We start from the raw sequence: 121,896 nt of genomic DNA, 5'->3' as shown, positions 1-121,896 counted from the left end.
CCTATCCATTGGCCTGTTTTGACTTCCCTACTTTGGTCCTAGAAGAGAAGGATCTTGTGATATTGATGGAATCATAGATGGTATGGTTGGGAAGGGACCTCTTGGATCACCTAGAGATGAACAGTGCAGAGTCCATATAATTGTTCTGTAATATTATCAAGGGCATAAAACCAAGCTGGTGCAGTTCTATTGAAGTCAGTGAAGTTCTTATATTAGCTCTGAATTTGGCCAAAGGGAGTAGAAAAAACACACGTCTAGTAATTAGTAAAAAAACATCTTGGAATCTTTCTGTGTATAGTATTGGACAGCATAATAGGATAAGAGAATCTGAAATGTATGCCTCATCTATATGAGCTATCTTTTGTATATGTTTATAGAGGAGGATGCCTTCAATTTTTTTTTATATAATTAGTGGGGTACATATTATAGGAAACCAGGAGTAAGGTATCAATGAGAGAGAGAAGGAATTTTCTCTTCAGATTTAAGATTGGGGTAATCACGATTAGATGAAGACACTATCCTGTAGAAGTCCACAATTCCTGAAGGGTTAGACTCTGCATTTGTGCCTAGTAGGACATTAGATAATATGCTTAATAGGTCACTAGATAATGCTTATATTAATAAATATGTATTATCCAGTAAGGAAGAGATTCTGATTCCTTTAATCATGCTGAGTAGTACTTTACTCCACATGTGGTCCCATTAATTTCAGTGGGGCTTATAAAGCAAGGTACTATTCAACCTGAGTAAAGTGACAGAACCTGTGCATATACCTTTGCTAATTAATACACATAATAAACACACAAAACAATTATGTAAGTGTGCACTGTGGAAATCAGTTTTAGTTTAAAAATAGCTTGAATTGTCCCCTTTTGTTAATGACCTGAAATTATGTCATCATACGAATTGAAAACACTACACTGTTTTGTCATATTTTACATGCTGATTGTCCCTAATTTCATTTAAAAACTATTACTATGGACTTCTTTTCCCCTTGAGGTGGAATAGGGGGAGAAATGCAGCAGAACTAGATTTCTCACCATCCAGCTGAAGGCTGGAGTTGAAATGTAAATGTAATGAAATGTAAATACAATATATATATATATAGCAGGTTTATATAAGCCAATGCTAACATTTCTGTCTGCTCTGTTTCAGAACATAAATAACTCCTTTATGCCTAGCCAGGATTTCTGAACCATACTGCTCTCAGACAGGAATGTCTACAGTCTAATCTATTCTGTTTTTTTCAAAAAATATTCTAACATCATTGAAGTTTGTGACTAAATGGATTTAAATTATGAGATTTTTTTTCCATTTTAAACTTTTTTCAGTGAGACAGCTTTTCTTACAATGTAGTTCATTTTTTAATTCAATGACTTATTTGCATTATGTTCTGCTAAAAAGTGTCTATACGTATTATGCCTTCCCCATTACCCCTAGACATAGTAATACAAAGATTTCAAATAGCTCCAAAACAGACATAAGGAGGTGAACCCTGTTTACTCAGTAAGGTTAGATTCAGATACCCTTATTCATTCTGGGTAGCGGGATGAATAAAAATCTGAATTAAAAAAAAACAATTTAAAAATAAACCCATTTGAAATTATAACAACCTATGTTAAGACCTAGATTTAAAATAAAATAAAAAAAAAAATGTTAAGCAGTTCACCTTTGCTGCCAAGTTTTAAAGAAAGTTAAACCACTAAAATGGTAGTTACTGGCTAAGCACCTGGAATTTGAGTTTGTTGAAACAGCTTTTTACAGCAGTAGCCTCTTATGCAGGTGCAGAGAATGTTCTCTTCACTTCATTTTATTCAACTAGTTCAGTTCAATGACTAGTTCATTCAAAGTTAAGAAACCAATGGGAGTTGAAAACAAAGCAGGGAAGTTTGTTTTCCTCTTCCAATTTAAGTTTAAGAACTAAGTGTGAGAGGATAAGATCTACTAGTTCTAAAATCTTGAAGGACATGGAGACCAGAAAAAAAAAAAAAACAGCTTAATTCACTAACTACAGATAAACAAGAATTAATTCATCACTTTTACTACAAAATATGAACTTTCCCCTTATTTACACAGCAAATGTAAGATAGTTTTAGTTAACAAATAATTTGAAATGCAGTTTTTGTGCATTTTTAACTGAATTTGAATTTCCATCCAAAAACAGCTTGACAAATCCCAGGTAAACATATAATAATCATAGTAAATAAGAAATGCATCATTCACCATTGTCTAATGTAATACAAATGTAAAAATTAAGAATATAAATAAATGTACGTTATACTATATGTATATATCACACACACACACTCTCCTAGTTAACAAAACCAGCATCACGTTTATATAAAGGCTATATTTAGTTGCAATTCAACATGTTTTAATGGTTACCAGTCAATGAGAATCAACCTTTTTTTAAATTTTATTTTTACGGAAAATTTCAAAAGCAGGATAAATAAGAGTGCAATAGAGAACTTCTAATGCACAGGAGCAGGGTCCACATGGACAATTAGTACACAGCAATCTAGTACAAGATAGATTTTCACCCCAGCTTTCTGTGCACTAAAGCTTGGTCTATACTACAGAGTTTGGTCAATGTAAAGCAGCTTATGTTGACCTAATTATGTCAGTATCTACACCAGAGCCTTGCTTCCACTCATGTAAGTGTCCCACTACACCAACATAATAATTCGACCTCTATGAGGGGCGTAGGGTTTATGTCAATGTAGTTAGGGCAATGCAGTGTCTGTGTAGACACTGTGGGTTACTTACATTGGCAGTTGGTGGTAATTCTTGTCAATTTCAGGGCTCCATGGACGTGTGGCTGGTGACCTGGCCATTGGGGGAGGCTAGTCCCCAGCCCCTCTCCTTGTGCCCGAGGCCCCTCCCTTCCTCCTCCATGTGCTCCCTACCCCCTCAGGAGTCCAGAGCACCCCCAGCCCCAGGCAGTGCAGCCACAGCCTCGGCAGCCCTGGTGCTCCGGGCAGCCAGGTAGCATGGTCCAAGCGCCAGGCAGGCAGCGCTGCCCCAGTGCCAGCCACCCCAAGTCCCTGTGGGAGGCAGGCTAGCCAGCCCGGGCCAGGACAGAGGGCTGGGAACTGGAGAAGGGGGCCTGCCTGGGGGGGAAGAGCATGGGTGGGGCCATGCTAGGCTGTTTGGGGAGGCACAGCCTCCACCAGCATACCATACCCACTGCCCATGGAGCCCTGAAATTGACAAGAAAGCTGCTTACAGCTTAGGCTGTCACCCTGGGGCAGGTGTGGGGCTCCCGGCTCCCAGCCGGGCTGCTACCCAGGCTCCCAGCTCCCAGCCAGGTTATGTTTGCCCAGCTCCCCACTGGGAGCTGTCCAGGCTTGGGGTGTGGAGCTTCTCACTAGGAGCCTGGGTGGATGCCCTGCTTCTGGTGGGGAGCAGGGAGCCAAGAGCCTGGGGGAGGGAAGAAGTTAGGATGCGCACCACTGACAGAAGGAGGGCAATGTGGACATGAACCACCGCAGTAATTACTGTGGTGACTGTAAGTCGACCTAACATAGGTCCACTTTAGTTTGTAGTGTAGACTTGCCTTATATTGGCAAGTCCTAAAAAGAACAAATGAAAAATAAAATTAAAGTAGATTATTTAAATCAAGGTTTCCTGCTTCCTGATTTAAATCATGATTAAAATTGGTGATTTAAGTCAATCCACCCTGAATGGGTAGTACCTTTCTTCAAATGTAATCCCACTGGTTTCAGTGGGTCTATTTGAAAATTAAGGTGGTACTCTCTGTGAATAAGGGTATGAGAATCTAGCCTATAAGACCCATTGAACACGAAGCAGAGTAGGCTTCTGGCCGAAAGTCTTGCTCACATTATATTGGGTACTATATTCAACCAATGCAAAAAAACACCCAGACAAAATCTTATTGTGCTTAGCCCCTGTGACGGAATAGGCCGGGGGTCGGCAACCTTTGAGAAGCAGTGTGCCAAGTCTTCATTGATTTAAGGTTTCACATGCCAGTAACAAATTTTACATTTACAGGGCCCCCCCACCCAACGGGCTGAGCGGTGCTGGCAGGGGCCAGCGGCCGGAACCCCAGACCAGCAGCACGAGCCGCTCAGCTGGTCTGGGGTTCCATCTGCCACCCGCGCTGCTGCTCTGGGATCCCAGCTGCTAGCCCCACTCATCCTGCTGCCGGCCTGGATGGACAGAACCCTGGGCCGGCAGCGGGATGAGTGGGGCTGGTGGCTGAGATCCTGGCTGGCAGGGACCGACAGACAGAACCCCAGACCGGCAGCGCGGGTTGCAGATGGAACCCCAGACCGGCAGTGCGCTGAGCCGATCAGCCTGCTGCCAGTCTGGGGTTCCGTCCACCGGCCCCTGCCAGCCAGGGTCCTGGCACCGGCCCTGCTCAACCTGCTGCCAGTCCGGGGTTCCGTCCATCCAGGCCAGCAGTGGGCTGAGCGAGACTGTCGGCTGGGACCCTGGCTGGCAGCAGAGTGCCACAAAAAATCAGCTTGTGTGCCGTAGGTTGCCAACCCCTGGAATAGACAAACCCCACACTGGGCAACAAGGGGTTAGGGCCCGGCTCTGGGATCAGCCAGCCCTGTCCAGTCATATGGGCAAGAGATGGACAGACTGGAGGAGGAATTAAAAGGGAGCAGAACATGTGTGCAGGTCAGGAAAGAAAAAGGACTCTGCCTTACTGCTCCTGAGAAAAGGGCTGAGGGAAGGCAGCCTATCTCCCTCAACAATTGCCTGAAGGTCCCTCTCCGAGGGAAGGAAGGGCTGGTTTTTGTTATACCTGGAGAAGGAAGAGCTTCCCCTCTGACGCAGTTTGTGTTAATTCCTTGTGATGTGTTTATGGCCCACCCCTGAAAGGGAAAGACTTGGAACTGACCTGGCTAGAGGAGAGGAGACAACTGCTGTCTTAAGAGGGAGAGAGCTTTCATGCCATGCCTGGCTGCAAAGCGGTGCCATGTGGTGAGCTGACCCTCTACACGGCCTCCTGTGATAGGCTAAACTTTGGACAATAGCAAGGTGGTAGGAAGTAGTCCACAAAGGGCAGCCTGAAGGTGCTCCTAGGTGTCAGACCCTCACGAGGCCCTGGGCTCCCCTACCACCCCGCTCCTGCATGTTGAAAGACCTAATCCCTGACCACTAGGCAACAATTGCCATGAGCAAAGACCATCACAGCCCCCAGTGAACAAAATGGAGTTGACCTAAATGGGACTGAATGGATTTAAAGAGGTTCATCTTTCACTGTGCAAGAGTCATGGTTGGTGAGGAGGCAGAATGGTTTGGAGCCATGACGACTTGGCAGCTCCCAACCTTTCTGCTTCACTGCTGTCATATGGTTGGGGCAGTGTGCATGTCCCTCTTAAAGGAGGTTACCCCCTGCCCCCAGGAAGAGCCCCAGCTGGTGTGGGTTAGGTTTAGGTATGGAAGGAATGGAGCCATGATGGTCCAATAAATTCTAGCACCACTGCTGCCTCTGGTACTAAGCTTTGGCAAGAGGGGTGGTTGCGTCTCAGAGGGCTCATCTGTCATCATGCAGAAGTCCTGACTGATGGTGGACACAGGTGGGAGCTATGATGACCTGTCAACTTCTAGCTCTCCTCCTGTCACCGTTTATATTTAAATGGGTAGAATGAAAGTTTTGCATTTGGTCTTAAAAGTTTCACATTTTCTTACTTTTGGTAGCTTAACTGTCTAACCTTAACAGTTATTTAATTCCCTAGGTTTTTAACAACAACATTAGTAAACTGTACCCTTTAGATTTAACAGGCACCAGTTGGCCAAAGGTCAACTTGTTTCTCTTAGTTCTCCAGGCTAGATATGCATTTCTTTCCCTCTGCATGTTATATGCCCTTGTAAGCATGCACTTCAGAACACTTTTAAGGCAGTGCAAGTCCATTTCTCCAGCCCCCTTCCTGTTCCCAGAAGGGTGTGGATTTTTCAGGAGGTGGAGGACAGGTGGAGGGTTAGGTTTTAAGTTGCTTTAAGCCCCCCCCCCCCCTTTTTAAACTAAAATAACCCCCAAGTAGCTTAAACATCTAAAGCTGCTAAACTGAAACAAGCAAACATTCAACGCCTCCTCCCCGCCTCAACAATTTGGTATGGCAACAGAGGACTTAGGGCACTGACCAGGAAACAACTGGCCAACAGACTGATTTCAGGACTGTGGAATGACTTGCCTCAAGAACTAAGGGCCATCACAAACATCACCACTTTCTGCGTCAAGGGTTAGGCACACAACCTTGACCTTGCATCTCTAATATAAATACCTAACAGCTACAATTATTATTATTTAAAAGAGAAACTTCTAATCAAAACAAGTTACTTCCCTGCACATGCTTCTCCTTCTGGGAAGAGGCTGACAGAACAACATGTGACAGATGTGTAGGCAAATTGCTTAATGTCCTTCTAGGTGACAATCAGATACTACAATACTGAGCATGGTCTAAAAACTTATATAGACAACAGACTTTTTAGGGTTGTCCTAGTTCAAGCTGAAATTGGTCACTTAAGATGTGCAGAACTGTAAAACCACCATGCCAGTTACTTCACACTAAACTTGGGGCCATCTTATTCCCTTTGAAAGCCCCCTGTACATGTAAGGAAATGGTGTCCAAACTTTTCCTGTAATGCCACCCCTTACCAGCAATGGAATCTGTCTGCACCCCTCCCCCCATTACTGCACAGCCAAGGCTTCCTCAGCACAGCTTGGGCTCAAGGTGGAGCTGGGGGCAGAACAGGAGAGGGGGGAGGAACTGGGGCTAGAAGTGGAGCTGGCCGAGGGGCGAGGAGGAATGAGGGCAGAGCTGGGTTGGAGGTGGAGCCGAGCAAGGGACAGCTGTGGTTGGAGGGGGGGGGGGCATTCCCTCCCTGCCCCCTATGGGGTCTGGCCTGGCCCCTGCTGTGCACCCCCTGAATGTTCCTCCACACTCCCCTAGGGGTGTGTGTGCGCCCCACAGTTTGGGGACCACTGGAATAAGGTATTCTGCCACTAAAGTAATGTTTTTGTTTGCTTGTGGGGTTATAATCTGAGAGCAAAAGCTCTGCCCCTAAGAACGAGACAGACCGAGACTAAGGCAAGGAATAACCATGGTAAGCTCAGCTGCAAATAAAATAAAAATTGCACCAGAACTGCCTGTACATTTGCATAGACAGAACATGCAAGGCTATATGTAACAGGGACTCAACATCATCATCACAAAACTAATTAAGTTCACTATTTAATACAGACTTGACATTAGTTCTGACCAGATTTTTCAGAACATTGCTATTTAAGGTGAAATAATATTATTCAAATATTACCTTCGTAACAAGTGTTTATAGAGTCAGTCTCTCAGGTGGTTTTACCATGTGGTCAAGCACAAGTAACAAAATAGATGGCTCTCTTTTGGTGTGCCTGTGGACAAAATTCTAGGTCTATTCAAAGGTGTTGTAAAGTCCTGCTGTTGTACAAATATACCAATGAGAAAAATCTGTGAAAACAGCAGGTTTCAATTATTTATGTGAGTTGGACCACTCTCACATGTAGTATGATCTGTTATGAACAAGTGCATCAATGTCTGGGTTTCAGCTTTTCTGGAGAAGCTAATTTCATTATTGATTTCAGTTGTGACCTGAAATTTGCCTTGTTAATGTTCACAAGCAGCGATGTAAAGAATGCACTCACATCCCGTGGCTGGGATTGGCACAGCAGCTTGTTTGTTATTTAGCACCCCATGTTAACTGGAGTTCCAGCCCTACAGTGATCTCTCTTCCCTTGACTTGGCCCTCCAGCCAAGTCACTTTTTCCATCCACCCCTTCCAGGGTAACAACGGAAGTTCCCCAAAACATTTTTCTTTCCCACCTTTGGGCAATTCCTCAGCCCGTCCTTGAGGCTCAGTCTACAGCCCCATGCTGGACTCAACAGTACTTAAGATGGGCTTGTATGCCCCTCCCCTGGTAGGGGAATTCAGCCCAGGGACCCTGTATTGAGCTGTTAGGTCAGCTCCTTCAGATGCACTGTGATTTCTCTGGGCCACTTTTTGTGCTGATGGGTTTGCAGATCTACCCCAGGGATTGATCCCATCTGTGTAGCCATTTTCAGTCATACTTCCGGGGAGAGAGAAGGAGCTTTCTAACTTCTCTCCCTAATTGAGCTTGCTCATTCCTTTTATGGGAACCTGTGATGGTTCTTGGGGTACCAAGGACTGTGAATCACCTTGTCATCCTCTGCCTCCAGATAGAGGTAGTTTTGCTTGTGGTGGCTAGGTGTTAGCGACCTAACACCACCAGCCTATTAGCTACTCAAGTACTCTCCTTTGGGCTATGCCAGCCCCATCTTCGCCTTACAGGTTAATTATAGGTGCATCACAGTCCTCAAGTCCCTTTGAGTCATTCCCCTGTGATATCCAGACACTGACATGGGTTACTCTCAGAAATCCCAAATCCTCTGCACCAAAATTGCAATGCATCTCAGTTTTCTGGTTTTACCTTAAACCACCACTTCTGTAATCCCTACAGCATTTGTGAGCACTTACATTAAAACAACAGTAGGCTATAGAAGAAACAATGGAGAGTTAACTAGAACCAGAGAGTGGTGGAAACAAATGGTTACAATATAAAAGAGAATCATAAAACATGACCCTGGGTCTACACTTATCAGTAGTTACCTTTCCTATTTAATAAAGTAGGTTTCCCCCTCCTGCAAACTTCAGTCTGTTGCAGAGCTGGCTGACTTCAGGAACAAGGATCCAATTTTTCATGAGAGCTCTCCAACATGTCTCCTCAGGGAAAAGATGCGGAGGATCTTTCCTTCTCCTCTATTATACTGTTTTTTATTCATAGACAGGACAAACCTCTGCTTGTTGTAATGTTCCATTTTTACCTCCAAGTGGTGTCAATTGTTTGCAGTGGTGTCTGATGGTTTTCCATTAATAGTCTTGGGGTGGAGCAAAGCTAGACAATTGAGCCTTGCATTACATCTCTGGCTAACCAAGTTGGGGTAGCAACTCCCTCCTGCGTGAATGGGCCATCACCGAGACATGTTATCCACTGGTGACTAACTTTTACTCTAAGCATATTTTCAATATAGTTACATTATTCCTTAAATATTAAGAATAAATGTATTAGAAATGCATTTCACCATGATTGAGTCTTGATCAGTTATCAGCTTTCTGTAGATACCTCACTTGCTGTTCTTGATGGATGAATACCCTGCAGGATGTGCTTGGTGTAGCGAGTTTGTGAGGCCTGAGATGAAAGTTGGTTGTAAAGAGCAAGGGATTCTTTGCCAAGGAGCCTCAGGGTCACAGAACCTCCTTCCAACCCTTTCTCCAGCTGTGCTTTATCACTAATTAGGCTAGGCCCACCATCCTCGTGCAAGCAGGCAGGTTAATTTGCCTCTCAAGCCTATTTTTACCCTTTTCATGATGTGTGGGAATCCCATCACAGAGGGAAAATAGTTCTTTGGAGGTGCTCCCAAACACGGTCCTTATTCTGGCAGCACACAAATCTTCTAAGAGGTAATTATAAGATATGGCTAGATCAGAGGCACTTTTAATCAGTCACATGCTGGCTTCTGAACCATGTCACACTAAAACTCCATTACTTCCCTCCACAGGTTTTCTGGTACCTTCTCCACATCACTAGTCTCGTGCTGTAAAGCCTAAAACAACTAGAACAATTTTGAATCACCCCTTAATGATATTTTGACTGCAGTTTTGTTCATTACAATGGCAGGAAAGGGCTGGCTAAGTTAATGACTAACTTTTTTACATGAGTAGTACTATATGGATATTCAGTGGCAAAAACCTACATTAACATGGAGTTAAGTGTTAGAGAGAGAAAGAAGGAGCAGAAGGACCCAGAGATGGATTGAGTAAACAGATTTCTTTATTGTGGTACTTGTTCCCCTCGACCCAGTTGTTGAGTAAGCCCCAAATTAATCACATCACACTCTTTTTTATCTAAGTAAATACGTAAGTACTCACATTTACTACAATGCCCCCAAAACCCTTCTTTAACTATATGAACGCCCATATAATTAATATTAATAGCTATATACTGAATATAATTATACCTGCCCCTGTTTACAGCATTAAACATATTACACAGACATTTTTACCTTGAAGATACATTTCTTTGAGGTAATTGTAGACACAAATTCCCTTAATCAGAAGTTCACAGGGGAGGGAGGAAGGGGCCATGAACCCGAGCTCGTTTATGTAGCTGGGAGAGGAAGGGAAGGGAGAGATAACACTTCTTCACACAAAGGGTATCCTTCAGACAACCATATTCCTTATGCAGCTACAACACTTACCTATCCTTAACAAGCAGGTTTAAGGACTTAAACCAATCGCTAACTATCAGGGATTGGGACATGACGTTCATGTCAGGCAGATTATTTTACATCTGCCTACTGTGAGGTTTTTCTTGCATCTTCCTCTGAAGCATCTAGTGCTGGTCATTGTTGGGAGACAGTATACTGGAGTAGACAGACCTTCAGTATGGCAATTCCTAAATCCCTATAATTTACTATTTAAGTAACCTGACATATTATTTCAAAATTACATCTTTTGTCTTAAAGGAATTAAAGTTAAAGCCAAAAAAGAGGAATATAAAGATAAATATGCTAATAGGAGCTGAGGTTGTCATGAAAATGACAAAGAATGTTATAAAGCATTATTTTCTTCTAACACAGAACGAGAAACTTAATAAGCATAAGGAAAACAGTATTATTCCTAAAGATGCTCAGTTTTTCCAAAAGGGGCTTAATAGTTTCTTTCACTCCTTCTGAATCTTAAAGTCACAATGGGGGCTGCAGGAAGTGGTGCGGGCCGAGGGATATGCTGGCTGCCCTTCCTGAAGCCCCCATTGGCCTGGAGCTTCAGGCGAACCGCGGCCAGTGGGAACCGCGATCAGCCAAACCTGCGGACGCGGCAGGTAAACAAACCGGCCCAGCCCGCCAGGGGCTGTCCCTGAACAAGCGGTGGACTGGCTTTGAGAACCACTGATCTAGACCATCCCTGACAGGTGTTTGTCCAACCTGCTCTTAAAAATCCCCAATGATGGAGATTCCATGACCTCCCAAGGCAATTTATTCCAGTGCTTAACCACTCTGACAGTGAGGAAGTTTTTCCTAATGTCCAACCTAAACCACCCTTGCTGCAATTTAAGCCCATTGCTTCTTGTCCTATCCTCAGAGGTTAAGAAAAACAATTTTTCTCCCTCCTCCTTGTAATAACCTGTTATGTACTTGAAAACTGTTATCCTGTCCCCTCTCTGTCTTCTCTTCTCTCGACTAAACAAACCCATTTTTTTCAATCTTCCCTCATAGGTCACATTTTCTAGACCTTTAATCACTTTTGTTGCTCTTCTCTGGACTTTCTCCAATTTGTCCACATCTTTCCTGAAATGTGGCGCCCAGAAGTGGACACAATACTCCAGTTGAGGCCTAATCAGAGTGGAGTAGAGCGGAAGAATTACTTCTCGTGTCTTGCTTACAATACTCCTGCTAATACATCTTGCTGCTTTCCACTGCATTAGTGTTCTTTCAATGCTGTGACCCTTATTCGTTAATTGAATTTATGTAAAAGTAAAATAACTGTATTTGGTGCAATTTTAATAAGAAACTTTGTGTTCTTTCCTATTTCAAATATTCAGGCTTTCAAGAAGTGCTCAATTCACTTAACAGCTAGAATTGATACTTTTCAAGGTATTTAATCCTCCTTTCTGGATGCATGTGATTTGGGATAACTATAGAAAAAATTGTAAATTTAAACTCCATGTTCAGCCCAGAAATTTTAAAATAAGAGCTGAAGTACTTCGAGTGGAGAGACTTTATCTTTCTCTGATTAACCGTTGTTTCATCATATTTTAGATATTATTATATTTTTGGGCAAATATTTGGAACACAATAATAGCATACATTTAAATACTTAGGGTTTGAATAATGTCAGGAAGTATTTTTATTTTATTTTCAAATAAATCCTTGAAGTCATAGATCCACATTCATCCATGTCTATCTATGGTGAGGTATCTGACCCCCATTATCTGAGTCTCTGAGCACCTTATAGTCTTGAATTAATTCATCTTCACAGCACCCATGAGGTAAGGAAGAAGTACTATTGTCCCCATAGGGAAGTGAGGCTTGGCCAAGCCACACAAGAAGTCTTTGGTGAAACAAGGAACTGACCCCACATCTCCTATGTTATGGCTTGGAACCTTAACCACTAGACCATCCTTCCTCTCCCTGCCACAGGTCTGTTAAAATGGTCAGTGCTTCCCTTTTTTCTAAGGGCATGCCTTCATTACAATCTTAAGTAGACCTATTGTAACACTGACAGACCCCAGTTGTCGGTGGGTGGGATCGAACCTGGGACCTCTGGAGCTTAGCGCATGAGCCAAAAGCTATGTGGTTCTTAACTGAGGCCATAGAGCAGACTCATTAATCTCTCTCTCTCTCTAAGTCAGGAGTCTCAAACACGTGGCCCACAGGCCCCATGCGGCCTGCGGAGCTATTTCCTGAAGCCTCCCCCCACTCTGCCCCTCACCCAGGGCTGGCTCCAGCTTTTTTGCTGCCCCAAGCGGTGAAAGAAAAAAACAAACAAACCCAGCCTGGTTGAGCTGCTGCCGAAGAGGAAGAGAGGCACTGCATGGACCACCGCTGACTTGCCGCCAAAGACCCGGACGTGCCACCCCAATGATGCATGGACTGCCGCCCCTTTCTATTAGCCACCCCAGGCACCTGCTTCCTTCGCTGGTGCCTGGAGCCGGCCCTGCTCTCACTCCCCGCCCAACCGCGCCGTGTCCCTGCTCCTCTGCCTACCTCCCAGCGCTTCCCTCCACCAAACAACTGTTTGGCGGCGCTTAGGACTTTCCAGGAGGGAGGGGGAGGAGCAGGAGCCATGCGCTCAGGGGAGGAGGCGGAGAAGAGGCAGGGCTGGGGCGGGGATTTGGGGAAGGGGTTGGAATAGGGGCAAGGAGGGGGCGGAGACTTTGGGGAAGGGGTGGAGTGGGAACAGGGTGGGCGGGCAGCCTTTTGTATATTTGTACGAAAAGGTGTCAGTGATGTGGTCAGTGTACTAGTCCTCATGTGGCCCTCGTGGTCATTTGAGTTTGAGATCCCTGCTCTACGTGGTCTCACTACCAGTAGATGGGACAGAACATCACACCCAGGAGGCATGTGGGTTACATACTTCCCTTAGCTGAGGAAGCGCATCCCGAGCTTCAGAAACTTCCCAGTTGAAATCCTGGACGAGCACCCACTTGTAACACCAACAGACCACGGTCGTCAGGATCGAACGTGGGGCCCTGGGAACTCTACTTCATGAGCTAAAAGCCATGCGGCTCTTAAATAAGGCTGTAGAGCAGACTCATTAATCTCTCTCTCTCTAAGTGGTCTCAGTGCCACTAGATGGCACAGAATACCATACCCAGGAGGTGTGTGGGTTACACTAAGTTAGGTCGATTTACAGCCACCTCAGTAATTACTGTGGTGGCTGATGTCCACACTACCTTCCTTCTGAAAGCTTCCACCGACTGAAGAGGAGCAGTGTGGGGGGCGTAGAGCCAGGGCTCTCAACTCTGCGCAGCTCCCCACCATGAGCCCAGCTGCTCCCCAGTGTTTCTTGCCTCCCCACTCCCAGCCAGAAGTGAGGTGGGAGGTGGCAGCTGCCCAGGGCTTCTTGCCTCTGGCAGGGAGATCTGTGCCCGGAGTCCAATTGGCCACAGTGCTCCCAGCGGGGAGTGGGTAGCCGGGGGGCAACAGGGCTCTCAGCGGGGAGTGAGGAGCCTGGGTGGCAGCCTGGCTTGGAGGTCAGGGAGAACTGGAAGCAGCCCCCCCTGGCAGCTGGCTTTCTTGTCAATTCCATGGCTCCTCCAGGGGAGCCATGAAATTGACAAGACAGCCAGCAGCCCATGTAAGTATTGCAGTGTCTACACAGACATGGTGTTGCCCTAACTACACCAACATAAGCCCTATGCCTCTTGTGGAGGTGGAGTTATTATGTCGGTGTAGTAAGCATAGGTGCAGGAGCTAGGGGTGTTGCTGCAACCCCTGGCTTGAAATGGTTTCCATTATATACAAGGTTTGCAGTTTGGTTAAATGGCTCTCACCACTCCCATTATAAAAATTGTTCCAGCACCGCTGGTAGTACGGCACTTACATTGGTGGGAGCAAGGCTGTAGTGTAGACACTGACACAGTTAGGTCGACATAAGACAGCTTATGTCGACCTGTCATAAATATAAAAGGAAGGGTAAACCCCTTTAAAATCCCTCCTGGCCGGAGAAAAAAATCCTCTCACCTGTAAAGGGTTAAGAAGCTAAAGGTAACCTCGCTGGCACCTGACCAAAATGACCAATGAGGAGACAAGATACTTTCAAAAGTTGGGAGGAGGGAGAGAAACAAAAGGTCTCAGTCTGTCTATATGCTGGTTTCTGCTGGGGATAGACCAGGAATGGAGTCTTAGAACTTTTAGTAAGTAATCTAGCTAGGTATGTGTTAGATCATAATTTCTTTAAATGGCTGAGAAAAGAATTGTGCTGAATAGAATAACTATTTCTGCCTGTGTATCTTTTTTGTAACTTAAGGTTTTGCCTAGAGGGGTTCTCTATGTTTTGAATCTAATTACCCTGTATGGTATCTACCATCCTGATTTTACAGAGGGGATTTCTTTATTTCTATTTAATTCTATTTCTATTAAAAGTCTTCTTGTAAGAAAACTGAATGCTTTTTCATTGTTCTCAGATCCAAGGGTTTGGGTCTGTGGTCACCTCTGCAAATTGGTGAGGCTTTTTATCCAACATTTCCCAGGAAAGGGGAGGGGTGCAAGTGTTGGGAGGATTGTTCATTGTTCTTAAGATCCAAGGGTCTGGGTCTGTAGTCACCTAGGCAAATTGGTGAGGCTTTTTACCAAAGCTTGTCCAGAAAGTGGGGTGCAAGGTTTTGGGAAGTATTTTGGGGGGAAAGCTGTGTCCAAACAGCTCTTCCCCAGTAACCAGTATTTGTTTGGTGGTGGTAGCGGCCAATCCAAGGACAAAGAGTGGAATATTTTGTACCTTGGGGAAGTTTTGACCTAAGCTGGTAAAGAGAAGCTTAGGAGATTTTTCATGCAGGTCCCCACATCTGTACCCTAGCGTTCAGAGTGGGGAAGGAACCTTGACACGACCTAACTCTGTAGTGTAGACCAAGCCTGAGTCTGATCCTTTGTTTCATTTTTACCTTTTTCTCTCTTGTTGAAGGCAGCCTTCAGAATTTAAACATCTGCTTTATTTTTATCAGTTATATGTAAAGGAAAACTGAGCCTTAGAAAGAGTGAATTTCCCTTATTCATCATCAGTTGGGTGTTTAGTTTATAGTCTTGTCTGCACAATCAGCATCTCAATTACCTTTTAAAAATGTTGTGAATAAATATGATACAAAAACTAGAAGCCATCTGATAACTTCTAAGAGTATGCCTACATGACAAAATTATGTTGACGTAAGTTACATCAACATACAGCCACCGCAGTAAGTACATTGCTTTTGCATGTCCACACTATGCTCCTTGTGTTGGCGGTGCACGTCCTCAATGGGAGTGCTTGCATTGATTTAACTGTCAGTTCAGGGCACTGTGGGATGATTTCTGAGAGGTAGCAACAGTTGATGTAAGTAATGCAGTGTCTACACTGACACTGAGTTGACCTAACTACATTAACATAGACTCTACACCTCCTGAGGAGTTATTAATCAGTGTACTGGGCAAATTACATCAGTGGGAGCAACAATTTAGTGTAGATGTTTACAGAGTTAAGTCGACAAAAGCTGCTTTACATTGACCTGGGCTAAGAGTTGACTGCAGTCTGGCCATAAACATCTAGAGTTTTGTTTGAGTTAGGATTGGATTGACACCAGATACCATAATTTTTCCTTTTTTAGACTGATCAAAAATGTAAACATCATATAGTCAAATATTTGAAGTTGGGCACACAACACTATACACTTATAGTTGATCATTCTTAACTTCTTAAAATCAGTGTAAGTATGCTAATCAGTTATATGCAAGTACACAATTGACTGTGCAACAGATCAGCTACTTGTGCATACTTTTAACTAATTCTTTTGAGTCAACAAAATAAACACAATAAATGAATGGCTGTTAACAAAGCACATATATGTAGCCTTTCATTTATATTTCTATGTGTAATCATCAGGCTCCAACTGTGTTAGGACTTTCAAAATAGCTTACATGCTACATACATTTTTAAATAAATGTAATTACACAATTTTTATAATGCTGTGAATATTTTTTAAAATGGAGTGGATTTTTCAGCATTGCCAGTACATTTTATCCTCTGGTAAATTACATTTTAATGTCATTTTTCAATATTAAAACTTACTACATCAGTTTATGTATATGTTTGTGTGCCTCCACATCAGTTCTATATTTTCTTTTTTTAACATGAAGTTTCCCCTCAGTCTTTTAGACTTTTATGTATATACAGTACCTAGCTCAATGATCCTTAATTGGGACCTCTATTTTCTACTGCAATAGAAGCAACAAACAATATATTTTGAAAGTATGTATTTTCATATGTTCATGTTCTTTACTTCTCATGTCACTCTATTCTCCATTGCATTATGGTTACTGTTATCAAATCCTGAGGGTTTAATCTCTGTAATAGCTCCCAAATCTGCCCTTAATTCTCCTTTTTCACTGCAGAAGTCCTTTTCCAAGTCAGTGATCAATGTCATCTTCATACCTAACTACTGCAGCCCCTTTCTTTTCAGTATTCTTGATGCTAATATCACTCAAGTTTTCCAATGTCCTTTTGTGAAAATAATCTACTCATCACACCACCAAGGACTTGTCTAACTAAAAGAAGAGACCTACTCAAAGAATTTTAGCAGTATCTTGGGGGCCTGATACTGTTTACACTTACATAAGTCTGACTTTTACTGGGAGTAGTATACTGATTTCAGTTGGACTACTCCTGGCAGTAAGGCGTAGCTCATGCATATTTGCAGGGTTCAGCTCTACACCCAGAAATTGCATAATTCAGTGCAATTTCTGGGTGTAGACCTGAATCCTGCAAATATGCATGTGCCTCTCCTGGTCTTCTAGTGTCTATTTCAGAGTAGCAGCCGTGTTAGTCTGTATTCGCAAAAAGAAAAGGAGTCCTTGTGGCACCTTAGAGACGAACCAATTTGTCTGAGCGTGAGCTTTCGTGAGCTACAGTATGCATCCGATGAAGTGAGCTGTAGCTCACGAAAGCTCATGCTCAAATAAATTGGTTAGTCTCTAAGGTGCCCCAAGTCCTCCTTTTCTTTTAGTGTCTACTATGATCTTTATTCAGTCACCTGCTAGCCACAGTCATTTTCTATTTCACAACGCACAGTCACCGGAGGACGCAGACTTCTCGCAACAGCGCCACAAGCACCCTCCCGCCCTTGAGGACAGGGGAAGGAAACCGAAGGGTGTGCGGGAGGGGGCACTAATAATTCGAGGGGTGCAGGAGCTACAGTGGTGGCTCCCTATAAGCCCCAGGGCGGAGAGTTTGCTCCCTCTGCGCTTCCTCGAGCCCCAGCCTCCAAAGCGCAGGGAGAGAGGAGCGCCCGCGCCTGCTCCGTCCTCACTCACTCCCGCCCCCCTCCCCCGCTGCTGAGCCAGCTCCTACCGAGCTCAGCCCCTCGGCTCCTGCCCCGCCCACAGCTCCTAGCCGCGCCCCCGCTCCTCGCCCCTCCCCCTCCGGCCCCCCGTAGTACCGTTGGCAACGCTGGGTGGGCGGGGCGCTGTTGCGGGTAAGGGCAGCCACTTCAAGGAGGTGCCCTTCCGCCGGTGGGCACGCGCGTAGGAGCGCGCATGCGCCGTGGCTCTGGGACCGTGCGGGTGGGAGCCTGCGAAGAGGGCCGCGGGCCCCGCTCTGGCCGCACGCAAGCGGCGCTGCGATGGGCTGAGGCGGGTCCGCGGGGTTGGGTGGAGCGGCCCCCCCGCCCCCCCCGAGGATGGAGAGAGCCATGGAACAGCTCAACCGTCTCACCAGGTCCCTGCGCCGCGCCCGCACCGTGGAGCTGCCCGAAGGTAAGAGGGGAGCGGTGCCGGGGGCGGTTCCTCGGTCCAGCGCCGTCCCCCGGCGAGGGGATCCCGCTGCCCTCCGCTCCCCTAGGTCCCCTATCTAGGACCCGATGCCCCGACGGGCGATAGGGCAGAGCTCCCGTGAGAAGTCCGGGCCCCACCAGGCTGCTTTTGGGCCTGGGGAGGTGGCTGGGATTCTGAAACCTGGTCTGCACCTAAAATGTAGGTTAATTTAGCTACGTTGCTCAGGGGTGTGAAAAAAGATGTAGTTCGGCTGAGCCAGGGTAGGCACCGCTAGGTGGACAGAACAATTCTTCTGTCGACCTAACTAGCATCTCTTGAGGGGATGGATTTACTACAGCAGTGGAAAAAACCCTTCCCTTGCTGTAGCAGGTGTCCGTGCTACAAGCAGGATAGTAGCGCTTGTAGTGTGGACAACCTTACTGATGTACTGTCCCTGGACCCTACTCCAGGGCTGGTTTTAGACTGTTCCCTGTCTAGTGGCTCTCCCTTCCCCTCTTTCCCTACTGGAAGGGAGGAAGAATTTCTTTTCCTTTTCGCCCCTCGCCCTGTCTCAAGCATCCTTGCTACTCTGGGGCGGGGGGGGTCGTCTTCCCTCATGCTTTTAGTTACTATGATAATACAAACAAATAGTACTGAGGGGAAAGGAGTTAACCTCTGGCTTCTGAAGAGCAGCAGTAAAAACTGAATAATCCTTTTAGACTTGGTCTAAACAGGAAGTTGTACTGACATAAAATCACGCCTTCAGTTATACTGACTGACTTAAACTGGTGCAACTTTGTGTGGACATTTACACAGGTGCTCTCTGAATTGACATAAACAGTTCTATGCAATGTTGTCATAGTTGGGTTGGTCCCAGGCATTAGAGAGACAAGGTGGGTGAGGTAATATTTTTTTCTTGAACCAACTTCTGGTGATGATAGAGACAAACTTTCAAGGTTACAAAGCGCTCTTCTTCGGATCAGTTTTAAATGGATACTAAAGAGTTCAGGTGCAAAAGTTGCACTGATTTAAAGGAGGATATAGTAAACTAATGCAATGTCTGTGTGCAGTTAAGCCCTTATTTTCATTCTGCAGCTGTTTGGGAAATTTGTGCAGAGGCATGAGTGTATATCTGCAGACTCAGGAAGATAGTATCTGTTCATGTTTAGAACATTGTTGTAATCTGTAATGGCTAGAAACTTCATTTTTAAATGAAAGCTTTAATTCTCAGAAGCTAATGGCTTAGGCCCCCTCAACTTGGCATTCACCAGTAATGGGTAGGCAAATATGTCTTTAAACCGTTTTAATGCAAGGCTTTGTGTCTACTCTGACTTGTCACTCCTTAATTAAAAACAAAACTCTTTGTAGGGCTTTGTTCATTGCTTAATTTTGTTACAAAATATTCAAACTTTACAATTAAATCAGTGTTTTGTTTTTTGTAACTGACAGCCCTGCAAACTCAACCGGGGTTTTGAGTCAAATTGTGTTTTCATCTCCAATATCATCATTAGTAATAATGGTTCTTCAGGGAAAATTATGCCCTTCGTGATACTAGAACATCCCCCAAATCTTCAATAGTAAACAAGTGCTGTTGCTGATATGCAAAATGGAGGAGAATCCAGCTCCTTCACTCTTAGTTGTGTTAGCTGTGCAGGACTAAATGAAGTTTAAAATATATATGCTCTTTGTCTTCAAGTGTATATCGTTCTGCACAAAGGTTGAATAAAAAGGTTAGTTTCATGGACAAGGAAGAGTCGCATTGTAAGTTTCATTATTTAGCTAAGTAAAGAACAGATTTCTCTCTTCTTTGTGCTGTACCTGTTCTTTGAATTAATAGGATTTTGTTTACTACTTCCTCTTAAGGGCTAGATTTACCAAAAACTTCACAAAACCAACCCTAAACCACCCTTTCTAAGAGCTTGTCTATGCACAGGTTTTTTTTAGTGATTTAGCTGTGTTGGTTAATTGACATAGTTAAATCTGCACAACCATCTAGTATGGAAGCAGTTACACTGATATAAAGGTGCTTATGAGAGATTGTGCAGATTTAATTGCTATATGTCTGTTTCTAAATTGGTATAGTTAAATTGGCACAAACTGTATATGGAGTAAGACCAGCCTTAAGTTTCCGAGCCAAGTTTAAAATTATGAGAGAAAAGGCATTTACAAAATATATTTCATACAAATTCACCTGTTTCTACTTTATATTCTTTTGTTAATGCTGAATATTTTGATTCCTTCATATCTTATACTATATCAAAAATCAGTTTAGGTATTGCAATAAAGGTTCTGGGTTTTGGGTTTTTTTACGTTTTGAAAGCATTAACTTTTTAAAAAGAATAACATTCCAGTACTCCTGGGGGAATTCTGCACCACTGCACGCATGCGGAATTAATGTCCCCTGCAGATTTCTTTGTTTCCTTGAAGAAAAATGACTTCTAACTGGGAAGCAAAGGGAAGCTGCAAGAGCAGTCATGTGCCCCTCCCCAACAGCACTGGTGCGTCATTTTGGGCACCTGGAGCAGCTGACGGAGAGGTAAATCTTGGGGAGGGGGGGCTGGAGATGCACTGGTCAGTGGCTCCAATTCTTTGCTAGGCTCAGCTGCTAGTCCTGGCTGGGCTGGGGGCAGGGAAGGACAGGACTACTTCTTCCCCTGCAAGGCGGGGTTAGGGCTGGTTCAGACCTACCCCTAGAAACCTCACAAGGTGTGCCTCTCCTCCCGGCATCGTTCTTCAGCTGCTGGAGGAGGGCCATTCTGTATGGGGAGTTGCTTCCCAGTCCACCCAGAACCCCCCCACCCGAGTCGCCTGTACCCAGAACCCTCCCACAGAGCATCTCTGCCTGCATCCGGACCCCTACCTCCATTCCCCCTGACGAGCCCACCTCCTCTGCACCTGAACTACCCTGATGAACTCCCTGCACCTGGACCCCCACCCCACTGAGCCCCAACTAGCTGCACCTAGACCCCCACCCCATTAAGCCCCAAACAGCTGCAGCTGGACGCCAAGCCCCACTTCCCCAGCATCCAGCATCCCCCCGCTTTCTGAGCTCATTCCCCCCATACCTCTTCGCTGAACCCCCACCCCCTTCACCTGCACCCAGAACTCCCCCAGTGAGTTCCTGTGCATCCAGATTGCCCCTCACCTGGATCCTCCCCATACTAAGTCCCTCCCCAGTTGGGTCCTGCCAGGCTGAGCCTGCTTGCCACACACCTGGATCAGAGGCCAGACTGGGCATGCATGTGAAACTCTGTCCCTCTTGCTGCCTATCTTGGTGGGCCTGGTGTGGAGGAGCAGGGCCCTAGGGTGTTTCTGGGCCAGGCTCGGGCCTTGCACTGCCAGGGTCGGGTACAGCCTCACCGTTCAGTCTGTGTCCCTGAGCGGGAGGGCTGCTGGGTGATCTCCCACCCGTTGACCTGTGCTTCCCATGGCCATGTAGGCGCCTCCACATTTATTTATTGACAAATAAAATATGCAGAATTTCATAGAATTTTAAAATATTGTGTGCTGAATTTTTATTTTTTGGTGCAGAATTTCCCTCAGGAGTAATTCTACTACAGTGTTTGAACCCAAACACTGTAGATTTGTGCTTGTCAGAACCAAAAAGGTGAAAAGGTCTAGAAACAAAAGGGGAAATTGACTATTTTTCAGTGTATAAGTTGAAACAAAAAAGTCGACAGCATTAATACTATTAGGTAGATTAGATTTAAAAAAAATTCATTTTAGTAACATCAGTAACACAACTATGGAAATAATATGTAAATACAGGAAATCTAGAATATCTTCACTTTTAAATTAACTTGCATGATACTGAGACAATTCAGTAATGAGAACTTAGCAGCAATCTGAAGGATAAAAGGATAGACAAAAATTAAAAATAAAATTAGTAACGTACATTTTTCTTACTTAGGAAGAGTAGTTTTTCACCTACAGTAATCTCATTAATTCATCATATATTTTCCATATAAACAGCAGTAGCTTTTCTTTTAGAATTATTCAATAATTTGTCATATCTATATCTAGGTCTATCATACAGAGTAAAAATTCTATTCATCTACCGTAACTTCTAAAAACAGACAATAATTACTGGATAAATTTACACACAAGATTTTATGGTAACTGAATAATCTAATTTCTGCACAGATAATGAAACTGCTGTCTACACACTAATGCCAATGGTTATGGCTGACCAGCACAGGTGAGTGTTTCTTCCTACAGGTTTGTGCATAAATTACTACTTTTTAAATTATCTTACTTGTAAGGTTACAACCATTAGCCTGTCTGTAACATGCGTCTAAATGGTAATAACTATAAACATCCTCCATAGTAGTAGTCTGCAGCTAAATATTTTTAAGGGCATAGGAAGCAACATGTTTAGTAGAGCTTTATTTATTAAAGTAGTGTTGGCTCCAGGGTTTCTGTTGCTGAGCTGCCATCCAGGGTCACAGAGGCCAGGTCTGTACTACATACTTTCTTTGATATAACTACGTTGCTTACTGGTCTGGATTTTTCACACCCCTATCAACATGGTTATATTGACCTTAACCCCCTGTATAGGCAGCAGAATGTCGGTGGGAGAGTTTTTCCTCCAGACATAGCTATTGCCTTTTGCAGAGGTGTTTTCTGCCTAGAGCGTCTTCTCCAGAAGTGCTGCAGCGACACATCTGCATTGGTACAGCTGTGCTGATGCAAGTTTGTAGTGTAGACCTGCCCAAAGAGAAGATTCTTGCATAGCTGGGGCCCAGCTCACTGAATGCCCAAACCTGCAAAAGACTATGTATATACTTTATGTACCTGAGAAATCTGGTTGACTCAATCCTGGAAATGCCTGTGTGTGCGCTTAAGACCAGGCGTTTGAAGTGGGTCCAGTGATGGAGAAGGAGCCAGTATGTAATGAATACTGGGAGAACAGAACAATGGTAGTTTCTTTGTGAATGAGATGTAGCACTAGGAGTTGATGTACTGTTGGTATTGAAACTCATAGTATCTATCTCTAGGGGAGATTGTCCAACATGTGTTGATCAGACAAGACTGATGGCTGGGGGCCTTCTTAAATGACAGTTGTTTGGGAAGCGGGGAAGCTGTTGGAATCTGTCTGAGGGATGTGTCAAACGAGTTTGCTGCTACTTCCCTACCCCTGTTGAGTTTTGTAGACAAGTAAGAAGCACTGAAATTTGTTGATCTGACATCAGGGTGTATGTTGTTCCTTCTCCACAATATGTTTATGCTGACACATATACTAGAGTTTCAGTTATGCAGCCTCCTGGACACCAAGTCACCAGGTTGTTTCAACCTGAGCCTAATTTGAAATGTGTGTCTTGTAGTTAATGCTGTGATCCATCCAGGTTAATACGGCTGTGTGTCTTACATGTCAGACTTATTCCATAATCATGGAAGTTCAGTCGAACAGTCTGCCTTAAATTTTATTATATTGGCGCTTTTTCCTTCTAAACTTGGTGTATGCATAGGGAACTTGCCAGAAATGTGGACAGGGAACATGTAGAGGAGTGGGGAGAAGTATTGGTATACATTTATTTATAATTGCTCAAAGCAAAGTCAGTGCTTACCAGAGTAAAGAAATGTCTTGAACATCTTGTCCTAGTCCACATTAATGTACATCCAAAATAACCACACAATATGACATATTTGTTGATGTCAGTTTGAACTAGGAAGTGGAAGAGTGAGGGGCATTGCAGGTTAGTATTCAGGTATTTTAACTGAGCTGTGGAGCCCTGCTTTGTTTATAGGCTGTAAGGGAGAAAAGTGGTACACTGAGATGATGGTAAAACAGATAAAGTATTCAGTCATGCAAATGTTTTGTGATGTGTATCTGAAAGTGGGTAAAACTATCTTTAGACTTTTTTCCCTAACACACAGTTTTATCTGCTTAAGGTCTGTTTCAGAGCTGCTGTCAAATTCAAAATTTGATGTGAATTATGCATTTGGACGTGTGAAGAGGAGCTTGCTTCATATTGCAGCAAAGTAAGATTTAGCACTTTTAAGTTGTCTGGGAGATCACTTAAAGGATTACATTACCACAGAAATCTAGACCATTAAACGGGAAAACCCTTCAGTGCATATTTGTTGCTATATTTTTTCCCTAACCTTTCTTGAATTACCAGTGTGCACACTTACTCCTTCAAGAATAACTTTTAACACAAAACCAGGCAGCTTACACTCAGGATTTCAAGTGGGCTTCCATATCCTGACAAGCTTGTGGATAGGCAACATTAACTACTGATGGTTGCTTTTTCATCCTTTTTGAAATAGGACTGCTGTGGGAGGAATAAAGCCTGTTTACGGTGTATGTTGGTTAAAGAGTTACCTCTGCAGTTGCTAGCTGCCTGAGCTTTGCTATTCCAGACTTGCTTTTTCCCTCTGTAGTAGACAGTTGGCTTTTTTTGGGAAGCATTCAGTCATTCTGTCTCATGATAATGACATCAAGGAAGTGAGAAGCGCTGCACTATTCATTAGGTGCTTTGCTGTCATAATATGGTGGGTTGGTACTTTGCTCAATTATGAGCAGACAGGAAAGAATTTTAGGCTGTATGCTGAACATTTCTATCCAGGCTGAAGTCCTTGCCTGTAAATATGAAATGCATGATGACAAAAATATTCTCGCGGGTGTTTCTGGGTATGTGTTGTCAGTTACTCCTCCCATCGTGAAAGCTACGGCAGACAATCGTTTCGCGCCTTTTTGGCGTGCAGACGCCATACTGCTTTCAGGAGATGGTGCACCGCTGCTCTCTTGCTACTATGAATCCACCTCTCATCTTCCTATGTAATCTCTACTATCTACTCTTTCTCTTCCTCATCGAACGCTTCCGCCGCCAACTCTGCTCTCCCGCTATTGCCGCGCTTCTGAGCTTCTCCATGTTGTCTGTCCTGGGCTCCCACTACAGAAACTACAAAAAACAACCATTTTCCTCCTTTTTTCGGCTACCGTGAACCGAACAGCACAGCTTCCTCTGCCACTCTGCTCTCCTACGTTTCGTGCCCTTTTTCTAGGATTACCCATGCAGGTGCCATAGCCATGGAGCCCGATCAGATGTCCGCTGCAGTTTTGACCATTGTAAATACCTCGCGCATTATCCAGCAGTATGTGCAGTACCTGCAGAACCAGGCGAGGAAGTGATGATAGCGCGATTACTATACTGATGAGAACATGGACACAGACGTTCCTAGAAGCACAGCATCTGGCGTTTGGGAGATCATGGGGGTGTTGGGCCAGGTTCATGCCGTGGAATGCCCATTCTTGGACTGGTGGGACCACATAGTGTTGCAGGTATGGGATGATTCCCAGTGGCTGAGAAACTTTCATGTGTGTAGGGCCACTTTCATGGAACTTTGTGACTTGCTGTCCCCTGCCCTGAAGTGCAACGACACCAAAATGAGAGCAGCCCTCATAGTTGAGAAGCGAGTGGCCATAACCCTGTGGAAGCTTGCAACACCCGACCGCTACTGGTCAGTCGGAAATCAGTTTGAAGTGGGCAAATCTACTGTGGGGGCTGCTGTGCTGCAAGTAGCCAGTGCAATCATTGACCGGCTGCTCTCCAAGGTAGTGATTTTGGGAAATGTGCAGACCATTGTGGATGGCTTTAATGCGCTGGGGTTCCCTAACTGCAGCAGCGGATATGTGTTCAGTCTATCACCTATCTTGACCCCGGAACACTGGAGCAGCCAGTACATAAACTGCAAGGGGTACTTTTCCATGGTGCTGCAAGCAGTGGTGGATCACAAGGGACGTTTCACTGACATCAGCGTGGATGGCTGGTAAAGGTGCATGATGCTCGCATCTACAGGAACTCTGGTCTGTTTGAACAGCTGCAGGAAGGAACTTGCTTCCCAGACCAGAAAATTACTGTTGGGGATGTTGAAATGCCTATAGTTATCCTCAGGGACCCAGCCTGCCACTTAATGCCATGGCTCATGAAGCCGTATACAAGCACCCTGGACAGTAGTAAGGAGCAGTTCAACTCTAGGCTGAGCAAGTGCAGAATGGTGGTAGAATGTGCGTTTGGACGTTTGAAAGCGCACTGGTGCAGTTTACTGACTTGGTTAGATCTCAGCACAACCAGTATTCCAATTGTAATTGCTGATTGTTGTGTGCTCCACAATATCTGTGAGAGTAAGGGGGAGACATTTATGGCGGGGTGGGAGGTTGAGGCAACTTGCCTGGTGGCCAGTTTCGCACAGCTAGACAACAGGGTGATTAGAAGAGCGCAGCAGGGCGCGCTGCACATCAGAGAAGCTTTGAAAGCCGCTTTCATGACTGGCCAGGGTACGGTGTGACAGTTGTGTTTGTTTCTCTTAAAGTTGCCCACCCCAGATAGATAGATATAGATATAGGAAATAAAGTCAAATTGTTTAAAAACCGTTCTTTATTATTTGTTGCACAAAACATTGAGAGAAATCAGAAGCTAGAAGTGTGTGTGGGGGTAATTGGGTTAGGGGGGTGGAGGAGGAGGGAAGGACAAGTGCAGAAACCAAATCAAAATTTAGGATATGCCAGCTTTCTGCTGCTTGTGCTATCTTCTGGGGTGGACTGTGTGGGTCCCTGTAGCCTCCCCCGCCATATTCTTGGGCGTCTGGGTGAGGAGGCTATGGAACTTGGGGAGAAGGGAGGGCGGTTATACAGGAGTGCAGCGGCAGTCTGTGGTCTAACTGCCTTTCCCGCATTAGATCCACCATCCAGTGGAGCATGTCAGTTTGCTCCCCCATGAGCTTGACCATAACATCCTGCCTGCTCTCATTGCACGTGTCCCTCCTCTCTTCGTATTCATGTAATGCTTTACGTGACTCCACAATTGTTTGCCTCTACGCATTCAACTGGGCCTTATCAGTACAGGAGGACTGCATGAGCTCCGCAAACATGTAATCCCAAATTCGTTTTTCCCGCCTTCTAATCTGGACCAGCCTCTGGGATGGAGTAGATAGGGGCTGTGTTGAAACATTTGCACCTGCTGTGGGAGGAGAAAAAGGGAGGGTAGGATTTTAAAAGATACATTTTAGAGAACAAAGGGGACACACTTTCTCAGTGAAACCGGCAATTCATAGTACATGTTCTTTCTGTACAAGGTCTCATTTTGCCTCTTATACTGAAGTGCCTGCCACTTTGGTGTGAGTAAGCCATCACATGCCGCTAGGTAACAGAATTCAGCTTGCAGGCAGCCATGGTAAGCCCTGGGGCACGCGGGGTTCTGCTTCTTCCGCATTCATTTCAATGCTTTCAAACTGCCGGGCCCCCTTTCCTATAGCAAGCAATGCATGGTGGATTTGCCGTATAAAAGGAGGGTCTGGGGGCTCTCTGGGATGATCGCTTCATACACAGCCACCCACCGCGGGGCTCCGATGAAGGGCTCATCCCTGCTCAGAGCCTCAAACTAAACGCGAACAGCCCAGCGTGGCTGGGTTTCCCCCCATTCCATGGTTCCGATCAAGCTCTCACTCACCGGAAGTGCCTTCTCCAGGGTCATGGTCCGGGAGCATGCTTTGGGAGTGGGGGGAGGCTATTGGCTTCAGCGTTAAGAATACAGATTCCGCACTTGCTGCCTGTGCACTGTCCTGCTCCTCTTTGTCCTCTAAAAACTCATCTTCCTCGCTCTGTGCTACTCTTCCCTTGTAGGTGGCCATGGACAGTGGTGGGGTAGTAGTGGCGTCACCCACCCATAATTGCATGCAGCTCACAGTAGAAGTGGCATGTATGGGGCTGTGATCCAGAGTGCCTGTTTGCCTCCCTGGCTTTTTGGTATGCTTGCCTGAGCGCCTTGATTTTTTGTATGACACTGCTCTGTGTCCCTGGAGTAGCCTCTTTCCGTCATGGCCCTGGAGACTTTAGTGTACGTATTTGCGTTTCTTTTTTTGGAATGTAATTTTGCCGTAACAGATTAATCTCCCCAGCATGCAATGAGATCCAGTACCTCCCGTTCGGACCATGCTGGAGCTCGTCTGCGAATCTGGGACTGCGTGGTCGCCTGTGATGGTGGACTCTGCGTGGTCGCCTGTGATGGTGGACTGTGCTGATGGTCACCTGTGCTGAAGGTGACCAAACAGGAAATTCAAAAGTTCCTGGGGCTTTTACTGCCTACCTGGCTAGTGCATCGGAGTTCAGAGTGTTGTCCAGAACGGTCACAAGGGAGCGTTCTAGGATAGCTCCCGGAGTCCAATATCGTCGAATTGCGTCCACAGTACCTGTAACCCGGACCTGCGATCTCAATTTTAGCGCTACTCCAGTTGCCGAGGTGGAGTAAAGAAATTGGATTAATGAGCCCTTTAAATTGAAAAAAACTGGTTTGGTCGTGTGGACGGAATCAGTTTTATTTCGAGATGACTCGGCTAATTCTGAAATAACTGCGTTCTGTAGACCAGGCCTAAGCTCTGAACCTGGCCATAGCAATAAACATAAAATATGTATCCAATTTTTTAATAATGTTCCTTATGACCAAGATATAATGAAAATCAGAAAGTTAATCAACTACTCCTCATGCCCATTTAAAACTTTCTTGATGGCAAGTAATGCTGGATATTCTTGATCTGATGATTAAGGCTGTCGATTAATCACAGTTAACGCACGCAATTAACTAAAAAAAAATTAACTGTGATTAATCACACTGTTAAACAATGGAATGCCAATGGAAATTTATTAAATATTTTTGGTTTTTTCCTACATTTTCGAATATATTGATTTGTTACAACACAGAATACAAAGTGTACAGAGCTCACTTTACATTATTTTTGATTACAAATATTTTCATTGTAAAAATGATAAAGAACGTGTTTTTAATTCATCTCATACAAATACTATAATGTAATCTCTTTACTGTGAAAATGTAACTTACAAATGTAGATATTTTTTGTTGTTACTTAACTGCACTCAAAAACAAAACACTGTAAAACTTTAGAGCCTACAAGTCCACTCATTTCTACTTCTTGTTCAGCCAATTGCTATGCCAAACCTGTCACACACTCAGCCCAAGGTTTAAGAATCTGAAGTTCCATCCAAAATCTGACTGGGATGAGGTGTGGAGAATGGTTTCAGATGTCTTAAAAGAGCAACACTCCGATGTGGAAACTACAGAACCCGAACCACCAAGAAAGGAAAATCTATCTTCTGGTGGCATCGGACTCAGATGATGAAAATGGACATGCATTAGTCCGCTCTGCTTTGGATCGTTATCGAGCAGAACCCGTCATCAGCATGGACTCATATTCTGGAATGGTGGTTGAAGCATGAAGGGGCATTTTGAATCTTTAGTGCATCTGGCACGTAAATATCTTGCGATGCTGGCTATAACAGTGCCATGCAAATACCTGTTCTCACTTTCAGGTGACATTGTAAACAAGATGTGGGCAGCGTTTATCTCCTGCAAACTGTAACCAAACTTGTTTGACTGAATTATTGGCTGAAGTAGGACTGAGTGGACTTGAAGGCTCTAAAGTTTTACATTGTTCTATTTTTGAATGCAGTTATTTTTTGTACATAATTCTACATTTGTAAGTTCAACTTTCATTATATAGAGATTGCACTACAGTACTTGTATTAGGTGAAATATACTGAAATATACTTGAAATGTACTATTTTTTACAGTTCAAATATTTGTGATAAAAAATAAACATAGTGAGCACTGTACACTCTGTATTCTGTGTAACTGAAATAAATATGTTTGAAAATGTAGAAAAAATCAGAAATATTTAAATGGTATTCTGCTGTTTAATAATGCGATTAATTTTTTTTAATCGCTTGACAGCCCCAACTTGCAAGGAGAGGAAAGTGATCAGGAACAGTCAGCATGGATTCACCAAGGGCAGGTTATCCCTAACTAGCCTAATTGCCTTCTATGATGAAATAACTGGCACTGTGGATGAGGAGAAAGCCGTGGATGTGTTATTCCTTGACTTCAGCAAAGCTTTTGATCTGGTCTCCCACAGTATTCTTGCCAACAAGTTAGAGTAGTTTGGGCTGGATGAATGGACTATAAGGTGGGTAGAAAGCTGGCTAGATCATCGGGCTCAACGGGTAGTGATCAATGGCTCCATGTCTAGTTGGCAGATGGTATCAAGTGGAGTGCCCCAAGGGTTGGTCCTACGGCCAGTTTTGTTCAATATCTTCATTAATGAGCTGGAGGACGGCATGGATTGCACCCTCAGCAAATTTGCGGATGACACTAAACTGGGAGGAGTGGTAGATACACTGGAGGGTAGGGATAGGGATACAGAGGGCCCTAGACAAATTAGAGGATTGGGCCAAAAGAAATCTGATGAGGTTCAACAAGGACAAGTGCAGAGTCCTGTACTTAGGACGGAGGAATCCCATGCACTGCTACAGACTAGGGACTGAGTGGCTACGCAGCAGTTCTGCAGAAAAGGACCTAGGGGTTACAGTGGATGAGAAGCTGGATATGAGTCAACATTGTGCCCTTGTTGCCAAGAAGGCTAACGGCATTTTGGGCTGTATAAGTAGGAGCATTGCCAGCAGATCAAGGGACGTGATCGTTCCCCTCTATTTGACACTGGTGAGGCCACATCTGGAGTACTGTGTCCAATTTTGGGCCCCACACCACAAGAAGGATGTGGACAAATTGGGAAGAGTCCAGCTGAGGGCATCAAAAATGATTAGGGGGCTGGAGCACATGATTTATGAGGAGAGGCTGAGGGAACTGGGATTATTTAGTCTGCAGAAGAGAAGAATGAGGGGGGATTTGATAGCTGCTTTCAACTACCTGAAAGGGGGTTCCAAGGAGAATGGATCTAGACTGTTCTCAATGGTAGCAGATGACAGAACAAGAAGCAATGGTCTCAAGTTGCAGTGGGGGAGATTTAAGTTGGATATTAGGAAACACCGTTTCACTAGGAGGGTGGTGAAGCACTGGAATGGGTTACCTAGGGAGGTGGTGGTGGAATCTCCTTCCTTAGATATTTTTAAGGTCAGGCTTGACAAAGCCCTGGCTGGGATGATTTAGTTGGGGATTGGTCCTGCTTTGAGCAGGGGGTTGGACTAGATGACCTCCTGAGGTCCCTTCCAACCCTGATATTCTATGAATAATGACCAATTAAGTTGCAAACAGAAAATAAAGAGAAAGCAGTTATGTAACAAAACTATGGCAGACTCAGATATTTGGATGTATCATGTAACCCTCAGTCTTTGTTTTTTCTTTTTGCTATGCTTATATTTGAGTATCTACCTTCTTCTGAAAACTAAACTTTTTTAGCATATATTTTTTAACAAGTAGTGTTGTAATTAAAGTAAGTTAGAGGTTTGGCCAGTCCAATACTGCGAAAGGACATTAGTTGAGGGGAAACATAAACATAATGCCAAGGGTGTGCAAATCCGATATCTTTGAGGTTTCCTTGCACATGCTTCTGCGATTTGGTCTTGAGTCAATTAACTCTTTCCCTGTAATGTTAACCAAATGTTGTATTATCAGTTCTCACTCCAGTGGAGTGTCCTTTTTTTTTTTTTTTTTTTAAAGTAACTAAGTTTTCAAGTTGTAAAAAACCTAGTGACATTAAAGCCAAATTTTGTGTTGGCTTCAACCTGTGGAAGTTATTGAAGTTGCATGATAGTGTACATCAGTGTAGAATTTGACTCTCTCAAAGATTCTTGCTATGGTTTACCATTAAATTTTCATTTTACTGATTTTGCCATTTCCTTTCTTTCTTTCCATACCTCCATCCAAGCTGTGGATCAGTTGAATGTCTAGTTCTGCTGTTAAAAAAGGGAGCAAATCCTAACTACCAGGATATTTCGGGATGTACACCCCTTCATTTGGCAGCTAGAAATGGGTAAGAAAACTATTACCTTCTCAAAGCATGCTGATTTTACTTAACACAGATTATAGACCTGTTTTAAGAATGTTTTATAATTTTGGTTTGCATACTGGTTAAATTATGTTTTGCACTTTCGAAAATATAAGTAAAACCAGAATGTGAACCATGAATTTGTAGGATATTTAATTTTTTAATTTTAGAATATTGATCTATCTAAATACAACCAAGCAAGAAACATAAACTTCTATGACCATTTAAGCATTTTTGCTAATCATCAGTTTGATAGTTGGAGAGATTTTATTTAGTGACTAATAATAATAAAACTCTTATTGCAATATTGTAATTGTATGTAATACAACACTTGACAATGAACAAGGTAAATACATTAAAGGTGTAAAGCATGGATTGGATTATTCAGGATCTGGAAGACGAAGTTGAAGGGGTTTCACTGTTTGGATTGGTATTTAGATATCAAGAAATTAACTGTGTTCCCTGAAGGAACATCTTCTGCAAGACAAAAAGACTCAGGCCTTGTCTACACTACCCAGTTTTGTTGACAAAAGTGAGCTTTTGTTGAATAAATGGTGTAGGTGTACACCCTGAAATGCTCCTCCCGCCAATGTAACCCCCTGCTTTGCTGACATAAAACAACCACCTCAACAAGAGGCTTAGGGCTTACGTTGACATAGTTAGGGAGATGCAGTGTATGTGCTGACACTGCAGTCCTTATGTTGGCTGTTGGCTGTCACTCTTGGCTGCTGGAGGTGTGAAATGGATAAGAAGCAGATTCGTGGCTCCTGAGCCCTGTGCTGCCTGGTCTCCCCTCCAAACCGGGCTGTCACCTGGGCTCCACACTGGGAACTCTGGCGCACAGCAGCTGACGACTCCAGGTGTGAATCTCTTCTCTCCTCGACCCCCCTGACACGTTTGGCCTGGCTCTCAGTCCTCCCACACTGCCCCTCTTCAGTTGGTAGAAATGCTCCTGGTGAGGATGTGCACCACTGACAGAAGTGAGGTAGTGTGAACATTAGCCACCATAGTAACTAATGCTGTGACTATAAGTCGACCTAACATAGGTCAATTTATCTTAGTAGTGTAGACATAGCGTAGTATTACATGTATGGTATTAATAGGACAAGAGGGCTTGGCCTACCTGGGCTCCCTCTTATCTGGTAGTGGATTTCTCTAGCCATCCTGCTGATGGCTGGTTAAGTGTGGGTTTTTTTGGGGCATCTTGAGAATAACGCCACTTAAAAGCTCTGACTCGCTGCCTCCCATCCAACCCTTTTCTCTGTGTACATGCATGCCTGATGCCTCTTCGCTTTCCGCTTTTCTTATCGTGTGACTGGCAGACAGCCTCTTCAAGGGCCTGGGAAAGAATGTACTTATAAGTTCTCTAGGGCAGCATATGTGAGTTATGTTATGATAGTGAAGATGATGGGAAATGCAATTAACCATCAGTGAAGAAGTGGAACTGAAAATATGCTATGTCAAGTATACAAAGTGAAATGAAAAAAAATGAAGAAAATACTTTTCAGTTATCTTAAGTGGTGGTTGTAAAGGTAATAGTTACAGAATTTTCAGAAGGAAATCTGACTCTTCAAGTTGTCCCTTTTAAAGGTAGGTGCAATATTAGCAGTGATTCTAGGGCTGGGTTATTTTGTTAAAAGAACAGGTTATTGCTGTCAACAATCACACTTGCTTGCACTAAAGCAAAAGTCCACATGAAATTAAGAAGACATGTGCCTATTACCCTGACCGCTTTGCTCTTTGAAGCCTGGGTCGGGGGATAAACTTCATAGCCCAAGCTGCAGCCTGAGCTGCAACTTGAAGGTACTGTCCCTGCAGCTATTTGAAGTGCGAGCCTGAATTGGTTGACCTGAGCTTGGGCGCGTGCTGCTGCATGCTGCGTTGACATATCCAAAGGGCCTAAGTAGCTTGCCTAAGGTAACACAGGTAAAGTGTCATGGAGCAGGGAACTTATCTGAGGTCTTCTGAGCTTGACATGTCAGTGGATCGTCCTTCCTTCCATTTAGAGTAAAAGCTGTTTTGTCTGGCACATCACCAAATGGAAAGCTCTATAAACCGGCATTTCTGATCTTCATTGAAAGTCCGGTTTATAGTCTGGTTGGCACAGGGCCGGTTGGGGCATGGGAGGGGGTGTGGAGCGTGGGCTCTGGGAGGGAGTTTGGGCATAGGAGGAGGTGTGGGGTGCTGGATTGGGGGCTGCTCACCTCGGGCGGGTCCTAGGCAGACGCGCGGCAGGAGGCTCTGCATGCTGCATTCGGCCGCAGGCATGGCCCCCACAGCTTCCACTGACTGCTGTTCGTAGCCAATGGGAGCTGCAAAGCAGCACTCAGGGCAGAGCGGGGGCACCGCGCAGAGCCACCTGCTGTGCCTCTGCCTGGTAGCAGCCGAGAGAGGTCGCCGCTTGCAGGGAGCCACCCGAGTTGAGCACCCCGCACCTCTTCCTGTGCCCCAAGCACCCTCCTGCACGTAAACTCCCTCCCAGAGCCTGTGCCCTGCATCGCCTCATGCACCCAAACTCCCTCCCTCTTTAACTGTCATTTTTCGTTCACCGGCAGCCTCTATTCTCCCAACATGCTTTTATGGATTTTGAAATGATGTGTTAGAACAGGACACTTAAGTATTCTGATATTTGTAACATAGAAACCTGTCTAATCAACCCAGCATTCTCCCTCTATCTCCTGTAAGCTAAAACTCTTGGCTGTGTGAGTCTGCTATGGCATTGGTGACCATTTGCTTGTCTTTAAATATCAGTTAATGGTGCACTGTTATGAAGAAAACTTACATACTGCAGTTGATGCATGTGATGAATTAGTCTGAAAGGGGCATGGGGAAGATATTTGTTTTCTGCAGACCCTTTTTCTTCTTTCGTGACTGGAACTGAATATGTTCTTTCCTTTACAGGCAGAAGAAATGTATGAGCAAGCTCTTAGAATATAGTGCAGATGTCAATATTTGCAATAATGAAGGTCTGACTGCAGTAAGTGCTATCCATTTTAGTTAAGTTACTGAAGTGCTTCTCTTGAAATTAATAAACCAGTGATATGCTAACTTTACTGAAAACACCTGTACCTTGTGCCTGATAAGTGTTTGACGAGCTCGGCTATCATTAAAACTGGAAGGGTCCCCGTTAATATATAATTGTAAAGTATTGTGGAACTGTTAATTTACCAGTGATTAAAATTGATCAAAATATTTCTAAAACAGTAAAATCTTTGATTCAAATAAAACACTTTCAGAAATGCAACTTTATATGCTCAAGGTTCTTCTTTTTTATTTTTCTACCTCCTTTGTCAGTGAGCAGGCAACATAACAAAATTTCACTTTTATACAGGATTTTAACTTTTTTCCTTTGTGTAACTGGTATTGTAGCAAACTGCTTTGACTTGAAATTAAGGAGGGTAAAGTTGTGGCACCACATGGTATTATGTTTGTAACTACTAGTTTTGCTGACCTGAACAATGAATGTGGACTTCTGATATCAAAGCAGAGGGCTCCTCCCTCAAACATTCTTGATTGTCTTAGCTGGCACCAGTCCCTCTCGTGCACCTCATGAGTCCAAGAATCTAAATTTAACTCTGTCCTCTGGTTGTACCTCCTATCAATAGGGTGTTCAGTCTACTGGTTACGTTCCTCAGCAGGTATGGTGTTTGAGGATCCTTTCTTAAACACATTCTTGCAATCTACTCGTGTTCAAAGGGAGCTGCTGTGAATTCAGGCACAGATTTAGACTTCTAGATGCATATTTAGGCAGGTAATTCTAGGATCCTTTTTATGAAAATCTTTGCCCCATAGCCTTAAGTTTTGTACACTTGTGTTTATGAAATATATGTATGTATTGACTACTAAGAATATTAGTAATTTGATTTTTTTTTACTTAGATTCACTGGCTTGCTGTCAATGGGCGAACAGAACTACTTCATGATCTTGTACAGCATGTCAATAACGTAGATGTTGAAGATGCAATGGGACAGACAGCGCTACACGTGGCTTGCCAGAACGGTCACAAGACAGTAAGTTCATAAAACTCCTTTGAACTGACTGTAATGGTTAAAACCTGCAGTCTCCTTTGAGAGTTTAAATAATTTAATGCACATCCCACAGCTGTTCATACAATTGATTAATGTATTATTACATAGTTGATTGCAGATATTGGTGTAGTGTTAAATGTTCTTGAATATTTGTTCATGCATTACTCACTATAATGTGTAGTATTTTGAGCCATGTTTGTCAGAATGACTACATACAGAAAAGCGTATATGACAACTTTTAATCAGATACAGTTAAGTGTTTGTACTTTTGGGGACTGATTTTGCATTAGGATTAAGCATATACATGCAGAATAGATTTTGCAGATTTGGACCTTTAAAATAAATTTTTTTTTAAGATCATATGGAACAGTGATCCTGTTATCCAATGATATAGACCACTTTGAGTAAGAAATGGTCTCTGGACTATTTCCCAACCCAATTCTCCATTCTGCTGCGGTCAGAAAGTTACTCTGTGAACCACCAGAAAGGGCTCCTGAAGACCAGCTGTCAAGGGTTACAAGGTTCAAGACATCAGCTAGTAATCAGACTGATAATTATAGACACATCTACCTCATGTGGATGGGATGGAGTTGAAGTTGTTTAGGTACCTTAGCTCAGCATTTTCATACTTTACAGTGTTTGTTTTTACTTAGAATTTCCTCTTAATATATTTTTCAAAAAGGCAATATCTTTTTTAACCTCAATTTACTGATAAATATTTAAACGTCAATATAAGCTTTTTGTGGGGGGGAATCTGATTTCAGAGGTCTTACAGAATGGCCAAGTCCTATAAAAGGCATTTTAATTAAAAAGCCAAGTCCTAGAAATAGAGACTAGAGAATGCGAAAGCATTTCAGGGTGTAACTGTCATAATCCTTTTCCTAATTTTTAGGTATCTTGCTTTTGAGATGTATTACTGGAAATTAAATGTACTCGTATAACTGAAGAGAGATGCATAAAACTAAGTTTCAAGCCAAGTGATATCTTTGTTAATTTCTGGTTCTGACACTACTTTTTTCCTTTACCCAAAAGACAGTGCAGTGTTTATTAGACAGTGGTGCAGATATTAACAGGCCAAACGTGTCAGGAGCAACTCCACTCTATTTTGCTTGCAGGTATGGTATGTTTGACTTCCTAATACTGTACAAAATTTAAAATTTTAATTTTTAAATACACAAAACTACACTAATTCAATCCATAGCAAAGAACTCAAATCAGGAAATACAAAAACGAAGAATGTATTTCGTCTAAGCTCTCCCTCTTGCTGGAATGCTGTATGGTATAGTATTTGAATATTTTGTCAACATTTTCAGACATGCACATGTGTATAAGATACATGTCTGTCAATATTGCAGGCTAATAAGCACCTTTCTACACCTGTACCAGGGTATACCCTAATAAACTAATGAATCATAATTTTAGATTTAAAATAAGGAAGCTGTTAAAATAACCAGTATTTAACCAGCTTTGTATGCTGGGTCAATATTCTAGGTATACAATTTATTCTTTGTATACAATTCTCAAACAACACTATGGAAAAAAAATTCAGACAATCAATGGTACTACACTTCCAGGAAGGTTATATCTGTGGCAAGTTTAAGACTTCATTGGAAGACTAATTGTGTTCCAGTTCTGTTTTTAAAACAGTTGTACATTTAAAAAAAAAAATTTCAGGGGGTTGCAAATTGAACATGTGAAAAAGGTGGATTATAATGGAAATGGTTTGGAGTCATTGCTGTAATGGATGCTAACCTATAATATGGTCAAATACGCCTTTATAAATCATGCCGTTATAAACTAACCAACATAAAGTGAATCAGCTATCTAAACTAATCTGTCATAAAATACACATCATGTCCTAAAGACTTTGTATTTGAGTGAAATTTTGTTTTCTACATTGATTAATTCAATTTCCAATAGCTTCTTATTCTAATTGGATCCTTTCAGCTGTTTGTTAGGACATCTACAATTCTGTAATCCTGGTGCTTTGATTACAGGTTAAATAGTTCACCTGTGGTGAAATTATAAATGTAAACAAAGTGAGAAATGAGCTGACCCATTGGCCTGCTAAGAGCTAGATTGTGGGAGACTGGTCTGCTGGAGGTCAGACATATGCTGACAGTTGGGGAGAGGGGAAGGAGAGAATAAATAGTGGCTAGCTAATTGAATGTCTTCTGGCATTCAATTTAGGGACTGGTATTGATATTAGAAGAAGCAGCTGAGTTGCTCCAGATTAGAGGCATTTAAACCTTTCAGAAAAGAAAGGAGTGTGTGGTGGGTACAATGGTAACTTCTAACAATGAAAAATCCTTGGTTGAGAATAAACCTGGTTTATTCTGCCTGGTTCAGGTAAATTTAAGGGGAGAACCCTGAAATGCTAATTCTGTATTCCATTTGCATTGTAATATTGTGTATATCCCCAATAAGACTGCTAAATATTTTCTATGTTTAAGGGCATACAGGGGTTAAGACTAATTATTTGCAAAATGAAATTCATGTAATACACTTAAAGCCACATTACTTGGGCTTTGTAGGAGATGTTTAAGGGCTGTTATAGGGTTAGGGCATTAGAATGCAGCATAGAGCCTCTGTAGCTGGAGTAGTAATGGAAGCTCTTATGCATGGTTTTAGGCCAATTGGTTTTGAGTAGTAGTCAACCAAGTAATCCTCTTCTGTGCAACTGCTTCATTTGCAGAGAGTAAAGACAGTCCTTGATTGGTGTAGAAGTCTTTGTGCCAGGTCTTCCTGGAGGGCTGAATTTCACCCATTCTGAATTAAAAACTACTGTAATGGATGATATATGCCTAAAAAGTGAGCAGTCATAAAGGCTAACACCAATATAATATAACATCCTATTATAGTATTCTGGTGACTATAGAAGCACTTATATCTAATTTTTCCTTTCTCCTTTAAAATTTACTTGGAAAATTAATTTTCTTAAGTGCAACTGTATGGGGTGTGTGGCATACTTATCGCTTTTTGGTCTTTAATGCGCCACCACTGGCTGCGAGAAAATAGCTGATTATATGTTACATAAAGTAGTTATATTGTTTCCTTGACCCAGAGCTTTGACAATGAGATGTATTAGACTGTGAAATAGTCTCCCAAGGGAAGTAGTAAAGCCCATCACTCTGAATACTTTTATCTAGGTTAGACACTAAAAACTTATTGTAAAAAAACCACACGCATACACCATGTTATTGCACTGTCAGGATGATGTACTAGATGACAGAATAGGTCTGTTCTATCTTTCAAACACCACTAATGCAAATATAGTATATTTAACATTGCTGTATTTGGCAAGAGTTTTTAATAACGGATAACTTCTGTTTTCCTACCCTTACAGTCTATTGTAAGAACATGGTTAGTTAGAAACAAATTATGTAAGTGATTCTTTTATTTAAAATTTATTGGATGAAAGCTTACTAGGCATCTGGAAAGAATCATAATATCTCATCTTCTCGAAGTACACTTTTCCAATGTAAAAGTATCATTAAAAATGCCTATATTTTTCCTTGTGCACTGTATTAAACTCAGGAACCATCAAATGGGCCTAGGGGCTACTTGTGGTCAGACTGTTCCTGCATGAATAGGCAAAAAATTCCAGGCCAGGCCAGTAATATACCTTTGAAGCAGGCTGGAGAACAGCCACTTAGCAGTATGTCAGAGGGACCAGAAGAGGTGTCATCTTCCATGCTGTGCTTCTGCTTATGGATTTCTGTAATGTAACTTTATGCATTTGGTCTCTAGTTTGTATTGGGCTGGGAATCAAAGTTTTGGAGGAACACCTATTGCACTGTTAATTAGCTATTTAATGTAGACACATGTACCACTCAGGGGCTAAATACGTTTTGGTAAACCTTGTGTGTTTCATGCAGCCATGGTCAAAGAGACACCGCACAAATCCTTTTGATGAGAGGAGCCAAATACTTACCAGACAAAAATGGAGTTACACCACTGGATCTCTGTGTACAGGTATACATGTGCTTTACATTAACCAGTGTTTTGTGTACAATTGATATGGAATGATTTTTTTTCTCCTCCTTTGTTTCTGCTATCTGAAAACAAGGACTTCATCCCTAGAGGTCAGAGACCTCTTTTGAGGAGTTACAGTGAAGCAGTTCCACCTGACTCTTTTGGTTTGATTTCTTGGATTAGTTCAGAATAGCACAACATATGCTATTTTTTGTCTATTAATTCCATTAGAAAATGTTTTATTTTTCTTCTCCTGAGTAATTAGGAAGAATGTATATTCTTGCTATAATCTAGATCAACCAAGATTACCTTCTTATTAGGGTAGGCATATAGAAGATTGATGCTTCTGTCACAAAATAGCTGCTCACAAGGTTAGGGTCTTAAAAGAAGTAAACAGACAGCCATTCAGTTAGTCTCTTCTTAAAGGCCACATTTATTCAGACCATAATTATATCATCTTGGGGTAATACATTCTCTTTTAGGTGTTCATGTGTAAACTGCTATAACAGCTAAGTGCCGAAGGCCTCTACGTAAGAATAACTTATTACTTCAGATGTTAACTTTTCAAGGAGATGAAGATTTTGCTGCTGAGCCTTCAGTTTTTCCAAAGGTATTGCAATCTCTACATCCAGGCCTCTATTTTAAAAAGGATGAGGATGTTATGACTTCCTGTTCCTACACATTTTCAGCTGCCATGCAAAACAAAATCTAGTTTTGTCAGAAGTCTACGAGGTTTTATAGAATGTACGTTAGTGAGTATCTTGTAACTCCAGTGACCTGTTTCTTTTTGTCTGGCAAGACAAAGGGTCAAGATTCAGGATATTAAATACACTATTTCCAAGTCATCTTTAAAAGTTAGGCAAGCTCTCTTATTGCCTTCTACCTTCTGAAGACTGCACAGACAGATTCATGCCTGGTCACTTACAGTTAAAGAATGTCTACATGTGTTTGGCAGCAATTCTGCTATTCATGCTTCTGGAATCTTTTAAAGAGGGATGATTCTGAACGAGGTGTTTAATAGATTAATCTGTAAAATGTCTTGCTCAATTCGTAGCACTTTTAGAATCACCTTTGTATCTAATAAGTCTACGGGCTTTAATTACTATCACTTTGGGCACAGTTCCCTCAGCTCCAGTACGCTGCTTTCCCTCAGTCTACATCAGGGATTGGCAACCTTTGGCATGTGGCCTGCCAGGGAAAGCCGCTGGTGGGCAGGGATGGCTTGTTTACCTACAGCTTCTACAGGTTTGGCTGATCGCAGCTCCCACTGGCAGCAGTTCACTGTCCCAGGCCAATGGGATATGCTGGCTGCCCTTCCCGCAGCCCCTATTGGCCTGGGACGGTGAACCACAGTGAACCAGTGGGAGCTACGATCGGCCGAACCTGCAGGCTGCAGGTAAACAAACTGTCCCAGCCCACCAGCGGCTTTCCCTAACGGGCTGCGTGCCAAAGGTTGCCAATCCCTGGTCTACATTTTTGCTAGCATTTCTTTTGGTTCTACAAAAACCTTAGGGAGTAACATACCTTAGTATAATTCCAAATCAGGTTTAACCTGTAAAGTGTCTTTTAGTTTATCAAACATGAGATCAGACTGGAAGAACTCATGTGACACCATTTAGCATATGCAAGATTCTCTGTAAGTGGAAAATTTTGACATTAATTAGAAAAATTAAACAAATAGCTGGTTAGTTGCCAGAAAAGTAGGTGGAATCTATACAGTGTAAGTTAGAAAGTGGGTAAATGATACATTGGAATCCTAGAGATAGGAAAGAGTATTAAGGATGTTGCTGCCTCTAGGACAGTACTGAAGAGAATAGTTAGAGGCTTTATAAAAATGGCGATGGCCCATCTAGTCTTGTATCCTGTCTTCTGACAGTGGTAAATGCCAGACACTTCGGAAGGAATGAACAGAACAATTATTGAATGATCTGTCCCCTGCCATCCAGTCCCAGCATCTGGCAGTCAGAGGCTTAGGGACACCCAGAGTCTGGGGTTGCATCCCTGACCATCTTGGGTAATAGCCACCTATCCTCCATGAACTTACCCAATTCTTTTTTAACTCACTCATACTTTATATCCTTTTAAATAGCACGCTAGGCCATCCTTAGCATGTGGCTTTCTTATATAGTTATCAAAACTATATTTCCTAATCACTACTGATTTTTATTGCTCACTCTTAATAGTTCTGCGTTGGTAGCTCAACTCATTTGTGATGAGAAGGGAGTGGTTACTGATCCTTTGGTGCATTTAATTTTGAATATATTCTTCTTCTCTTCCCTCCCCCCCTCCCCCCCACATCTGAGAAATCAGATGGCAGAACTGAGACTAGTTTTTAGACTCTAATAGTCAGCCAGCTAAACTCTGCCTGGATTCAGTTCTGTGCTGAGTGAGCTGTGAAAGGAAAGCAAGCTGGGGATTCCTCTAATATGTGTAGCTGCTTACTTTTGTATATTTTCTTCATCAGTCAGCATATTCTGGCATGACTCTAGTTGGATACCTGAAGTACTGTCCTCTGTGGGCTTACAGAAACTTGGGATGTGTTTGTGCAAGTGCTTAGTTCTGGAGGATTATACTTGGCCGACTTCTAAAGTGTCATTTACTGGTGCTTAAAGGAGTCCTGGCTAGTGAGCTTTGTCTGTAAAGATGTTTGTGACACAGGACCTTGAAGATTGTGCTGGTGTGATACTGTTGAGGAAACTGAGTGTTATAAAGACCTATATTAATATTCTAATACTGTTAAATATAACTGAAGCATAAGTGCTGTTGACTGGTACGGAAATCCAAAAAGTCATCTAGGGTAGATTTCCTGAAACAAAATTAGTGATGTGATACAATTCAGAACTCCAGATTTTGGGAAGCTTTTGGGAAGTTCATTTTTAAACCTTGTGTCTTGGGCGCATATCTAGTCATAATACTTCAATTTTCTTGTCTTGTTCATTTTAATTTAAAAAGTTATACATTGTTTATGGGATTATCCTATTGCCGGGATCTATAAGATAAAAAAAAAATTGAGCTTGGGATTTGGGAATCTTTAACTAAGACATCTTAATCCTGTTTTGGGGAAGTAGTTTTCTGGGTGCAACAAGCTAGAATAGCAATACCCACCAAATGTGAAAGCAGGAGCTAATATGATTTATGTATAACTCTGTTGTTTTCAGCATTCTTCTTAATTATCAGTTAAAATGGCTGCTGGAATGTAAAGTTATTGTAGTTTTTCAAAGATGAAATTGATTACCTTGAGAAGAGAAACTGAGACTACTAATGCTTGACACATGAATGTTCATTTATCTGTATTAACAAAAAATCCACTCAACACCTGAAGCTCACTTTTTATTTAACTTTCAAGTCTTTACTTTGAGATGAGGACTTTGAGTCTTTTGCATTTGCTCTTTAGTATTGGTCCCTGAGGATGGATTGCCTGTCTGTAAGGATGTATATAGCACTTGTTCTTAAAATTGTTTTATAATAGTTTCTTGCTTTAAAAATGCTGTCTTACAGGGTGGGTATGGAGAGACTTGTGAAGTTTTAATACAGCATCATCCTAGACTCTTCCAGGCAATTATTCAAATGACACAGAATGAAGAGCTACGGGAAAACATGGTAATACATATTTTCTATGCTGTGTCTACATCAGTCTCTCTCTCCTTACTTTCTCTAACACACTCTTAGTGCCATTATCTACTGTATTTTAGTCCATTGTTTTTCACTCCATTAAAAATGTATTTATTTAATTTTAACATATGTGATTAAGGATTCTTCTCTTTTATTAAGAATAGGAATTTTCCTAATTTATTTTGGAATTTGTTTACTGATCACAATCATGTACGTGACTCACTAGCATTTGACTCCATCCTTGCTATGAGTACCATACTTGGAACTGCATTTATTTGCATACAAATTTTAAGTTATTTTACAGATATAACTAAAAATAAGTGACCTCCATGTGCACAGTGTCTAAAGTTATGTGTTTAGCTAATATTTTTTAAACTGGCTCTGCTAAAGTGAATACAAACCTAATTTACATTCTAGAAGGATACTATTATTTGGTTGTACCACTTTAAATAATGAATTACAAAGCACAATATGGTAATAAAGGTAGTAATGATAATTACTCCAGCCAGGCATTTTAGAACTCACTACTCAAAGAATTTTAAACATAAAAGAGAAATAAAATTATGAAATGTGCAGACCAATAAAGTAAAATAACAGTACTGTAATCCTTAACTAACTTTGAAAGAATAAAGTTACAGAGAATATATATGCATTGTGCATTTTGAGAGGAAGTACCAAGAAGTAACAACAACAGTAATACAAGTATGTGTTGGGGGGAGAGTGTGTGTATGAGAGAGAGACAGTGAGCTGTCTCTTTAAGCACAGAACTCATGACTAGGGCCCTACCAAATTCACAGTTCAGTTTGGTCAATTTCACAGGCAGAGGGGGCGGAAGCCTGGAGCTCAGGCAGGAGCTATGGGGGGTGAAAGCCCTTAGTTCCAGTTGGAGCAGCAAGAGGTGGCAGCCCCCAGCCCAAGTCCCTGAGCCCGGACAGGAGCTGAGGGGGATGGGTGGGGGGTCGGCAACCCTGAGCCTGGGCAAGAGTTGCAGGGTCAGGAGCCCCGAGTTCCGGCTGAAGCCTGTTTGCCTACAGCCCTGGCAGGAGCAGCTCTGGGGGGTGGCAGCCCCAAGTCTGGGCAGGGCACCCTGAGCTTGGACAGGGGCTGCGGGGGGGGTGGTGGCAGCCCCCAGCCCGGGCCCACCCGAGCATGGGTAGGAGCTGCTGGGGGGAGGCAGCCCCCAGCCCAGCTCTGGGGCTGCTGTAGCGCAGAAGTGAGGGTGCTGTGGGGGTAGGACTGATCTCCCTCTGGTAACAGCTGTGCAGGGGAAAGACAAGTCCTGTCCCTCTGCAGTCCAGCTAATTTCAGGGAGATCAGATTTCACTGGGAAGGGCTTATTTCACAGTCACTGACATGTTCTTCAGGTTGTGAAATTGGTAGCAGCACAGACTTCTGCCCCTCCCCCCCAGCTCAATGGAGAGTAGGTACACGGCGGGAAGATGGGAACACCCCAACATCGGCCGTCCACCTGTGCTCTGCACAGCAGACAGGAGGTTCTCAGGAGCAGCTTGGCCGGGGCAGCTCCAAGCTGAGGTAGAGGCAGGAGAAGCAGCAGCTGCAGATGGCCACAGAGCAGCCAGGGGGAGGAGGGACAGGACATCCTGCTTTGAAAGTGCCCCTCTCAGCAAGGCGCCAGGGTCAGTGACCCAACCCACCCCAAAGTTGGGTCCTGAGAATAAAGTAGCTGTGATGGGGTATACAAACCCCATATGCGTTAGGAAGGTGTTGTTAAGCTTCAGTGACCCCAGTCAGCCTGGGTGTCAGGCTGGAAGGAGGAGTTGGAAGGAAGAAGCACAGCTCAACTGGATGCTGACCTGGCATGACAGTAGGCTGGCAGCTACCACATCATGCAAGAAAGCTGGCTAGGACTGGAAACTGACGGAAGACTGTAGTGTGCCAAAGACTCCCTGCGGGAGGGTAGGTCTGACCCACTGTTCATTTGAATGGTTACCAGAAATTCCCTGGTGTGCATTAAGACAAGAAGCTGCAGCTGGGGTGTGTATGAAAAGAAGGGGGTTGAAAGTGAGCTCAGCAGGGCTGAAGGTTTTTTTAGTTTGCTTGAGGAACAGGCTTTTTGGGGGGATGGATGCAAAAATATGCATGAAGAGAAGGGAATAGGAAAAGTAACAAGGGATGACAGCAGGCATGAAAGGATGTAGTGAAGAGCACAGATAGAAGAGTTGAAAGTTTTCCCAGTCACAAAAATTCTCTAAGGTCCTGGACAGTGAAGGGTGCAGATGAGGGGTGAAAGGAGGAACTGAAGGTAGAGAAGAGATTCTGGTTGTTGGCAAGATAAGTCTGCTTGGGAGAAGTAAAGTTGTTTAGCAAGGAAGAGGAGAGAATGAATTTAAAGAACTGGTGGTTAGCACAATTTGGACTTTGGAGCTCATCACTATTTGAATAAGAATGGAGGTAGTGAAAGTTAGGGATCAGCCAGGCTATCAATGTAACATTATTGGGCAGCAAAGGAACAAATCAAGAAACTTAGTCGTATCGGCAGAGTGATGAAGCTTGTGCTGATCTTGAATTTGCCTTCTTACATGTTCATAAATTCTAAAATGTACTTGATGGATTTTCATACCAAAAAAAAAATGACACTTTGCATAATGATGATTTTTTTATTAGTACTTTCAGAGCATTTATTCATGCTATATTCTCAAGTCCTATAATACAAAAACCAACTTCTAAAATAAATTTTTGAATAAATTTTCAGTTTAAAAGATCTTTTTGAGTATTAGGTGCTAATTATGAAATGGTTGGGCACATACATATTACCGTTTCTATGGGTTTCCTGCCTCACCTAGCTATATGTTCTATTTTGGATTAATCTGTAATAGAACATGTTATCTACTTTATTTTACCATATCCAGTTACGGCAAGTTCTAGAACACTTATCCCAGCAGAGTGAAAGCCAGTACCTTAAGATCCTAACAAGCCTTGCTGAAGTTGCTACAACAAATGGTCACAAACTACTTAGGTAAGTGTCAAAATATGCAAGTAGGTCAGTAATGAAAAATATGCTTAAAGATACTTAGTTCCACTTGTTATATCAAGAACAGAATATTTATTTTCATTTGATTTCTTGCCCGACTGGCATGAAGACAAATATCAGTCATACTTGGTAGAAACATTTGAAGAAAGACCATCCTAGTGGGGCTTTCATTTTGCATTTTAAACGAATCTCTTTAAAAGGCTCTTTAAAAGAAACAGTGCATTTTTTTTTTAAGTGGAGATCAGGTAGGCATTATGATTTTGGGGGCTCTGTAGTGACGGATCTAGGATCTAGTGGAGTTTTCTGCCACCTCTTTTCACTTGAAAAGGCAGATTAGGGTCAGGTAGTAAGCTGCAAAGCATGGGGTCCATAGTCATTCTTTGAGATTTAAGGTAAGTAGATCTTTAGGATGGGTTTATTATGGGCTAATGCGTTTTGTTTGGTGTGTCAAGATCATCCAAATTCAACAAGCTGTCTGCCGAGCTGTGAAAGACACATAATCTCCTGGCCCTTTCCTGCTGCCTATTCCCTAGTCATCTCATTTGTACCTTTTTAATTTTAAGATTTTTATGTACCTATGTTGATAATACTCAACTCTTTAGAATCCTTAATGACTGTGTGATGGGTTAGACCCCCTTTGGGATGCCATCTGATGTATTAAGCCCCGCCTCCTGCTCCACTAGCCTGGATTCCCTCTCTCTGTTTTGCTGAATTCAGCTCTCTGGGCTCCACACACACACGTAGGGCCACACCCAGCTGCAGACACAGACCAAAGTCAGCTCTGTGTGAGAGGATTCACCAAGCACTCACGTGTACACCCCTTTTCGGAAATAACCCCAAAATAATACTGTCTTGCATTGTATACAAGGATCTGTACAATGCAAACTCATAAAAATTCACCCTCTACCTCAATGTGAAGAGAGAGATGCACAACTTCTTGCCCCCTGTCCCTCCCAGTTAGAAATTGCACAAGCTGAGTTTAATAATAAACAAAACAAATTTATTAACCCTAAAAGGCGGATTTTAAGTGAGTATAAGAGATAAACAGAACAAAGCAAATAAAACAAAATACGCAAGCTAAGCTTAATACACTCAAGAAACAGGTAACAAAATGTAATTTCTTACTCTAAATGTTGTTTTAGGCAGGTTGCAAAGTTTCTGTAGCTTAGAGTTCCAGTTATACCTCTTTTCAGACTGGATCACTGTCTCAGTCTGGACTCCCCCCTTGCCATCCCTTCAGGTGTCTTTTAGCTGTCTTTCTTCTTGGGCAGGCAGGCAATGGAGTAGAGTCCCATTTGCCCTCCTCCCCACCCTTCAATAATATTTACATAAGGCTGGACTCTTTTTTTTGTTTTCCAACTTGACAGACCCCCTCACCCCCCTTCTTTTAGTGGAAAGTTACAGGTCCAAGATAATGTTTAGTATCAAGTGACAAGGCCACCTGGCCTGGTAGCGTCACAGCTACGTCTCAGGATGCTTCTCAGGAAGGAGAGAGATTAGTATCTTCAGTCTTGTTGTTTCTGCCTAATGGACCATCAAATGTGATGGCCTGTTGTATGGTGGGTGTCTTCCAAAAACACCCAGTTGTAATAGTTACATAGTCCATATTCCTAACTTTAGGTACAGAAATGATACCTGCATATGCACTGGATAATCACATTCAGTAAATCATAACCTATCCATTAATCTCACATGACTCCTCTTACATAAAACATATCTTTGTTATGCTATATTCATATCATAACAATATTTCTATGAAGAATATTGGGTGTAACGTTACAGGCCATGTCTACCATTTTGATACAGTTTAGCTATAACTTGTTGCTTCATGTTCCTTCAGCTAAATGTTGCCCTAACATAGGTGCTTCTGCAAGGCAAGAGTATCCTCACATACAAGGTACTCCTATCTCCCATGCTTCATTTTGCTTCTGCTGTCTAACACTAGCATTTTCCTTAAGTTGAATTCTCTTCTCGCATCTAGCTACTCCACAAATCAGGCTTCTGCTGTTTGACAGCATTGTCTTAAGTATTCCTCTGAAGCATCTGAATCATGTTGCTATTGCAGGCTGGATCTTGGTCTACATGGGCCTCATGTCTGATCCTGTATGGCTATTATGCCACTGCCTCAACTTCGTTTGTTGCCATCCTCATCCATTCCCTCACCTCCTCTCGCTCCTTTAATAACACCCGTATAAGTATCTTATGTCCCAATTCTTCAGACTAATGTGCAGAAAGTGGATGTCGGTAGTCTTGCATACAAGTGTACTCACTTCTCTAGTGTCAAATTATTATGCTGGCTCCCTGTACGTTAGAGAACTCCATTTAAAGAAGATTTTTCTTTGTAAGCCTACTAAAATGTCCTGGTAGGATCTTGCCTCTGGATATGTCTGCTGACACCCAGAAGAAGCTGGTTCTTTCTTTGAATTTGCTATTAGGAGCACTTCCGAGAAGCAGCTCCTGCCATTGGCAATATCTTTTCTGCACCTTTCTCCACCTCAGTCCATTCTTCCTCTGGTGTTCTACATCTTTCATTGCTGTACAGTGTGTGGTGGGATATAGGTTTTACCTCAGACCTTGTAAGCTACTTGCTAACTCTGTCTTGCACTGACCTTCTTTGTTACTTCACGCGATCTTGTTGTTGGCATAAAACACCTCTTACTTTTTACAGGAAAGTTTACCAGATTTCATTGCTTTCAGTAGTAATGGATTGGCACAGACTCTCTTGTCCCTTGCTAGAGAAGTGAGTGAGACTTTCTCTGAAAGGGCTAACTGAAATAAGATAACTCCAGAGTGGAATTGCCTCATTAAAACCTTCTTGAAACCTTTCTGGAAAAGGAGTGATTTAGAGAGAGGGTATTAATTGGATAGATTCTCTGTATCAAGGAAAGGAAAGGACTTATTTGGGCAATGCTCATGAACAGTTTGAGGGAAGTTGGCAGCTTGTCCTTTCAATCAACAGGGGATCAAATAGGTCCCCTTCCACTCCCAACTAAATTTGTTTTACCAGCATTGTCGAGTATGGATCCAATTTGTAGGTAGCAGGTCAGAGCTTCCTACTATGTCTAGAACTTCAGATTCTTCCACAAACTCATTTGTTGCCTTCTCCTTTTGACATGGATCTACTTCACTAGAAAAACATTAAAGGTATATTTAAAAAATATATTAATTCATCGCAAGTTAAACAACATTAAAGTGCATTGGTTTAATGCCATTTTAATTTTATGTATTGCATACAAAGTTAAGCTCACTTTTTGTTTTTTTGGTTTTTTTTGTTCTTGTTTTAAAAGACCTGTAGACTTTTGAGTTGAACACCAGATTAAATGTATACATTTTTGCAATGCATTGTTTTAGGTCTCTAAATTCATAGAGTCACAACAAATGTACCACCGTGTAAGATGGTAGTGTCACAAACGGCACATAATCCTGCTGAAACATGAAAGCAACCTATAGGAGTCAGCTAACAGAAATGGAGTGACATTTTTGTATATGCAATGTGGAGTAGTTTAAAAAAAAAATCTTAATATTTTATATCTCAAGGGGTATAATGAAAAAATTTGGCAAAATACTTTCAGATTTTCAAAAAAACTTTGTTGGTTATTCCCACTTCCTACATTGCAAGCCATCTCTATACTTCAGCAAGGTTTTATAGCGGTTATTTTGTTACCAGCATCGTGCAGGTGAAGAAATGGTACTTGAGAGATCCTGGGTTTAGTTCCCTGCCACAAGCTTTAGGTGATTTGCCTAAGGTCACAGTTGAATCTCTATGCCTCAGTTCCCCATATGTAAAATGGGCATAATACCTCTCCACGCACGGAAGTGTTTCAAATAAATTATGAGGTAGTCAGGTATTAGTGTTGGGGGTCATGAGTACCTAGACAATGCATGCTGATGCTTGTATAGTTAACCTTTGTAACTAAGGGAAGCTAGTTTTGCAGGTGGAGCGATGCAAGTAGTATCTCTTTTTAATACTCAGCATGTCTAGTATAGCTTTTCTGAAACATATATAGCAGATGTGGTGGGATACTATTTGCAGAAGAGGACTGGATGGAACTCAATCCAGGATTAATTAATACTAGTTTAGGGAAAATGTTAGCTTATTTCTTCTTTTGGGCTGGTCGTATACTTGTGAAGCATTCTCAGCCTGGGAAGCAAAAGATTGGAACCAAATTCTAATGTGGAAAGCATTGCCGTTAGGCTGATCCACATGGATGGATTAAGTTTGTCTCATATCTAAATTAAAAAATCTTGTGTTCAGAAACTTTGGTGGTGGCTAGATAAGAATCTCCAAAATGATAAATGTGTGGCTATGACCAAGGCCTTAGGTGACCACGATTTTGAACCTGTACATTTGTTTTTCTTTTTCCTTTTTTAAAATTTAACCAGGGAAAATGCAGCCTTTTCTGTCACATTGTAATACTGTTTTTTGTTAATCTTGGCTTACAAAAAAGCTCCCTGGTCAAAGATCAAACAACAGCAGGAAAGATGTGAACTCAACATATCACTTTTCCAAAAAGGTGTTAATTTAAATACTCAAATATTTTAGTAGTACCTTTTATTTAAAAAAGGCAGTCTTTTTTAAAAAAATGTAGTTTCCCCCCTTCTTTGTTTCCTTTTTTAGAGGATGAACTCTTTCAGACCCAATCAAAATCAGAAGAAGTGCTTTGTTTAGTACAGTGCTTCATATGCTGTTGGCACTCTAATGTTGCTTGATCCAATTTTATATGTGGTTTGGTCTGGTTTAGGTTATTATTTAAAAATGGTTATGCTACCTTCTGCGACGGACACGCAAACCATGTTTTAAGAAATACTGAAAACTGGCTAATACGACATTTTAATACCAAGTGTTTATATACTATGTATAGGCCATTGCAGCAGATCTAGGCTGCTTCCTCACTGACAAATCTTCTTTAAGGAATATTATAATACTGTTGGGGCATGATTGTTATTTGGTATGCTGCATAGATTGGAACAACCTATGCTATAACATTAATATTCACTGGTTCAGTAACCTAGTCAGGGCACTATCACAACACCCTTCAAGATAGTAGGTATATGGCTTTTTATAGCTATGTCACCACATGCATCTCAAAAATTAGAGGGTATAATTTATTGCAGGGGTTGTCAACCTTTTTCTTTCTGAGGCCCTCCCCAACATGCGAAAAAAATTCCATGGCCCACTTGTGCCACAACTGTTTTTCTGCATATAAAAGCCAGGGCCAGTGTTGGGGGTAGCAAGCAGGGCAGTTGCTTGGGCCCCCATGAAGCTAAGTTGCTCAGGGCTCGTTGGCAGGGCTCGGGGCCATGAGCTTCAGCCCCATGTGGTGGGGCATTGGCTTTCTGCCCTGGGCCCTAGCAAGTGTAATGTCGACCCTGCTTTGCGGACTCCCTGAAACCTGCTTCGCCCTAGACCCTTGGTTGAGAACCACTGATTTATTGTATTTAAAGTCAGAGTTGGCACTCAACACCTGTATTTTAATATGTTGAATGCTAAGTTTAACTCCTTGAAGTTGTTTAAAACTGTTATGGTGTCTTCAGATTTTTCATAGAGGACAAGCATCCTTTTTACCAGGCTTGAAAAATTCTTGAAGCTTGGTTGTAAAACTTGTTAACAGAAAGCAATCTGAACATGATTGAGTCTGTGGTGTTGAATGAATTCACTGATATCTAGATTATATATTAATAATTACACTGATGGTGCAGGGATACTGGTCTACAGTTGAAGTTCTGGCCAAAGTAGTCACACAGGTATTAAACTTTTTATTTATTTAGTGACTTTTTTGAGTATTATTACATATATTACATATGGGGCAAAATAATAGCTAGCATGCTGTTCATCACAACTTTTTTTTTGTGGAAGCAGTGTGATTTCTATCATCCTGGCCCATAAGCAGATTGGTCTAATTTGATGTATTCAGCACAAGTATTTTGCTAATACTGGACTTTAGCACAGTCTCTTTGGCTGGCACAGTTCTAGTAGTAGGCTGAAAGATAATTTCACTTGGAGAAAACATTTTCTTCTGAGTCAACTTGGTTTATGATTAGTGTGTGTTAAGAACTTACTGTTGTAGATGTTATCTCTTACCATGCTTCAGAAATGGTGTAGGTATATACAAACACTAACAAAATATACCCTAAAAGTTTGTATTTGCTATTTTTATTTAGCTATTATTGCAAAATATCTGGAATTTAAATATGGTTAGAAATCAATAAAAATTACAGCATGTGTTCCTTGTCCTTTTGGGATGGGAAATAGATCCATCATTTGTTAGCCATGTGTGTTGGAGAACTGTTAAATCCCGAAGTGTTGGGTTGTGTTTACCCCTTTATATACTGAATCATTTAATTTACGGAAAAATACTTCAATTTTTTTCCCCCCAGCTTGTCAAGTAACTATGAAGCTCAAATGAAGAGTCTCTTAAGGATCGTGAGGATATTTTGTCATGTCTTTCGCATAGGCCCATCCTCTCCCAATAATGGAAATGACATGGGCTACAATGGAAATAAAACTCCAAGAAGTCAGGTGTTCAAGGTCAGAAAAGTATATGACGTTGTTAGGAAGATAGACGTTAAAGAGATGAATTTCACAAAGCATGCATTCATTAATCAGACATCTCATGAACAGGAAGTAAGTTTGGTTGATACCCATATCTGTTTTTAAGCTAGGCCCACCTCTTTACGTTTTGTGTAATCAATTTTTTTACATTTTTTTATTGACCTACAACTTACCTTTTCTTTTTCTTTTCTTAATTTCTCCTACTAATAATCTCATGTCATGTTAAAACATTTAAAATGTCTTATTATCACTCTGTGTTTGTAATGGTAGATCTTAGTTTTTAATTTCTGTTTTAGGTTTAGTAGTATAGCTTGTAATCTCAATGCTGTAATATTAAGAAATATACTAGAATGCATAAATGTAAATCCAAAATATGATGATTAGAGGTTTATCAGGTTTTTATCACTTCTTTTATATTTCTCAAAATAGATTAAATTTAATTTTTCTTTCTTCGCTTTCATCACCAAGTCTTTTCTGAAGTAATCTTGTTTAAGAACTTTCAGTCAATAACTTTATTACTGAATACTTTAAAGCTTATTGGCTTTCTACTATCTTGACACATCTGTACAAAGCTCTGGTTAATGAAGTCTCACCTCTGAATGTATATTTTTCATGTATATGATACTTCTGTAGGAAATTGCGTAACTTGCTATTTTGTAAAGCATTCCGTTTTTGCTATCCGCTAAATTTCATCTTTTCAAAACAGAGTTGTTACATTTTCTTAATGACGTGAAAATCACGTTAGCATTGAGGTAGGTATGTATCTTTGTTGAGAGATGAATATATTGGTAGAAACAAAGCAGCCCCAAAAGAGAATACTCAAAATTTGAACCTTGTAATTCTTCTTTTTGTTGAATAGTGTTACCTATTGGAAGGAGGGGAGAAAATATATAAATTAAAAAGCCTCTCTGTTTCAGATGATGTCTGATTCTTGTTTGTAAAATAGTCTGTCCTTTTTCTCAGTGGACTCTACTGGGAAATATGAAATCTACTGCAGAAGAAATATTGCTAATATAACTAAAGCTTTTTCCTAAAACTGAACTATTACAGTTGAATAACTTGATATGCAGGTGAACATCACTAAACTCTACTCACAGTGCCCTCCCTTATTGTCAGCAAAGATTTAATGGCAGAGTGCTGTGGGGAAGGTTTGTGTTACTAAGATCTCATTGCTTCTCAAAATACACTGGTAATAGCCGTTTTACACTATATAAAGCAAAACATATATTTTCAAATACATGAGCTGAGTATATTTAACGATGTTCTGTACTAACATGGCTTTAAATCTTAACTTGCTAATTAGCAAAAGTGAGAATTGCATGATGGGTCTCGGTTTGTTTTGTTTGTTTTTTAGCGAAGTTTGTCTGTGTTTAGAAACCTTAAATTTTGAAGAGAGGATTCTGCCTTGGCTTCTGATGGCTTTTCTGTCTGGGCATTTTTAGGACAGATTCATTTTCACTTTCAGGTGTTAGCCCTCATCTCCAGTTTTACATTTTACTTTACAAGCAATAGGGAGGGCTTGTTTAAAAATCTTCAGTGGCATGTTGCAAGGAGTATGCTTCTTTTGGACTCACAGTATTCAGATAGCTTAGGTGGTGGGGGCCAGAAAGTATTTGGCTCCCAGAAGGCATGTTTTCCTCTTTAATCCTTCCTTAGGTATGTAGTGGTCCTGATCACTTTAATCCTTTGGGAAGGAAGACGTCATACTGTGCCTGCCAGTTAGCAGTGGATACTGTTTCAAGTGGAGGCTGCTTAAGATCTCTCAATGGTACCAAACAATGTGTACATATTTAATACATTTCAAAATGTATGTCTCGGGTGACATTCTGGCCCTACTGAAGTCAATGATAAAACTGACTGCTGCTGTTAACTTCAGTGGGGCCAAAATTGATTGATACATATCAGTGCAAGCTTCTGAAATAACTACAGTGAGTAGCAAAAGTTACTGCCACAAGTCAAAATATAAATCCATGCAAAGGTGAAATAAGCACCATGTCAAATCATATTAAAATATCTTCCATAGTACCCTCAACATTGCTAAATTTAGGCTTTAGATTGGAAGATACTTAAAGGCAAAGGTCCTTAACTTAGAGTTCTGCCACTGGCTTTACAGTTTATCCAGTGACGTAGCTAGGTGGAGAAAACGGGGAGCGGAGATAAAAAAAAAAAAAGGCGCCACCCGCTTGTACTCACCTGGCAGCGCTCCGGGTCTTCAGCGGCACTTCAGCATTGGGTCCTTCACTCACTCCAGTCTTCGGTGGCACTGAAGGATACACCCCGCTGCCGAAGACCGGAGCGATTGAAGAACCCGCTGAAGAGCTGCCGAAGACCCGGCTCACTGCCGGGTGAGTGAAAATTAAAAAGGCGCCACTTGTGGTTGGTGGGGGAGCAGCCGCTGCCCCGCTCCTCCCCTAAGTACGCTACGGAGTTGATATAGGATTTCAGTTGATCTTAACTTTCATGACTGCTGTTATGAAAGTAGTAGTCTTATGTAGCTGGCTTTCAAACCATTAGGGCTTTGCTTTGAATTGCACCAAGCAGTGAGAAGAACTAGTGCAAAGGATGAATGCTATGCATTCATTTGAACTAGTGCAGAGCTCTGAGAACAGATATTGTATGCAAGTGTTCCCTCTTGTAGGCAGGTGGATGTATTCTTCACTAGGTGAAGCCGCTGGGTGCCCTTCAAGGAAAGAGCAACTCTAGAAATTTCCTTTTTGAGAAACCACCTTCCTGTGTCATGTTGTGCTGTGAAAATGAGTACAGGCATGGGAACTGGTCCTCTCTTCCCCCTCCTACCCCTAAGTATAAAAGAATAGCAGGGTGTCCTCTGTGAAGGAGCCCTTTCCTTTGGAATGTAATCCTCAGGGTTCAAAGGACCCTGAATCTGCTGACCTTTTGGACATGTTGCAAGACTGTTTAAAAAGGCTGTAGATGGAGCAAATGTTACCCATGTTGCTGTGTAGGGAAATGTGTGGTTTAATAAATATGATCATATGCAATCTGGTTACTCCTCTTAATATACTGATTTATTATATTTTAAAATTTTCAGAAGTGCTTAAGGTCTTGGGCCATGAATGCCCCCGAAATGGGGGTTGGAGTGCGGGAGGGGGTGAGAGCTCTGGGGTGGGGCCAGAAATGAGGCGTTCAGGCTGTGGGAGGAGGCTCCATTCTGGGGCAGGGGGTTGGAGTGCGGGAGTGGGTGAGGGCTCCAGCTAGGGATGTGGGCTCTGGGATGGGGCTGGGGATGAGTGGTTTGGGGTGCAGGAGGGTGTTCCAGGCTCGGACCAAGAGATTCAGAGGCCAGGAGGGGGATCAGGGCTGGGGCAGGGGGTTGGGGTACGGGGAGGGTCAGGGGTGCAGGCTCTGGGTGTCGCTTACTTCAAGCTGCTCCCGGAAGCAGCGCCATGGCCGTCCTATCTGCAGGCGCCATCGGCCATGGTTCCCAGCCAATGGGAACTGCAGGTGGAGGAGGGGACGGGCGCTTGGGGCGGGGCAGCATGTGGAGCTCCCTAGCTGCCCCTACATGAAAATCCCTGGCCCCACTCCCCAACTGGAGCGCTGGAGCGGGGCAAGCCCTCGACCCTGCTCCCCGGCGGGAGCTCAAGGGCCAGATTAAAAGGGCCGACGAGCCAGATGTTACCCACGGGCTGCAGTTTGCCCATCCCTGCTTATACACTTAAGTAAAAAAAAAAAAAAAATGGCCACAGTAATCTGGCATGGAGAGGTGAAAAGGGTTTGGATAGACCCTGAGCATGGGCTAACATGGAAAAAGCTCACAGTTTGAGGGAAGAGAATAGCTGTGATCTTACTGGAGCAAGCTTCATTTAAGCTATTCCAAAGGTACTAAAAGTGGGTGTATTACCTGTGTCATGCAGATGATAGAATACACTAGGAGTCAGCCCCACTTCGTGGGTGAAGGAATCACTAGCTAATTAAAACTCACTGCTTGATTATACTCAACTTTGGCTGTGCAAGGAAGTCCTTTGGCTAATATACATTTTGTTTAGGAACCCAAGTTTGAAGGAAAATCCCTTTTAACTCAAATTAAAAGTCTGCCTGTGAGAAGCCCCTTTTCTGTTTACTTTGACCAGGCTCTAGTCTCCTCTCCATTATATTCCATTGAATTATTATTTCAGATAATTATTTCAGATTCAAATTATTTCAGATTCAAGACTGAAGTAATGGTCCCACATCAAATTGCAGCTTTAGTTTGTCAGTAACAGGCATGGATGGCTGCTTTGAGGTAGTCATTAGAAAAGGATCAGAACTTCTTGTTCTGCATTGTGTGTTCAAGCTCACTATAGATTACCTTTGCTACCTTGTAAACTGGAGGCAACAATTTGTCCAATAGGACCCTAAAAGAGCAAACTATCTTTGAAAAAATCATGCAGGCGCTACTTTTGCTTATGCTAAATGTTTCTCCCTGCAAGCATGCTTCTGTCTTACATTGCTTAAGTCATAGCCAGTTTGCTTTTATCTGGGTCTAACACTGGGACAATATTAAGACTGTAGAACTCAATAAACTTGGCTAGTAATTCCAATAAATACTGATGTGATCTGCACACTTCCAGATTTACAAATTAATTGTATTCCAGGACACTTGAACTTGATAGTCATGTCCTTGAGAGTGGGCATCTTCTAAACCTGAGATCGAATACAAAAAACGTAGCAATACCTCTTTCCTGGTCCAAATTCAGTTCACATTGGACTTAGCTCATCTTATTCCAGCCAGGTACTAACACAATGCAATCCAGTTAAGTGGTGGTAGTATATGCAAGGTCAGATGCCTCATCCATGGGTAAATTAAAGATTATGATGGTCTTGTTATTGATTAAGCATTAAATAGCCCAAAGTTGATGTTGGTGTTGGTGTTGACCAATTTCCCTGTGCATCCAAAGCAATATCCTTTAAGCCCTGGTCTACACTAGGACTTTAGGTCGAATTTAGCAGCGTTAAATCGATGTAAACCTGCACCCGTCCACACGATGAAGCCCTTTAGTTCGACTTAAAGGGGTCTTAAAATAGATTTCCGTACTCCACCCCTGACAAGTGGATTAGCGCTTAAATCGGCCTTGCCGGGTCGAATTTGGGGTACTGTGGACACAATTCGATGGTATTGGCCTCCGGGAGCTATCCCAGAGTGCTCCATTCTGACCGCTCTGGACAGCACTCTCAACTCAGATGCACTGGCCAGGTAAACAGAAAAAGAACTGCGAACTTTTGAATCTCATTTCCTGTTTGGCCAGCGTGGCAAGCTGCAGGTGACCATGCAGAGCTCATCAGCAGAGGTGACCATGATGGAGTCCCAGAATCGCAAAAGAGCTCCAGCGTGGACTGAACGGGAGGTACAGGATCTGATCGCTGTATGGGGAGAGGAATCTGTGCTATCAGAACTCCGTTCCAGTTTTCGAAATGCCAAAACCTTTGTCAAAATCTCCCAGGGCATGAAGGACAGAGGACATAACAGGGATCCGAAGCAGTGCCGCATGAAACTTAAGGAGCTGAGGCAAGCCTACCAGAAAACCAGAGAGGCGAACAGCCGCTCTGGGTCAGAGCCCCAAACATGCCGCTTCTATGATGAGCTGCATGCCATTTTAGGGGGTTCAGCCACCACTACCCCAGCCGTGTTGTTTGACTCCTTCAGTGGAGGTGGAGGCAACACGGAAGCAGGTTTTGGGGACGATGATGATGAGGAGGAGGAGGTTGTAGATAGCTCACAACAAGCAAGCGGAGAAACTGCTTTTCCCGACAGCCAGGAACTGTTTCTCACCCTGGACCTGGAGCCAGTACCCCCCGAACCCACCCAAGGCTGCCTCCTGGACCCGGCAGGCGGAGAAGGGACTTCCGGTGAGTGTACCTTTTAAAATACTATACATGGTTTAAAAGCAAGCATGTGAAAGGATTAATTTGCCCTGGTATTCGTGGCTCTCCTGGATGTACTCCCAAAGCCTTTGCAAAAGGTTTCTGGGGAGGGCAGCCTTATTGCGTCCTTCATGGTAGGACACTTTACCACTCCAGGCCAGTAACACGTACTCGGGAATCATTGTACAACAAAGCATTGCAGTGTATGTTTGCTGGTGTTCAAGCAACATCCGTTCTTTATCTCTCTGTGTTATCCTCAGGAGAGTGAGATATCATTCATGGTCTCCTGGTTGAAATAGGGTGCTTTTCTTCCGGGGACATTCAGAGGAGCCTGTTCCTGCTGAGCTGTTTGCCTGTGGCTGAACAGAAATGTTCCCCACTGTTAGCCACGGGGAGGAGGGAGGGGGTAGCCACGCGGTGGAGGGAGGCAAAATACGACCTTGTAACGAAAGCACATGTGCTATGTATGTAATGTTAACAGCAAGGTTTACCCTGAAAGAGTGTAGCCACTGTTTTATAAAATGTGTCTTTAAATACCGCTGTCCCTTTTTTTTTCTCCACCAGCTGCATGTGTTTCAATGAACACAGGATCTTCTCCTTCCCAGAGGCTAGTGAAGATTAGAAAGAAAAAAAAAAACACACTCGTGATGAAATGTTCTCTGAGCTCATGCTGTCCTCCCACACTGACAGAGCACAGACGAATGCGTGGAGGCAAATAATGTCAGAGTGCAGGAAAGCACAAAATGACCGGGAGGAGAGGTGGCAGGCTGAAGACAGGGCTGAAGCTCAAATGTGGTGGCAGCGTGATGAGAGGAGGCAGGATTCAATGCTGAGGCTGCTGGAGGACCAAACCAGAATGCTCCAGTGTATGGTTGAGCTGCAGCAAAGGCAGCTGGAGCACAGACTGCCACTACAGCTCCTGTGCAACCAACCGCCCTCCTCCCCAAGTTCCATAGCTTCCACACCCAGACGCCCAAGAACGCGGTGGGGGGGCCACCGGCCAACCAGCCACTCCACCACAGAGGATTGCCCAAAAAACAGAAGGCTGGCATTCAATAAATTTTAAAGTTGTAAACTTTTAAAGTGCTGTGTGGCATTTTCCTTCCCTCCTCCACCACCCCTCCTGGGCTACCTTGGTAGTCATCCCCCTATTTGTGTGATGAATGAATAAAGAATGCATGAATGTGAAGCAACAATGACCTTATTGCCTCTGCAAGCAATGATTAAAGGGAGGAGGGGAGGGTGGTTAGCTTACAGGGAAGTAGAGTGAACCAAGGGGCGGGGGGTTTCATCAAGGAGAAACAAACAGAACTTTCACACCGTAGCCTGGCCAGTCATGAAACTTGTTTTCAGAGCTTCTCTGATGCGTACCGCGCCCTCCTGTGCTCTTCTAACCGTCTTGGTGTCTGGCTGCACGTAACCAGCAGCCAGGCGATTTGCCTCAATCTCCCACCCCGCCATAAACGTCTCCCCCTTACTCTCACAGATATTGTGGAGCACACAGCAAGCAGTAATAACAGTGGGAATATTGGTTTCGCTGAGGTCTAAGCGAGTCAGTAAATTGCGCCAGCGCGCCTTTAAACGTCCAAATGCACATTCTACCACCAATTTGTACTTGCTCAGCCTGTAGTTGAACAGCTCCTGACTACTGTCCAGGCTGCCTGTGTACGGCTTCATGAGCCATGGCATTAAGGGGTAGGCTGGGTCCCCAAGGATACATATAGGCATTTCAACGTCCCCAAAGGTTATTTTCTGGTCTGGGAATAAAGTCCCTTCCTGCAGCTTTTGAAACAGACCAGAGTTCCTGAAGATGCGAGCGTCATGTACCTTTCCCGGCCATCCCATGTTGATGTTGGTGAAACGTCCTCTGTGATCCACCAGAGGTTGCAGCACTATTGAAAAGTACCCCTTGCGGTTTATGTACTCACCAGCTTGGTGCTCCGGTGCCAAGATAGGGATATGGGTTCCGTCTATAGCCCCACCACAGTTAGGGAATCCCATTGCAGCAAAGCCATCCACTATGACCTGCACATTTCCCAGGGTCACTACCCTTGATATCAGCAGATCTTTGATTGCGTGGACTACTTGCATCACAGCAGCCCCAACAGTAGACTTGCCCACTCCAAATTGATTCCCAACTGACCAGTAGCTGTCTGGCATTGCAAGCTTCCACAGGGCTGTCGCCACTCGCTTCTCAACTGTGAGGGCTGCTCTCATCTTGGTATTCATGCTCTTCAGGGCAGGGGAAAGCAAGTCACAAAGTTCCATGAAAGTGCCCTTACGCATGCGAAAGTTTCGCAGCCACTGGGAATCATCCCAGACCCGCAACACTATTCGGTCCCACCAGTCTGTGCTTGTTTCCTGAGCCCAGAATCGGCGTTCCACAGCATGAACCTGCCCCTTTAGCACCATGATGCATGCATTGGCAGGGCCCATGCTTTCAGAGAAATCTGTGTCCATGTCCTGATCATTCATGTGACCGCGCTGACGTCGCCTCCTCTCCCGGTATCGCTCTGCCAGATTCTGGTGCTGCATATACTGCTGGATAATGCGTGTGGTGTTTAATGTGCTCCTAATTTCCAAAGTGAGCTGAGCGGCCTCCATGCTTGCCTTGGTATGGCGTCCGCACAGAAAAAAGGCGTGGAACAATTGTCTGCCTTTGCTCTGACGGAGGGAGGGGCGACTGACGACATGACTTACAGGGTTGGGTTCAGGGAGCTAAAATCAACAAAGGGGGTGGCTTTACATCAAGGAGTATTTCAGGCAGGACTTCATAGAGGGTTCCAATAAGAAATGGTGCACCTAAGTTATCGTTCTTATTGGAACAAGCAGGTTAGTCTGGCCTCTGATTGATACATGGCTAGATTTACCTCGCTGCACCTTCTCTGTGAGTGACTGCAGTGTGACCTAGAGGAATGAGTCCCCTAGACAGGGGATGGGGGGAAGCAAATGAGTACAAAACAAATCTGGTCTATTTCTTGTTTTGATCCACTCCATCTATCTTTTACATCTTTGGCTGGCAGCAGACGGTGCAGAAGGACTGCATGCCATCCACATCTCTTGCCTGCCCGCAGAAGATGGTACAGTGGGACTGCTAGCAGTCCATATCGCCTGCCTGCTCACCATAAGACAGTTCAATAGGACTGACTGCAGGACTAAAGAGCATGACCTGGTCAAGTCACTCCAAATTTAGTCCCTGCGCCCATGTCTGCCCAGGCGCTCCTGGCCGATGTGGCCAGGAGCACCTCGGACATGATGATGACTACTACCAGTCATATTGCACCGTCTGCTGCCACAAGGCAATGGGTTGCTGCTACTGTGTAGCAATGCAGTACCGCATCTGCCAGCACCCAGGAGACATAGGGTGACGGTTACCTGAGCGGGCTCCATGCTTGCCGTGGTATGGCGTCTGCACAGGTAACTTAGGAAAAAAGGCGCGAAACGATTGTCTGCCCTTGCTTTCACGGAGGGAGGGAGGGAAGGGGGGCCTGACGATATGTACCCAGAACCACCCGCGACAATGTTTTAGCCCCATCAGGCATTGGGATCTCAACCCAGAATTCTAATGGGCAGCGGAGACTGCGGGAACTGTGGGATAGCTACCCACAGTGCAACACTCCGGAAGTCGACGCTTGCCTCGGTACTGTGGAAGCACTCCGCCGAGTTAATGCACTTAGAGCATTTTATGTGGGGACACACACACTCGAATATATAAAACCGATTTCTAAAAAAACGACTTCTATAAATTCGACCTTATTCCGTAGTGTAGACATACACTAAGAGATCACTGGGACAAATAAATGTTAGACATGCTATGCCTGAATTGTGGCTTAGTATTCTGTAGGCTTCAGTGCCTGTATTAAGTTTTTAATCCTCTTGTTCTGCTGATTTTTTTAAGAAGTCTTTGATTTTTTTCTGATAGTTTTGTTAAATATGACAGTGTACTAATGAACCTCTTTGCATAATCTCCTTGTCCTAATCAGAGAAGCCTGTAACATTTGATTCTCTCATTTCTAGAATCAAATTATGATTTTTTGTTGTCATATGGCTATCGCTTTTATGGACTAGTGGTTCCCTGCTCTAAAACTTGTTAAAACTAAAACATTTGTCAGTTGACTGGAAGGTATTGCTGTATACTGCAGCATGAGAGCTGGGTTTGATTTCTGGCATTCCAGGTCAGTAGAGAAGTGGCTCTCAACCTTTCTGGATTACTGTACCCCTTTCAAGAGTCTGATTTGTCTTTCGTACCTGCAAGTTTCACCTCACTTAAACTACTTGCTTACAAATTCGACATAGAAATACAAAAGTGTCACAGTACACTATTATTGAAATATGGTACACGTACCCCTGGTTGAGAACCACTGTAGTAGAGAATGAAAGTGCTGCACGAGCAACATGAATAGGTTTAAGGGAAGGGGTAGTGCCATGTGTTACTGAACGGTAGCCTTTCTGGGGACACAAAATAAAAATGATGTGACTCAAAGGATGTTTGATATAGGTGCTAGAATCATAGAAATATAAAACTGGAAGGGGCCTTGAGAGGTCAAGTACAGGCCTTTCCGCAAGGAGAAAATGGAGATCAGTTACTTTTTCCTTATTCATATTGGATATAGAATAGAATTAAATTAATTCTTACCATTATAGAATGAAGTGTAAGGTCTACATTTTTAAAAGCCAATGAAGTTGGTTTCTTGGTGACCACTTCAACTAAGTCATCCTGCTTAGGCATGGTCATTAATGCTGGCATAAAACGTAGACCGCTTTGGAAGTGTGTGTGGGTGGGGCGGATTCACATTTGGTAAGTTATAATGTTGAAATAGGAAAACAGGAACTGAAACTGTCTCGACCACAGCTCTGAATACAATCTGAATGAATTTTGGGTCAGACCTCCAGGAATACCAATTTGATGCCTTAAGGGCATAATGGAACAGAGAATTAAAAACAGGAGTCCTAAGAAATCAAGAAGGGTGTCTGATAAGCATCTGAAATACTTAGGAGAAAGCACGCTTTAGAAATGCAAGGCTAGATTTGTCTTTCTGAGTATATATGTTATGTATACAGCTACTTTTTAATCTGATTTTTCTGTAATTCAGTAAATCTTGTTTTTAATTAAAACATTTAAGTCTTACATTGTTTTGTGGTAAAGTCTGTCATGCATCCTTGAAGGGAAGCTAACCTTCTGATCTCTTGTGAGAAATAATTGAGGTAAAAATGACTCCTATGTTGAAGCACTCAGTTGATGTGACCCCTAAGAAGTGTCATCCGTATGCTGTTTTGTCAGCATGGGTGCAAAGAAAACAGGTATCAGTCAGTGGCAGGAACAGAGTACTGAAGTTATAAGGGGAGAGGTCCAGATCCCACTTCTCAAGCACAGCAGAACCCTGTTTACTGACCCTCCCTTAACAGGCTCTACACATTTTACCAGATGAACCAGGACTCCAGGATCAGAAGTGGGCAATCTCTCCTGTGGCCACTAGATGGTGCTGCAGCATCACATTTTCCCATTTTCTGTTTTTTCCAGAATTTGGATTATCTGATCTGGTTCCGGTTCCAATTTGACCAGATTAATGGGGTTCTACTGTACCTCTGCAATAATGCTTTTAAGATGGGGGATGAACTGATAATACGTGGGTGCATACAAAAGCTGCCTTACTTAATCCATACTCTTCAGTTACACCTCTAGTGAGCTATGGTCTTAAACAAAATAGATACTAAATATCTTGTCCTGTAAAAAAAACAAAACCAAAACCAAAAAAAACAACAAAAATTAAACTGCTCTATGAATCAGGTTGCAAAATAGTGAATGAGATTGGTTTTTAAAGGGCAGTGGGGAAACTTCCATAATTATACCAATAAACTTATTTCTAGCTGGTGAAATGATCATATTAGCCATATGAACTGAGATGTTGGTGATACTAGCAGAACTACTCATAAAAATACTAAATTTGGTCCTGCTCTGGCAAACTGTATGTTGATGGTTAGTGTGCGCTTGCATAGAGCCCTGTTGACTTAACTGGGGCTCTGTATAGGTGCAAGGGTCCACCTGATTGGAGCAGCTTGCTTGATCTAGATATAAAAAAGAACAGACTTGTTCAGACTTCCAACATTTCAAATAGTATACTCAGGATTGTTAAGACTTGAATTTCATCTGTCTCACTGCCTGACCCTAGCAGTTAGGATAGTGCTACTTCTGGTCAGTGGTGTGTACATAGCAACTGCTGGACCAGCACGCATGTGTGAGAGAGTTATAAATTAAAGTTGTATAAAACACCAGGTGATCATATATCTCTTCTTTATCTACTACTTGATTCCCCTCCCCTGCTCCTTTCTCCACGGTTGTATGTAGGTTTTTTAGATTATTGTATGGATATGTGAAAAGATTTTACTTGAACAAGTACTTGACTCATCTATGAGATAAGCTTTATTAGAATTTAATTCAGCAGCTTCACCATTTGCATGGAAGTCCTGCTGTACTTGTCTTTATTTATGGTGTGATCTTATTTCTAATATTCACGAATATGTCCAATTACATTTTTGTCATTTCCTTGTGCGTTGCAGCCGCTGGAATTACTCTGGCACTCATTAGATGAATGGCTAGTTCTAATAGCTACAGAATTGATGAAAAACAAGAGAGACTCTGCCAACATTACATCCATTTTACTAAAGCAGAAAGGGCCAAATCAGCAGGATGATACTCTTAAGCCTGCCTTTGATGCTGCAGGAACTGAGAGCAGAGAAAAGCTATCTACTGACACAGGGGATTCTAAAGCATATGATGTTGCAAGGAAGCAGGAAGCTTGTGCGGATTGCCAGGATGTTATCTCAGTGACAGCAAACAGGCTGAGTGCTGTCATTCAAGCGTTTTATATGTGCTGCTCCTGTCAGATGCCTCAAGGGTAAGGAGGATTCTGCTCATTATCTAAAATTTTATTTTTTAAAATTAGTCTGATTTCTTGTGAAAATATGAATACTGACATATTAAACTAACGACAATGAAGGGATTGCTCTGTGCTTCTTTCATTTGTTCAAGTATTTTATTTTCCTAACGCTTCTAAACAATGTAGCTTACCTTCCTTTTCTTAGTGTTGCTGCTGTCTCATGAAAATTCTCAGTGCGATTCTGCTCACATGGAGTATCTTGAGTAGTTTATGCCTTTTTTGTCTTATTACATGTGATAGTTGTGGGAAAACGTGATCTCCTAGGGTTCAACTACTTCCACTTTATATTCCACATGTGAAGTCCTCCCTAGTTTCACATAATTATGTTCATAACTGCTACTATAATTGTGATGTCAGAAAAATCAGAACGGTCATTCATGCAAAAATAAGCACCGGTGGCAGAACTCATCTGACTTGATGTTGCAGAGAATTGTAATGGTGTACAAAACCTTTATCTCTAGGTCACACCCATTATGAATTCAGTCCCAGGTTAGCAGACACTAAAAAGCTGTTACCCTATGACATCTGTTCTAATGGCCCATGTGAAATAGATTGGTGGTCTCAGTCCAATACCTATAAAAGTGGCAAAGAGTCCTGTGGCACCTTATAGACTAACAGGCGTATTGGAGCATAAGCTTTTGTGGGTGAATACCCACTTCGTTGGATGCAGTCCAATACCTAGTTAGTAGACAAGTGTCTCCATTATAACTGAACTCTTCTTGTTAATCTATTGGACATAAAGGATTGAACTTGGCTTGATAATATGCTACTTGCCCTGGAAGCATAACACTGTTGGTATTAGTGGGATAGTGTAAGAGAGCTTGTATTGCTGCTCCCTCAGTTTTACTAAGGCTAGAATTTCATTGAATAGTATTGTCCATGCAACACTTCTTTCACAAATTCAAATCTAAAAGAAAATGTTTCTGCTTTCATAAATATACTTAGCAGTAGGAGTAATAAAAAAAAACTTCTTGTCTAACTCTACAAGATTAGATTAGAATCCAGAGGATATTCCCAACAGAGCAAAATTAATTGAAGGCTGATCAGTTGTAGATGGAAGTTTTTTGACACGGGCAACATGTCCTCTTTTTTAAGTTGAGAAGGGAGTCAAACTTTTACAGTCTCCAACTCTTTGTAAATATTGAGTATACTTTGGAAAATAGATTAAAGAAAACTAGAAAAATAGGTTAAAAATAGGGTTCCCCCTCTAAGTGAGGATTATAATGATTGCACAAAACTCTTAGCCACTCAGTGGTTAGCACAATACTGGATGTAGATATAGGGTAGGCTTAAAACCATAAAAACTTTTAAAAGCATTTAATATATTTTAAAATAACTTCAGGTCTTGGCAGTTAAGAGGAAGTTCCAGAACTGTTCTCCTGCAAGAACTGATAAATCAGAAGCCTAAAGCAGTGTAAAAGATGCAGTTCCCTAAAATGTTTGAGGTCTTTTATGTCATCACCTCTTGCTGGAGAAATACAGGTTTCTGAGTTCAGGTGTGGGCAGGTGAAAGGTCATGATCATATTAATGTCTTTTGGCTTGGTCGATACTACAGACTTATGTCTCTATAACTACATTGCTCACGGGTTTGGAAAATCCACATCCCTGAGCGACGCAGTTATGCTAACTTAACTCCCAGTGCAGACAGTGCTATGTCAACAGGAGGGCTTCTCCTGTCAGCATAGCTACCGCCTCTCAGGGAGGCAGAGTACCTACCAGGGATGTAGGTAGCATCTCCACTAAGTGCTACAGTGGTGCAGCTGCAGCTCTGTATGTGTAGACAAGCCTTTGGTATCTGTGTTTGTATTAAATGTTTTAGTTCATCTTCAGATGTTAATACCTTTTGAGATCTATCTTAAACAGTTAAAAGCTCCACTAAAAACATAGTAATGTTAACATTCTCTGTATATTTAGATATAAACTCAAGATGTTAGGTGCTCTTAACGTTATAGTAGAAAGGATGTATGCACTGGATGATACAATTTAGCGTGTATTCCCACCTGCATAGTGAAAGAAGCAAAAATTCTGCAGAAAAAGCATGTGATCAGTTAGGCTGTAACATAAATCATACGCCCAGGAGAGCAGTTACCAGTCAGGCTGCATGACTCTTTGACTCTTCTTGCCTTCTTGATTGCTTTACATTGCATCCACAGTGGTGGTGGTTAATCTTATAGTATATCTAGTTAGTTATATACTTGAAAAATCCTTTACCTCAACATGATACAGGGATTGCATAGGATTTTTTTACTTAAAATTACAAGGTTTGTTGTATAATCTTAAATTCTCCATTTGTTTTATTTTCATTGAACAAAAATTATTTACAACTAAGTACATTTTGTTTGTATTACAGGATGACATCACCTCGTTTTATAGAATTTGTCTGCAAACATGACAATGTTCTTAAGTGCTTCGTTAACCGGTAGGCCTTCAAAAGTTTGTTTTTACTTGACTAAAATGTTAGTTACAAATTCATATTTAATTGTGATTCAGAGGTGTTCGTTGCTGGGTACAATCCTGATCTAGCATGTATTCATACACATCTAACTATGCACATTAGTAGGCCCATTGCACTCTGTGGAAGTACTCCTGTGCATAAATGATGCATGTCCACAAGCGTTTATAGGAACGAGGCTTGAATGAATATGTATGTAAGCAACTGTTCTGTATGTTTCGTATCCCAAAACTTGTCAAGAAAGAACTAGAACTATTGGTCTGTGAGTAGGTGCCATTTCCTACGCTGCTCCAAACACAGCCCACACGAGCGGTCAGAATTACCCTCCATCTCCCAAGAGTTTGGTTTACTCACAAAAGGAATGTTGAATGAAACATGTAGCCTAGTTTGTCTTCTCCTTATGCTTGGCTGCTCCCATAGTTCCTCTGAGGATTGCTCCGTCTACTCCCTTGTCCTCTCTCTGAAGAGCCTCTTTAGGTGAGGTGAGGTAATGCAAGCCTCCCGCGAAATGAGTCAGGAAAACACACTTTATGCAATGACCTTGTTTCTTGAAAATATCCTGTAATCATTTTTGGTTTGTTAGACTTTTTAAAATACCTTTTTAGGTATGCTCATTTCTGTCATGAGACTTTGGTTAGATCTGTGCACCAGCAACTAGTAAACTTCCAACCTAAAACTTTTTTTTTTTCAGAAACCCCAAAATAATTTTTGACCACTTTCATTTTCTCCTTGAGTGCCCTGAACTGATGTCAAGATTCATGCACATCATAAAAGCACAGGTAAATGTTAAGCACTGCTTATTTACATCTTCAATACAACACTCTTTTTTTTCATTTGCACAGCCATAAAGTACTGATTAACTCTAAACAGTGGAGGTTAACTACCTCTAGTATTTGAGCTTAAACAAATAGATTGTGATAGTTGTCAGGGTGAACTTTTTAACTGCTATCTTTTCCACTTAAAATATAACTGAAGTACTTTGAGGACAATTGTGACCAACTGTTTCTGGCCTGTAGCTGCGCAATGATTAGTCTGAGTCTTCAATTTATAATTCTGCTATGGCTGCTCACTTCAGTCAGATATGTTGCCAGGACACTCTTACTCTCTGTAGTATACCTCCTACCACCTGTCACGTGCCATCTGAGGTTAAAAAACTTGGGTATTATTGCAATTGCTTTCTTTCTTTTTTGTGTTCCTGTGAGTTAAGTAAAAGGGCAGGAAACAAAACCCAGTACAGTCAGTGTATTACTGCTGCAAACAAGGCCATACATGTTAGCATCGGCTGCAATGTGATCATTATCCAAGTCTGCATTAGGACTGCTGGTGGGTGGCTTGTGGCCAGCACTTTGTGTTTCTTTCAATCTTCAACAAATTGCACAAGAGAGCACCTTTACTCCTGGGGATAGTCTGGTGATTTCCTAATATTCTCTGTAGTCCTGCTCATTAGAAAGACCTATGATAAGAAACCATTTTTGTTGGTCCTTTAGACAAGTTTCTCTAAAGATTTGCTCAAATCCTAAGAAGGCATGGAGGCCAGCTCTGGGCCATGCTGCCTGAGTAGCAAAAATCTCTTTAAAGAAATTCTGTATTTTGAGAGTTATAAAGGTCTGGAGAGGATTCCCCTCTTCTCCATAGTCCACAAAGGAAAAAAATTATTTTAAGAACTTAGAGTTTATGAACCCACGTCCATTGCCATGTGACTAACTTTTCAGGGTAGGGTGTGAGGTGTGTGCTAGCTGTCAGTGCCCTAGATGATTTTCAATTCTATTCCATATTGTACCCAGCCAAGCCCCGTATTCTGGTATCCTATCCACTGAAGCAAGTAAAGGCACGTTCTGCTTCCCCCAAGTGATGATCAGTGGGGAGAGAACACACCTCGTGTCAGGCTTTGTTCTAAGCAAAATCCCTAACAGTCGCCACAATTGTTTGAATCTTATGAGTCAAACAAGATGGAACTACCTTTCTGGTGAGATCTGCTGAAAAATGTCATTTTGTATAGATTTCTAGGGAATCCTGGCTGTTTCCATTTCCATAGCTCTTATTTGCTATTGGATTAGAGGTCACAAAAGTACTTTGAATTACTGTAAATCATACCTTTCATTGTTGCTGTCATTTTAATGACAGTGTTGACTTTTCTATTGAGAGTTATATTTGGTTTTTTGTTTGTATCTTAGAACAGCTTCTACTTTTAGTTTTAAGATAAACCTGCAATGGTGGACAAAACACCATATGAATAAGGATTTAAAATATTGAATTTCTGAGTCAGTAATTCTCATTATAGTCTCTGGAGTATCAGGGGACTCTACAATAAAACATTCTGAGAATCCAACAGTGGGGGTTTTGGGTGTTGTGAGGGGAGGTGGGTCTATGAGACTTTTTCCTTTATTAAATTGAGGAAACAGAGAATCAGTACCCTAAATGAGGAAAACCTCTTTCATCAAACAGCTTCTTAAAAACCAGAGCAGTTTCACATTAAGGCCCTGTCTATGCTACATAATTTAAATAAGTTTGTAACCACTTAGCAGCATGGTTGGCCATAAACATGATTTGTCTCCACAACTCTCTGTTCACTGTCAGCTGCCACAGTTGATAACCTGTCAAGTATCAGGGGGTAGCTGTGTTAGTCTATACCCACAAAAACAACAAGGCACCTTAAAGACTAACAGATTTATTTGAGCATAAGCTTTTGTGGGTAAAAAACTCACTTCTTCAGTGCATCTCAAATAATGCATCTTCAGTGCATCTCCCCAAGTCCTGTGTGGAAAGGACTTCAAAGCTTGACGGTGTAACTGGTGAGGCCAGTCCTCCTTGCCTGAACACTTAACCCGCAATGCTGCTTCTGGCATTTTCTCTAAGCGTTCTGTCTGCTGAGATGTGTGAGATAGCTGCCCACATTTCCCAGAATGCACTGATGCAGATAGCATAGTAAGTGCACATGCATAATTGTATTTTAACTATGGTTGTGAGATAGAAGTGATGTACTGAAAGACAAACACATAACTGGGTCACATGGGTGTCATGAACTGGTTACAAAAACATGGCTGTACTTGTTGTATGATCAGGGCCTAACTTCGGTCAAAACCAAATCAGACATACTGAATTTCTCTCAAAGCTGAAGAAAATAACTGACTTAAAAAAACCAACCAACCAAAAACCATTCTGAATTTGCTCACTTTTACCGAAGACCTCTTCCATCATCGTATTCGGTAAAGTCCTATTATTGTCTGGTACTATTGATTATGGCCTCTTTAGCATAGGGGATCAATGAGGAATAAGAATGGAAGCATATGCTTGTGTTAATATGTTAAATAGACCATGTGGAGGATAGTTTCAAAGAAAACATTATTCGTGAGAATTCATTATTGAACTTAAAAGTGAGCTAATTGGTTGCAAATGTATTCAATTACAGATCTAATGTTCAAAGTGCCTGGACATAAGCACTTGAATTGTTAAGTGTCGTCTTTTCCAAATACAAAAATGAGCTATACAGAATGTTTGTATATTCTTTTCTCAGGATTAGTGCTTGATTTTGCTTTTAGTTCCTTTGTGAAATCTTGTTGAAATGTCTAATTACTCTTTAATGAAGTCCCTTACTGGAGCTTAATATTTAAAGTGAATTTAACAGAATGCTTTGATTACTAGCCTTGAGTATGATTGACTAATACATTGGGCATTTTTCACCTGTTTTGTTTTGTAGCCCTTTAAAGATCGTTGTGAGTGGTTCTATGAACATTTGCACTCTGGACAGCCAGATTCAGACATGGTGCACAGACCAGTCAATGAAAATGACATCCTGTTGGTTCACAGAGGTATTAGACTACAAGGAGAAGGAGTGCATGTATAAAGTGCGTAATATTTTTGTGATTTTCTTTTAAGATATAAAATTAACTAGTGTTTCATATTTAGATTCTATTTTTAGGAGTAGCTGTGAAGTTGTGTTTAAAGCAAATTGTGCAAAGCTAAAGCAGGGGATTGCGGTGCGATTCCATGGCGAAGAAGGCATGGTGGGTAAAACCTTCATAAACAATTTTTTGATATACATATAAATCATTTATACTAATTCTAACTAAAATTTTAATCTAAATGAAATTTTAACAATACTCTTATACTTTTGCTTAAGAAATATATTTGGTTACTCATTTTGTTAAACTATTTGTAAAATTAAATTTCTTTGTGCTGTATTGTTATCCTTTTGACATGTAGGGTCAAGGTGTGGTACGTGAATGGTTTGATATCTTATCCAATGAGATAGTTAATCCAGATTATGCACTGTTCACCCAGTCAGCTGATGGTATGTTGGTATCTCTTGTTCTTCTAACTTTACATTTTGCTTCAGCAAATGATCATAATCTAAGGAAAAGGTCAGATAAATTATTCATAATGCAAACCGTTATCAATTAAGATATAAAGAACAGAAAAAATCCTTTGCTATTAAAGAAATAGTGTGCACTGTCCATTAACTACAACTGAGAACTAAGCAACTTTTATTAGTTGAAGTGTTGCTGACTGACTTGCCAGTATTGCTCTTTCTTTGGCATGGGTGGAGAAATTCTATTTTAGGTCTTTTTGACTTTCCAGTTTAATCTTCCTGTCTTTTTCTTGGTAGTAAGAAGACATACCTCATGCATCAGCAGCAAAAGGGTGCAGTCTTTCCCCTTGCAGTTACTTGTATGTCTGGGCTGATGCAGGCAGGATATGGGGAGTTTTTCATCACGTCTTGACATCAGCCCCACAACTGGTTTCTGCAGTAAAAACAGCTATTCATCTCCCTGGAATTGCTCTTCAGTGCCTAGCGTCTTGTCTCTTGGGTACCCAACAGATCTTCTAGCTGTAAAGCTTTCTTCAGCAGTAGGGATTGTCTGTCTCACTCCTTCTACCAGTTTCTTAGGAAACTGCAAAGAGAACCCAGCCAGCAAATGTTGCATCCTGAAAGCTGGGAAAAAGGATTTAGGAGGGTGTGTGAGAGAGACTGAACTTTCTGTCACCATGCTTTAATAGATGAAGAGGAGCTGTTAGGCTTTAATCCTGCAAACACTTAAAGTATGTTCAGAACTTTAGCCATGTGAATAGCCATGGAACTGCTTATGTGAGTAAAATGATGCCTGTGCATAAGGATTGTCGGTATTGGGGCTTATATGTAGTAGCTCATTATTACCCTTATGATGAGGGCATAATTCAGAGTCATCCCTGATTGTCTATTAAAATTCCATTTTAACCCATTTCTTTCCTAAATCACTTTAGTCCTGCTGAATGTAGTACAGAAATTACAATATGAATTAGAATATGCTAAAAACAAACACACACAAAAACCAGAACAAATTTTTACTTCAGTGTTTCAGATAATCAAACAAGCTGATTACTTAGGTAGAAGAAAAATAACTTTGAAATAGACCACAGGTAAGTACAGCTACACTTAAGCAAGTTGTTTGGCTCTAATTATAGTCTATTGAACAATGCACGCTAATTCTAAAAGTCTGGAGAACTTGCTTCAACTTTTTATTATGTAGAAAGTTACTGAGAACTTGAAATTACATAATTAAATTTTAATTATACAGAGGAACATTTCCTCCTCCTTTTTCATAGTGTCAGACCTTGCCTATTGTAAGTTGTGCCCAAGTTTTGGCTATGCGTGTTTTATATTCGCTCTAGATGGCCTTTATACTTTAACTCCAAACCAGCAAGAATGTAAATATTTCTGAAAAATATTCAAATTTTTGTAAATTCAGTAGATTGAGGTGAAGAAGGTACACACACTTTGGCCCTGGGAAATGTTGTTTTTGTTTGAAATGTTAAGAATATATATGTGCAGTAAGAAATATCAAAGTTTCAGTTTTAATCAGTAATTACAAGTTTTATCCTGTTTTTTTGCTTTTTGCTTTTTTTGCTTTTGGTCACAATAGATTGCTCTGAAAAGGGGGTAGTGTGGGTGTGTTTTTGTTTTTGTTGTCCTACGAACAAATTGCAACTGTTGAATATATTTGAGAGATTCAAATTACAGTAAAAATTATATAGGCTGCAGTTGTAAGATACAGGCTAAAACTATGCCTAAATATAATAGCACCCTTTTGTTTCATAGGAACAACCTTCCAGCCAAACAGCAACTCTTCTGTAAATCCTGATCACTTGAACTACTTTCGATTTGCTGGACAGATCTTGGGTTTAGCTCTGAATCACAGGCAGCTGGTCAACATTTACTTCACAAGGTCATTCTACAAGCATATTCTTGGTATGGTTCTATTAAAATCCTGTTTTAGACAACAAATTCATTTCAGTAAATGATATAAATGATGTGGCTTGGTGGTACAGTTACTTAGGTACTAGGCTTTCATCTTTGGTGACCTATGGTAAAAAATGGTGGATGTGAAAGTAAGTCTTTTTTTGCGTGCATCAGAGTTGTAGCACAATATGTCATGACTGGCATTCTCTGAAGAAAGACTTAGATTGGAATACTAAAGTTGTTGAAAATGGAAGTATACTGGGTACTTCTGTACGGGGAATCTTAGTAGAGCAACTTTTGCGCTATATCAACTGGAGCAAATAGCTCGTCCTTCACTATTAACCAATATATGAAGCTCACTTGTGGATTTTTCTTAAGAAAAAATTACAGTGCCACTGCTATAACCCCTTTCAAGTGTAAATATATAATTAGTGGCCACTGCCACTTTGCATTCGATTGTCTTTTTAAAAACATTCTTAGTTCAGAGACCAGAAGTACAGGCATTATAGCCAGCAGGTTTATTAGTTTTATCATGTAATAACACCCTGTTGATATTGAAATGGCACGTTCATTCTAAACCTTGTTTTCCAAGGTTTGTAATTTCTTAGATATGTTCTGGTCTGAAATTACTTACGTTCCTTAGCCTAGAAGTATGAGACCTTTCAGGAATTCTGACAAAAATCTCTTCATAGTGGATCCGTGAACTCTAATTCAAACATTCGGGGTTTTAACTTAAAACTCTATCCCTCAGTGAAGGGTGCTTGATTTGATAACTTATGAAAAAGATTGACTAAGAAGTTTTTCCAGTGAATGAAAATAGTTCCCCTCTTGCCCCCCCACCCCCCGCACTTTGATAAATTTGCAACGTTGTCTTAACTAAGAAACTTGCCAGATCTACGGAAAAAAATCTACTACTCCACTCTTACCATAAACACCCTCATACACACTCAGGTTCTCATCCCATTGCACCAAAGTAAATCTGTATTTTTACCACCACCAATACTAACCATTCCTTCCCCTGACAAATTTATTACTTCTCAGTAGTGGCTCGTTGATGCTGCTGCAGTAGCCTTCTGTCAAGGTTCCTCCCCCACTCTGAACTCTAGGGTACAGATGTGGGACCTGCATGAAAAACCTCCTAAGCTTCTCTTTACCAGCTTAGGTCAAAACTTCCCCAAGGTACAAAATATTCCACCCGTTGTCCTTGGACTGGCCGCTACCACCACCAAACTAATACTGGTTACTGGGGAAGAGCTGTTTGGACGCGTCCTTCCCCCCAAAATACTTCCCCAAACCTTGCACCCCACTTCCTGGACAAGGTTTGGTAAAAAGCCTCACCAATTTGCCTAGGTGACTACAGACCCAGACCCTTGGATCTTAAGAACAATGAACAATCCTCCCAACACTTGCACCCCCCCTTTCCTGGGAAATGTTGGATAAAAAGCCTCACCAATTTGCATAGGTGACCACAGACCCAAATCCTTGGATCTGAGAACAATGAAAAAGCATTCAGTTTTTTACAAGAAGACTTTTAATAAAAATAGAAGTAAATAGAAATAAAGAAATCCCCCCTGTAAAATCAGGATGGTAGATATCTTACAGGGTAATTAGATTCAAAAACATAGAGAACCCCTCTAGGCAAAACCTTAAGTTACTAAAAAGATACAAAGACAGAAATAGTTATTCTATTCAGCACAATTCTTTTCTCAGCCATCTAAAGAAATCATAATCTAACACATACCTAGCTAGATTACTTACTAAAAGTTCTAAGACTCCATTCCTGGTCTATCCCCGACAAAGACCAGCATATAGACAGACACACAGACCCTTTGTTTCTCTCCCTCCTCCCAGCTTTTGAAAGTCTCTTGTCTCCTCATTGGTCATTTTGGTCAGGTGCCAGCGAGGTTACCTTTAGCTTCTTAACCCTTTACAGGTGAGAGGAGCTTTCCCCTGGCCAGGAGGGATTTCAAAGGGGTTTACCCTTCCCTTTATATTTATGACACCTTCTCACCCTCTTTTTCTTTTCAATGGAACTATTTTTGAGTCATCATTTAGAATGTAAGTTTTGTGTCCTTTCTATAAACTATCCTCTCGGAATCTAACAACTCTTAATAGAAAGGAGATTATTCTTGCTCAAGTTTCCAAAGAATTTCATACCAATTTCTATAGTACCCTTTTGGTTTCACCCACCTTAAATTCTATGGGATTTTTCCATAAGAGTCTCATGGCTGCCATAGCTGCCTCAGCATAACCATGTCCACCATAACCTCAAGTTTTTCTCCCGTGGGAGAACCCTAGTGTCTCAAAGGTTGCCCCAGATGCAACAGCACTGTTCCAGTCCCCAGAAATGTGCTGGAGTTCTGTTCTGTTCTTCTTTAGAAATGGGGAAACTAAGAACTCTGGTGTCTTTGACTCCTCCCTGAGGAAAAAGCACGCATCTGTTCTTCTTTGAGGACCTCTGTGCAGTACCCTTATGGGATATGTTGTCTCTGGCATTGAGCTGCAGAAGAGCCATGAAAAGCAGTGTCCTTTGGGGAGTGCACGAGAAGTCTTGGATGAGGGTGACTTCATTTCCTACTAGGCTCATCTAGTGTCTCAGTGTGCCTACAGCCTGGATAGCCTGGGCTAATTGATGGTGCAGAGACCCCAGCCTCAGTGCAGAGGTTGTCTTATGCAGGACCCAAAATGGGTTTTACTGCTCTGGCATCAGTGCCAGCTTTTTGCCATGGGCTTGAGACCAGAATCTCCTTGGTTGCATGCTGGGAATGAATCCTTCACCTAGCACCAAAGACCAAGTTGGCACCACCTTAAAAGTTTCTTTAGCGCCAGTGCTAACACAAGAAGTGCCCATCTTGCCACCCGCTCCTCACATGATGATTTGGCACTCCTTCTGTTCATCTACTGTCTCAGCTCTACAAGGGTTCATTCAGAGGTCCATTCAGGTAAAAGAAAGGAGAAGCAGCACCTCCTCATGAGACACAAAAAAGAAAAGAGGATTTCTTGTGTCTCTCCTATATTCGCTGACACACAACTGCCTCAGAAATTCTCAAATGGTACCACTCTCATCTCTTTTCAAAGCTCCTTTCGAGTTGGACATCTCGGCACCAGTTAACTTGGACTTCTAACCAGTTCAGATCCCAATAATACTTTGGATCTTTCTGTGTCTGAATCTAATAACCACCCTACAGCATGCTTTTCCACTGCTTGACTCTAAACTGAAACTTAATCCTCCAGTCCCAATCAACAGGTGCCTCTGAATATCTATGACCCCTTTGGAGATGAACTTTACAGGGTCCCCAGAATTGATCTCAGGGCACTGGACCTCTTCTCTTGTCTTAGGTCCAGAAGTCATGGAAATCTGCCATAGGCTTTCTTCAGCTGCTCATGTGGCCATACATACAGGACTCTGAAGACCCAGCACTGATTGTGGCACTGGTTCCAATGCCCTATCTGGCACCAGGGCCCCACTTGGCATTGATGCCCTCATAGTACCTATCATTCATCCAGTGCCAAAATAACCTTCCTCATCAGCACTGATGCTGCCACTGAATCCAGTAGATGTGCAGGAGGACCTGCCCATATCTAAGGAATGGGATGAGACTCCTTCAGAGTAACCATCTGAGTCCCCTTCGGAGGAACATACAGATAGTACCTTTCCTGAAGACCAAATTGGTTCCTCATCTGTTTACACTCCAAACAATCAGACTGTTTCAGGGGCTCCTGGGAAGAATGTCAGATACACGTCCGCTGCAAATGGGTCATGGCACCAGAGATATCCAATCCCGTTTGACATATTACAGGTACAGACTAGTGAGGAGTAGTCTCTGCCTCTTATTCTTTGATGGGTTGAGGATGACAGAACTATTTGACTATCTCCTTTTTCTTCCTTGTCTGCGACCAGGTGAGCAGACAGGATGTACAGTCCAGCAAACAATGGACATCAAACAACTTTTTCCAGCCAATTCCCTGGTGGTGTCTGCAGCATTAGAGAAAGTTAGAGGCAACAAAACCTCTCTTTCTGCTCCTGACCGAGGGATGTAAGCTGGATGCTTTTGGCAGGAGAGCCTACATGTCTAGACCTCCCAAATGGCTGATGACTAAACCATCTTGTCCTTCTGCAGTTACACTCTGGGATGCCATGAGCCCCATCTTGGAATCTTGACCGGAGGAACAGAAGGAAGTGGCTAAGTCCTTGGTCACAGATAGTTGTATGCTCACAAGACACTCTTAAGACCAGCATATGGTGCCTCAGACTTGAGTGCAAGGACAATGGCTTAGTTTCTCCTCCTACAGCTTCTGGTGCACGATTACTTTGGATCAGTGGATAGTGAACAGCACTGATGATGGATGCTCCATCCAATTCTGCATCAGGCCACTTCACCATTCTCTCCCATCTCATGAGAGAGTCCTATGGAAGAGGTGGATTCCCTCCTCAAGAAGGGAATCATAAAGGAGTTTCCAGAGGAATACTGTGGTAAAGGATTTTAACACCTTGGTTTCCTGATTCCCAAGAAGAGTGAATGTCTGAGGTCCATTCTGGATCTCACAAACCTCAACAGATACATAAGAACATCTCTTCCATTTCCCTGATTCCCAGGGTCACATAAGGAAGATCAGATTGGACAGAGCAAACATCATAGTAATAGCTGCAACATGGTCTTGTCAGCACTTGTATCCAGATCTCCTGCTGCTGGCCATGGTGCTGCTTTTTCATTGGCTTCTGTCCCCAGACTTCTTGTCTCAACAGCAGGGAAGGACTCTTCATCCTAGCATAGAGACACTCCACTTGTTATCTAACTTCTAAGCTACTTTGGGACTAATGTGAACAGTTCCTGATCTCAATGACCTCAAGCCATTCTCTTACAGCTTTTACTTTGAAATGTTATAAATAAAAATGGCCACTGTTGTCTGGGTGGCTTTGCTATATCTGAAGCTGAAGTTACTTCAATCTTTGAGTTCCTTCTAAACTTAGTCTCAGGATTTAGTAGTCTTCACCTCTCCCTGAAGGTCCATGTGGCACCAATATCTGCTTATCAGAATGTTTTGTTAAGGACAAACCCTTCTTTCACTTTACAGGTTCCTCAAGGGCATATTAAATGTTCCACCCTCTCGCCAATTAGAGAGTCCCTGTCAACATGGAATCTAAATCTTGTCCTAGTAAAGCTATTGGTACCCTCCTTATGAGCCTCTCGCTCAGGCTTCTCTCAAGCATATATCAATCAAAATGGCCTTCTTGATAGCAGAGGTAATTGGTAGGAAGATGAGCAAGTGAGCTTAGTGCTTGGATCACCACTCCACTCTATGCTGTGCTCATAAAGGACAAAATCATCCTGAGGCCGCATCCCAACTTCATGCCTAAGTTAGTCTCAGATTTCCATCATCTTAGTCTATTTCCTTTCTAACACCTCATTCCCACCCAGGGGAAGCAGATACACTAGATATGAGGGTGCTTTACCTGGAAAAAAATTAAGCCCTTTCAATAATCAAATTGGTTATTTGCAGCATGTGGGAGAACCTATTACCAGACACTCTCCACAAGATTACATGTTGCTATGTTCCATATATTACCTTCGCTAGGAAAACAGTGCCTTGTTCGAAGACTCACTCCACAACCATCACCTCAGTGTCAGTGGTCCATCTTAGGCTGGCTTCCCCTGGTGGAGACTTGCAAAGAAGCCATTTGAGAATTCAGTGTACACTTTCACCAGGTGCTTCTCCTTAGACTTAGCATCATGCTCCAATGCCTGGTTTCGTGTAGCAGTTAAATTGTCCATATTTAGCTAAGAACTTCTCACCCACTATCTACCTGGTTGAGCCATGCTTGCTAAACTCCCATATGTGAGAAGCATATAGGCTGGTAACTACTGTGGTTACAGAGTTAACTCTCTGTATCCATGCTACCCCCCCCCCCCCTTCCTCTTTGCTGTGGAGTAACATCAGGACACTGTAGTTTGGAAGAAGGAACTGGGGTAATTCCTTATGTAGAGTAAGGTGGTGATGTCACTCATACACAAGAACTCTTGTGCACCTGCCAGTGGATGTAGTTTTGCAAAGTAGCTTGACACCAGGGGTGACACATTGCAGTGAACTGCACAGAGGTAGCTCTTTAATAGTTACTAGTAAGTAATCTCGTTCACATTACTGTGCCGGCAGAGAAGAAAGCTGGAACTAAAAATTAAAGTAATTTCTTTGGCTCTGGCTATGACTGTGTGATAGGCAAGGAGTGACCAGGGCTGAGATTGGAGGAGTTGTTGATCTTCCCTCTTTCTCCAAGGATTCACGGGGGGGGGGAAGATGGGGAAGGATCAGGTTAGCAGTGGTGCTTGCAAAATGTAAGCTGTAATTTAGATGTGTATTTGGGAAGGGGGATAAAAATAGGAAATTCTAAAACTTCTTTCTGTACTCAGCTGAGCCTCTAACAACTTTTGCTTTTCAGTCTCTTTACATTATAAAAGCAAATCTGGAAGTTGGTTTAGAGTTTCACAACTTAGTTTTTGTACTAAAAATGATTTGTAGCTAGACCACAATTGTTGCTGAAAGAGCAGCAAGTCTCATAGGAAATTGTAGAAAAAAGAAATCTAAAGAGCCAAGGAAATTAATTTATTCTGAGTATATAAAAGATCTCCATAACTACTTTCTTAGTATTTTTCTTCCAACTACAAACGGCTTTTTAGTGAAAAGAGACATTTTTTAAATATACTAAAGCAACTGGTTTTGTAAAACTTACTGGTTGTAAACACCTGTTGGACTGGTGTATTTTCATGAGGCTGAAGGTGTATGGGGTTGAAAGCCTTGGGCTTCACAGTGAGGCTTGAGTCAGTGTCCCAGGAATGTACACTTGTTGTAGTTTGAGTAAATGGTGTGTAACTTTTTGGTTCACCAGGAGAGTCTATATCAAAGGACATGTTTTACTTTCTATGGCTGTGTCCAAAATACAGAAGATATGGCAAGTTTAAATTCTGCGGTGTATCATGACTATAAATGTTTTTTTATCCTTGCATTATTCCAGTCTCTCTCTAGAGGGCAATCTTCTACCATAGAACAAGCAGGCTAAGGCAAACTGAATATGTGGATTTTGATTTTATTTTCTCAGGTATTCCTGTAAATTATCAGGATGTGGCATCTATTGATCCAGAGTATGCAAAGAACTTGCAGTGGATTTTAGATAATGATATTGGTGATCTTGGGCTGGAACTGACCTTCTCTGTCGAGACTGATGTGTTTGGAGCAATGGAAGAAGTGCCTTTGAAACCAGGGGGTGCAAGTATTCTTGTTACACAAGAAAACAAAGTGAGTGTTCATGTTTATCCAGAAGTTACTGATAAGAACAATTGAACTGACTTATGAGTGAGTAGAAGCATAAATTATGTACTTAAAGTAATCATACCCACAATATTAAAAAGTAGCTGGCAAAATGGTCCGCATTCGTATGTGTCAGTAAATTGGGCCACTCTTCTGAAGAAAGTTCTTTAAACAGCTCTCCGAAATTGTCTGTCTCCTCTTTTGTTGGAGTTTTTATGAAGAAAAACAAGGTAAAACTCAAATGAAGGACTTTTTAGAAGTGACATCATACCTGTATTGCACATGGTCAGGCTCTTGGCGGGGGGGAGGAAGGGGAATATTAACAAGGAACACCTGTGGTGCCTTTCAAAAATACAGCTGTAGGTAATGTTGCTTAAGTGTTGCAAAATTCACTGTTAAACATGGCCTGTTCACTGAGCAGTGGCGTATTTAAGGTATGTTGGGACAGAGAAGTGCAGAGCACCCAAAACTCCATTTGAAGTCGGTAGGAATTGTGCTGCTCAGCTACCCAGACAGTTTGGCCTTATGTTATCATTGAACAAAACATGGTGTGAATTCATTCACTTAATGGAAAGGAATAGGATTTTGAACTAAACTTATTAGGCCTTTCATCTTTCAACAATTCCAGGCATATTTTATGAGCCAAAAACAGAGTTTAACCGTAGAACATTTTGATCTGTGTAAAGTGGAAGCTGACAAACAGAATTATAACTGGGTTAAAATCTGTGTGGTAGCGCAGGTGGGCCTAATATTTAAATACAGTACTAAAGCAAAGTCTGTTTCTGTTCTATGTGCTAAATATTTTGTAAGCAACTTGCTGCTGGTTGTGCTACATAAAAACTAAACCTAAATTAAATATGTACAGTATACCCTGTGGCTATAAACCCTTGAAAATGGAATGGAATAGTGAAATCTAAAGAGAATTTTTTTTGGAAAAGATATAAAGTAATGTAGACTTCTAAAATTTAGTACTGAGATTTGTTTCCTGCACTGCCTACATGAAGAAAGTCATTAGTCTGGTGTGTAATTACCATAACACGGGTTAAAATAGTATCCTTTGCCCAGCTCTTCTTAAAAAAAAAATAGTTCTAAATTATGATATAACTTTCCTTTTTATTGAATTTTGTCCTTTATTCAATAGCTAAAGGCTGCATGGAGAATACACTTCATGTTCAGTATTTGGTAATATGCCTTCATGTTACTGACACTTCAGAAATTTACCATATGTGTTTTCTTCATTAATCTTTCCATATGTATTAAATGGTTGTTTGGTGGTGGTTCTGTTACCAGTACAAGCACACTGTGTATGAATAGATTTAAAAGGAAAACTGTGCTCAGTTTATTCAGTGTAGTGATCTGAAAGTTCCCAGGAGAAGCATTTCCAACCATATATAAGTTGTTTAGTATATATGAAAATAGTTTTAATCACAGTTTTATTTGTGACATTGAGAGTCTGGGAGTCCAGCATCGTAGAGTCATATAATCCTTTTCATTGTTAAGCAAACGAGCATCAATATAGTTGGTGTTATAACTTTAACACTTTGCAGAAGAGTAAAGCAGACATTGTTCCAATCAAATTCTGTACTTTCTTTGCACTGGTTCTGACTTCAGCATATGATGTATGTATAGCAGGGATCGGCAACCTTTGGCAACTGGTCCCATCAGAGAAATCTGCTGGCGGGACAGTTTGTTTACCTGCAGCGTCTGCAGGTTCTTCCGATTTGCAGCTCCCACTGGCCGCAGTTCGCTGTTCCAGGCCAATGGGGGCTACGGGAAGAAGTGGCCGGCACATCCCTCAGCCCACACCACTTCCCACAGCCCCCATTGGCCTGGAATAGCGAACTGTGGCCACTGGGAGCCGCGATCGGCCAAACCTGCGGACGCTGCAGGTAAACAAACCATTCCGGCCCGCCAGCAGATTTCCCTGACTGGTTGCATGCCCAAGGTATCCCTGGTATATAGTATTTGTCTAGGTTTTTGTTGGTATGATACTAGGCTGTTATATTGGCAAATGACCACTTGGTGTCATCATTTATTTTAACGTTTTCTTGTTTCTGGGACTTTGACAGTGAATGCTTACATGCATACTCTTCCTTTCTATCAGGGCAGAAATGTCATTCAGATAACTAACATGCATGTTATGAGACTGATTCTCCACTGTCTTGTACCATTCAGAATTGGTTTTCCACCCACTTTGCACAGGTATAAATGACTACACAATGCAAGTCAGTGGAGATTTGGCCCCTTTCTCAATATTCTACATGGATGGAGTCAGGGAACAAATACACTGTTGCTTGTTTCCAGTCTTTTAAATTCTCCTTGTATATATTATAATATTTTAATATAATATAATATATCCTACAATAATTGGTGGTTTCAGTGTTGCCATTATAAAGTCTATCGTCTATTTACAATGCTCTTTTCAATATGAATGAAGTTAGAAATTTGCTAACATGATGTTATCCCTAATCTAATATTTAAATTCTTCTGTTTGACTTACCCTACAAGAATTTTACATATTTTAGTTTGATAGTTTTATGTATATTTGCTTTATAAATATTCTCATACTACTTCAACTACATGCTCAACGCTGACCTGCAGAGATCACCTCTAGAGGTGATATCTCTATTCCCTTATTGTCCGTAGCACCTTTTGATGTTGCTAATTGTTGTGGTGACTTTTGAAATATGGATGTTAGTCCCTTAGGAATGTGGAGATTATCAAACTATTTCATGAGCTTTCTACTGATCTGGGCTAGATACAGTCTAATGATTTAAAAGTCAAGGACTCTGTATCCTATGCCAGTTCTTGGACATACCTATTCATTCAATATTTTCTTAATGACCTGGATTTGTACTGTATAACTTAATGGTTCTGGCAGATTTGAAAAATGCCTGTGCTTTCAAGAGTACCAGCTCATAGAAAACTTTTTTTGCTGGAGTCTGTTGTAGCACACTCTGATAACATGATCTGTCAGTCTAAGCTGAGCTTTGATCATTTACTTGGCCTCAACTGGCCTCAATTACTGTTTTTGTTCTTTCAAGGACATTAATGTTTGAGACTGTCTTGCCAGTTGACTTTCAATATAGAGTAGAGGCGGCATGTGTGAAATTTTTCAAGTTGCTTAATATGTCTGCAGTAAACTGATGTTTCACACCTGTCTAAAAGGGATACTAATAGTGCTGCATTGGGAATTATCAGTTTTAGGTGTTGGATGGTGTGCTGGTTGAGTATCCTATGGCAGTGTCTTCTGAAGGCCTGGCTTGCCTTTTATATTCAACTTGCTATTTCTTGATCCAGCGAACCATCTCTTAAGATAGTACTGCCCAGGTATGTAAAGTTATTCAGTCTTTGGCTTAAACAATAAGTGATGATATTTGCCTGGTGGTTGGTTGGAAGAAGACTTTTTTTTTTTTTCCAGGCTGATGTTGAGTTGAAACTGTTTAGTTGCCTCAGAGAACCTGCCAAGGATAAACTGTAGATCAGTTTCACTATGGCGAAGTGGCGTACAGTCATCCACAAAAAGGGCTTCACATATGAGTTCTTCAAGAATTTTTGTCTTTGCAGTAAGCCTTTGGAAATTGAATAGTTTTCCATCAGTTCCGCACCTTACGTAGATGCCCTTTGGAAGGCTGGTCATTGCGTAATTCAGAACAGCTGCAAAGAGACCAGAAAGGGCCAGTACCAGTACACAGGTTTGCTTCACTCCATTATGTGTGGGAAATTGTTTAAAAGGTCACTATCTGAGAGGACTTGACCACTTGCGCCTTTGTGAAATTGATATATGATGTTGGCAGATTTGGTGGAGCAGCCAAACTTTTCTAGAATTTTGCAGAGGCCATTTCTGCTCACGGTATCGAGTGCTTTTTTTAGATAAATGAAGACAGTATACAGTTCTGTGTTCAGATTTTTTTTTCCTGAATCTCTGTCTCAACAAAAACCATGTCTTTGGTGCCCTGAGCTGAACTAAATCCACAGTGGGTCTCTGGTAGAAACTTCTCTGATACTGTTGTGACAAGCTGATTGAGCAAAATATGGGTGGTGAGAATTTTTCTACTAACAGATAGCAGAGTAATACCCCAGTAGTTACCACAGTCAGATTTGATGCCTTTATTTTTGTATAGTGTAACTGATTGCATCTTTGAAGCCCTGAGGAATTTGCTTGGCTTCCCATCTTTGATGATTTCATGTGGATAGTTGACAGCATTTAGGCCTGCAGGTTTTAAAGATTTCATCTGAAATGTCATCTTTGCCAGATGATTTACCTGACTTCATTTGTTTGATAGCTCTTTGCACTCCTCAATGGTAGGTTTGGGTGATTTCTTCATATATGGGGTCAATTCCTCGAGCACCTGTGGGTTGATAGTAAAGGGTGATTCAGTGGCTCAGTGAAGTGTTGTACTCATCTTTCAGAGATGCCTCATTTGTCCTTGATTAAGATAGATCCACGTGAATTCTTTAGTGGAGCTGGTCCAGATTTTGATGGTCATAAATAGCTTTCAGGAAATCCTAAAACAATGTTATGTTAGTATTGACATAATGCAGTGTTTCTTCTGCTTTCTTTTCCCACCAGTTCTCCTGTAGGAATGAATGCAGTCTTTAACCCTTGGCTTGCAGGTACTTGAATTTATCTTTCTTTAATGTTGTTTTTGTCATTTTGCCAAGACACACACACTATTCTTTTGCTTGAGGATTTTTTCATTGAAACAATCCTGGTGCCATCTTTGATGTATAGCTAGAATATCTTCTGAGCCTTGAAGAATGGCCGATCTTGAATATATTCCACTTTTACAGTACATTATTGGTCGATGGTGTAAGGTTATCAGACTTTTCCATTAAGTCTTCCCTTAGTTTTTCTTGAAGAAATGGATGTCTCAGCTTTGCTATGTTCAATTTTAATTTAATATCTTCAGCCGCATGTAATTTAAAAATGGCTCTGATCATTGTGTGGTGATTCCAGCTGTTCGCCCCTTGCATTGCTCTGGTGATATTAGCGTCCCTTTGCCGTATAATGAATCATTCAGGTGCCAGTGCTTTGATCTCAGATATATATCCAAGATGTTTTATATTTGTCTGCTTGCTTAAATACTGTGTTGGTAATAGAGCTCATGCTCAGCACACTTGCTGAAGTAGGAGACCATTGCTGTTCATTTTTCCAACTCCATTGGTCTTTATTACACCGTTCCAAGTCTTCCTATCTTTTCCTACTCTGGTATTAGTCTCCCACAGGTAAATCTTTCAGTGACTTCAGAAAGCTGTTTCTAATGGCAAAATAAATGCCATAAATCGTTTCTTCCTCTGCTGTTTTTCCCTTTTTCCAAAAGATTAGCCACCTACTAGTTCAGAGATCCCCAAACTTTTGACAGTCCTCCTCCCCCCTCATCCCCCTGCCGTGCGCATCTCCCCGGAGCTGGGAACGGGGACGTGGCTCATGGGACAGGGAGGGGGAAGACGCAGATTGGGTAAGGGGGCCAAGGCTGGGGCCGCAGCTGGTGGGTGGGTCTGGGGCCAGGAGCAGTGGCGAGGCTGGGGACGGAAGTGGAGCAGGAACTGGGTTGTACTGGGGGCCAGAAGCCAGCCCCTGGCCTGGTGCTGCTCTGCTCCTGGCTTTGCCCCGGGCCAGGAATGGAGCTGTGGCTGAGGCTGGGGGTTGGCGGGGAGAGGGGGGACAGGAGCAGAGCCACACTGAGGCTGGTGATGGGGCCAAGGCACAGGGCCGGGAGCCAGGGACAGGACGGGGCTGGATGGCGCTCCCTCCCTGCCTCTGTGTGGGCTGGCCTGGGCCCTGGATTTTCCTCCATGCCCCCCCTGGGGGGGGCACACCCCACACTTTGGGGACCTCTGTCCTAGTTCCTTTCTGGAGCCTCCTTCTGCAAGTATTCTTTTGCTGAGGGCAGCTATATTGATGCTGCATCTTGCAAGTTCCCTTGCAATTAATAATATACACCTTTCAGGTCTTGATTTGTTATTATCCATTAAAGTCCATATGTTCCATATCCTCATGGTGAGAGCTCTTCTTTTGCTTATAGAATGACCAAGTGTGTGGATGATTCACCAGATATGGTAAACTGTCCAGATTAGAGTTGGGCAGGCAATATTATGGCACTTTTGCTGGCCTCTTCCTTTATGGGGGTGAGCGGTGCTGTCTTAAAAGGGGTTATTCAGTCACCTGGGATGTTGCCTAACATCCTTGGTGCCAAGGATGAAGGTTTGTGACTGACTTCCAGTATGCACCTACACCTGACATTTCACCTCTTGGCATTGCTGGAGGACTTCCTTTCTATGATGTGTAAAAGGCAATTTTGGTCTCTGGGCTGCTGAAATCAAAGACCAGTGGCTTGAAGGGTCATAAAGACTAGGAACTTCATTAGCTACAGTGAATAGCCACTGATGTCTTTTGTGTCTTGTCAAGCGGTGCATATATCATGGAATGTGGCTGCAGTACCTTTCCCTCTGTTGGACCAAAAGGATTCCTCCTCCCTGATCACCAAAGCAGACTTAGTACAGATTCATAGAGTCCAAGTCCAGAAGGGATCATTGTGATCATGTAGTCTGACCTCCTGTATAACACAGGCTGTAGAACTGGATCATATGGTTTTGATTTAAAAATTTTCAGTGATGGACAAGACACCATGACCTTGTTAAGTTTCTTCAGTGGTTAATTACTCTCATTGTACTTTACACCTTATTTTCAGTCTGAATTTGTTTAGCTTCACTTCCAGCCATTGGATCATGGTATACCTTTCTCTGTTAGATTGAAGAGTCCATTCTTAAATATGTTCCCCATGTAGGTACTTAGTCTGTAATCAAGTCACCGTTTAAACTTCTCTTTGTTAAGCTAATAGACTCAAGGAGCTCAGTCACTATGAGGAAGGGTTTTTGATCCTTCAGTGATTCTTGTGGCTTCTCTCTGAAGCCTCTCCAATTTATCAACCACCTTGAATGGTGGATACCAGAACTGGACATGGTATTCCAGCAGATGAGGTAAAATAACCTCTCTGGTCCTACTTGAGATTCCCCTGTTTATTATGCATCCAAGGACTACATTAGCCCTTTTGGCCACAGCGGCACACTGGGAGCTCATGTTCAGCTGATTATCCACCACAATCCCCAAATCCTTTTCCCAGGAGAGAGTCTTCCACTATGTAAGGAAATGTTTACATTTAGCCCTGTTAAAGTGCGTATTGTTTGCTTGTGCCCAGTTTACTAAGCGATGTAGATTGTTCTGTATCAGTAACCTGTCCTCTTCATTATTTACCACTCCCCAATTTTTGTGTCGTCTGAAAACTTTATTAGTGATTGACCTTTGTTTTATTCCATGTCGTTCAATAAGAACGTTATAGTAAGGGTCAAGAACTGATCCCTGCGGTACCCCACTAAAAACACACCCACTTGATTATGTCCTATGTACAGATACATTTTGAGACCTATCAGTTAGCCTGATTTTAATTCATTTAACGAGTGACAGGTACATTTTATATCTTTCTATTTTTTTATCAAAATGTCATGTTGGGACTAAGTCAAAGTATACTACATCAACACTATTGCCTTAGTCAAGCAAACCTGTAATCTCATAAGAAAAAGATATCAAGTTAGTTTGATAGACTATTTTCCATGAACCCATGTTTATTTTCCATAAACCCATGTTTCCATAAACCCATATTACCCTTCTTGAATTCTTTCCTGTACCAACTGTTCCACTATCTTGCCCAGGGTCAATGTCAGACAGACAGGCCTATAATTACCTGGGTCATCCTGTTTCTTTTCATATATTGGCACATAATGAGCTTTCTTCCAGTCTACTGGAACTTCCGCAGTATGTTAACTTAACTGAAAATAATCATTACCAATCCAGTGAACTCTTCAGTCAGCTTTTAAGACCCTTGGATGCAGATTGTCTGGAACTGCTGATTTTAAAATGCTTAACTTTAGTAGCTGCTATTTAACATCCTCCTGATATACAAATGAATTTTTTTATAGCCGTCTTCACTTCCCTGTTAAATCCGTTTTGGTTTTTTGTTTTTTAAAACCATTATGGCCGCCTTCCTCGACTGTGGGATTGTGGCTTTTTGGGCATCTAGAAAAGTGTTCTTAAACCATTCCCAGTCCTATGCATGTTGGAGATTAGCATTTTTTCTCACCAGAGGTGTCTCTCCCCCCATGGGTTCCCTCAACCTGGTTTAGCCTACCATTCAGTGGTGACCTTGGAAGAGACCGGAATCTTAGTTGAAGATGTACTTAAGTAACCCTTCTCCTCTTGCAAGCACTTCACAAACATTTAACTAATCATTCATCTCACATTTACACTGAAAAAAGAATTTCTTCCAATTTTGAAGAGGCTACCAGTTCTTGTTAGGATAAAGTACACCTCTATCCCGATGTAACGCGGTCCGCAGGAGCCAAAAAAATCTTACCGTGTTATATGTGAAACCATGTTCTATGTGAAACCGCGTTATATCGAACTTGCTTTGGCCCCCCTGCTCCTTGTTCCCTGACCGTCCTCTCCAGAGACCCCCGTCCCTAATCACCCCAGGACCCCACCCCATACCCAACCTCCCTGTCCCCTGACTGCCCCGACCCCTATCCACATCCCTGTCCCCTGACAGTCACTCACCGGCAGCGGTGGAAAGCAGAGAAATGTGGCCCCAGCCCGCTGCACTCCGTCAGCTCCCAGCTGTGGCGCTCTGCTTCCCTCCGTTGGTCAGTGCGGGGGGGTTGGGGAAAGGACACCCCCCACACTCACTAGCGGCGCTCAGCTTCCCACTGCAGCTGGGAGCTGGCGGAGTGGAGCGGACTGGGACCGGTCTGCTTCGCTTCCGCTGCTGCCGGGGAGTGCACGGAGGTTGGGGAAAAGACGCCCCCCGCACTCACCTGCGGCGGGAAGTGGAGCGATGCAGCCCCAGCCCGCTGCACTCCTCCAGCTCTCAGCCGCAGCTCTCCACTTCCTGCCGCCGGGGAGTGCAGGGAGGTTGGGGAAAGGATGCCCACCGCACTCATTGGCGGCTGGGAGCGAAGCGCCGTGGCTGGGAGCTGGCAGAGTGGAGAGGGCTGGGGTCGGGCTGCTCCGCTTCCGCTGCTGCCGGTGAGGGTGGGGGGGGGAGAGATCTCTTCCCCCAAGCTCCCTCCCCCGAGCGACACAGCTGGGGCTGAGGCGAGGGAAGTGGAGCGGGCTGCTCCTGGCCCCCTGCTAATCACCTGGGCCTGCGGGGCCCCCAAAAGTGCACCCCCCAGCTCCCAGATCCTGGGGTGCAGGGGAGGAAGCCTGCTTTACTGTGTTGTATGCAAACCCATGTTATATTGGGGCAGAGGTGTATAAGGGATTTCTCTGAAATTGGGCAGGCTTTCAAAATAGGGATATTTTTAAAATGTCACTTTAGATATCAACTTACAGTAGAACCTCGGAGTTACAAACACCTCGGGAATGGAGGTTGTTTGTAACTCTGAAATGTTTGTAACGCTGAACAAAACATTATGGTGGTTGTTTCAAAAGTTTACAGCTGACCATTGACTTAATTCAGCTTTGAAACTTTACTGTGCAGAAAAAAAAAATGCTGCTTTTAACCATGTTAATTTAAATGAAATCAGCACGAAAACAGTTTCCTTACCTTGACAAATCTTTTTTTACACGTTCCCGTTATTTTTTAGTACTTTATGTTTAATACAGTACTGTACTGTATTGCTTTTTTTCTCTGCTGCTGCCTGATTGCGTACTTCCAGTTCCAAATGAGATGTGTGGTTGACTGGTCAGTTTGTAACTCTGGTGTTCGTAACTCTGAGTTTCTATTGTATCTTCAGTGTGTAAATGGGGAACTGGAGGCAGAGAGGTTAATTGATTCTTCAAGAAACCAGATGCTTAGATGCTGTGGTGATGGGTATGGTATAAAAACTTAAGTAGAAACTGTGTCCAAACTTGTTGTTTTGGAACAAGATGGTGTCTCAGATCTGGCTGAGCTCCTGCTGTTGGACTTTCACTAGACAGCTGTGAGGGGATTCAATGCTGAATCCTCTGTGCCCTTCACTTGATGGGACTGGGCAGAGTTTAGGCACTGTTTGTGGCTTTGGGCCTCTAAGCACACACTCAAGATGCAGACTTCGTGTGTGATGCCCCTCATGGGAGTGGGTACTCCATTGTCTAAGCCCTTAAATTAGTGCAGTCTGCCCCAGACATCCCCAGCAGCTCTTGAACAGTCCCCAGAATCCTACCAAAGCTGTGAACCTTCTGGTTTACAATTCACCTCTTAAGAGGTGTGTGACAGTGAAAGCCAACAGACAGACTTTGTACAGGATCCAAAAACACCGTTGATCTCCACATAGCACAAGAAATATACAGATGTGTATAAAATAAACCTATATTAATTTCCCTGTCTTGGGTTCTTCACCATTTTGAGAGTTCTTTGCCCTTGGGCAGAGTCCCCTGGGGTGCCCAGGATCCTTTCCCTGCAACTTTTTCTTTTCTTCAGAAACGTGGAATCTTTCCAGCTCAGCTTGCTTTCTCTGACCTTGGTTCGTCCCACAGTTCAAACAGACCGCTGCTACAAAAGCATACTTGTCTCTTCTATGCCTGTCCCAAGCTTTCTGTCCCTCTAAAAGGCTTCTCCCTGGGAGTCCTTTTTAAATCTTGCTCTGTCACCTCTATCCCTTTGTTCTGTTTGGGGAATTTTCCAGTTTCTCTCTACTTTTCCATCCTTTCAGACAAGTTGGAGGAAGAAGCGTCTTCCAGTTCCAGTCAGCCTCTTTAGCAAAGCAGTTTTTCAGTCCAGGACACGTTAAAGTTAATGACTTTCTATTGACCCTGGTCTGGTAGGAATGTGCTACAGTCCATGTTAGCACATGATGGATTCCACGTCCACATAGAATTCCCTGATTAAATTTTTATAGCAACTTCATAACATCCAAGCAGAATTTATAAACTGTACATAGACAGATTCCCCAAATCATCACAGACAGTAACTCAGTTAATCTGTTTGGTGGGTAAGCCTGGAAATACCTTTTTTTTTTTTCCAATAATTAGAAATCATGCATCACTTGGAGTCAAAGTTGATTTAACTTAGTTTTGAGAAGTCTTGGCATAAGTTTTCAGTTCCCAAGTAGAAAGATGTCTGCATTGAGTAAAGAGAATGTGTTAAAGACTTATATATTGTGCATCAAGATGAGCTGGAATAGACTGGCAAGCTGTGCACGAGCGCATGGTGCTATGTACATGGTCCAGGCAGTGTAAAGCTGGAAGGGGCTGTCTTTCTGCCCCCATCTGAAAGTCCCTTTTCCTTTTTGTCTGCTCCATAGTAGTAGCAGTTTTGAATGATAAAATGGGAGTGAGCCAAGGCCTTGTTTCATTTAGTGTGTATCTTGGAAGGTGGCGAGTAAGAGGTTCCCACTGGCAATTGCTTAAAATGTATGGGATACAGTATTTCAGTGGTGTCCAACTGAATATTTTCATATTGTGAGTCTTCTGTTTTTCTCCTGTTTGTTAAAAAACAAGAAAAGGAAATTCCATCCAAACTGATTTTAAGAACGTTGAGGTTGTATTGTTCATTCAGTCAGAAAATGACAAGGTAAAATTCCATTAACATTCTTGGTCTAGATTGGAGTGGCCAACATGTGGCTCTGGAGCCACATGTTGCTCTTCAGAAGTTAATATGTGGCTCCTTGTATAGGCACCGACTCTGGGGCTGAAGCTACAGGTGCCAACTTTCCAATGTGCTGGGGATACTCACTGCTCAACCCCTGGCTCTTTCACAGGCCGTGCCCTCGCTCCTCCTCTTCCTCCCCGTCCCCCCCGCCTCCTGCATGCCATGAAACAGATGATTGGGAGGTGTGGGGAGGGAGGGGGAGGTGCTGATCGGTGGGGCTGCCGCTGGGAGTGAGGGGGGAGCCAGTGGGGGGCTGCTGACATATTACTATGGCTCTTTGGCAATGTACATTGGTAAATTCTGGCTCCTTCTCAAGCTCAGATAGGTCACCCCTGGTATAGATCCAAACCCCTGCTGGGACTGTGCTGCACTGTCATTCCAGAAGTAGTCTCCAAAAACATGCCCCACAAAATATGGCTGTGCTACATACATTTGTATGGGCAAAAAGGAAACAGAAGGGTGCTTGCTCAAACTTCGTAGGTCTCTCTTTCTCTTTTTAAGAGGCCTTTTGAAAATGTGGCCATGTGTGCTGCAGTTGCCAGTCTCGGTTAGGTGAGTGAAGGATGCATTCAAAGTCGCAGCTAGAATTTACTTTTAATGATAATCTTAATGTAGGCAGAACTTTGTTTGTGCATATGTATGTTCATGTATTTTTACCATAAAATATCTCGTTTTAATGTTCAGTATCTTTCTTTGCAGGCTGAGTATGTCCAACTTGTTACTGAACTTCGAATGACAAGAGCCATTCAACCTCAGATAAATGCTTTTTTGCAAGGATTTCATATGTTCATACCACCTTCTCTTATACAGCTTTTTGATGAATATGAACTGGTAAGCAGCAGTGCCTATATTTGTAACTGACAGCATTCAGCACTTGATCACTAATGTAATGAGGTAAAAGTAAAGCTCAGTGTTTTGAAAGATGATAATTTGATATCCATGCTTTGGTTTTCACTTCTGTACACCTGCTCTGAAATATCTGTCCTTGTTCACGCTGATTACCTTAGGTGAGCATTTTCCTGAAAGATGGTACTATTGATCACTCATTATAAGAGTAAAGTCTTGCTTTGTAATACCCAAGATAGAAAGTGCATGTGTCTTGTGGTGTCCATAATTCCCTTCAGTAAACTTCAGGAAACGCTCCTATTGCCTAGTTTGTTTATCATCTTCACCCATTTCCTACTCTCTGAATCAAATTCAAATTTACTTTCCTAAAAAATCTTCGTGGAGTTGCTGCATTTTTCATCTCTGACTACATATATACCTACTTAATACCTTGGAGAAAATGACCAGTCTGGGTCTTTTCTGCCTGTTTTCCATGATATTCCATGATTTGTTTCCCTATCTGGATGTTTCTCTTCTTTCCTTCTTCCTAAGCCACAAAATCACTTGGTGTAAAATTTTCATAATGATTTAGGAGCCCAAGTCTCACTGAATGTAAAAACATAGATCAAACTACAAGCATTAAATATTATTTAATGTAAAATAGTTAAGATTGGAAATTTTACTTCTACTGGAGTTTTGTAGTTAAACTAACACCCAAATCTTTTACTAAAACCAGAAAATTCAGAGCAGAAATTCCATAAAAAATCCTTCTTATGCAGTCTTGTCCCATTTATTTTATTCCGAAGAGTTCTAGCCTCCACTACGTGTACATATTTAAAAGTTCAGCATGTCTTCTAATATTTGTACTTGTGAAACCAACACTTGCATGTGCTGATGTTACAAATTTCTAAAATGCTCTCATGTTTTCTCCTGCAAAGTGTATGTGTATTTGTACACACATTTAGGGTGTCATTGGAGGGGGAACAGAGAAGCCACTGAAAATTAATTTGCTTCCCTTGTTCTTAAAGAAATGCGGACTTTCATTTCTTCAGCATTTTGTCCTTGCTGCCCCCTATCTATGTACGTCTAAGATCCCGTTGTACATAGTACACATGTGCGCACACATGCAAGCTTAAATACAATTCCAAGTTGTCATGTTAGGGACACCAGTTCATTAGACACACTATCTGAAGGAGTTGAAATATTGCCCTGTGATTCGTCATATGTGCTATTTTTTGTAGAATGTTGAAATTACACCCCCCCACCCCCCATATTGTAGATTATGCTGTTCTGCCAGTCCACTGAGTTCTAACTGGAGGCCTTCACAAAAGTTTTGCTGCTGTTCATTAAGCATTTTATTTTCTTCTGTCCCCTCTCAGGGATGCTTTTTTGATCATTGGGTATCTCCTCCCCTCATGTCTGTTCTGTCACTGTCACCTCGATTAAGGTGGTGGGGTCAGTCTAGAACCTGATCTTCAATCCTCAGATCAGCAAGGTGTGTCAGACAAGTGTTAAGAACAGTGTGCCTCTTTTGCTCCCTTTTCTTCTTCTCCACAATGCATTCAGCTCCTGCTGGGCAAGGAACAAAACACAGCTTTAAGCTCCAAATTTGGCCTTCTGAATAGTAGTTTGTGGTACAGCCACTAACCTGTACTTCTCTAAATTTAAAACCAACATTGATATTTTAATATAGCATTCAAAAATATTATATTAAAATTTAAAGAATGTTTTATTATTATTAAAAAGGAAAACCTGTCATATCAGGTGATCACTTACAGACTTAAAATTTCTTAACCTGTAAAATCTTTAGCAGGTTTTATTGTAGAGATAGCAACTGATTCAGACCTTTCAAAATGAAATTAACACCACAGTCTTCCAGTTATGCAAGTGTTTTGGTTTTTAATATTCAAGTATGCTTTTTAAGAGGATTTCTTCCATTATCAGAGGTCTGTGCAACCATAAAACACAAAGGATTTCTCATTCTTATATAAGGGATCTGATGCATTTTATAGTAAGGTTGAATATGTAGTTCAGTGCAGACAAACTTTGCAACCCTCATATACTTAACTGTTCCCCTTAGAATCTGTTTTATTAAAAGGGGTCCTGGTGTCTGAGAATGCTTTTACCTACTTTGACATTGTATCTTTGACTTCTACTTTCATATCTAAAATATTAAATTGTCTTAGTCTGGAAGTAATGAATTAGTATGGTGCCCCTCCTCATTGTCTCAGCGTAGGTTGATCCTCCAACTCTAATGGATTTTTGGCATCCCTCTACTGAGAACAGCCTGTTTAGAAAGATGCTAGTCTTCCTTCTGTCTCACAGTAGATCAGATATGGATTTGGATTATCTCTGCCAAAAAGGATGAAAGTTGCTTCCCCCTTGCCAGGAGAGAAGGCCAAGGAAAAAACTACCTCCAGCTGTGGCACAAGACTTTCCCAGTCAAGGAGAGAGGTTTTTCAGCCAATCCATTTCTGTTCATTGGAGAGCTAGTAGTCTGCAAAGATCCACCTTGCCTGCAGGACGGGTAGATAGGTTGGCTCTAGAGGAACTCCGGTACCAGGACTGTACTAGCTCCCTTGCTTACACTGCACTTGCTTGTAATTAAATTTCTACTTCTGATGACTTGCAGGTGGAATTAAATAATACACAAAGGTTTGCCTGTCTTATTTAAAATGTAGGAGACTCAAGGATCCTGTATTATAAGATTTGATATCTTATTTATTATTAGGAATAAAGTATTAAAAGCAAATTGGAACAGAAAAGGCGTCTTGGTTTCATTCAGGATTATTCTTTAATTAAGGCAACTGCACTCTTCAAAATTAATTGTTTGTCGAGAAGACTAATCAGGATTTGTGTTTTTTTTCCCCTGAAGGAGCTGTTGCTGTCTGGTATGCCAGAAATTGATGTGAGTGATTGGATAAAAAATACAGACTACACAAGTGGCTATGAAAGAGAAGACCCTGTTGTTCAGGTAAAGTCCCAGCTGAATGGATGGAGAATATTGTATTTTAATCCTTCAAAGTTTTTGCTATTTTTGGATGAAAACTTACATTAACCAAAGTATTCCTATAAATCACTTAAGATGGGAATGTCGCATAATAAAATGAGGTATGAATCCGACTCGGAGCTAATTTCCATAATTTAAACCATAAATTTATAAATGTGCCCTTATTTGTTTATATCTTTTTTTTCAAATTAATGGAAAATGAAAACTTTTTTTAAACTTATTTTTCATTTAGTGGTTCTGGGATGTTGTAGAAGAACTAACTCAGGAAGAACGAGTGTTACTATTACAATTTGTTACTGGCAGGTGAGAAATATTTCTGTTTATATTTCATATGTTACTCGTACTCTTGAATCAACTGGATTGCAAATGGAAAGACACATTTCCTGACCAAGAACTGTGTTTTTTCTTAACTGAATACTCACTTAGGAGTCTACCGTTTGCTGTGGGTGGGAGGTAACTTGGGGCTTTTGGCATGGAGGAAGTCATGGGAGGAAAAGTGATTTTGCACCAGGAGTCGGTTAATGTTTTATCACTGAGGAGGATATGCATTTTCCATTTTCCTTCCATTTGTGGGAGCAGGCTTGTGATTTCTGGTGAGTAGAAATTTTTGAAGAACTTTAGCTCAACAGTTTCCCCAATATGCTTCAGGGTCATCCAGTAGTGATGGATATGTTTGTTCTTAATCATGAGGCTGGACATATTTAATGTTTATATTTTAGTTATCATTAAACTTCAAGTTTGGATTCCATTGAAATGAATGGGAACAGTTTATGCCCCGAAAGCTATTGCTGAAGACTGTCTGCAGACTCAGGAGGTTAATATCATAATACCACTTTATATTTGGTTCACATCTGAAAGGTTTTCGTCATAAAAATGACTAAAACTTTTTTCAGAATGAAAGTTTATACTGTGAAGCACAATTCTGCAGCAAATTAGTCTTTCAGAATATCCCTAGCTAGCTATTTTGTATCATTTTGACTTACTGACATGAGATGCCAAGCCATAGAATCAGTAGCTAATAGCTGGATGAATGAGAAGGCCTGAGTTTTATTTTGTATTTGAATGTGGAACTCTTAACTGTTTGTAGAGCAAAAGATCATCATTCTCAGGAGGAAAAATCATGTTAGAGAGATACAACCATAAGCACATTACAAGTGGATACTTTTATAATCTTTACTTGTAACCATTCTGAATTGTAGCTCTAAGCACAGTTCCGTTTGAGAAACTTTGTTACTTCAGAAGGTGTAAGCCCAAGTCTGTACATCCATGGGTGACCATAAATACTGGAAGAAGAAAGTTGTCTGTTAAATCTCATCGTGGTAATAGTTTATATTGGTTATCTGTTGGATATGGATAGCTAGTACTGATATTTAGCATCTAAATATTTAAGTACCATTAATTGGATTACTGTTTGACTATAAAATCCTTTATTTAGTCACAAAACATACATGGCAATGCAAGCCCTCCCCATTTCCACTACTTCACCCAGTAGGCTTTAACCCTGTTTGAAAGAGAGAGTGACCCCTAGAATTGAGAAGGTATTTCATTCTCCTTCCGCATTCAATCCTTGCAAAGACTCAGTGTTTTTTTCATTATTTTGCAAGCATATTTTTAAAACTGTACCTGAAATCCAGAATTTTAAGTCATATTCAGATTCTTTAGAAGAATGTCCTTGTGTTTATCAGATTATTTTATTCTAGCTACAACTCTTATTGAACAGTATCTTAATATTCCAAGTGAGGGTCTCATAGTAATGTCATTTATATTTTAACATTCATGTGCACTGTATACATAAGAATTTAAGTTGATATCAAATAATGGTTGCACTTTTACGAAACTATTGTGACTTTTCATTACTGAGAATTTGGGTTGAGGGATCCTTTGGAGTTATGTCTCTATCTGGTTGTCTTTTTTTTTTTTTAATTGTTTTTGAATACTATGGGAGGGGGGATCATGTCTCCTGAGAGAAAACACCACTACTATACAAAACAAAAAAACAAAACACCCCTCCCACTCCCACCATTGAAGAGGTTTTTATACCACTATTTTAAAGATGGCCTCTAATGGTATAGGTACTATGCTGAGTCTCATACTGTAGGTTAGTGTGAGTCACATTATTCAGGGTGAGAATGGATTTATAGTCAAGCTCACAGTATTTCTTCGGTTAATATTTTCCTTAGTGTTCCACAATATTACAATTGATAATTACTCTATTAAGTCACTTTTCTTTAGTATACTGGCTTTACTGTGAGAAATACCACACTGTTAAGTCTTGACTCTTAAAAAAGCCAAAGCTATGGAAAAGACATGTCAAGAATATTTGGTAGATTAACTTACTTTTTATAATGGAAGGGTAGTTTTTTAACTGATGTTTCTTCAACTATAAAGACAACAGGTTTATATATATATATATATATATATATATATATATATATATATATATATATATATATATATATATATATATATATATATATATATATAAAGGAAAATCATCAAGTGCTAACAATGAGTGAGTTCCTCAAACACATGCTTGCCCCTCTTATCTAGTGTTTAAACAATTTAACAGCTATCATAAATGGGACACTCCCATTTTCAACAGCATTACAGAAAACATGAGTGAGGCAGAGATTTTCACTATTGGTGAAGAGTGGGACCTATTGCTAACAACCATTCTTCCTTGAGTGATTGCACATGTCCGTTCCACTGTAGGTATGTGTGTGCCTTGTGCACAGTTGTCAGAGAACTTTCCTCCTCAGAGGTACCTGTTAGGGTGGCTTGAGCACCCTCTACTGCTGCGTGCCAATATAAGAGGCTGGAACTGCCCCTCATCCACCCTCAGTTCCTTCTTACAGCCAGTGACAGTGGTTGGAGCACTTCCAGTCTTGCTATCGCAAGTTTAGTTCCCTCACTCTCTGTATATAGTCTTTTCCATTTAGTACTTAGTTAGTGAGTTGTAATACATAGTTAGGTTTCAGTTGTTAGGTCCCTTTTGGACCAAATTTGTTATTTGGTACTGAAGTCATGCCTTGCTCTCCAGGGTTCAAGTCTTGCCGGTCATGTGTCAGACTGATGCCAGTCAGTGACCCACACCCCAGCTGCCAAAAGTATCTGGGGGAGTACCATGTCAGTGACAGGTAACACATTTGCTCAGAATTTAAGCCTTACTCAAAAAGACAGAGCAGTGAGACTTAACTGTCTCTTTATGAGGATGGCACTTCACCCTTCATCAGAGCCATTGGGTTCAGAACATTCTTAGACCATCAGCGCAGTGTGTGCCTCCCAAGACATCTTTGGCACCATGTTCTGTATCGACAGTACTGAAGAAGAGAGAGACACATCTGCCAATGACATGGTACCTTATCCAGTAAGATCTCGGTACTGAGGTCAGGTAAAAGAAAGATTTGTGGGACGGACTTTGAAGGCAAAGATTCCCCTGAGTGCTTCACTGCTGCAAAGCGAGGCTAATCGACTCCAGAGCCAGTGTCAGGTCTGTCGAGGCCAACCCCTGAAGTTTGTTTCAGACCCGGTCCCGGTACTGAGGATGCTGGAAGTGTACGCTACTGCAAAAGAATTACTTAACCCTCTGGCACCGGTGTCCCTGGCAGTGTAGGAAGTGTTCCAGCTGCTCCTGATATCAGGTCTCTATGCCAGCTCTGCAAGAGTCTGTGATGCCAGTGCCGCTCCTGATACCTAGGAGGCCGGTACACTCCAGGGGCATGCCACCATTAATATCCCTGGTATCAGCATCTCCGGGTTCAGCTTAACTGTCTCCAGTGCACAATGATTCTGCTCCACCGTTATCGCAGGACTGAGTCACCTTTGTCAGATTTGGAAGTGGGATCTTTTGTGTCCCATACCGGAAGGGAGGGTTGTCCTCCATTAGAGCCCTGGGATCCATGGAAGTCAAGACAGTCTCAATAATAGGCACGTTGCAAGTGACAAGTCAACCATGGGATCCACCCCCTCACCCTATACCAGTGATCGCTCTGGACACCGTGGGGTGTCCCTCCCTCTGCTAGGACCTTTTCCTCACCCATCTGAGTTGACTTCCTCAAGGATGCACTGAGATAATTGGCAGCATAGGCAACAGTCTTGGAGGCCTAGTACCTGTACAGGTACTGAGCAACTGGAAGTCTGAGAGCTCCTCCCCTGCAAGAGGCAGACCAGCCATTGTCTCTGCATCCTGGTGCATCATCTTCCTCATCACCAAATGAGGCTGTAGAGATGGGTGAGTGATTCGCTGCCACCAGAGTATCACAAGGCTCACCAGGAACTGCTTAAAAAGGTGCCCTCTGTTTTAGACCTTCACATGGAAGAGGTCCATGAGAAATTCCACCATCTGGACATTTTACCGTTTGCTGGACCCTCCAGAGTTGCACTTCTGATTTAATGAAGCCCTTCTGGAACTGGATAAAATGCTTTGACAGATTCCCTTCTTTCCTCTCACCTATGATAAAATGGGCAGAAAGGAGATACTCCACCCCTTCTAAGGGCTTCAACCCTCACTTGCCATTAGGTGTTGGTGGTGACAGCAGCTAATGAGCACAAGAGGCAGGGTCACTAAGCATCAATGCCAAGGAGTGAGTAATAACTTTATTCAACAGGAGGTCTACAACTAAGAATTGCTTACCAGCAGGCTCTCCTAAGATGCTATGACAGTGACACTCCGACTGTGGCTCTTTAATGTCTCTCCTTTGGCTCTTTGCAGCACATATTAAAACACTGTGATTCAATTATTAACCGTTCTAACTTATTAACCAATCAGGAAGCTTTTACTGTTTTGTTAGCCAGTTGTATTTGATAAAATAATACTTGATTCATCATTTTGTTGTGAGAATAATATATATAAAAACTTAGTCTGTCAAGCGATTAAAAATAATTGCGATTAATCATAGTGTTAATAATAGAATACTATTTATTTAAATAGTTTGGAATATTTTCTACATTTTCAAAAATATTGACTTCAATTACAACACCAATACAAAGTGTATAGTGCTCAGTTTATATTTTTTATTACAAATTTTTGCACTGTAAAAAACAAAAGTAGTAATATTTTTCAATTCACCTAATAGAAGTACTGTAGTGCAATCTCTATCATGCAAGTTGAACTTACAAATGTAGAATTATGTACAAAAAATAACTGCATTCAAAAATAAAACTTTAGAGCCTATAAGTCCACTCAGTTCTATTTCTTGTTCAGCCAATGACTTAGACAAACAAGTTTGTTTACCTTTGCGGGAGATAATGCTGCCTGCTTCTTGTTTACAATATCACCTGAAAGTGAGAACAGGCATTCATATGGCATTTTTGTAGCTGGCATCACAAGATATTTGTGTGCCAGATGCCCTAAAGTTTCATATGTCCCTTCATTCTTCAACAACCATTCCAGAGGACATGTGTCCGTGCTGATGATGATGATCTGCTCGATAACAATCCAAAGCAGTGTGGTCCGACAATATTCATTTTCATCTGAATCAGATGCCACCAGCAGAAGGTCGATATTCTTTTTTGGTGGTTCAGGTTTTGTAGTTTCTGTATCAGAATGTTACTCTTTTAAGACTTCTGAAAGCATGCTCTACATCTTGTCCCGCTTGGATTTTGGAAGGCCCTTCAGATTCTTAAACCTTGGGTTGAGTACTGTAGCTATCTTTAGAAATCTCACATTGGTATCTTCTTTGCGTTTTGTCAGATCTGCAGTGAAAGTGTTTTTAAAGCAAACATCATGTGCTGGCTTATCGTGCAAGACTGCTGTAATATGAAATAAATGGCAGAATGCGGGTAAAACAGAGTAGGAGACATGCAGTTCTCCCCCAAGGAGTTCAGCCACAAATTTAATTAATGCATTATTTTTTTAATGAACATCATCTGCATGGAAGCATGTCTTCTGGAATGGTGGCTGAAGCATGAAGGGACATACAAATGTTTAGCATATCTGGCACGTAAATACCTTGCAGTGCCAGCTACAAAAGTGCCATGAGAACTCCTGTTCTCACTTTCAGGTGACATTGTAAATAAGAAGCGGGCAGCATTATCTCCCGTAAATGTGAACAAACTTGTTTGTCTTAGCGATTGGCTGAACAAGAAGTAGGACTGAGCGGATTTGTAGGCTCTAAAGTTTTACATTGTTTTGTTTTTGACTGCAGGAATGTAACAAAAAAAATCTACATTTGTAAGTTGCACTTTCACTATAAAGAGATTGCACTATGGTACTTGTATGATGTGAATTGAAAAATACTATTTCTTTTGTTGTTTTTACAGTGCAAATATTTGTAATAAAAATACTATATAGTGAGCACTCTCTCTACTTTGTATACTGTGTTGTAATTTGAAATTAATATATTTGAAAATGTAGAGAAAACATCCAAAATAAACAATACAATAGCAATTTAAATGTATTAAATAACAGTGTTATTAAAACTGATTAATTGCTATTACTTTTTTTAATTGTGATTACTTTTTTTGAGTTAATCACATGAGTTAACTGTGATTATTTGACACCCCAATAGAAACTAAATATTTCCCCTCCTATACTGTTTAAATGTGAATATGTAGTTCTGTAGTAAATGAAAAAATGAATTCACGCTACCTGTGGCTCTTTTGGATAATGTTGAATGCTAATTTGGCTCTTGTACCATTGAGGTCTATCACTGTGCTATGACTTCACCCTATGGGAAAATATCGTGAAGTTTAAGAACAGGCTACCAGAGGACTCCAGGCAGGAGTTCACTCTCATGGTAGCGAAAGGTAAGCTTGTGACAGTTCGGATGCACCAGACTCGTTCCATGGCATTTGCTATTGCTATGAGGAGGTGTTCGTCGCTGTAATTTTCTAGTCCAGGGGCGGGCAAACTTTTTGGCCTGAGGGCCCCATCGGGTTTTTGAAATTGTATGGAGGGCCCACCTGGGACTGCCCCCCTAGCACCCCTACCCCATCCAACTACCCCTTCTCCCTGTCCCCTGACCGCATTCAACCCCCCTGTTCCCTGCCTTCTGACCGCCTCGACCCCTATCCAGCCCCTGATCACCCCCCTAACTCCCTTGCCCTCTATCCAATCTCCTCCCTGCTCCCTTACTGCGCTGCCTGGAGCACCAGTGGCTAGCGGCGCGGCTGCACCAGGACAGGCAGCCATGCAGCAAAGAGCACCGGGTCTGGCCGGGCTCTGCAGCTGCGCTGCCACAGGAGCTCACAGTCCCGTTGCCCAGAGCATTGCACTGGTGGCGCAGTGAGCTGAGGCTGTGGGGGAGGGGAACAGCGGGGGAGGAGCCAGGGGTAGTCTCCTGGGCCAGGAGCTCAGGGGCTGGGCAGGAGAGTCCTGCGGGCTGTAGTTTGCCCACCTCTTTTCTAGTCTTGCTCCTGAAGTACAGCAGGCCATCCAGGATTTGCCATTTGAGGGTTTATCCCTCTTTTCTGAAAAGACAGGATGTTAGGCTGCATTACCTAAAAGATTCCAGGGTAGCACTAAAATCCCTTGGAATTTACATACAGAGGTAACAGAGGATGCAATTCTGGCTCCAGCAAGCTTGCAGATATCAGCTCTTTGTACTTTGTCCCCCAGACCTGCCAAGAAAAGGAGGCAGGAATTGTAGGAAGCTACCATCACCCTTCTAGTTATCTGCAACAGCAGGTTCCTCTCAACCAGTGGCCCAGTCTAAACATGCATTGTGATGGGCTCGTTGAGGGCAGCATACCAGTACTTGCAGATGAATCGGTTCCTACCCATACCTTTGCCAGTCTTCTGTCCCACTTCCTGTGTGCTAGGACTCACATCGGGTCAGTGGGTCCTACGGATGGTGGATGTGGGATATTTCCTTCAATTTATTCCTGTCTCCACATCCCCACCTCTTTTCACGGACCACTCTCATGAGATCGTTCTTCAGCAGGAGGACCAATCTCTTTCTAGTGGGAGCAATAGCGGAAGTTCCTCTATTCCTCAGAGGGCAGGATTTTTAATTCCTGCTCTTTCCTTATTCCTGAAGCAAAAGGTTGTCTCAGTCTATTTTAGATTTGAGAGTTAAACAAGTACTTGAAGAAAATAAAGTTGTGCACGGTCACCCAATTTACGTTATTCCTTCTCTGGAAAAGGGTGATTGCTACACTGCTCTCATCTTAAAGGATGCTTACTTCCATATAGCAATCTGTCCAGACAACCACAAGTTCCTCGGGTTCATAGCAAATGGAACATATTACCAATTCACAGTACATCTGTCATAAATATAAAGGGAAGGGTAAACACCTTTAAAATCCCTTCTGGCCAGAGGAAAAACCCTTTCACCTGTAAAGGGTTAAGAAGCTAGGACAACCTCGCTGGCACCTGAACAAAATGACCAATGAGGAGACCAGATACTTTCAAAAGCTGGGGGGAGGGAGAAACAAAGCGCGCTCTCTCTCTCTGTGTGATGTTTTTGCCAGGGACAGAACAGGAATGGAGTCTTAGAACTTAGTAAGTAATCTAGTTAGGTATGCGTTAGATTCTGGTTTCTTTAAATGGCTGAGAAAATAAGCTGTGCTGAATGGAATGGATATTCCTGTTTGTGTCTTTTTGTAACTTAAGGTTTTGTCTAGGGGGATTCTCTGTTTTGAATCTGATTACCCTGTAAGGTATTTACCATCTTGATTTTACAGAGGTGATTCTTTTTACTTTTTCTTCTATTAAAATTCTTCTTTTAAGAAACTGAATTTTTTTCATTGTTCTTAAGATCCAAGGATTTGGGTCTGTGGTCACCTATGCAAATTGGTGAGGATTTTTATCAAACCTTCCCCAGGAAAGGGGATGTAACGTTTGGGAGGATTTTGGGGGGAAAGACGTTTCCAAACGGACTCTTTCCAAATTATATCCCTGTTAGACGTTTGGTGGTGGCAGCGATAAGTCCAAGGGCAAAAGGTAAAATAGTTTGTACATTGGGAAAGTTTTAACCTAAGCTGGTAAAAGTAAGCTTGGGGGGCTTTTCATGCAGGTCCCCACATCTGTACCCTAGAATTCAGAGTGGGGAAGGAACCTTGACAACATCCATTTGCCATATCAGCAGCCCCTTGCTTTTTTCACAAAGTGAATGGCACTGGTAGCTGCTTATCTGAGAAGAATGGGAATCTGAGGACTCGAATAAACATCAGGAAACTACATGTCGTCTAGCCTTCTCTGTCTTTAATCCACGTATTCTGGGAAAAAAAATCTGTTGATATCTTGTCTGTTAAACACTGTTTTATATAAATAGACAAGAAGGATCATGTTCCGCCCAACTGTGCCAGAAGCAGTTCTATTTTGGGAAGTCTGCATAACTAACTCCATTCACCTCAAAGTTGTTTGCCTTCCAGGAGAGTAGAACAAGTTGGCAGATCACCGACACAGGTCTCTCTCCCCTCATCATGAATGGTCACGACATCTGGACAAATTCACAGTCTATTTTGGTCAATTTCACAGTCATAGGATTTTAAAAATTGTAAATTTTATTATTTCAGCTATTTAAATCGAAATTTCACATTGTTGTAATTGTAGGGGTCCTAACCGAAAAAGGAGTTGTGGGGAGGGGGGAGTTGCAAGTTTATTGAAGTGGGGGTTGAAGTACTGCTACCCTTACTTCTGCACTGCTGCTGGCAGGACGCTGCCTTCAGAGCTTGATGCCCAGCCAACAGCCACTGCTCCACAGCCGCCCACCTCTCAAGGCAGTGCCCAGATTTCTAAGAGTTGAACAGATTATACCCTTGAGTATAAGACTTGTTCCCCTGTGGGATCTCAACTTTACTAACAAAATCAGTGGGACCTCTCTTTGCACCTCTTGCGACATGCTCTCCCTACTCTACCTCTCTGTGAAAGTGTTTTCTCTGGTTCCTATAACATCAACAAGGAGATTGGGTGAATTTTGAGCCGTGGTTTCAGAACATCCTTGTACAATTTTCCATGGGGATAAAATTTACCTGTACCCTCACCCAAAATTCTTGACCAAGGTGGCTTCCAGTTTCCACATTAGCAAATACATTGCCTGATGTTTTTCCTGAAGCCTCACCATGCATACAGATGAGGAGGAGCTTTATTTGTTGGGTGCGAGGAAAGCCGTATTCTTGGATAGCACCAGACCCTTTAGAACTTCAATGCAGTCATTTGTTGTGATTTGTGGACAGGGTGAAAGGCATGCTAGTTTCCACTCAGAGGATTTTCTCTCGTATTTGTTTGTGCTGCCAGTTAGCTAATGTCATGCCACGATTGTTGGCTCGTTTGAGTAGAGAACATACAACTTCAGGAGCTTTTCTAGTCCAAGTACCTATTTAGATATTTGCAAAGCAGCAGTCTGGTCATCAGTACTTGCTTTTACTGCGCATTATGTAGTTTCCCATCAGTCCAGGAACAATGCCAGTTTTACAATGATCGGGTAGACTCCAAATCCACCTCCATGTTAATCTGCTTGTGAATCACCTATAATAGAATGAACATGTGCAATCACTTGAAGAAAAAGCTGTTACCTACCTTTCTGTAACTGTCGTTCTTTCAGATGTGTTGCCCAGTCCATTCTACAACCCGCCCTCCTTCCTCTCTCTATCAGAATCTATCCAGTAAGAAGGAGCTGAGGAGGATTGGGGGCGACTCTGTCCTCTTCTACTGGCATGCAGTGGCGCTTGGCCGTAGAGGGTGCTTGAGCTGCCCCAGTGAGTACTGCTGAGGGGGAAAACGTTATCTGCGAACTGTATATGAGTTGTACATGCACCTCTAATGGAGTGGACATGTGCACACATCTCGAAGAACAATAGTTGCAGAAAGGTCGGTAACCATTTTTTAGCAGGTGATCATTAGCCGTGGCAATACAAGATTTCTACAGTGTGCTGGTTTTTCAGCTCCCAAGTACCCTTTTAATGTTTTAATAATTGGTGGATGCTTTCAGTTCCAGGGTTCCTCATGGTGGCTTTGCCCATATAATGGGTGGCAGTGGATTGCAGAATTTCACAATTGCAGCTGTGCCATACACTCCAAATTTGCTACCAACATCAAGTACATGGTATGTTAAATAGTTTCATTTAAATGCATTAAGAAACTGAGCAGAATCCTTTCATTGTTTTCATTATTTGTTTTACACTTCAGGTACAACCCTCTTGTACAACCTAATTAAAAGGAAAACCTTTGGTCAGTTTGGAGCATACCCACGATCCAATATAAAACTGGTTGTTAAGCCATAAGTAGGTATATTTTTGAAGGAGAAACCTTAACTACTCCCATGTAGTTAATGGAAGGCAGTACAATATCACTAAGGGACGCTTCAAGCTAAATTACTGTGTTGCTTTTTACTTTAAACCACAAGGAACTTATTTTCTTGCAGTACATTTGAATGCTGACGGGTACTGCAATGCAGCAGTGCGTTTTTTCATAAATATGACAACTTCAGGGTTTTCTGATTTGAATACATATTTGAGAGGACAGTTTCATGTTAATTACCTAGTACAAAACAATCAAATTTTTACTTCTACTTCTCCTATTTAATGGTGATGCTTTTATTTTAGTATCAACATGCTCAAGTTACCTGAATACCCAAGCAAAGAAACCCTTAAGAACAGGCTTCTTGTGGCATTACACTGTGGAAGCTATGGTTACACAATGGCATAATGAAGTCCGGAAAACTCATCTGACTACTGATGCACAATTCAGAGTGGCAGAAGTAATTTTGGAAACTGTCAACACAAAAGCAGCCTAGATGCTGTGACCCAGAGACAGGGCTGACTTTTTTTTTTAAATTCATAAAGGATCTGTTTACTGTCCATTATGTTGTCTAAGTAAGTCTGTGATACTGTTACATGACTTAAATTTCATAGTACACTGTATCTTTGTTTTTTAATGTTAGATTAGTATTGAAAGCAGTATACTTTCATTAGCATTAAAATAACACGAAGAAGAGAAGGTTTGTCACAATGTTTCCCACCAATTTTATTTCTGATTCTCAACTGTGTGAGTGAATGAGTTTTATAGTTTCCCTCCTACTCACATAATATGCTGTTAACACACACACTTGTATTGTGTGTCTTGTTGCATGTAAAAGTGCCATTTATTTTTGCAGAGAACACTGTATAGAAAGTTTGATTTAGATAGTGTACAAAATGACAGATCTAATGTATTTTCCCAGTTATTGAATTGTACCTATATTAAAAGGTTTTTAACATTTTAGTATTTTAATGTATATAATGTAAAAATTTAGACCATTGTCACTGAAAAAGTAAACGGCGGATGGAATTAAGATCTAATTTATATTCTATATGAACATGTACACTATATTATACTAAATATTAAAGTATTTGTGACTTCGTTGTCAATTTGCCGTTTAGAACTTATATATATTGTTTTAGATGTATATCTGTTCTTTATTCGAAGAATACCTTTTCTCATGCCTTGCGATAGTCCTCTGTGGAAAAGGTATAATTAAATTTTAATATTTTAGCAAAATCTGTGACTGTCCAGTGTTTGGTTTTTGTCTGGACCGAATTCATATATTAATGGTCTGAACAATCATATTGCACCATCATTTGCATGAGTATATACCTTTCATTGTGTTGACAAAGACTGTTGCTTTGAGTAGGCTTTCACATTGCACAAAGGAAAAAGCTTGAATGTGTGGAGATACCAAGGAGACTGTAATAACTAAGAATCCTATGCCACATCTCATAGAGAATTAGCAAAGAAAACATACCACTCCTGAGTAATACTTCACATTACATTGAAAAAAGCTTCTTTAAACTATTGGAGGACTCTCCTGTCTTGACATTTTTTCCCCTAAGATGCTTGTATAGAGGGCAACCCACCTACACACAAGCTCAGTTCATCCATCTTGATAAGAGTTTTTTCCCTGGTTGTACATGAAGTCCTACACCATAAGACTTTTGAATAGTGTTACTGCCATCTTGTTTTCCTTCTGTAAAATAAGCATTACTCCCTACAAAATTGTACTTTTTGCCTTTTCTAGCTAACCTGGGATATTTTTGCTTATGTCAGGCGTTTAACTTGCAAGTGCTTTTGGTTTGTAATGACTAAGCAATTTCTGTCAAACATTTACTTCTCACATTTTCTCTTTCATTGTGGAGTACAGCTGTTTGCAAAGAGCATAAAACTCTGCCTGCTAAAAAGAAATATCTAAAACACTAAACATCAAATGGCATAAGACTGAATGCACAATTTTCAAAGTTGTATTTATATTTGTCTTATACTTTTCTGTTAATGGATTTGCAACAGTCCATTGATGCAGAAATATTATCATGTATATGGAGGGAGGTCTGAAAAATCTTCAAATGAGTCTTTAAATCCCTACATATTCTTAAGGATCCTGGACAGCAAGCAGTGATGTTAAAAGGACAGTAATTGACATAGGAAAAGGAGGACAAAGCTCACACAAGTAATCCACTATTTTTAAAAGTAATTTCTTATCAAAGAAGTAAATACTTTGATCCATAGGACAATCTAACCACTTTGTACCAAAACATACAGGGGTAATGTATTAAAGGGATTTTACCTGTTGGCATAATAGTGTTGTCAAACAAATAGTAAACATTGTTTTAAAATAACTTGATTTATACATGGATTCTTGTATAATTATAGGTGGCTGAGCAAACGTGTTACAGTTTTATTCTACAGAAAGATAGAGACTTGCATATTTTACCATACTTCTCCTATGTTGAGAGATACTACCTTTTAAATATCTTTCTTTAAAAAGATCGGAGCTAATTATTATATTCTAATTTCAAAGGTGGCATCCCTGCCCCTCCCCTTTTAAAAGGTCACAGATGTCTACATACAATACACTAAACATAAACAGTGTAAATACTAGTTGAGCTAAATAAATGCTCTTCTCAGAAAAATATTCCTAAAGTATTTGGACGGTGGTATACATGTATGATAAATTGCAAAGGGCAACTGTTTTCTGTTATGTTCTACAGTGTCACCAATCACACCATTTCTGACACAGATAAATGGTGAGAAACAAAATATTTCACTGTCCACATGTCTGTACTTCCGCTTAATTAATCTGTTGTGACATACCAGGGTACAATCCAGACTAATGAGCAGCTGCCCTGCAACCCTGAGTGCCTTGCAATGCCTTGTTGAAGTAGCTCCCACTGGGGCTGCTCACAAACAGCCTTCCAGCATGCAAGCTACACCCTGAATGTCTGTGTGTAATGCAGCCTTCCGGCCACACTTGGGTTGCACTCTGGCTCTCATCAGCCTTGGTTATACTGCAGGATGATCCTAACACACCGCAGTCTCCGATTTCCCTCCCAAAATATATGTCCAGCCCTCTCCTGGACAGAACAAAATATTTTAAGTCTGTTATTCCTTAAAGGGAATAATATGCCAGTTGATTATCTCAAATAGTTATTCAGACACTTCAGTTTAAACACACTGGATTAGGTAAAACAGGTTTATTAACTATTAAAATAGATTTTAAAGTGAGTACAAGTAATGAGGTATAAAAGACAGAAATGGTTACAAGAAAAATAAAGATAAGACACCTACTACTACCTAACTTAACAAACTATATCAGATTGAAGCAAAGTTTCTCACCACATGCTTTCACAGCAGTCTTACTGACCAAACCTTGTAGGTCTGGACCCCTCCCCTAGAGTCTGACTGCTTCCTTTGTCCCTTCAGGTGCAGTGAGTGCAATGGGTGGGAAGAGTGGAGGGCCTGGGGGTGTTTGTCCCTCCTTTTTTGTAGTTTCAGTCCCTGTCTTGAGAAACATTTCTAGCTGGGCACCTGGAGACAAAAAGTCTATGTGGAAGGATGGTCCCTGTTGCTTTTTTCTCACCTGTTTGAACTTCTGTTGTCTTCTCTCCCTACTTGCTGTTTACTGCTTAAATGCAAATTAAGCGGAACACACGTTCCTTTGTTTTTGACGAACCTGTTTACCAACTTCTGTTTAGTCAGAGCTGTGGGATTGGGAACATGTGTTATCATACAGGGAAATCTTTGTATGTAAAATTATATGTTGCCATACATATTTTATCAGGATGATTCCAGCAAACTGAGTTTTCAAATGACACCTTACAAGACATGCTTGTACAAAATTATTACAATAGGGCGTGGATAAAGGGCTCTATTCTGTTACACTAGCAGGCAAATATTCTATAAATATGTATGTATCAGTGCCAAGTTTTTTATGAGTATGTATTGAAAAACTCTATCAAAATACGTGTTACGAAGTAGAGCTTTTGTTGCCATGATATGTAGAATTCCCTATTCTTGCTTCTGCAGGTTTTGAAGCTCAGCCTTAAATGTGCATTAACCATTTTTTTTATTTAATATACATAAACAGGATTACTAGGTGGAGCTGACCACATGATGAAAGCAAGATTTAATAATCATATTGCAAAGGCTATTTTAGAACACCTGCTAGCTATTAACGGAGTATGACAAGTCTGTTGAGAAGCTATAACTTAATATAGCTTATAGTTTAAAATGATTAATTGGATCATATTTGTTCTCTCCCACTGTGCCAGAACAAGACACAGTAGGTGTTTTATCATCTCAGAAAGAAAAGAACAGATGTCTTGTCAGATCATAGATCATGAGTGCTCATTAGCTTTTATTATCTTTATAAAAATGTTAGATAGGAAAGGCTGGTTTTTGATGCTTGAAAATGTTGTGCGTCTAATGTTGCAAAAATCATTAAAACCATAAACTGTGAGAAGTAACCTAATGACTACAACTGTTGTAATTCACATGGAATATACAGTAACGGGCTAAAAGTGGAAGAAGGAGGGAAATAACTTCTTTGAGCTAAATCTTTTGTAGGCTAATTTCTGAGGATTCTAAGATTGTACTATTAAAAATATTTAATGCCAATTCCACTTAAGAAATCTGGCAATTCATGTTTAAAAAAATCCTTTGTGGTTGTATTTACGTTGGGCAGTTTTCAAAGCCTTTCTCAAGTGTGGGACATGTAGCAGTCCCATGTACCCTAAGTAGTCCCTTCCCTCCATAACCCATGTCTCCTCATCTGGCCCCAGGGGTAGGGCACTGGAGGAAAGTAGCCTCTTCTCCCTATCCAAAGCTGGGCTGCTCCCATGTGGGAGCTGCTCTCTGTTCTGGCACCATAGCAGCCCCTGGTGGGCGAAAGGCATAACTGCAGTGCCTCTCTGGCAGAATGCATTTTCTGCAGAGAAAAAAAATTCTGCAAGGGACATGAATTCTGCCTGTGTGCAATGGCACAGATTCCCGCAGGAGCAAACTTTTACACTCCCCTTTCTGCACCTCTGGTTAACTCTTTGACGTAGCACAGGCCAAAGTTCTGTCTCAGAAAGATTAGTCAAATCCCAGGGCAATTGTAGTCAAAATCCTGACTGCAGGTCTTATTAAAGAGAGAGTACCAAACAACTGCTTACTGTACAAATATTTACATTTAATAAAATCATTGTAAGCAATTTGAAAAACATTACATTTTTTAAACAGACATTGTTAAGCCCACCACTATGTTCTTCCAATATAGACTTCTCCAAACTCTTTCTGCTGCTATAGCAATGCATGTTCATGGAATAAAAATTTCGTTTGTAGCATTTGTATCATGAGGTAGGATTTCAGAATAACATTTACACTTCTGTTTTCTCACATCTAGCTACGCTCTCTCTCTCCACCCTCTCCCCTTTTGAGCCTTAGAGACCACCAGTTTAATTTACCTAATGAGCAAACAGAAAATTTAGCCTCTTTCTGGCTAGCAGCAGTCCTCTGTTAATAGTTGACTTGTTCTCAGTTTTTTGGAGTCAGCTAGGAAATCTTGCCCGTTGCCAAAACGTTACAGATTTTGAAACTCCTCCCAGACAAGTCCCTGCTTTGGTGGTGACTGCCATCTTGGCCATGACTGGGGGTTGAAGCGGGCATCTCCAAAGCTAAAAGCAGAGGTCACTACAACTTTAACTAAGGCCTGAATCCACAAAGGGACTTAGGCATTGTGATGCTGAGCGTAGCAGTGCCTGATTTATAAAACCACTAGAACAACAATGGAATTTACAAAGCCTGAGTTAGGCATATAGGCTTCTGTTAGAGGGGGCTGGGCAAAGGGTTGCTGATTCAGCCCTCTGTCATGCCAGCTCTCATTTAGGGGAATAAATTAGAGCTGGCTGGAGCTGATGTGGCCCTAATTGGCGAAGCAGAGACAGCTGTTGCCTGATTCGCTTGGGGTTGTATAAAAACCTTAGGGGAAGGAAGCCAAGGGGCGGGGGGAGCAGAAAGAAAAGGCAGGGAGTAGAAGAGGGGAGGTAGCACTTCCCTCCCATCTGTAGATGGTGAAGGGCCAACTTTACATGGTGGGAACAAGCTTATGAATAAACTGCACTAGTGGTGACTAACTTGAGAGTCTCGGAGTGACTTTGTGGACTTAGCAGAAGCAGGAGCCTGAGGGGCCTTGCCGTGCTCTGCTACAAATGGGGGCTTGTCCAGGATTCCATGCTAGAGCAAGTGTCTGGTAGCCCAGAGATGGAGAAGACCCTGCAATGGCTGGTTTAAGCAGCAAGAGGAGGTGAAGAAGGCAATGCAGAGTTTTCAGCAAGCCCAGCAGCTGGAGAGACAGGCCTTGCTCACCTGAAAGGCAGAACAGCAGAAGAGCCTGCAGGACTTCATTTGGGAGCAGGCCGGCATCCAACAGCAGCTCTTGCAGAAAGTGGTTAGTCTCATGGGAGAGAATGGTGTTCGGGTACTGGGCTTAGGACTGTGTAAAATGGGCCTGGCCAATGACCCCGATGCTTTCCTAGGCATATCTGAACTAGTAGCTATGGGGGCTGGAGGGGACAGGGCAACCTGAGCCCTGTGACTGGTTCTCTACCTAGCCGGCGAAAGCCAAGCAGCCTACATGGAATTGTGAAGCGGTAAAGGCAGCCATCCTGGATTGTGTCCGCAGAGAAGTACCACCAGAAGTTCTGGTTGGCGAGGTAGATGGGGGGGGGGGGTTTGCGGCCCTGGGCATTTGCCCAAAAGTTAATGGACTGGGCCATCTGCTGCTGAGGCCGGATGCCCAGACAGTGGGGGAGATCATGGATGAGGTCATCCTAGAGCAGTTTTTATGGGGCCTTCCCGAGAACATACAGGTGTGGGTGAGGAGGCACCAGCCGAATATGGTCGAGGTTGCTCTAAAGCTTACGGAGGAGCATGTGGAGACTGACTTCACCAGGAAGGAGAGATGGCAGAGCAGGGAAGTGGAGACTGGGAGACTGTCCAGAAACCCCCCGCCCGGGAAGGGCCCAAAGAACAAACAGGAGGATTCCCGAGGGACCCCCATGGGGTTCAGACTGGTGGTCTCTGGCAGTGCAGATGACCGGGACACAAGAAGGGGGATTGCCTGGACATGGATTATGGCTGGGCAAATGTTGGAGGGCAGGGGAAGGGGTGGAAGCTGTCCACCATTACAGTAATGGTGGGGAGGAAACCCCAGCAATGCTTGGTGGACTCTGCCTTGGCCTGCTCTCTGGCACAAAGGAAGCTGGTGAGGCCCACTGGTGGATTCCTCGTGAGAAGATGGACATAGAATGCGTCCCTGGGGATAGGAGGCAATACCCTACGGCCCAGGTGCCCCTCGAGCCCAAGATAAGAAAAAGAGGAGATTCCCTGAGGCTGGGGGTAGAGACCCCCGAGCAAAAAAGCCAATAGAGCCTGAAAAGGGAGAGGGAAGGTATGGACGAAATGTCCACCCCAGAGTCTTTGACTGGAGAGCAAGGCCCAGCAGAGGCCCTTATTAGCGGACTCCCAAAGGAAGAGACCAGGCCCCAGTGGACAAGCTTTGGAGACAGGAGGCCCTGAGTGTCTGAGAGAGGGCTGGGACCAACCACAAACCCATGACAGAAGGGAAGGGGGGAAAAACGGGGGAACACTCAGGGGCTGTGAATGGCACAAGGACCTGTGGGTTTCAGCAGAGCTGTGGGGCTGTCCACCCCATGTAGTGTAGTTTGCAAACCCTGGAATTGACCTGAAAGAGGGAAAGAGACTCCCCCGTAAAGCCCTCTCCCCTTCGGTAGAGGAAGGGAAGGACATGGAGGGGCGAACCAGGCAGTTGGAGAAGGTGGGGAGGTGTGTGACAGGGTGCTGGGCAAAATGTTGCTGATTCAGCCCTCTGTTGCACCAGCTTCTTTTTAGGGAACTAAATTAGAGCGGGCTGGAGATGACCTGGCCCGAATTGGGGAAGCAGAGACAGCTGTTGGCTAATTAGCCTGGGGCTATATAAAAGCCTCAGGGGAAGGAAGCCAAGGGGGAAAGAAAGGGAAGAGAAGCAGAAAGAAAGGGAAAAGGCAGGGAGTGGAAGTGGGGAAGTAGCTCTTCACCATCTGCAGGCTAGAGGGAGGGAAGGGCCAACTGTACATGGTGAAATGGTGGTGGGAAGAAGTCTGTGAACAAACTGCATCAGTGGTGACTACCCCAGGGTCTCAGAGTGACTTTGTGGACCTGGCAGGGGCCAGAGGGGCCCTGCCGCACTTTGCTACAGCTTCCTATACAGTATGTTAGGGAAGAGTCATCATGGCTTTTAGAAAGGGAAGTCATGCCTCACCAATCTGTTAGAATTTCTGAGGGTGTCAACATGCAAACAAGGGCAATCTAGTGGATATATTGTACTTGGACTTTCAGAAAGCCTTTGACAAGATCCTTCCCCAAAGGCTCTTCAGCAAACTACGCATAAAAGAGAAGGAATAAAAGAGAAGGTCTTCTCATGGATCAGTAACTGGTTAAAAGATGGGAAACAAAGGGTAGGAATAAATGGTTAGCTTTCGAATGGAAAGAAGCTAAATTGTGGGTACTTCAAGGACCTGTAGTAGGACCTGGATTGTTCAACATATTCATAAATGATCTGGGAAAGGGTGTGAGGTGGAAAAATTTGCAGAGGATACAAAATTTCTCAAGATAAGTCCAAAGCTGACTGCGATGAGTTACAAAGGGATCTCTCAAAACGCTATGATTGGACAACAGAATGACAGATGAATTCAATGATGATAAATGCAAAGTAATGCAAATTGCAAAACATAATTCCAATTATACATACAAAATGATGGGTTCTAAATTAGCACTTGAGAAAGAGATCTTGAAGTCTTGGGGATAGTTCTCTGAAAATATCTGTTCAATGTGCAGCAGCATTTAAAAAAAAGCTAACAATGTCAGGAACCATAAGGAAAGGGATAGATAATATGACAAAAAATATCATAATGCCACTATAGAAATCCATGTATTAATGAATACTGCATCGTCCCATCTCAGGAAAGATATATTAGAAATTGGAAAAAGTACAGAGATGAGCAACAACAATAATTAGTGATATAGAACAGCTTCCATACAAGGTGATATTAAAAAGACTAGGCCCATTCATCTTAGAAAAGAGATGATTAAAGGGGGTTATGATAGAGGTCTATAAAATTATGAATGATGTGGAGAAAGTGAATAGGGAAGTGCTATTTACCCTTTCACATAACACAAGAATTAGGGGTCACATGATGAAATTAATAGGCAGCAGGTTTAAAATAAACATGAGGAAGTATTTCTTCACAGAACCAATCTGTGGAACTCATTGCCTGGGGATGTTGTGAAGGCCAAAACTATAACTGGGTTCAAAAAAGAATTAGATAAGCTCATGGAGGCTAGGTCCACCAATGGCTATTAGCCAGGATGGGCAGGGATACAACCCCATGATCTGGGTGTCCCTAAACAACTGACTGCCAGAAGCTGGCACTGGACAGCCAGGGATGGATCACTTGATAACTTCCCTGTTCTGTTAATTCCCTCTGAAGAATCTGGCACTGGCTGCTGTCAGTAGACAAGTTACACAAGGTTTTCAGGGTTGTCCTCCAATAGGAACCTTTTCCCCAGGGAACCTTTCTGGGGCAGACCCTTTACATTTAACAGAGCCAAGCATCTGCAGCCCTAAAGTGGTCATTTAGCAACTGGCTGTTGTTTTTGGAATCTCTTGTTTCCCACTGTTAAGTGCTCAGTTCCCTCTGTGTTTTCCTTTTCTTATTCCTGAGATGACACAGTCTTAGAGAAAACTTTCCTCCCGCTTCAGAAAAATGTTTGAAAAATCCAGCTGTGTGGCTGATTGCAAGGTCAGTCAACAGGCTGCTAAACAAGAACTGAGGGAGAAGGAGCTATGTGCTTTGTCTCAGTGCCAAGCTATACAGGTGTGGTGGCCTGTGGCCCGTTTCTAAGTGTTTTTTGAATTAATCTGAGGCCCTTGGGACAGAGAATGGGGAATTGGGGAGACAGTTTCACAAGAGAAAAATCTTTGTGTTTTTCAAGCAAGCTTGTACTATTTTCTTAATTATGTTTTTAAAATGAAATAAACACATTAAAGAGAATGCAAAGTACTGTAAATTTGATTATTTCTTCCAGGCTGTGAGGAATCTAACTTTCTTGTTTGTTTGTTTTTTTTTTTTTAATTGTAACTGAGCTACTTTTGCGCAGAGAAAAGGAAGCTTTGTTTTCAGCATGGACAGAGAGATTTTTGTACTGAATTTATGCCTTTATTAGCTTGTACAGTGTTTTGAAACTGGATAACTTTTCAGTGAACCTTTTGAAATCACCAGCACTTTAGTAAACCCCAGATTAACTTTTTTACACATGAGATGGTACAATGAACTTCTGAGCATGCCACACAACAGAGTTATTTGTCCAGTTAAAACATAAAATTAGCCACTTGCAGCTGTAAATTGATATTAGGAGTCAAAGCTTCAAATTAAAATAATTCAAGTTCCTTAGGGGTCCTTGGACTGTAAGAATACAAGTATTCTCTTCAGTTCAACACATCGGTTTATGACCAGAGGTAATACACAGCGATAGGGTAGAGACCGTGATCTGTTTTATAGGCATACAGTACACAAACCAATTCAAGAAACCCACTCCAGTTTGTCTAAGATCAGCAAAATTTAAATCAAGGAACTAACTTCTCTACCGACTAAGCATCGTGTACAGACAAGGGGGACCACAGAATGAGGGGCGGGGGAGGGGGGAAGCTAGGAAATGATGCGGCCGTTTATTTTGCAATTCTTTTAGTTTACTTAAAGATAGCTGAGCTATTTTAAGTAAGATAAAAACTTCGACATAAACCACTGAGTTAAGATGACGGCTCGAGTGAGTAAAATGTTTAATTTGTAATTTTGAGACCATGACAGCTTTGATTTGAAGGTCAAAAATTTTCCATTCTATTTTGATTGCAAAGAAAGTTATTAGATGCCCATTATTTCTAATCTTTCCCTTTGTGTCATGTCATGTGGGTAGAACACATTCCTTTTCAATGACCTTCTCGCGCATTTAGAGTGCAACGCATACCTTAGTGTCTACAGGATTGGGACCTAAATGTCGGGGGGCTGTAATGAGCCATCAAGAGATGTTTCCTCTAAGGCCAGTTTTCTAGCCACTTTGACTTCCTTCCCATCAGATTAGTTGCCAAACACTGTACCTTCTTACTCCTTACTCCTAACTCTTACTCTGCCCGAGGGAGAGCTCTCTCAAATACTTTTTGAATATTAACTGATTTAGAAGCTTAGTAATAAATATCTTCATGGCATTGAATGTGTCCTTATTTTTGCCTGAGAATTTCATACTAATATAATTAGAAATAGACAAAGGCCAAAACCAGGTCTATTGTTTCATAAGAAGTGCCGGAACTATTAAGTGGTGCACAATGAGCCTGTAGTTTTTGTGGAGGAATGTTGTGTAGCTGTATATATGTACTGCATTAAGTGCTTGTGACATTCTATGCCAAGAGTTCAACTGTTGGATTATTAGGATTCTCAAGGGATAACTTCACTGTACTGATTGCCTTTGACAGATCAGTTTGCTTAGATTAAAAAGCAATTGCTACTGTCAAGTCAAATTTAAACACTTTGGTGACAGGAAACTGAACCCTAGCATTGTCCAATATAAAAAAAACATCTTGGTCTACAAATTATGTGAAGAGTAAAGAAAACTCTGCATATTTGAAGAGTGATATGGGGGGGTGGGGTGGATGTGCAAAGATTTCAACAAATACACAAGTGGCTAATGTGCTTTGTGCATTTAATGCTAGAAATATACTATATATTGTGAGTCTACTATACAAATATTTAAAGACTAACGCTTCCAAGCATACCCCATACTGCTAGGAATGTAAATAGATGCAGGTTTTGTTAGGATTTGGACTTGTTCTGAATATTTGTGTGCTATTGCGGCGCAGAATGGCAATATATGATAGGGTATACAAACCCCACGCAGGACTGGGTTAATGATCTGACCTACAGATAGGCACTGCAATGAGCTTTGCCTTGCAAAATCTGCCAGAAACACTCCAGCTGGATGGCATGAGCAGGGGAGAAACAGGAAATTAAAGGCAGGAAGCAGACTACAAAGGGTTGTTTGCCCTGGTAGAATGATGCCTGTGAGAAATTAGATCTCATGGCTCTGAGAATTAATGTCTGAAATGATGGGGATGCTTCGGCCACAGATACTTCTAGCTTGGGGGTGGCCAACCTCTGGCTCCGGAGCCACACGCGGCTCTTCAGAAGTTAATATGCGGCTCCTTGTCTAGGCCCCGACCCCGGGGCTGGAGCTACAGGCGCCAACTTTCCAATGTGCCAAGGGGTGCTCCCGGCTCTGCCACAGGCCCTGCTCCCACTCCACCCCTTTCTGCCCTCTCTCATTCCCTTCCAAGCTTCCCGCACGCCACGAAACAGCTGATCAGGAGGTGCAGGGAGGGAGGGGGAGGCGCTGATCGGTGGAGCTGCCAATGATGGAAGCCACGGGCCGGGGGGGCTGATGGGGAGCTGATGACGTATTACTGTGGCTCTTTGGCAATGTACATTGGTAAATTCTGGCTCCTTCTCAGGCTCAGGTTGGCCACCCCTGGTCTAGCTGGTGAGTGGGAGGACTGGCCAGGTCTCCCTGAGGTAAAGAAATTCTTGAGTCTGTAGATTTTCCCCTTCCCCCCACCCCCTGTTTGGAGTGTAAAAGTTGTTCACAACCACAGAAATTGGGAGAGCCACCTGGAGAGAAAGGAAAGACCAATAAATAGGGTTTGGCAGGGTTTGTTTCTTTACAATTGACTCCAGTCTATAGTGGGCCTTTTGCTAATTCAGCAGAGAGTTTTTTGCTTAGCGTGAGTTTTTCCTACCCTGCTGTGAGATGCATTTTTTTCTACACTGTTTGCTGTAGCCTATTGGGCTTCTAGTGATGGGGCACAGGTTGCCAATATGAAAGAACTCCCATTCTTAGAGTGCATCATTCTTTGACTATTAGGAGCATTTATAATTAAAAATGACTAGGTTATTTACGGTAACTCCTGTGAACATAAATTCTGCGGGCAGAGAACTTAATGGTTCATTACCACATCTACACCTTTGAGCCTTATCTAGCTCAAACATTTTCAACCCCACCTTCCTAGTCTAGAAAAGGCCTTTGAAATATTAATTGTGTGTGTGGTTTAAAAACTACTTAGAACAGTGGTAGTCTGTCTTCCCTTTAAGAAGAGAGAATCTCTCCTGACCTTACTCTAAAGCAATTTCCATACAAAGATTGAAACTCAAGCTAGTTGAAATTCAAACAGACGGTGCTTTCTTGCATTAAGTTTATCATTCTTGATGGAAATGACTTTTTTGAACAGAGCTGGAATCTGTGTCACTTTGAACAGGTCCTGGTGGTTTAAGAATGACATTCAAAACACTGGACAAGCCTACTTACAGCCTTTATAAAATTCATTAAGGTTTCTTTTCT

The 121,896-nt window shown here is 42.0% G+C and overlaps 1 protein-coding gene across 3 annotated transcripts; it reads left to right on the top strand.

Annotated features, from left to right (window-relative positions):
* The first annotated feature begins 17,801 nt into the window (after window positions 1-17,801).
* On the top strand, window positions 17,802-109,422 carry HACE1 (HECT domain and ankyrin repeat containing E3 ubiquitin protein ligase 1). Of its 3 annotated transcripts, none has more exons than XM_084624590.1 (24): window positions 17,804-18,029; window positions 22,170-22,224; window positions 23,919-24,008; window positions 31,704-31,808; window positions 34,725-34,800; window positions 35,702-35,833; window positions 36,884-36,966; window positions 39,730-39,826; window positions 43,325-43,426; window positions 46,309-46,415; window positions 52,809-52,959; window positions 65,404-65,741; window positions 68,135-68,203; window positions 68,928-69,015; window positions 71,934-72,045; window positions 72,143-72,240; window positions 72,440-72,527; window positions 74,313-74,462; window positions 81,547-81,743; window positions 94,085-94,216; window positions 97,086-97,184; window positions 97,453-97,523; window positions 108,095-108,208; window positions 108,708-109,422. In XM_084624590.1, the coding sequence occupies exons 1-24, from the start codon at window positions 17,954-17,956 to the stop codon at window positions 108,808-108,810; spliced, it is 2,733 nt and encodes a 910-aa protein (XP_084480716.1). In that variant the 5' UTR covers window positions 17,804-17,953; the 3' UTR covers window positions 108,811-109,422. The 3 variants fall into 3 exon arrangements, with proteins under 3 accessions (XP_084480717.1, XP_084480716.1, XP_084480715.1); XM_084624589.1 differs by having other exon boundaries at window positions 52,809-53,055; XM_084624591.1 differs by lacking the exons at window positions 94,085-94,216; window positions 97,086-97,184; window positions 97,453-97,523; window positions 108,095-108,208; window positions 108,708-109,422 and adding an exon at window positions 84,957-85,085 and having other exon boundaries at window positions 17,802-18,029; window positions 52,809-53,055.
* The last annotated feature ends 12,474 nt before the right edge of the window (window positions 109,423-121,896 follow it).

The sequence above is a fragment of the Lepidochelys olivacea genome (assembly GCF_965140295.1).
Source record: "Lepidochelys olivacea isolate rLepOli2 genome assembly, chromosome: 3".
Classification (NCBI taxonomy): domain Eukaryota; kingdom Metazoa; phylum Chordata; order Testudines; family Cheloniidae; genus Lepidochelys; species Lepidochelys olivacea.
This window is presented reverse-complemented; position numbering and strand designations above follow the sequence as displayed.

Bases quoted from the DNA above. Each gene is read 5' to 3' on its own strand.
- HACE1 (XM_084624589.1), top strand. From the start codon at position 17,954: ATGGAGAGAGCCATGGAACAGCTCAACCGTCTCACCAGGTCCCTGCGC. The intron at 74,463-81,546 runs GTATGGTTCTAT...TTATTTTCTCAG, and splicing joins ATTCTACAAGCATATTCTTG to GTATTCCTGTAAATTATCAG. The intron at 108,209-108,707 runs GTATGTTAAATA...CTTTTATTTTAG, and splicing joins CTACCAACATCAAGTACATG to TATCAACATGCTCAAGTTAC.